The sequence below is a fragment of the Narcine bancroftii genome, chromosome 5, assembly GCF_036971445.1.
Source record: "Narcine bancroftii isolate sNarBan1 chromosome 5, sNarBan1.hap1, whole genome shotgun sequence".
In the NCBI taxonomy this organism is placed as follows: Eukaryota; Metazoa; Chordata; class Chondrichthyes; order Torpediniformes; family Narcinidae; genus Narcine; species Narcine bancroftii.
The window spans coordinates 18,432,637-18,576,815 of NC_091473.1; the positions used below are offsets into that span (position 1 = coordinate 18,432,637).

The 144,179-nt window shown below is 40.8% G+C and overlaps 2 protein-coding genes across 3 annotated transcripts in view; both read left to right on the forward strand.

The window, feature by feature from the left end:
* The first annotated feature begins 1,435 nt into the window (after positions 1–1,435).
* Positions 1,436–80,009, forward strand: LOC138763182 (ADP-ribosylation factor-like protein 8B-A). Its single transcript, XM_069936930.1, has 7 exons — positions 1,436–1,677; positions 45,953–46,033; positions 50,010–50,083; positions 62,007–62,100; positions 73,198–73,265; positions 74,729–74,799; positions 79,227–80,009. Exons 1-7 carry the CDS (start codon positions 1,555–1,557, stop codon positions 79,274–79,276), a joined length of 561 nt encoding a protein of 186 aa, XP_069793031.1. The 5' UTR covers positions 1,436–1,554; the 3' UTR covers positions 79,277–80,009.
* A 5,661-nt stretch (positions 80,010–85,670) lies between these two features.
* The window catches only part of edem1 (ER degradation enhancer, mannosidase alpha-like 1), a 58,547-nt gene continuing 38 nt past the window's right edge, over positions 85,671–144,179 (forward strand). The window contains exons 1-13 of one of the 2 annotated variants that reach the window (XR_011357366.1): positions 85,694–86,275; positions 105,119–105,191; positions 116,739–116,842; positions 117,293–117,464; positions 118,410–118,593; positions 122,505–122,679; positions 130,227–130,347; positions 130,436–130,606; positions 132,420–132,493; positions 134,674–134,770; positions 138,337–138,522; positions 138,815–142,235; positions 142,307–144,179. The exon at positions 142,307–144,179 is cut by the window's right edge and continues 38 nt beyond it. Coding sequence is in view for 1 of the 2 variants with exons in the window: in XM_069936931.1 (XP_069793032.1) it covers positions 85,782–86,275; positions 105,119–105,191; positions 116,739–116,842; positions 117,293–117,464; positions 118,410–118,593; positions 122,505–122,679; positions 130,227–130,347; positions 130,436–130,606; positions 132,420–132,493; positions 134,674–134,770; positions 138,337–138,522; positions 138,815–138,904 (1,941 nt within the window). In the remaining variant the exon portion in view is untranslated. Of the gene's footprint in view, positions 86,276–105,118; positions 105,192–116,738; positions 116,843–117,292; positions 117,465–118,409; positions 118,594–122,504; positions 122,680–130,226; positions 130,348–130,435; positions 130,607–132,419; positions 132,494–134,673; positions 134,771–138,336; positions 138,523–138,814 lie in introns of both variants that reach the window. The other variant, XM_069936931.1, reaches the window with a different exon arrangement.

The window sequence follows — 144,179 nt, forward strand, 5'->3', positions numbered from 1 at the left end:
GGTTGATGAGTGTAAATTCATTAGGTATTTGTGAAAAATGGGTGGTTGGTAGCATGGACTCCATGGGCCAAAGTGCTCATTCCCATACTGCATCTCTTTGTGCCTCGGGGCGAGGGGGTTCAAATTGGACAGCGACCCTCCTCGCACGTCTGCTCTTGGGCTTGGCAATGATGATAACGAGGGAACACTGCCGATTGGCAAACCCCAGGCGGCAGGAGGACGTGAGGAGGGACACACCAAAGCTCGGTGTAGCTTTGTGGGGGAAGGTACTTGCCACCACTGAACATTGAGGGGGCTGGAACCTGCGCAGCAATCACACCCCAACACTTGAAGTATGCAGCCGTCCAGTTGTAATGGTGCCTTGTCCATTAGTTCCTCTCTGAAAACTTCCAGTGCATAACGGGGCTACGCTACGATTACGATGCAAAGAACGCCCTGCCCCCCCCTCCCCCCTTTTTTTTGTATTTCTCGTAATAGATCGGGTGTGGAGAGGTTCGCCCAGCCAACTATCCGCCTCTCTTTCGAGGGGTCCCTGGAGAGAGAACCAAGTCTCCACTGCTGCAGTCCTTTTACTCCGACTGGTCACCACAGAATACACCACGGGCACGTTTAATTTGTCCTTGATGTCAGACAGAACGTTATTTTAACATCTCTTTCTTTTTCTTTGGCTTGGCTTCGCGGACGAAGATTTATGGAGGGGGTAAAAAGTCCACGTCAGCTGCAGGCTCGTTTGTGGCTGACCAGTCCGATGCGGGACAGGCAGACACGATTGCAGCGGCTGCAAGGGAAAATTGGTTGGTTGGGGTTGGGTGTTGGGTTTTTCCTCCTTTGCCTTTTGTCAGTGAGGTGGGCTCTGCGGTCTTCTTCAAAGGAGGCTGCTGCCCGCCAAACTGTGAGGCGCCAAGATGCACGGTTTGAGGCGTTATCAGCCCACTGGCGGTGGTCAATGTGGCAGGCACCAAGAGATTTCTTTAGGCAGTCCTTGTACCTTTTCTTTGGTGCACCTCTGTCACGGTGGCCAGTGGAGAGCTCGCCATATAACACGATCTTGGGAAGGCGATGGTCCTCCATTCTGGAGACGTGACCCATCCAGCGCAGCTGGATCTTCAGCAGCGTGGACTCGATGCTGTCGACCTCTGCCATCTCGAGTACCTCGACGTTAGGGATGAAAGCGCTCCAATGGATGTTGAGGATGGAGCGGAGACAACGCTGGTGGAAGCGTTCTAGGAGCCGTAGGTGGTCTAAAATAAGATTAAAAGCAATACCATGCGAGGCACATTCATCGGCCATTAAGCGACATCGCAGACGGTTCCCATCTATCACTACTATTGTGGGCGAGCTGGCGACTCCTCCAGTCGGTCCAGGTCCTCCAATATCCCAGAGGCCGTCGCGCACCCGTCACCTGACGCGCGAACGCTTCCGGTGTTGCAAGTGGCCGCTGCTTGGAGTTTCGGTGCTCGCTCGCTGGCTGACTCTCGGCTGCGGCCCTTTCTTTCCCCCGCACCCCCCCCCCCCCCCCCACATTTCTCGGATCCTTCCTGAGATTAGTGCAGGATGTTGGCGTTCTTCAACCGGTTGCTGGACTGGATCAAATCACTGTTCTGGAAGGAAGAGATGGAGCTGACGCTGGTGGGGTTGCAGTATTCGGGCAAGACCACCTTCGTCAACGTTATCGCGGTGAGTGCGGCCGGCCGGGCTGCTCGGGGCTCCAGTGCACCTCGTCTAGTCCAACTGTCTATTCTCAACCACCTTTTCCCTGTTCCGAATGCCTGCGTCACCGTTTTCCCCTACACCAAATCTCCTTTGCTTCCCGCCCCTACCTCAGAATCGACTTGGCTTTCCTCCCACCCCCACCCCAACGTGCCTCAGAAGCTACTTGGCTTTCCTCCCACCCCAACGTGCCTCAGCTTGACTGCCACCCCTTTCTGTGCCTAAGAATACAGTACACTCCATAATGTTTGTGTCAGACACTTTTTTCCCCCCTTTATTTGCCCCTGTGCTCCACAGCTTTACATTTCCAATTAAATAATTCACATGGGATTGAAGTGCACATTCCAGGTTATTTGTACACATTTTGGTTTGACCATGTAGAAATGACAGCACTTTTTATACATAGTCCCCTCATTTCAGGCACCATAATGTGTGGGACATTTGGCTTCTGAGGTGTTTGTGAATACTCTGGTAGGTTTAATTGCTTCATTGGTGCAGGTATAAGAGAGCTGGGCTTGCCTCAAAGTTTTGGTTCACTTTTGGAGTCAGTAGTTGCTATTTTTCAACATAAGTCCAGAGTTATGTCAATGAAAGCCAAAGAAGCCATTATGAGGCTGAAGAAACAGGAATGAAAATAAGAGACATCACCCAAAATTTAGGATTACCCAAATCAACAGTTTGGAACATGAAGAAAAAAGCGTATTGTTAAGCTCAGTAGTCGCAAAGGGTCTGGTATCCCAAGGAAGACCTCCACTACTGATGACACAAGAATTCTCATCATAATGAAAAAGATTCCCAAATGTATGTCTGACAGATTAGAAACACTTTTAAGGAAGCAGATGTGGTTCTATCAATGACCACTGTCAGCATAAGAATTCAGAAACAGAAATACAGAGGCTACACTGCAAGATGCAAACCACTAGTTAGCATCAGAAAGAAAGGCCAGATTACAGCTTGCCAAGAAATATTTAAAAAAGCCTGCTGAATTCTGGAAAAAGATCTTGTGGACAGATAAGACCAAGGTTAACCTGTTGAAGAGAGATTGCAAGACCATAGTGTGGAGATGTAAAGATCAAGATCTAAGCAAACCACCCTTGTCATGGTTTGCATCTTGCAGTGCAGCCTCTGTATTTCTGTTAACGGATCCTTCTGCAGACAGTAGTCATTGACATATCTACACCTGTGTACTGAAGAGTGTTTATGATCTGTTGGACGTACATTTGGGGATTTTTCTTCATTATGACAAGATTTCTTCTGTCATCAGAAGCATAGATATTCCTTGGAAATCAAGTCCCTTTGCAATTACTGAGCTCCCTGAGATACTCTTTCTTCTTAATGATGTTCCAAACTATTGTCCATTTTAATTGCATGTAAATTATTTGTTTACAAATTTAAAACTGTGGAAATAAAGGGAAAAAATAAGTAGAGGGCACTGTATGCTTGGCTTCTCTCCTCCCTTCCGTCTCTGAATCTGCACGCCTCCCACCGCCCTTTCCCGCCTTGAAATCTGCTGCTTGACACTGCCCCTACAGCCCCAGTCCCTTCCACATAATGTGTTGCTTGGCTTCCTTCACCCTCACCCCAGTCCTTGCCTCAGAATCTGCTTGACTCCTTTGAGGAGGTGTTTTTTTTTCAGAATCCACATCTGGGCTTCGAGAATATAGAAATTGAGCTGTCAGGAAAGACCCACTAAAGTTACAAACAACCTGCAAGTTATTAGAACTAATACTTTAGGTAGTAAGGTAGGAGAACATACTCTGAAGGATTAATGTCCATCACCAAGGTTTGCTTGGAAGCATCACTACTAGCTGCAAGGGTGGCTTTGTGGCATGTACGGATTAGAATGTATTGCAAGGAAGAAACCTGCATGATCTCAACCTCCCCAATTGGCTTCTGATTCACTATCTATGATATTTGGCAGCAATAATAATGATGTCATTGTGAGACTAAGTGCTGAGTTCACTTGTGAGGTGTGGTACTGTTGTGTTAATTGGGATAGATTCATAATAACTCTGCAGCTCAAAACTCTTCTCTAAATATCGTGTAAATCTTATATAATCCACCAGAATCTGCAACTTTATGGCCATATTTTGCATTCATTGTCAGCACATCCTGTAATATTGAGATGAATGTTAAGAGTAGAACCAAATGTACACAAAAATGAGTAACTAATCTGGTGAAAGTATTACACCTACTGTAAAACAGTGAAAACCACAACATTAATTCTGCTTACCACTTAAGACTTACCACTAACACTGATAGGAAGGATAAACTGTATTAAAATGAACATCTTTCCAAGGATACAATACCTATTTCAATCATTACCAATTCACCTAACAGAGAAATTCTTCAAGGAGCTAAAGAAAATAATAAGGAAATTTTTATGGAAAGGGGGGAAACCAAGGATAGCACTAGATAAATTAACAGAATGGTACAAACAAAGAGGTTTACAACTACCAAACTTTAAGAATTATTATAGAGCAGCACAATTAAGATACCTATCAGATTTTTATCAAACAAGGGAAAACCAGATTGGACCAGATTAGAACTAGATAAAATAGGGGACAAGATACCTGAACATACACTATACAAGTGGGATGATAAATTGGTGCAACGTAGGAATTCACCAGTATTGCACCATCTGCTCAACATTTGGAAGAAGATTCACGTAGAAAGGAATAAAATAAATTATCAACTACCAAAATTAATATTGACAAAATCAACTAATCTCTTTCACAATAAATAACCTTTCCTTCAGAGAATGGGAGAGCAAAGGAATCAAAAAAATAGAAAATTGTTTTTTGGGATATAAATTATTATCTTTTGAACAAATGAAGGACAAATATAATATAACTCACGATACAATGTTTGCATACCACCAACTGAAAACCTACTTGAAGGACAAATTGGGAAACAGTCTGAGGTTACCAGAAGGAAGCAATTTTGAATATGTGATTACAGACACAATGATAATTAAAAAATTTATAACAAACATGTACATCAAACTGCAAGAAAAGGAGAACGAGGAAACTAACTGTAAACCTAAACAAAAATGGTAACAAGATCTAAACATAAAGATAAAGAATGAAACATGGGAAAAGCTATGCTCCGGAACTATGAGAAATACAATAAACACGAGGTTACGCATGATACAATGTAATTGGTTACACAGGCTATACGCCACGCCCCAAAAGTTAAATAAATGGGACCCAACAGTATCAGACAGATGTTTTTGCTGTAAAAAGGAAACAGGAACAACAATACATGCAATTTGGACATGTGAGAAAGTGAAAAAATTTGGGAAGATCTAAACCAGATATTAAATAAAATCACAAAAAGCAATATACCAAAAACCCAGAGATCTTCCTTCTAAGTAAACATAGAAACATAGAAGATAGGAGCAGGAGTAGGTCATTCGACCCTTCGAGCCTGCTCCGCCATTCAACGAGATCATGGCTGATCTTAAAGTTCAGTACCCCGTCCCCACCTTCTCTCCGTAACCTTTAATACCCTTATACTGAAGAAATATATCTAATTCCCTCTTAAATCTATTTAATGAACCTGCCTCTACTGCCCTCTGTGGCAATAAATTTCACAGATTCACCACCCTCTGGGTAAAGAAATTCCTCCTCCTCTCGGTCCTAAATGGTTTGCCTATTATCCTCAAACCATGGCCCCGGGTTCGGGATTTTCCAATGATTGGAAACATCCCATCTGCATCCATTCTGTCCAGTCCTGCCAGAATTTTATATGTCTCTATGAGATCCCCTCTCAATCTTCTAAACTCCAGTGAGTACAATCCCAATTTGCGCAATCTTTCCTCGTAAGTCATTCCTGCCATTCCAGGTATCAGCCTGATGAATCGCCTCTGCACTCCCTCCATTGCAAGAACATCCTTCCTTAGATAAGGTGACCAAAACTGCACACAATACTCCAGGTGGGGTCTCACCAAGGCCCTGTACAGCTGCAGTAAGGTATCTTTGTTCCTATACTCAAACCCTCTTGATATGAAGGCCAACATACCATTTGCCTTTTTAACCGCCTGCTGTACCTGGATGCTCGCCTTCAGAGACTGGTGTACAAGTACCCCTAGGTCTCTCTGCACTTCTCCATCTCTTAATCTATTGCCATTCAAATAGTAATCTGCCCTCCGGTTTGTATTACCAAAGTGGATAACCTCACATTTATCCACATTGTAGTGCATTTGCCATGTATCTGCCCAGTCCCTCAATTTATCCAAATCACACTGGAGCTTCCTGGCCCCCTCTTCCGTGCACACAACCCCTCCTAGCTTAGTGCCATCTGCAAATTTGGAGATATTACATCCAATCCCCTCATCCAGATCATTAATGTAAATTGTGAACAGCTGGGGTCCCTGTACAGATCCCTGTGGCACCCCACTGGTCACCGCCTACCATTCAGAAAACGAGCCATTTATCCCAACTCTCTGTCTTCTACCTGCCAGCCAGTTCTCAATCCACATCAATACTTTGCCCCCAATCCCATGAGCCTTGATTTTGGAAGCCAGTCATTTATGCAGGACCTTATTGAAGGCCTTTTGGAAGTCCAGGTACACCACATCCCCTGGCTCTCCCCCATCTATTTTACTTGTCACCATCTCAAAGAATTCCAATAGATTTGTCAAGCACGATTTACCTTTTGTAAATCCATGTTGACTCCGTCTGATCCCTTCTCTGCTAGTCATATGCTCCGCTATTACATCCTTAATAATGGATTCCATCATTTTGCCCACTACTGATGTAAGGCTCACCGGCCTATAATTCCCCGCTTTTTCTCTACCCCCCTTTTTAAATAGTGGGGTAACATTAGCTACCCTCCAATCCATGGGTACTGATCCTGAGTCTATCGAGTTCTGGAAAATAATTCTTAAAGCATCTGCTATCTGAATGGCCACTTCCTTAAGTACCCTAGGATGTAGATTATCAGGCCCTTGAGATTTATCTGCCTTCAATCCCATCAATTTCCCCAAGACCATGTCCTTAGAGATACTGATTTCTTTCAGTTCCTCCCTTGCATTAGTCTCTATGTTTCCCAACATCCTTGGGAGGTTATTTGTATCCTCTCTTGTGAAAACAGAACTAAAGTAAGAATTTAATTGGTCTGCCATTTCCTTATTCCCCATTATATATTCCCCTGATTCCGACTGCAAGGGACCCACTCTGGATTTCACCAATCTTTTCCTCTTGACATATTTATAAAAGCTTTTGCAGTCGGTTTTTATATTTGCCGCAAGCTTACTTTCGTAATTTATTTTTGCTCTCTTGATTAATCCCTTTGTCCTCCTTTGGTGCATCTTGAACTGCTCCCAGTCATCGGTTGTGGTACTTTTTTTGGTCAAGTAATATAAGTAATAAAGAATTTGGACTTGATTTAGATGGAGCACAAAAAAGATTTATTATGATAGCCTTAGCTGTAGCAAAAAAATGTATAATGTCAACCTGGAAATTAGAAGAGAGCCTGAGAGTACAGCAATGGTACATAGAAATAAATAAATGTATTCCATTGGAAAAAATAACATATAATTTAAGAAATAATATCACAATATTCGAACAAATATGGGAACCATGCATGAAATACAATAGAGAAATCCTACCATGGACTTCCACCACCTAAAATGACAGAAGGAGAAGACAACGAAAAGAACTGACTCAATATGTAAAAGTAAAACACAAAAATTTCTATTTATTTTTATGAAGTGACGACATTGTTTAACGGGTTTAATGTAGCTTATAGATTGAATTTTAAATAAATGGGAAGGGGGTGTGAGGGAGGGAGGGAAGGGAGGGAGGCAAAAAGGGGAGAAAATGACACTATATTCAAGAAAAAAATATCTATGTATTTTGGTCAGTGTGGTTTATAGTGTGAAAAATAAAAAAAAATTTAATAAAAGTATATCATTAAGTATCTTTTAAGCATCTTTGAATTTTACCAAAGTTTATAAGTAATAGTTCATATAATAAACCTTGGAAAACTAAAAAAAAATTCTTGCTTCATCCTGGGATCCCCAGAATCACCAAAGCCAGTTGTCAGCCAGTTCATTTAATGAAAGCTGAGGGCACTGGTTGCAACTAAACATTGACAAAATCCTGACTGTGAACATGCTCTGGAATGACTAACTCCAGTCAAGCTGTCCAGGATAGCTGGAATTTCCTCACCCAATGATGTGTAAAAGCATCCAGTTATGTCCTATTGACAGAACTGTCTAACCTCTGCCACAAAACTTAATGGTGAATTATTGAGGGTATCACTGCTTTTAGGTGAAGTTAGGTTCTTGGTACCCTGTTATGGTTTTGTCAGGACCAAATGAGTGAAACATCATAACATCAGTCGAGCTGAATTTGAGAGGTGATTGTAATTTCCCTTGAGATCATAATAGCATTTGACCTTGTGTTGTATGAAGGAGCATGAGAAATATTACTGGAAATCTAGGGGAAAACTCTGCCCTGACTGGATGTATTTCTAGCACAAAAAATGATGTAAGTATCTGTTAACCTCAGTTTGCTCCCAGAATATGGGTGCAAGAATTACAAATGCCACTGTTCTCTCCCCACCCATCTTCACCTGCTCCATCACGTGCCAGTGAGGGTAGAAATAGGAAGTTGTGGCAATGAATGCAAGGCTGAAGAGTTGTTGCAGGGGCAGGGAAGGTCTGAACTGTACACAAAGGACAGACTGCATCTGAACTGGAGAGAGATCAAAATCCTGGCGAGCAGGTTTGCTAGAGCTGTTGAGATGGTTTAGTCAGGGATTGTAATGCAGCTGTAGAAAAGGAGGACACTGTAGAGGGAGTGTCTGCTGAGTCATAGTGGGAAGAAGTCAGAAATAGGATGCGAGCAATCACTGTACTGGGAATGATCTTTAGGCTCCCAAATAGCCCTCTGAACACTGAGGAATAGATAAGGCAATTTAGGAATGGTGCAGAAATTACAGTGTTATTGTTTTGGGAGACTTCAACTTCCCAAATATTGACTGGCACCTTCCCTCTGCAAGAGGGATAGATGGGGTAGAATTTGTCAGGTGCATCAAGAAAGATTCCTGACACAGTATATGGACCAGCTGATGAGAAGAGAGGCCATATTGGACCTAGTATTGGGTAATTAACCTGATCAGGTGACAGACCTCTTGGTGGGAGAGCATTATGGTGATAGTGACCACAACTCTTTGAGCTTTATGGTAGTGTTTTATTGGGGAAGAGGGGAATTACGATGGGATGAGGCAGGAACTAGTGAGAATAAATTGGGAACAGATGCTCATGGGAGAGAGCACAGAAGTAATGTGGCGGAGGTTTAGAGGCCATTTTTGCTGGGTTCAGAATAGGTTTGTCTCACTGAGACAGGGAAAGATGGTAGGAAAAGGGAACCGTGAGTGACAAAATAGATGAGGCAATGAGATGAGACATTAGATTTGGGAAGTAAAAAACAGGAAAGGCTCATGAAAATTATATAGTAGTCAGGAAGGGTAATAAGAAAGGACTTAAAGAGAGCTTAAAGGGGACATGAGAAGGGCTTGGCAAGTAGGATTAAGGAGAATGCCAATGCATTCTATGCGTATGTGAAGAACAGAAGGATAATGCACATGAAGGTGGGGCCGCTTAAGGATAAAGGAAGCAATATATTCCTGGAGGTGTAGGGGAGCTGGGAAAGTCCTAAATAAATACTTTCTTCAGTATTCACTAGAGACAAGGACCTTGTTCAAGGTGAGGTCAGTATAGAACAAGCTTATGTGATGGATGATGTAAGAGATTTGAAAAGAGGAAGTGCTAGATCTTCTTAAAAACATTAAGATTAATGTCCTTGGGGCCAGACGAGATGTACCCCAGGTTGCTGGGATATTGGCTATAATCTTTGGCACTTCCCATGTCGCCAAGGAGGATGTAGAGGATTAGAGAATGGCAGATGTGGTTCCCTTGTTTTAAAAAAAAAGTTATAGGAGAATTGTGGGAGTTGTATAGACCAGTAAGTCTTGCATCAGCAGTGTGCAAACTATTGGAGAGGATTCTTAAGGAAAAGATTTATGAGCATTTGGAGAAATGCAATCTCAGGAATAGTCAGCATGGCTTTGTGAGGGGAAAATCATGCCTCCCAAGCCTAACTGAGTTTTTTGAGGAGGTTACAAAGGAAATTGATGAAGGTAGGATGGTAGATGTGGTGTATATGGATTTAGTAATGTTTTTGACAAGGTCCCTCATGAGAGACTTATTCAGAAATTCATGAGAAGTGGGATCCATAGAACCTTGGCAGAGTGGAATAGTGGATAGCAAGTATTCAGTCTGGAGGTCAGTGATTAGTGTAGTTCTGCAGAGGTCTGTTCTGGGACCCCTGCTCTGTGATTTTTTATAAATGACCTAGATGAAGTGGAAAGATGGGTCAGTAACTTTGCAGCTGATACGAAGGTTAAAGAGTTGTGGATACTGCTGAAGCTTGTCATAGATTATGATAGGATAAAGACAGAATGCAGAGTTGGGTGGAAAAGTGGCAGGTGGAGTTCAATCTGAGTAACTGTGAGGTGATACATTTGAAAGGTCAAACCTGAAGGCTGAGTACAGGGTTAATGGTTGGATACTTAACAGTGTGGTAGAACAGGGGGCCTTGGGAACCAAATTGTATACCTCTGAAGGTTGCTGTGCAGGTTGATAGGATAGTTAAGAAGGCCTATGGGATGCTGAGCTTTGTAAGTCAGGGGATTGAGTTCAGGAGTCATGTTGCAACTCTACAAATCTCTGGTGAGACCCCACTTGAAGTATTGTTTTCAGTTCTTGTCATCTCATTATTGCAAAGATGTGGAAGCTATCGAGTGCAGAGGTGGTTTACCAGGATGTTGCCTGCATTGGAAAGTAAGACTTATGATGCAAGGTTTTGTAAGTTAGGACTTTTCTCTCTGGAACGAAGAAGGATGAAAGGAGATTTAATGGAAGTCTACAAGATGCTGAGAGGCATAGTTAAGGTAGACTGCCAGTGCCTTTTACCCAGGGTGGGAAAAGCAAACTCCTCCAAAGGGAGTAAAGTTTAGAAGACACAAGGATAAATTTTATTACATAGGGAGTTGTGAATGGCTGGAATGCCTTGCCAGGGATGGTGGTGGAGGCTGAAACGTTAGGTGCATTTAAGAGACTCTTAAACAGGCACATGGATGAAATAAAAATAGAGGGTTACGAGGTGGGAAGGGTTTCATTTCTTTTGGAAGGAATATATAGGTCGGCACAATATTGAGGGCCGAATGGCCTGTAATGTCCTATAATGCTCTATGTTCCATGTTTTCTCAGTTGTATTTTTAATTTTAGAATATTCACTTTGGTGATAGACTCCATTTGCAACACGTCATGACAAAATAAGTGTATTTTAATATGTGCTGCTAATCATGTTTGTGCCAAATAGTGTTTGTGCAATGCAAATGACTGTCTCCAATTATTCAATGGCTTTAGCATCTTTTCCTCTACCAACACTATTGAGATTGTTCTTGAAGCTGATTGGAGTCATGACATTTCTAAGAACAAGGGAGAGTCGAAATATCCTTACTTCTTAAGCCTGTTCATTGTTTTTAAGATAAAAGTTAGGAATGAATACTGTCCACTGCTGAAGTGCATCTCCAAGTAGTTCACACTAAGTAATCAGCTTGATTGATGCCCTATCCACTAAATATTAATTTCTCTATCACAAGTAAACAATTGCCACAGTGAAATCCATTCACAAGACCTCTTTGATAGCACATTTGAATCCCTCCCATGTTGTGCCACCTTGACATGGAAACATATGATCATATTCCATCTCTGGTATAAGTTCTGTACTCAACAATACTTTAAGGACTGTAACTGTTCAGACACTTGTGGGCAATAAATTCTTCCTTTCCCAGTCAAGCCCACATTCAGTAAATGATTTTAAGAAAAATTAGAACAGTCATAGCAAAATAATGGTTAATTCTCTTTACCATGCTAGCATATCATTAGGTACCCTAAACATCACAAAGCTGCCTCAAAATACTTCTTGATCATGTGTACGATAGAACAGCCAATTCAAGAAATTCCTCTGAATAAATTCTTTATTGCTTTGGTTTGTATTGGATGATCCATAATTCAGAAAGTTGGACTCTTTGTTCTGGAATTTTGAGTTGGCTTCAAGCTTCTCGGCATTAAAACTCATACTTGGTGTTTTCTAAGCAGTGCCTATATTTTATCTAATGACCAATTTAGGCAATTAATTTTTTGAAAGTTTGTTTACAGAGCGGTGTCCTTGTTGCAGTTTCAGCCACTTTGACAATGACAGTTAAGATTTGTGCTGGATTTTAAAGCATGGGAAATACTTAAGTTGTAGTATTAGTATCCTTTTAACTATCTCATGTATTGGCTATTTAAAAATTGCTTTGCATTGTTTAAAGGGCAGGATTTGAATGCTAAATAAAGTATAGATGCTTCTTTCCACTTCCCTTAGAACCTTTGCCTGAACTAGCACTTCCTAACATTTCTTCACATGCTTCCATTTAGCTGCTAAATTTGCATATGATGTGTGCGGGTAACATAAATGCACATGGCAATACGTGTCATGTAACTTTGCAATCTTGCTGAGATCTACAAAGCCCTCAGCCCAAAAGCATTACAGGTGTTCCAAGACATCCTGGAAGACATCTGGAACACAGAGGACATGCCTGACGACTTCCGTGATGCCGTCATCATGGCTTTCTAGAAAAATAAGGGAGGTGAATCAAACAGCAGAATCTACAGGGGTATCTCACTGCTGCCAATCGCAGGCAAGATTTTCGCCCGCATCCTCCTTAACAGATTTGTCGCTTTCTCGGAAAGGAATTTCCTGGAGGCGCAGTGTGGCTTTCAGCTAGAATGGAGAACGGTGGACATGTTGTCACATGCTGTCCAAGGTCTGGAGAAGGGCGTGTACATCAGGTACTGACTGGACAGCTCTCTCTTTGACCTTTGCCTCTTGAACACACAGACGAAGCCCAGTAATTCAAGAAACGCTTTTTGCTGATGACTGTGTGCTGTTGGCGCACAAAGATAGTGATCTCCAGTTAATGCTCAGACACTGCTAAGCTCTTTGGCCTAACCATCAACCTGAACAAGACTGAATTATCCCATAAATCTGTGCCAAATACCAACATCAGAGAACCAAAAATCACTGTTGACAGCACCCAGTTGACAAATGTAAACAGCTTCAAATACTTGGGGAGCATCGAGTGGTGCGTCTTTGGATAAAGAAATTGACTCCAGAATCAGCAAGGCCAGCCAGGCCTCTCCACAAAGCTGAAAGTCTACAGAGCTGTGGTCATCTCTTCTCTCCTATATGGGTGTGAGACCTGATCTCTGTACTGACGTCACATCAAACAACTGGAGAAATTCCACGTGCGTGCCATCTGTTCCATCCTTTGCATCCGTTGGCAAGGTGGTGTCTCCAACCTGGAGATCATAGATCGCGCAAAGTCCACCAGCATTGAGACCCTGATCATTGGAGCCCAGATGCAGTAGGTGGGGCACATCTTCAGAATGGATGACCGCTGTATGCCTCGCCAGCTGCTCTATAATGAACTGAAGACCAGAAGGAAGCCTCAAGGACGTCCACACAAGCACTATGATGATGCTGTGAAGGAAACCCTCCGCTACTGTGGCATCCAGCCAAGGGAACTAGAAGCTGCGGCTGCTGACAGATCCTGTTGGCGAGCCCTGTGCTACGAAGCCTACACCGGTTTTGAAGGCAGGCACTGCCAAAAACTGATGGAAAACATTGAACAGCGTCACAAAGCAGCAGCCACGGTTAGACTTTGCACTTCTAGACTGCGAGTGCAGAATCACTTTCATGTCCACAGATGAACTGCACAATAATGTCTTCTTTGAACTGAAGAACGGACAATGAAAACCTGATTGTATTGTAGTCTTAAGGTTAGAAATTGTTGGCCAACCCTCAGTTTGGATATGAAATGAAAATTTATTGTTTTGAAATACTTTTTGATCAGCAGTTTCTTTGTTTCTGCATGAAATCTTTCATCTGCTGAAAATGTCTGTGTTGAGGAAGGGAGAAAGAATGAGTTAACATTTCCATCTTTATCATGTTCTTTTATTGTTTTGGCTTCTGATTACCTCATGTTCCCTAAATAAATCAATAGACAGGTTTGGCTGAAGAAAACTACTTCAAATTTTTTAGATCAGTGCTGTAATTAAGGTGAAAATTGTATTAGAGTCTCGTTCTGTAAAATTGGACTAATTTTTAAAATTGCTTCTTTGCAGTAAACCTGTAGATGTATAAAAGTAACGAGACTGCACTAAAAACAATTTTATAATTCTGAAACACTACACAATAGTGGGTATTATGACAGACAAAGTTGAAGAAAATATATATTTTTTAATTCGTGCAATCGTAGGCAAACCAGTCTCTTTCATATTTAGGAGTCTTGAGCTGCAATAAATAAAATTTAAATTGTTTACATCACCATGTCCTACAAAAACTAAAGGCTCATGGAACATCTGCTCTTGTAATAGAATACTTAAGTAAAACCTCTTGCAATTGGAGTCTTTTTCCTATGATACTGCAGCCATGTTATGGATACAATCAGAATTAAATACTGAAGTATCCACAATAAACTTGTCTTACTGTCATTCATTGCCTGTAATAATTTCTTGTGCTTCAACAGTAAGGCTTCAAGTTGTAATTTTAATTTGTAAAGAGGGCAATTTCTGTTTGTGGTTCTTCAGGAGCCTACAAGATTGAAATTATTTTTCCACTGGAAAATATTGAGCGAGTTTGGAGATGTAGGTGAAATGTAATTGTGCCTTTGTACTTGGTAATTGGAAAGTGACCTTTAGAAGTTAATTTTCTTGGTAACTGATGGTTAGAGAACCCATGTTCTTCAAGATTTATTGCCACTGGAAGGTGCTGCATTTGAAATCGTGAGCTGAGAAATGGCTTGCTTGATGCAATTAACCACAATTGTAGTATGGTATTCATTAACAACCGTGACATTGAATTAAACAATCAAGTGACCTAAATAATGTCATTTAATTTTGAAATTGAGTCAGGCCAGAATCTTTCCTTTAATGACCATCTCCTTGTCCCTTGTGACCTTTGTATTTGACTAGTTAATTTTGTTTGTGGTCATCATAGGTTCAATCTGTTTGTGTTCTGGGATGCTGTCAGGTTAAATGGACATTCCATTGCTTAGAATGAAGATGTTATTCCTCTCAAACTAGTGATTGACCATCTTTTCTAATCACTCATGGGCAGCACAGTTAGAATAGCAGTTGGCATAACGCTGTTATGGCCTCAGGGATCAGGTCGTGGGGGTGGGGTGTTCAAATTCTGCGCTGTCTGTAAGGAGTTTGTGTCTGTGTGGGTTTTCCCTGGGGGCTCTGGTTTCCTCCCACCATTCAAAAACATATTGGGGGTTGTAGATCAATTGGGTGCCACAGGCTCATGGGCCCAAAGGGCCTGTTACCATGCTATATGTATGTGTAAAAAATGTAAACATTTGTATATAAATTTAAATAATGAGATTTTAAGGATGGTAGATTTGGCTCTGTTGATAATTGGATTTTACAGGGGAGTATCAGTTGTTAAGTCTATGCCTCATAACTGGCAGCAATTCTGCGGCATTGCAGAAGGCTTAATGTTGCAATGAGCTGTTTGCGGGATTTGCAAGTTTCCAGCAGAAAAGCATATTTGCACTGGGTAATTGTTTAAATAACCTGTTGATCTTACTGTCGATTAAGAAGAATCAGAACTTTAAATGGGCAAATGATTGGATGGGGAACCTGTTTTTCCATTTTGTGGGGATTAATATAGATGAAGAAATTCATAGGATTAAGGATCTTGGCTGCTTAAAGGCTTCTCCTGACTGATGAATCTGTTAATGTTTCAGGTCGAAGAGCCTTAATCTAGAGTCTATGTCACACGTCAAACTCTGGCCCGTGGGCCAAATTTGGCCAGCGATTATAATTATATTTGGCCCGCAAGATCATACTAAATATATATTAGAGTTGGCCCGCTGGCCGCCGCGCCAGTATAGCGCATGCACACTGAAGGTGAAAATGAAGACGCCGGAGGTGTGGAGGGATCTCAGAGTTCCGAATCCCGGGGATCGGAGCGCCGCACTCAGCCCGCCCGGCTCCCGGACACACAGACGCGGCTGGAGTTGGGGACCATCCTCGCTGGGTCTGCGCTTCAGCGGCGACGCCGGACCGAACGTCTCGTTGGCGATGCCTTGCTCCGTGCGCGGCGGACCCTGCCTTCTGCTCCTTCTGTTGGAGACGAGCCCGGCACCGTGAGATCGCAGTTTAATCCCTCTCCAACCATGGGAGGTGGGTGGGAGCAATGCGCTCTTCTCAGCCAATTCCTCCACCGCCCCGGACGCCGGCGTTTCAACGGGGGGTTCGGGTGCCTTCGTCAGGCAACCGACCTGTTGGTCCAAGACAAGGGGAGAGCGTACAAACTCCACACAGACAGCACCTGAACTCGGGTGAACGTGGAGCTGCGACCCCACATTCCACATCAGGACTTTGTGTAAGATTGGGAGCAGTGAGACGGAAGCTTATTTTGTTCCTGTGATTTAAGCCTTTCTTGGGGTGGGGGGGGGGTCCTTCTCTGACCACTTGCCTAACAATTAACCTAATCAGACGTGGAGTTACCACAATACAACAGTTCTCAACCTTTTTCTTTCCACTCGCGTCTCTGTGCCATTGGTGCTCTGTGATTAGTAAGGGATTGCTTAAGGTGGTCTGTGGGTGGAAAGAAAAAGTTTGAAGACCACTGCTTTAATCATCCCTCATTGACTCGTCATGTGCACGGTTTCAGACGCTAAAGGAAATGGGACAATGACAATGAAAGAGTTTATCCAAAACTATTATTAAACATTTATTTTAATAAGAAAAAGTTTAACATTACATATGTTGAAAGAAGAGAAAACATGCAGATGTTGTTGAAAATTTTCAATAAATATTTAGTTCGGCCCTCGACTTAGTCCAAGTTTTTAATTTTGGCCCTCCGTGAATTTGAGTTTGACACCCCTGGTCTATGTGATCCTAGTCATAGAGTCAATGGAATTTTTCTCTGTTATACTGTGCCCTGTGAGTAAGGAGACCCAAGTGTGTATGTTCAAGATTCAATTTATTATCATAGGAATAAAACAGAGTCATATAGGAAATTTCTTTTTGCCTGTTGCAAGGCAGAGAGATTCATGACCAGCAGGAGTTGTCTAAGCACCTCTTACCATCAAACTTACAGTCAGAGAGTACCTGAGCTCCAGATCCGAAACTCCAACATGGTCAGGAATCCTTCAGTGCCCACAGCACCACCTCGCATTCTAGTTCCAATACCTAGTACCCCTTTAACCAGTTTGAGCCAGTCTCCAGCAGCCCATGGCTTCCACAGGTTCCTTGCCTTGAATCTCCAGCAGCCTGCCACATGCACTGGTCGCTCAGTTGCAGAGCTCCCTCATTGGTCTGCTGCCATGTGCACTGTCCCCATGGGTCGTCATCTCCGCTTCTCCTTCTCAGGCAGTGCATGATCTTCCTGTCCTCTCGTGTCCTGCTCCAGTTGTTCACTTCCCCGGAGTCCGCACCACCTCGTGCATGCTGCTGGTTAATAGGCGCCACCATCTTGGGCGCAGACTCGCGATCGTGAGATTTCAACTAAAACCACCGTTGGCTCCCTCAACGGGTTGTTCAAAGCTTGCGTGGAGCTGACGGCAGTCGACCGGGCGGCTGGACCCCAAGGGAGCGCTGCCGCCTCAGTGGCTTTGGCAGCGCCACCACCTTTATGCTGTTTCAGTTGTCCTTCTGGGTCTTGTATGGTTGCATTAAAGGACTGTTATCCAGTCCTCTTGTAATAAAGGCTAACCTATCTGATGTAATATAGAATTACAATCAAACATTTTTATTTCACCTTCCAACTTGCTGCATTACCGGCAAAATGCCAGTCGTGCAACAGATTGGCTCTGCACAAGACTGACTAATGTAGTTGTTGAGAGCAAGATAGCCAATCACAAGGGTTGATCATTTCATTTTGTGGCATCTTGTGTAAAACTAGATTGAATGCAAAGTTTTGAAAGTTAATTGGGAGTGTGATCTGAGTTTACTACACAGTGAACTTGCTAACATTTTCATACTAACTAGTTCCTTGTCTGGACTCTTCTGACAGCTGCTCCAATATAGTCAATCTCTACCATTCAGGGCCAGGGCTTAAAACGTGGGCTCCTTTTCAACTTCCTCTGCATTTGTACTTGGGACTCTATTGCTGATCTTTCCTCTTCTGAGTCTTTTTTTTAGAGAATTCTACCCCAATATTGCTGTGAAAGCAAGTTCACCAGGGAGATTAGCAGTTCAAACCACAGCTACTGTCACAAAGTCAGTTGCCTTAATCAACAATGCCCAGATTCTTTTTAAAAAAAAGAGTGATGGCTTTCATGATATTGGTCAATCTTACTTCTCCATAACTGTGGACACTTTAACTTTCAAAAGTGGGATTGCATTTAAGATGCAATGTGTTTCCACTTTCCCTTGCCCCGTTGGGCTGTTTTATTTAAAAAAAAACATTTCAGGAAAAGCAGCTTCTGGTAGGCCTGGCAAGATGGTGTTCTATTTTTAGAGGGGTGAAATGCCATTGCTATCTATTACATAGTTCATTTCATCTTTTGGCATCTTGGGGATTAATATAGAACTGAATAATCAAAATCTACCAAGTGTAATTCAGCCTAAAAATAATGGATTAGTAGCTTTACACTAAAACAGCAATGATTCATCCCTTGCATTAAAGTGCGTGACCAGCCATTTCTACAGATAGCTGAACATTTGTTCAAGTGCATAGTTGCCTCTATGGTTCAGCCTTCCTAGGGGCATATTTTCTGCAGGCCAACGAACTGCTGGTGGATTTGACCAGGTGCCATCCAGTAAATGCAGCAACCTTCTAGGCTTTTCTCCTCACTGTATGCCAACGAAATTTCCAGTCGATGGGAATCCACACCTCCAACCAAATGAGTACACCTCCCTACTGACCGATTTCCCGTCACTGTTAGCCCCGAATTTCCACAACACAGTACCTGCACACGGTATGAGCACTTTTTTTTCCATTGAGGCCACCGGACCACCAGTTTACGCAAAGGCAAGACGACTTCGACTTCACCAGGACAAGCTCCCGCTGGCCAGAACGGAGTTTGCGACCATGGAGGAGTTGGGTATCATCCGCCGCTCGAACAGCCCTTGGGCCTCCCCCCAGATATGGTCCCAAGAACTCTGGAGGGTTGTGCCCTGTGTGGAGACTACCAGCAGATAAATGACACAACAGTGCCAGACAGGTATCCAGTGTACATGTGCAAGATTTCACTGCTAGACTCCGAGGAACTCAGATCTTCACTAAAGTGTATTTGGTTAAAGGAAATCACCAGATCCTAGTGCACCCCGATGACATCCCAAAGACTGCCATCATCAACCTGTTCGGACCTTTTGAATTCGTACATATGCCCTTTAACCTAAAAAATGTGGCTTAGACGTTCCTGTGCCTAATGGACTTGGTGACTCAGGACCTGGAGGGAATATTCACCTATCTTGACAATATCCTCATCACCAGCCCCAACGCAGGAACACACAGAGAACACCTTCGGCAGCTCATCGCCAAGCTTCATGCTCATGGGTTAACCATCAACCCAGCTAAATGCCATTTAGGCTTGAACACCATCAATTTCCTGGGACATTGTATTACCAGCACAGGAGCCACGCGACTGCCCGACAAGATAGAGACCATCTTTAATTTTCTCTCAAGGGACTTCATAGGGATGGTGAACCTTTCCTCCCAGGAGCAGCAGCCATCATGCAACCACTATTCGACCTCATCAAATGGGGTGAGAAGACTCTCACCTGATCCACTGAAGCACTCCAAGCTTTCGAGGCAACCAAAACAGCACTATCTGAAGCCACCTTCTTAGCCCACTCAGACCCAGAGTCCTCTTTGCCATTGACGACGGATGCCTCCAGTACTGCACCAGTAGGTTGATCATCAATGGAAGCCACTTGCTTTCTTCAGCAAACACCTGAGTCCACTCGAACTGAAGTACAGTGCTTTTGATCGGGAGCTGCTGGCTCTGTACTTGGCCAAATGCCATTTTAGGTACATTCTAGAAGGCTGGGTATTCACTGCAAACACAGACCACAAACCACTTGTGCAAGCGCTAGGGTAGATCTCGGACCCATGATTGGCTAGACAGCAACGCCACCTTTCCTGTAGTAAATACAGACATCCGACACGTCTCAGGGACGTCCAGTGTAGTAGCTGACGCACTCTCACGCCCAACATTTTCCGAGGTTACAGGTGGTATCAACAAGGCTCAACTCGCCAGGGACCAAGCCAAGGATGCAGACACGCAAGCTTACCGCATGGCCATCACAGGACTGCAAATGCAGATGTTCGCCCCAGAACCAGGAGGACCACTACTCCTTTGCGACATGTCCACTGACCGCCCGAGGCCCATCCTTCCCTCTGTTTGGAGACGCCAAGTTTTCAACCAAGTGTATGGACTTTTGCACCCCTCCATCAGATCAACAGTCTGCCTTGTCTTAAATTGCTTCGTATGCCACGGACTACGCTGTGAAGTCTCTCTGGACGAAGACCTGCATACAATGTCAACGTGCCAAAATCCAGTGACACACCAAGGCACCATTACAACCCGTTCCACCTAAGGAAAACAGACTCCATCATATCCACGTGGATATCATAGGACCATTGCCAATCAGCCAAGGGATGTGGTACCTGTTCACTGTGGTCGACCGTTTCACATGCTGGCCAGAGGCAGTTTCTATGCCAGCCTGTGACACAGAGACTTGCGTGCGAGTATTCATGTTACACTTGGTCGCTTGTTTCGCCGTCCCCTCACATATTACCTCTGACCGAGGAGCCCAGTTCACCGCCTCCCTGTGGTCAACACTATCAAGATTCTGTGGTAGCCATTTACACCACACAACTGCCTACCACCCCCAAGCGAATGGACTGGTGGAGCACTTTCACCGCCACTTGAAAGTCTCTGAAAGCTCGACTCCAGGGCCCTTAACTGGATGAATGAACTCCCATGGGTTCTGCTCGGCATCCGCACGGCACCCACAGAAGGCCTCTCCACTTCGTCGGCTCCACTGAACCTCAACCCAATGCCATGGACATCCTGCAGCATTTAAGGGACAGCACAGCCAACCCATGCCCACTTCCAACTACCACACACAGCCCACCACCCTGCCACGGCCCAGGAGATTTGAAAACTGCAGATTTCGTATTCGTCAGGAGGGGCCAGCCAGGAACCCCTTTACAATGCCTTTATGATGGACCTTTTAAAGTGCTTAAAAGGGATGGGGTGGTTTTTTTTACTCTGGACGTTGGGAATAGACAGGACATGTTCACTATGGACCATTTGAAATGGACCCACTTAGAGGGCATGGAACCTTTCCCTGCTCCTCGGTTGCGGCAACCTGGCTGCCCTCCTAAAGACTCTAAAACAGACTGTGAGAACTGTTTGCGATTCTTGGGGTGGGGGGGGGTGGTTAGTGTAGCGGTCTGGCCCCATACACAAGGGGCCGAATCGCCACAGCACGTACCCTATACACGATGGTGCAGGGACTGCCTCCTCACTGAGGAGAAGCACCAGGGTTAAAAGCTGGATTGCAGGGAGTGAATGCCCCTCCTGAGACTGTGTGCTGACGTAACTCCCATGAGCCAATGCGGCGGGTGGGGGTTCTGCAGTACAGGTTTTGTAGCACGGTCTGTTTGAATAAGCAGTTCACTCAGCTCGGTGTAGATGTGTTCCTTTTCTCTTCGCAGTACCATTGTACAGTGGGCACTACAAGTGTTTAATTGGATGTCTTGCATTTGGGATTAGTTCCAATCTTGAGGCATATGGGTGAAACTAATAGGCTTTTTCATGAAATAAAAGTTAAAGGGAGGCTTGGTTTGTTTGTATGTTGTGAAGGATTTTGCTGTAAATGGGGAAAATACTACCATTGGCTGTGAGGTTAGTACTGAGAGACCACAGGCTTAAATAATTCATAAAAGATCTTGGAGGATAAGTTGAGCCGTGAACTCTGATCTTGAATGCTTTGTCTGAAATGATGTATATTCTTTTTGGAAATAAAACTTCAGAAATTACCAAGGCTATGGAAAAAGAGCACGAGTCTATCAACATTGATTACTGTTCAGGCAAGAAATGGTCTGATTCTAACCAAAGATTAAACTAACTGTAAAAACTAGAAAACAACCAGATGAAACATTGGCCATTTAGATGAAGGCACTTCAGTTTCCCAAACTTTTTTGCTGCAAAGCAATGTAATCATATTTCAGTTTTGCAACTTCCCTTAAATATGTAACAAGTGTTGCAAGGAGGACTTCCCTAACTTATAATGCCCACTGATAATCCTTTTTCATCTTTGAGCATGGTCATCAGATAGTAAAATCATAATGGGTTTCAATTTCTCAGCAGAAGTAAAAAGGAAATATTTTGTCACTGATGAAGTCCCTGCCCAGATGTCTCTTCATGCTATTGTTTTAGCCCTGTGGTTTTCAACCTTTTTTGCCCCAGGTCCCACTTCAATTTTTCAAAAAAACATGTGCCCCACCATTAGTGGAAAAAAGTTATATATTCAAAAGAATTTTTAATTAAATCTTTACTGCAAGTGTATTTCAATGCAATTAAGGTCGGGAATACACTGGAACACATTTCATATTCAGCTACTACTTCAATATGTGAACCATCTCAAACAGATTCAACAATTGTCGTCACTTCAGTGGGAACCTTGTCCCTGACTCTGGCTGCAGATTTTTTTGATTCGAGGACTAATTAGTTTCAACCTTAAATCTCCACGTTTTATAATTTCCAATCGATTTCTCTTAGCTTGTAGCAAATCACTAACAGCATTGAAGCCACATTCTACTAAAAAAGACGATGGAAAGTGTATCAATAGTTCGCTTGCTAAAGTAGTTGAGTTTGGGTATTTCTTTTCTATCTCGTTAGACAGCCACATCATGGTTCCTTGTACTTTGAACAGAGTTGCCACAGGTCCATCATGTTGCAACTCAGATAACTCCTCTTGGTATTGCACTGGAACTTCAGAAAAATCCACCAGCAATGGCTGAATTAATCAAAAGGGAAAATCCATGGTCTTTAAATGACAAAATCTATAATTGAAGTCGATAACCAACATTTTCAAATGGTCAACAATGACATTTGTAGCACCATTAGTTACCTCACACTTATTCAACCAATAGAATTGACTGAAATTTCTTGCAAAATATTCCTTTGGCACAATTCCAGAGGTGTCTTTTATCCATATATCTTTGTTTTTGCATCATTGAGCATCATATTTGCTACTTGATGTTGCTTGTGCAATGTACTTAGTTTCTCAAAAATGTACATGAAGTAACTTTGCCATCTGTTGATAGCAAGAGCTTCATTTCAGGTTTGTCCTTCAGAAACTCAGAGGAGGTCAAACCGTTCTATTAACCTTTTGAAGCAGTTTCCCGATGACAACCACCTAAATTTAGTGTGAAGCAATAATCTCACATGTTCTGCATTTTTATCGACACAAAACTGCTTAAATAGACGTCCACATTTGCCATTAGCTTTGATGGCATTGATACACTTGATCACTGAATACAGTATCTCATGAAGAGCAGAAGTAACTTTCTCAGTCGATAACACAATGCACAACCAGCGTGTTTGGATTTTCATCATTAATTTTAAGCATCCTGGTTTTTTTTACCCATCATAGCAGGTGCACCATCTACAGCACAAGGTACAATGTTTCCTTTTGGTATTTCATTTTCATCCACATAAATTTTGAACTTGTTTATATCAACTGCAGTAGTGGTTGTTTCTAATGATTCACAAAACAACATCTTTTTAAAAATTTTTCACACTGTGAACCATATTAATCAAAATACATACAAGCATTTCCCTCTTAAATCCACACAGTGGCATTTTCTCCCCTCCCCCCCCCCACCTTCCCTCCCTCCTTCCCACCCCCCCCTCCAAACCCATTAAACGTTCAACATATACAATACAGTAAACCCATTAAACAATGTCATCACACAATGAAAATAAACAAGAAAATTGTGTCATCTAATGTTACAAACTGGGTCAGGTCATTTTGTCTTGTTCTCATTCTATCATTTTAGGGGGTGGAGGTCCACGGTAGGCCCTCTCTGTTGTGTTCCATGTATAGTTCCCAAATTTGTTCAAATAATGTGACCTTATTTTTTAAATTATATGTTATTTTTTCCAATAGAATACATTTATTCATTTCTATGAACCATTGCTGTACTCAGGCTCTCTTCTGACTTCCAGGTTGACATAATACATTTTGTTGCTACAGCTAAGGCTATCATAATAAATCTTTTTTGTGCTCCATCCAAATCAAGTCCAAGTTCTTTATTTCTCATATTACTTAGAAGAAAGATCTCTGGATTTTGTGGTATGTTGCTTTTTGTGATTTTATTTAATACCTGATTTAGATCTTCCCAAAACTTTTTCACTTTCTCACATGCCCAAATTGCATGTACTGTTGTTCCCGTTTCCTTTTTAGAGCGAAAACATCTATCTGATAATGTTGGATTCCATTTATTTAACTTTTGGGGGGGTGATATATAGCCTGTGTAACCAATTATATTGTATCATGCGTAACCTCGTGTTTATTATATTTTTCATAGTTCCAGAGCATAACTTTTCCTGTATTTCATTTATTATCTTTATGTTTGTAGAGCTCGTCAAAAGAACCAAAGACTTGTTGATCCAAACCAAGGCTTCTATTAGCAAAAGACAGGAGGTCTTCACAGGTGGCCGACCAGTCCGGAATGATCCGACCTGGCTAGGGACACAACCCTTTAAGGCCCAAACAATAGGTGTGGCTTAGCTCTCAGCCAATCGCTGTAAGCACAGTCTAGATACAGTAACTATATACACTATGTACATTGATGATAGATCTGTACTATCACATTCACCCCTTCTTGGAGAACTGACCCTGGGGAAAAAAAAACGAGGGAGAGAATGAAAGGAAGGGGTAGGTCAAGGACTGTAGCGGTCAGGGGGTCTGACCATCCGGCGTGGCCACCGTGGTGCCGGGATTGGGGTCGCTGGAATGGTGTCGCCAGCGGGCTTGTCGGGTGCGACTGCTCCGTCGCTCAATTCCCCAGTCGTGTTGTCGGCAGGGTGGCCCGGGTCATTGGGGTGCTGTTGGTCCTTCTGTTGCGGCACGGGGCCTGGGGAATAAAGAGTTGGGGAAGGTTGGGTTGGGGGGTTTGCTGGGTCTACCGCGTCCTGAGCTAGGTCCCGCACCGAAACAGTGTCCTCCCGCCCGTCTGGGAACTCAACGTAGGCTTAATGTGGGTTCGTGTGGAGTAGAGTCACTCGGTCGACCAAGGGGTTGTTCTTTGAGTGCCGGACGTGGCGTCGCAAAAGGACGGGGCCAGGGACGGTGAGCCATGCCGGTACAGTGGTTCCTGATTCTGATTTCCTCGGGAAAAGGAACATCCTTTCGTGGGGGGTGGCATTTGTTGCAGTACGTTGGAGGGAGTGGATGGAGTGTAAGGCACTAGTGAGAACCTCCTGCCAGTGAGAGGTGGGGAGACCTTTAGACCTTTAGCTCGTGGTCCTGCTTGAAGAAATACCACACTCCAGAAGGTACTGTCGCAGCTCTGCGCTCATGAATGAGGACCCCCTATCACTGGATGGAATTGGGGTACCCGAAGACGGTGAAAATACTGTGAAGGGCCTGTATCACTGAGGTGGCAGTGGTATCTGGGCAGGCCACAGCGAATGGGAAGCAGGAGTGGCTGTAAGGATGTAGGTATTATGGTTGGTCGACGGTAGGGGCCCCTTAAAGTCTATGCTAAGACGCTCGAAGGGGCGGGTGGCTTTGATAACGTGGGAGTTATCCAGACGGAAGAAGTGGGGCTTGCATTCAGCGCACACCGAACAGGCTCGGGTCATGGAGCGGATCTCCTCGACTGTAGGGTAGGTTACGCGCCTTGACAAAGTGAGCAAACCTAGTGACCCCTGGATGACAGAGCACCTCATGGAGTTTCCGTAGTCTGTCCCATCTGTATGCTGGCGCACGTCCCCCTGGAGAGCGCGTCAGGTGTGTCGTTGAGCTTACCAGGCTGGTACAGGATGTCATAGTTAAAAGTGGAGAGTTTGATTCTCCATCTGGCGATTTTGTAGTTTTTTTATCTTACCACGCTGGATGTTGCTGAACATGAAGGAGACCGCGCATTGATCAGTCAACGGTGTAAAGCGCCTCCCAGCGAGGTAATGTCTCCAACGACGCACCGCTTCAACTATGGCCTGGGCCTCCTTCTCGATCGAGGAGTGTCTACTCTCCGGACCCTGGAGGGTTCTGGAAAAGAAGGCTACAGGCCGACCGGCCTGGTTTAAGGTGGCTGCCAGGGCGAAGTCGGATGCATTGCTCTCGACTTGAAACGGGACAGACTCATCGATCGCGTGCAGCGTCGCAGCAGCGATGTCGGATTTGATTCGATCGAAAGCCGCTGTGGCTTCGGTCGAGAGGGGAAAGGAGATGGTCTTGATAAGAGGACGCGCCTTGTCGGCGTAGTGTGGAACCCATTGGGCGTAATACGAGAAAAGGCCCAGGCAACGTTTGAGAGCTTTATGGGTATGTGGGGGGGGGGTAAGTCCATTAGGGGACGCATGCGGTCAGGATCGGGCATGACTCTCCCGTTCTCCACCACACAACCTAGAATAGCGAGTCATGTGGTCTGGAAGACACACTTGTCCAAATTGTAAGTCAGATTCAGCCGACGGGCAGTTTGAAGAAATTTGTCTAGGTTGGCGTCGTGGTCCTGCATGTCGTGGCCGCAGATATTATCCAGATACGGGAAGGTAGCGGTTAGCCCGTTCTGGTCCACCATCCTGTCCATTTCCCGCTGGAAGACCGCGACACCATTCGTGACCCCGAATGGTACCCTGAGAAATTGATATAGCCGCCCATTTGCTTCAAAGGCCGTGAATGGTCGGTCCTCGCAGCGGATCAGGAGCTGGTGGTAGGCCGAACGTAAGTCAATAGTGGAGAAAATGCGGTATTGGGTGACCTGGTTCACCACATCCGTGATGCGTGGCAGGGGGTACGCATCCAGGAGCGTGAAGCGGTTAATGGTCTGGCTATAGTCGACCACCATCCGTAGTTTTTCCCCATTCTTGACAACCACCACCTGGGCTCTCCAGGGGCTTGAACTGGGTTCGATGATGCCCTCATCCAGCAATCTACGCACCTCACTCCTAATGAATTGCCTGTTTTCGTAACTATATTGCCGACTTTTGGTGGCCACAGGCTTCCAGCCAGGGGTGAGGTTTGCGAAGAGTGCTGGCGGGGCAATCCGGAGTGTGGAAAGGCCGCAGGATTGGCCCCGGGGCACGGGGGCAGGTTGCTCGGGTGCTTCGGGGGTGGGGCGATGGCAGACCGAGAGGGGGATGTGGGGTCCCCCAAAGTGTAGGGACACCGTTTGGAACTGACACTGGAAGTCTAATCCCAGCAACACTGGGGTGCACAATTGGGGAAGGACGAATAATTTGAAGTGGGTGACCATTACGCCCTGTACTTCCAGCGTGGCGATGCAATACCCCTTTATCCCAGTCGAGTGCGACCTCGTCGCTAATGAGATCCTCTGGGTAGTGGGGATAATGTCAAATCCCCAACGGAGAGCCAGATCTGGCTGGATAAAACTGTCAGTTGACCCAGAGTCAAATAAGCAATTGGTGTTGTGTCCATGCACTTTAATCAGTTCCATTGCTCTGGTGAGGGGATGAGAGCATCGCTGGTTTAGTGTTATTGAAGCAGTTGACGGGAGTTTTGCGCGATGATGTCACGCAACAGGATGACGTCACGCAACGGGATGATGTAGTCAACGCTCGAGGAGCAGGTTGGAGGACCTCCCGGAAGTGCTGTTGTGGCGGCGTTGGCGGGTGAATGGTAAGTAGTGGGGTTTGTAGTTGCTCGCGATTGGCGGTGGGTAGGTCGTTGGTCACGGCGGTTGGGCCTTGGCGGTCGTCGGTGATGGACGCTAGGGTGAGTACCTGGTTGGCCGCGGGGGTGGCTGTGGCGGCAGCAGCAGCGGCGGTAGCGTCGGCCCCGGGGGTGTCTGTGGCGGCGGCAGCAGCGGCGGTAGCATAGGCCCCGGGGGTGTCTGTGGCGGCAACAGCAGCGGCGGTAGCGTCTGCCCCAGGGGTGTCTGTGGCGGCGGCAGCAGCGGCGGTAGCGTCGATGGTTCCACATGGGGGCGAGAGGCGGGCCAACACCATGGTTGCGAGGGTGGGCTGCCCCTTCCGGGTTCGGCGTCTCCGTGACGTCAGGCGTTGCCGTGCAGGGGAGCCCTCGCTCTCATTGGACGAGAGCTCTGGTGAAGAAGAGTTTGAATGGGATAGTGGCGATTGGGCTTCACACGAGGCACTGTGTTTGCTGGCGGCCATTTTAGACCTACAGACTGCAGCAAAATGGCCCTTTTTAAGGCACTTCTGGCACCTGGCTTTTCTTGCTGGGCACTGGGACCTGCTGTGCTTGTCCCTCCCGCAGAAATAACATTTTGGGTTCGCCCCGGGCAGGGTAGCAGCAGCCGACAGGCCGTCAGTATCTCGGGGGGTGGTCGGGTAGAAGGGCACTCTACTCACATCAGAACGAGGGGTCCAGTCCCTAGAGAGCTCAGTGGATTTTAATGCTGCATCCTCCATTGTGATTGCAATCCGGGCCACATCCTCTAGTTTTTCTACCCCTTGTTCGAGTAAGCGCAGCCTCACTTCAATCGATCGGAGCCCGGCCACATAGGGATCCCGGACGAGATCATTTGTGATCTCGGCAGCAGTTTTGTCAATACAGTTACAGTCCTTGCCCAACGCCTTTAATACTTGTAAATATGCCCTGCTGGACTCGCTGAGCTGTTGCTTCCTCGAAGCAAGCACGAGCCGGGCATGAACTCTGTTCACCGGTTGATTATACAGTTCTTTCAGTACCTTTATGGCTGCGGTGTAAGTGGTCTCATCCTGGATGTTCTCGTAGACTCTCAAGGACACCATAGACAGCAATGCTGTTAGACGCTGGTTAACCTCCTCCACCTCAATGAATCTCAGGAAGTTTTCAAAGTTCAGCAGCCAGAAGTTAAAGGCTTTGAAGGCTGTAGCTGACTGTGGGTCGATATCAAGTTTTTCTGGCCGAGTTAAACGCTCCATCCCTTTAAAAAAAAATTATTTTTTGCTAATAAAATTGTAGAGCTCGTCGAAAGAACCAAAGACTTGTTGATCCAAACCAAGGCTTTTATTAGCAAAAGACGGGAGCTGTTCACAGGTGGCCGACCAGTCCGGAATGATCCGACCTGGCTAGGGACACAACCCTTTAAGGCCCAGGTGTGGCTTAGCTCTCAGCCAATCGCTGTAAGCACAGTCTAGATACAGTAACTATATACACTATGTACATTGGTGATAGATCTGTACTATCACAATGTTTAAATCTTTTTCCCACTTTTGTTTGGGTGTATAGCTTATTTCATCATTTTCCTTCTCTTTCAGCTTGATGCACATGTTTGCTATAAATCTTTTTATTATCGTTGTTTTTGTAATCACGAATTCAAACCTGCTTCCTTCTGGTAATCTCAGTCTGCTTCCCAATTTGTCCTTTAAGTAGGTTTTTAGTTGGTGGTATGCAAACATTGTACCATGAGTTATTCCATATTTGTACTTCATTTGTTCAAATGATAATAAATTATTTCCCAAAAAACATTTTTCTATTCTTTTAATCCCTTTTCTCTCCCATTCTCTAAAGGAAAGGTTATCTATTGTGAAAGGGATTAGTTGATTTTGCATGAATAATTTGTTAGTTGGTAATTTGTTTTTTTTCCTTTCTATGTGAATCTTATTCGATATATTGATGCAGTACTGATGAACTTTTATATTGCACCAGTTTTTTATCCCACTTATAAAGTATATGTTCTGGTACCTTCTTCCATATTTTATCTAGCTCTTTCTTGGTCCAATCTGTTTTTTCCCTTGTTTGATAAAAATCTGATAGATACCTTAATTGTGCTGCTCTATAATAATTTTTAAAGTTTGGTAGCTGCAAACCACCTTGTTTGTACCATTCTGTTAATTTATCTAGCGCTATCCTCGGTTCCCCCCTTTCCATAAAAAGTTCCTTATTATTCTCTTTAGTTTATTGAAGAATTTTTCTGTTAAGGGAATTGGTAACGATTGAAATAGGTATTGTATCCTTGGGAAGATATTAATTTTAATGCAATTTACCCTCCCTATCAATGTTAGTGGCAATTCTTTCCAATGTTCTGAGTCATCCTGTAATTTCTTCATTAATGGCTGATAATTTAATTTCTATAGGTGGCCTAAATGATTATCTAATCTAATACCTAGCTATCGGATTGCTTGTGTTTGCCATTTAAATGGTGATTTTTTAAAAACTCTGTGTAATCTGCATTATTCATTGGCATCGCTTCACTTTTATTTGCGTTGATCTTGTACCCCAATATTTCTCCATATTCCTTCAATTTCTTATGTAGTTCTTATTGATATTTCTGGTTCTGTTAAGTATTCTATGATGTCATCTGTAAATAAACTGATTTTATACTCCTTTATTTTTATCCTTTTTAATTTATTTTCTGTTCTTATCAGTTCTGCCAATGGTTCTATTGCTATAGCGAACAGTGAGGGAGATATTGGACATCCCTGCCTAGTTGACCTACTTAATTTAAATTGGTTCGATACATATCCATTTACTGTCACCTTCGCCAATGGTCCCTTATATAATGCTTTAATCCAATTAATATATTTTTCTGGTAGGTTGAACCTCTGTAGTACTTTGAATAAATAATTCCATTCTACCCTGTCAAAGGCTTTTTCTGCGTCTAAAGCAACAGCCACTATTGGTATCTGATTTCCTTGTACTGCATGGATTAAATTAATGAACTTACAGATATTGTCCGTTGTTCGTCTTTTCTTAATAAATCCAGTTTGATCTTGTTTTACTAGTTTTGGTACACAGTCGGCCAATCTGTTTGCTAATAGTTTTGCTATTATCTTATAATCTGAATTAAGTAGAGATATTGGTCTATATGATGCTGGTATTAGTGTATCTTTCCCCGTCTTTGGTATTACTGTAATTATTGCTGTTTTACATGAATCTGACAAGTTTTGTGTTTTTCTATCCGGTTCATTACTTCCAGGAGAGGAGGAATTAATAAGTATTTAAATGTTTTATAGAATTCTATTGGGAGTCTGTCCTCTCCAGACGTTTTATTGTTCGGCAGCTTTTTTTAATATATCCTGTATTTCCTCTATTTCAAATGGTTTTATCAATTTGTTTTGCACCTCTTCTTGCAATTTTGGTAGTTTAATTTTAGCTAAAAACTCATCTATTTTGTCTTCTTTCTCTTCATTCTCAATTCGGTATAATTGTTTGTAGAATTCCTTAAAGTTTTCATTAATCTCTTTTGGGCAATATGTAATTTGTTTGTCCTTTTTCCTTGATGCCAATACAGTTCTTTTAGCTTGTTCTGTTTTAAGTTCCCAGGCTAATATTTTTTTTCTCCTACTAATTCTCGTAATACTTCTGCTTTATTTTCATTATGTTCTTCTCCACCTTATACGTTTGTAATGTTTTGTATTTTATTTTTTTGTCCGCCAATTCTCTTCTTTTTGTTGTATCTTCCCTTGTTGCTAGTTCTTTTTCTGTACTTACTATTTCCCCTTCTGACTGTTCTATTTCCCGATTGTAGTCCTTTTTCATCTTAGTTGCATAACTTATTATCTGCCCTCTAATGAAGGCTTTCATTGCATCCCATAATATAAATTTGTCTTTCACTGATTCTGTATTTTTTTCAAGTACATTTTAATTTGGCGTTCAATAAATTCTCTAAAATCCTGTCTTTTAAGTAGCATGGAGTTTAATCTCCATCTATATGTTCTTGGTGGGATTTCCTCCAGTTCTATTGCGAATGACAGGGATGAATGATCAGATAGCAATCTAGCTTTATATTCCATTTTCCTAACTCTCTCTTGGATATGGGCTGACAATGGGAACAGGTCAATCCTTGAGTATGTTTTATATCTACTCGAAAATGAGTATTCCTTTTCCCATGGTTGCTTCCTCCTCCATATATCCAAAGGTTGCATTTCTTGCATTGATTTAACCATAATTTGACCACTTTATTCTTTTTGCTATTCTTTTGTTAAGTTTTATCCACCTTTGGGTCCAATTTAAGGTTAAAGTCCCCATCTATCAATATATTCCCCTGCGTATCTACAATCTTCAAAAAAATCTTGCATAAACTTTTGATCCTCTTCATTAGGTGCATATATATTGACCAAATTCCAAAATTCTGAATATATCTAATACTTTATCATTACATACCTCCCTGCTGGATCTATTATTTCCTCCTCTATTTTGATTGGTACATTTTTATTGATTAATATAGCAACACCTCTGGCTTTTGAAATATATGATGCTGCCGTTACGTGCCCTACCCAGTCTCTCCTTAATTTATTATGTTCCACTTCAGTTAGATGTGTTTCCTGCACGAATGCTATATCTATTTTTTTTTTCTTTTTTCAGTAAATTTACTATCCTGTTTCTTTTGATTTGGTTATGTATTCCATTAATATTTATAGTCATATAGTTCAGCATGGCCATCTCATACTCTGTTTACACCTCATTTCCTCTTCCTCACCACCACCTTTCCCCCTTTCCCCATTTTCATCTCTCAGTTTTCCCTCTTTGACAGCACTTTTAAAACATAAAATACTTCAACAACTCCCATATCTAAAATTCCCTTAACCCCAAGTGTTCCCCCCTGATCTCTGAGTTGCCTCTTGTCCCTTGCCAGGCAACCACAACTCCCTTCCCCATTCGGGTTGCGAACCCGCTCGCATGCGTCAACTGATTTCGCAGTGACCGTTGTTCTCTCCCACCCAACCCCCTCCAGAAAAGATTTTTATCTTCACATTTAAACAAAGCTCACCCTCTTTTCTCTCTTTTCCCCTCCTTTTTCCCCCCTTCTTCCTTACTTCCCTTTTCTTTCCCTTCTTTAGTTCTTATACATTATTTTTACATCTTTATATGTAGTTTGTCACCATTCTTCGTTCTTGTTCCATCTCTTCATCTCTCTTTCTGTCCTGCAGGCATTCTTCAAATTCTCGTGCTTTCTCCGGATCTGAGAACAGTCTGTTTTGCTTCCCCGGGATAACTATTTTAAGCACAGCTGGATATCTTAACATAAATTTATAGCCTTTTTTCCATAGGATCGATTTTGCTGTGTTAAACTCCTTCCTCTTTAGGAGTTCAAAACTTATGTCTGGGTAAAAAAATATTTTTTGACCCTTATGTTCCAATGGTTTTTTTGTCTTCTCTAATTTTATTCCTTGCTCTCTCCAATATATTTTCTCTTCTCCGTGTATCTCATAAATTCTACTAAAATGGATCTTGGTTTTTGTTGTGACTGTGGTTGAGGGGCTAATGTTCTGTGTGCCCTTTCTATTTCCATTCCTTCCTGCATTTCTGGCATTTGCAGGACCTTTGGAATCCATTCTTTTATAAATTCTTTCATATTTCTGCCTTCTTCATCTTCCTTTAGGCCCATTATCTTTATGTTGTTTCGCCTACTATAGTTTTCCATTATATCCATCTTCTGAGCTAACAACTCTTGTGACTCTAACTTTTTTGTCACTGTCTTCCAATTTTCTTCTTGGGTCATTCACTTCCATTTCTACAGCCATTTCTCATTTTTTCACATTTTCTAATCTTTTCCCTATTTCTGTCATGACCAGCTCTATTCTACTCACTTTTTCTTCTGTACTTTTCATTTTTCTTTTCATTTCACTAAATTCTAATGTATCTATATACTGTCCATCTATTTTACCTTCTATTCCTCTGTGCAGAGCTTGGTTGTCGTCTTCTTCTTCTGTGACTGCACCTGTATTTGTGTCTTCTACTTCTCTTCCTTGTGTCTGTGTCTCTTCTGACTTTCTTGTTGAGCTGCTTGTCTCGGTTTGTTGGGTGATTTTTTTGCATAGCTTCTTGTTGTTGGTCCTCTTCTTTTGGGCTAGTTATTTGTTGGGCTTCCTGTTGCTGTTTTTCTTTCTTATCACTCCCTTTCCTGTTGCTTTCCTCTTCTTCCAGCTGAGAGCCCTGCTGTCGGGCATCTCTCAGCTGGTCGCGCTGTGTTAATTCACTCCACAGCTGGGCCCCCCTCCCGTCAGTGTTTTCCTTTTCCTTGGTGTGTGCATTGCTCACGCGCGATTCCTTGCACGTGCGCACTTGCGCACTTCTGTTTGGTTCAGAGAGCCATTTTTGCAGTCCCGCGGTCAGGAGGTCGTGAATCTGCAGAGTCGCCACTAACCTCGGGGAGCGGTCTCCTCTCTCCACAGTGGGCCCCTGCCTCTTCATGCAGGTAAGGCCTTCTTCTTTCTCTTCCGGCGTCTTTCCTCCTTTTTTCCCCATTGTTTTTGCTCTTTCCTTCTTGGATGCCATTTTCTTTCTTTTCTCCACACCTTTATCTTTTATTTGTTGTATTTTGTGTTTCTTGAACTTTGCGTTTTCTTCACTTTAGTTCTTCTTTTCTTGAGAGGGCTGGTATTCTACTACCGGCCACTACTCCATCACGTGATTCCTCAAAACAACATCTCTTCTTGAAACTCTTCCTGATCAATATATCTTGCGTATGCCAATAACAGAGCCTCACTGTCCTGTAAGGTAAATTCATTTTGTTGTATTGAGAACTCTTGTGATTTCAACTTCTCCATAAGCTGCTTTTCAACATCTTGACCCATGTCATATATTCTATTGCAGGCAATACTATTACTCAATGGCATCGCTCAGACATCTTTGTCATCCATTTGCAGAACTGTTTTGAGAAGGAATGATATTGCGGGTTTACTCAGTTCCTCCAATTGTACGATTGTTTCCATGTTTTGCTATCAGCAGAGAAATTTCATGGCTAGCTTCAACGGTACGATTCAGGGCTGTAGTTTGCACAACCAATAATGAGGTGATTTTTGATCTATTTTCAAACTTCTCTCAGAGATTTTAAAATATTCCAATTTCGAATTGAAGTTTTACCCTCAAATGAGCTTCAAGACGGCCTGCTTTCATTGATTCATTTGTCAAAGTCTGTTGGCATAATAGGCAAAAAGGTGCACGTTCATCGTATACAGCAGGTATAAACCCAAACTTCAAGAACTCCATTGAATATTTACGAACCTTTTGTTTGCTTGGTCTGCTCATTTTGAATATACAACTGTGCAAGCTCCCTGAAACAGATCAATCAATACTTTATTATGTCTTAGAACTGTAATAAAAGTAATGATCGAATCAAAGAATATTGACCCTAAAACAAAATGAAAAAAACAGTAGCGTGTTTTCTGACTTTTTTTTGCAGGGAGTACATCAAAACTGCGCTAGCCTTGTGCTTTATTTTCTGGGGTCCCTATTTTTTCCTCCCTAATTTTGGCATTCCCCCTCAGGCAAGCACCTGGGGTGGAATCCCCTGCATGCCCCCTCCACATCAATATGTTAGTGCACAAAGATCCACATAGATGCAGGTCTCACTTACTACTGAACTAAATAAGTAAAGGGGTATGGACAGAGGCATGATTGTTGAAATAATTTGGAATGGATGATAATAAGACTGGTCAGAAAAAAATATAATTGTAGTGATAACCAAGAATAACAACTGTTAAAATAAGTGAAACAACAGAGAAACATCAGAAGGGCAAAAACATTTTATGAAAATAAAAAGAACAAAGTGATTTTTACTTGGAAGTTACCACAATTATGTTGTATTGACAGTGTTGCCAAGTCACATCTTTCACACCAACATGATGAGTTTATTTTTTCAAACCAGCTTTTTATTTATTTCCCAAAATATTCCTACGCCCCACCTTGAGAATCAATGTTCTAGCCTGTATCGCCTCCTCTGAAAGCTTATTCTAGATATCAACTGCTTTGTGTTTTAAAAAATATATTCTCCTCCTTCTCCCTTTAAATGTATGCCTTCTAGTTATAACATTCCCTTTTATGGGGAACAGATACCTGTACTGTATAATAAAGACTGTAGCCTCTTTTACACTTGTGTCCCAGTAAATCAGTTGTTCAATGTCCCAGTTAGGTTGTTCACACTTGGCCACTCTTATCTGGAGCACTGCATGCTTTCACACTTACAAGGAGTCATCCCCAGGGATAGGACTGTTCTACCTTCAATTGGAAGTGTCTGAATACAATTCTCAGCTTCATACTTGGCTGATTACCACACCAGTGTCTGCAGATGCCGAGGATTGCAGTAAGGGATCAAGGCAGTCTATCCCGGGCGTGAGATGACGTCAATCCATGCCAGTGTTCAGATGATTTTGCTTTCACACTTGACCCTTTTTCAGCTGATTGGCCATCAATTCCTTGGAACACGTGCAAATGTGAAAGGGGCTTCTGTCTGTCCATTCTTTGAAGGGTAAACAGTGTTATTTTTGACAACTTAAAATTCTACATTGTTACAGAATGCATTTCTCTTGGAAATGTCGATTAAATTTTGTCATGTACAGGCAAACAAATTTACTTTTTAAAAAAAAATGCATTTTTCGATGTGAATTTCATTTCTTTTCTCCAGCCAGATAAGATTTAAACATCGTATGCCATATTGGAAGGCATGACCATTTTTTGGGAGGATGTTTTAAAGAGCTTCCTCTTTAATGGATTATCAGAATTTTACTGCACAATCAGACTGGCTTTTGCCTTATCTGATCTGGTTTCCTGTGTGCCTAAAGCTCTCTAGATCTGCAAGAAAATTTATTATAATAATGTGCAAAATGTAATGCACAAAATTTAATAGTTTGGAAAATCCACCAATGTTTCATCTTTGGAGTTTTTCCTATTTTGAAAATTTCACCACTTTTTTGAGGAAGTGCTTTCCAGCTCACCAGAATTCATTGTGCCATTTTGTCACCTACATCAAACCTTTGCTAAACTGTGCTCCAAAGCTTACTTCTTCTTTTCTTCTTCTTCTTCTTTGGCTTGGCTTCGCTAACGAAGATTTATGGAGGGGGTAAATGTCCACGTCAGCTGCAGGCTCGTTGGTGGCGGACAAGTCCGATGCGGGACAGGCAGACACGGTTGCAGCGGTTGCAGGGGAAAATTGGTTGGTTGGGGTTGGGTGTTGGGTTTTTCCTCCTTTGCCTTTTGTCAGTGAGGTGGGCTTTGCGGTCTTCAAAGGAGGTTGCTGCCCGCCAAACTGTGAGGCGCCAAGATGCACGGTTTGAGGCGAGATCAGCCCACTGGCGGTGGTCAATGTGGCAGGCACCAAGAGATTTCTTTAGGCAGTCCTTGTACCTTTTCTTTGGTGCACCTCTGTCACGGTGGCCAGTGGAGAGCTCGCCATATAACACGATCTTGGGAAGGTGATGGTCCTCCATTCTGGAGACGTGACCCACCCAGCGCAGCTGGATCTTCAGCAGCGTGGACTCGATGCTGTCGACCTCTGCCATCTCGAGTACTTCGACGTTAGGGATGAAAGCGCTCCAATGAATGTTGAGGATGGAGCGGAGACAACGCTGGTGGAAGCGTTCTAGGAGCCGTAGGTGATGCCGGTAGAGGACCCATGATTCGGAGCCGAACAGGAGCGTGGGTATGACAACGGCTCTGTACACGCTGATTTTTGTGTGTTTCTTCAGGTGGTTGTTTTTCCAGACTCTTGTGTAGTCTTCCAAAGGTGCTATTTGCCTTGGCGAGTCTGTTGTCTATCTCTTTGTCGATCCTTGCATCAGATGAAATGGTGCAGCCGAGGTAGGTAAACTGGTTGACCGTTTTGAGTTCAGAGTGCCGGATGGAGATGTGAGGGAGCTGTTGGTCATGGTGGGGAGCTGGCTGATGGAGGACCTCAGTTTTCTTCAGGCTGACTTCCAGGCCAAACATTTTGGCAGTTTCCGCAAAACAGGACGTCATGCGCTGGAGAGCTGGCTCTGAATGGGCAACTAAAGCGGCATCGTCTGCAAAGAGTAGTTCACGGACAAGTTGCTCTTGTGTCTTGGTGTGAGCTTGCAGGTGCCTCAGATTGAAGAGACTGCCATCCGTGCGGTACCGGATGTAAACACCGTCTTCATTGTTGAGGTTTTTATTGGCTTGTTTCAGCATCATGGTGAAGAAGATAGTAAAGAGGGTCGGTGCGAGGACACAGCCTTGCTTCACGCTGTTGTCAATAGAGAAAGGTTCAGAGAGCTCATTGCTGTATCTGACCCGACCTTGTTGGTTTTCGTGCAGTTGGATAACCATGTTGAGGAACCTGGGGAGGCATCCGAGGCACTCTAGTATTTGCCAAAGCCCTTTCCTGCTCACGGTGTCAAAGGCTTTGGTGAGGTCAACAAAGGTGATGTAGAGTCTTTTGTTTTGTTCTCTGCACTTTTCTTGGAGCTGTCTTAGGGCAAAGACCATGTCGGTAGTTCCTCTGTTTGCGCGAAAGCCACACTGTGATTCTGGGAGGACATTTTCGGTGACACTAGGCATTAGTCTATTAAGGAGAATCCTAGCGAAGATTTTGCCTGCAATGGAGAGCAGCGTGATTCCCCTGTAGTTTGAGCAGTCTGATTTCTTGCCTTTGTTTTTGTACAGGGTGATAATGATGGCATCACGAAGGTCCTGAGGCAGCTTTCCTTGGTCCCAGTAGAGCATGAAAAACTCATGCAATTTGGTTTGCATGGCTTTGCCGCCAGCCTTCCAGACCTCTGGGGGGGGGGGGGGATTCCATCCATACCTGCTGCTTTGCTACTTTTCAATTGTTCAATTGCCTTATATGTCTCTTCCCAGGTAAGGACCTCATCCAGCTCGAGCCTCAAGGGTTGTTGAGGGAGCTGGAGCAGAGCGTATTCTTGGACTGAGCTGTTGGCACTGAAAAGGGATTGGAAGTGTTCTGACCATCGATTGAGGATGGAGATCTTGTTGCTGAGGGGGACTTTGCCATCTGAGCTGCGCAGAGGGCTTTGGACTTGGGGTGAGGGGCCGTTCACCGCCTTTAGTGTCTCATAAAAACCCCTGAAGTCGCCAATGTCGGCGCTAAGCTGGGTTCGTTTGGCGAGGCTAGTGCACCACTCATTTTGGATCTCCCGGAGTTGGCGCTGAAGGTGGTTGCATGCGAGATGGAAGGCTCGTTTTTTCACTGGCCAGGAAGGTTTTGCAAGGTGAGCCTGGTGGGCAGATCGCTTCTTTGCCAGCAGCTCCTGGATTTCCTGGTTGTTTTTGTCAAACCAGTCCTTGTTTTTCCTAGAAGAGAAGCCCAGTACCTCTTCAGTGGATTGCAGTATGGCCATTTTCAGCTGATCCCAGAGGGTTTCAGGAGACGTGTCCGTGAGGCAGTTTGCATCCTCGATCTTTGCTTGGAGGTTTGCCTGGAAGTTTCCTCTCACTATGTCTGACTGCAAGTTTCCAACATTGAACCTCTTTCTGGGGGCTCCACTGTTCTTGAACTTTGACTTGAAGTGAAGGTTGAGCTTGCAGCGAACAAGTCGGTGGTGAGTGTGGCATTCCGCGCTGGGCATGTGGAGCACATCTCGTTTATCTCTTCCTCGCACCAGAAAGTAGTCCAGGAGGTGCCAGTGTTTGGATCGGGGATGCATCCAGGTAATCTTCAGGCTGTCTCTCTGCTGGAAGAGGGTGTTAGTAATGACAAGCTGCTGTTCTGCGCAGAGTTCCAACAGGAGGCGCCCGCTGTCATTGTACTTGTCGACACCATGCTTGCCAAGGATTCCTGGCCAGGTTTCTGAGTCATTATTACAATAATGGGAAACACCCCTGGAAGTAATGATAATAATTAGAGATAAATAAAAGAATTTACATTGAACAAAGGTTGAAATGAGTGTGATTTAGGAATTAATCTTTTTACTGTTAAATTTAAATTCTTTTCTTTCTTTGGCTTGGCTTTGCGGACGAAGATTTATGGAGGGGTAATGTCCACGTCAGCTGCAGGCTCGTTTGTGGCTGACAAATCCGATGCAGGACAGGCAGACACGGTTGCAGCGGTTGCAAGGGAAAATTGGTTGGTTGGGGTTGGGTGTTGGGTTTTTCCTCCTTTGTCTTTTGTCAGTGAGGTGGGCTCTGCGGTCTTCTTCAAAGGAGGTTGCTGCCCGCCGAACTGTGAGGTGCCAAGATGCACAGTTGGAGGCGATATCAGCCCACTGGCGGTGGTCAATGTGGCAGGCACCAAGAGATTTCTTTAGGCAGTCCTTGTACCTCTTCTTTGGTGCACCTCTGTCTCGGTGGCCAGTGGAGATCTCGCCATATAACACGATCTTGGGAAGGCGATGGTCCTTCTTTCTGGAGACGTGACCTACCCAGCGCAGTTGGATCTTCAGCAGCGTAGATTCGATGCTGTCGGCCTCTGCCATCTCGAGTACTTCGATGTTAGGATGAAGTCCAAAAGATGCTCACAAACTCAAGGTAGCATGCTGGATCATCAGAACCATGCTAGACAAGACTGACAGCCACCGACCTGAACGTCGGTCTGCCCTCATCGCACATGAACTCCTCAGACTTGACATCGACATAGCCGCTCTCAGTGAAGTCCGCCTTGCAGATGTAGGCAGCCTCCAAGAACGCGGCGCAGGCTACACACTCCACTGGTCTGGCAAGCCTATGGATGGACGACGCCTATCTGGAGTAGGTTTCATGGTCAAGAACTCGAAAACCTCCCGACAGGCCACTCGGACCGGATCATGTCCATGCGACTCCCCCTTCAAAACAAGTGTCGCATCACCCTCATCAGTGTCGCATCACCCTCATCAGTGTCTCTGCTCCAACCCTCTAGGCGGAACAAGCAGAAAAGGACAAGTTCTGCACTGATAAATTGAAATAATACATGTATAAATATACAAAGTGATGTAAAAGTGGAATCCTTTTTATTCTCAAAGAAATTAAGTTTAGTTTAAATTTAACCCCTAATAATTCTGTATTACAGTACTAAGACATTGTATTATTCAATAATTATTTGATTATTCTTTCAGATTTTTTGAGGTAAGCACAATTTAAAAAGTGTGCCTCTTTTCCAATACCTGGTATATTTTAAAAAAAAGCATAGCAAAGAAGTAAATAAACTTACCATTGTCCAAGTTGAAATTATTTGTTTTCTTTAATTTACATTTAATGGGAGGAATGAAATTGTTTCTTGTCATTCACAGATCTTAATGTTGGACACAATTTTAGATAGTTGAATCCTTACACCAGGAGTGGCATCAAGTTGGTTTCTGTATTTTGTTTTCATTGCAACATAATACGAAAATCCGGTTTTGCACATGTCAGTTGTGGAAAATAGTAATCAGGAATGCACAGCAGATTTTGCCAATGGTGGATATTCTTCATTCAGGCTAATCCAAACTTGGGGGAAAATCATTAAATATTTGCCACAACTGAAAGTCGGATGTTGCATCATTAGGCTTTCATATTCTTGAGCTGATAAATCGGTGTGATGGGTCGTGACAAAAATGGATTTTGTATCCTTCTCTCGTTCTTACTAGAATCATTGGGAAAATACTTATCAAGTGTAAAGTAGTTAAGTGTTGTTCCATTTCATTACAAAATCTTCATCAACACTCACATCATGCTCCTTCACAAAGTCTTGCGGAAAACCAATCTAAGTTTTTTTTTCCTTTCACCATTGAAATCCAAAAGTCACATTTTCTAGAAAGTGATGAAATTTTGTCCAACATTAAAAAGGTTACATTTTTTCCTTGTAGGGTCATTATTAATTTCATTCTGTTTTGTGACTGTATCAGCAAGATACACATGACACATTAACCAACTGCAACTTAACAGGCACTCTGAGTATGGAAACCAAGTCATTAAAATACTTTTGAAGTTCTTTGTGAAGTTCAAATATCCTTACCAATACTTTTCCTTGTGATAACCATCTCACTTCTATATGCATTAGTAAGGCTGTGTGTTAACTTTCCATTTATTCACAGTGTTTTTAACAACCAGCACTGCAGGGGTTGACTTTTGATATAAATAACAATTTTGACTGCTTCATTGAGCACTTTTTTTCTCATGGGCATGGGGACTTTTTCAATATAAGTGTGTGTTTATGAAAGGCACAATGAGTACTGGCACTGCTGCAATTTTGTGCAATCCTTTTGAATTTGGTAGTGTTTCCCTCAATTTTCCCCGTGAGATCTTTGGCTCCATCTGTGCATACATGTAAACACTTTTTCTACGGAATGGGTTTCTTCATCTTGTAGTTATTGATGCAGTTAAACATTTCTTCCCTAATTGTGTCCCTATGCAAAGTTTAACAAAGAAGCACATCTTCCTCAATATCCTCGTGCACCTACCTAGCAGCACTGGAAGACCTTTGTCTTGTTCAGTTGTAATGAAAAAGCATCACATAACTTCAAATGACATATTAATTCCCTTCCTCAGCTGTACTGTTAATATGTCTCGATACAGTATTATTTGACACTTGCACTGCATCGATTTTTCCTGCTGAACTGCCCATTGAACATACAGTTCACTTTGCCCTTTGTACAAGAGTGTAGGCTTCTCCAGCAAGGGCAATTTGATAACTTACCCTGTAAGAAGCTTCAGTTGCATTCTCATTCTATCTTGTTCTCTTTGCAGTTTACATCGTAAAACCTTTACTGGATCCAAGTGAATCTCGTCTTTCAAAGAAGTTCACATCCTTATCTTTATGCTGGGAATTATTTATTTCCAGATGTCTTTTTAATTTTGTTGGGGCCAAAGAACTGTTATACTGCATTTTACCACAAAACACATTGTGCACCTGGTGCCTCTTTATTCCTAGCTGAAGTGAATCCAAGTGACACATAATTGTCATACTTTTTCTTTATGACACTTGATTTTTCAGATATAGGTTTATTCAAAGATTCTTATTGAAAAAGCGGTGACACTTCAGTACATTCTTCAGAGGAATTATCCTGTCTCTTAGCTTTTTTAATCCAGCGATCCATGGGTTAAAATGCATGGAAAAAAAAATAACACTATCAAGATATTGTTCATTATATTGTACATATAAACTAATTATAATAATTAGACAAAAAGAAACCAATACTATAAACTTATGTGGAATGTCAGTGTGGAATATCGGTAAAATATGGCCAGCTCCTTTGGTTAAAAATGATGTCTGCATTGCTGATGTTAGGCCCCGTGATGCCTTTTTTCCTTGGGAGTGTACAGTTTGCTGCCATCCCAAATAAGTTTGGATTCTTGAAGAAAAAAATTGAATTAAGACAGAAGAAATAATTAAGTTTTTTAAAAAAAAAAAGGCTATCATATTACTACAGGTACACAACCTTTTATCCGGAATTCCAAAAACCAGCAACCTCCAAAAACACGCATTTTTTTCGGTAGATGACATCTGCTCATCAAAGATGGAGTTTAGCACCAAACATAACCCGAAGCGACCCTTGCTCGACTCCCATGTATCCCAACACGCACCACTTTGTAAGTGACGCTTTCAGTTGGCCTGGCGGTGGCTCAATGGCTGTCATTGTTACCCAAAATTCCCCATGTAGATGAAATTGCTGTACCAGCGAAAGCTCCTGATACTGGTACAGCAGAGAGAGAGAGAGAGACAGCAGTGCGACTTGGGTGGACGGGGTGGGTGGGGGGGGGGGGGAGAGAGAGAGAGAGACGGCAGCGCGACTCGGGCGGGGGGGGAGAGAGATGGCAGTGTGACTGGGTGGGGGCGGATATGCCAGCACAATTCGGGTGGGCTTGAATCTGGAAAAATCTGAAATTCGGAACACACTGTCCCCCAAGGGTTCTGGATAAAGGATTATGTACCTGTACGAGCTTTTTATATTTTTGAGTTTTACTCCCTGACTCTTTTCCACTGAACCCTGGGTTCAGCAGAACCCAGTTTGGGAAACCCTGTTCTACCCCATCCTCGCTCAAAAGATGCATTAAAGCTAGTCTATCCATGACCACCAGGGAATGTAAAACAATGCATTTTAAATTGAAATCTTTGGTAATGCTTCTCAGTGAACTTGTTCCTTTCTCTGAAGGTAAGTGTTTGCAACATGAATGACTGAATTTCCTTATTATTATTCCTCATTGGATTGCAACATTATATTGGATTTCATTGTGAATCTCTGATTTTTGAAATTGCTTTTTGCTTGAAATGTATCTTGAGGCAAAAATTGCTCCTAATTTGCTACATAAGCCAATATACACATCTATTTCCCGTTAAATTGGTCAGATAGTCATGTGCTTGTTGTCATTCCATGACCAGCAGATTCTGCTGAAATCCACTTAATCGAGTATGATTGTATTTTTTGGCCAACGTATCTTTTGCAAATTTTAGTTCACTTCCAAAGCTGATGCTACCTTGGAGTCATTTCTTTTTATGAATTTGCCCTCATTAAATTCACCCCCTCCCCCCAAAAAAATACATGGTTTATTTTGGCTTATTCTTTTGTTTCAACTTGAAATTTTATTTTTTATTTCCCCAAATTTTAAGTTGCTGTCAAGCAAATTGTTAGCATAATTGACAGAACTTCCTCCTTTCAATGATGACTGTTAACTGAAAGTTGTCAGCATAACCATTTCCTCTTCGCAGCAACATTGTATAATGGCTGAAAATGTGAACTCCTGTATCTTGGGCATCTTGCAGATAGCAAGCTGAAATGAGAGAAATCTCAAGCCCACCAATTTGATTAACCTTTACAAGGTGAAGAGTCAGGTTGAGAGAACAATGGTATTGTGTGCTAACAAATTGTGAAAAACTGGAGGATCTTGATAAGAGGAATTGATATTTTTGCCTTGAATCTAATCTGGAATGAGATGAGAGGGAGCTGAAGGGAGATTTTTGCTTCTTCGTGTGTTGTCAATAGTCTGTTATAGAGGGATGCATAATATCACTTTTAATCCTGGAAACCTTGATACAAACTTGTGCTTCGATTTTTTTTTTTTTCCTCTCTCCCCCCCCCTTGAGTGTTGTTCATCTAGTTTTATACTGTGCTGTGTGCTTTCATAACTGGAGACTGCCTCAGTAACAGGAATTGATAAATGTATAGGGAGATCTGGAAATATTTTTGAAAATAGTGCTTCATGCTAAATTAATCCAAAATTTACATAAGGCTGTCAACAGTTAAAGGAGCTTGTTCCAAACCTTCATTTTATCTGCATTCAATGAATTTTCAAATGAAAAGTTTTGTACCTTCTATATATCCAAATAGTCAAAGTAATATTTTTGGAATATCAAGCTTGTTTAAGATTTGGAATGATTTGCTTTCTTATAGAATTGTGGGGTTACTGTTGCATGGTATGTATGTTTACCATTTTGAAAAAGCAAAATGGAAATTGCTATCTTTCATCAACGTTGATGTAAATAGTACAAATAATTTTAATGTAATTTTAAAAATTTGGACAAACAGCCCAGTAACAGGCTCTTCCGGCCCACAGAACCGTGCTGCTCAAATACCTCAATGAACCTATAACCTCTGCAAGTTTTGAAAGGTGAGACGAAACCTGAGCACCCAGAGGAAATCCACACAGACACTGAGAGATGTATAAACTCCTTGCATTCAGCACTGGATTCAAACCCAGGTTGCTGGTAATGCAGTAGTGTTGTGCTAACTGCTAGGCTGACTGTGCTGCCCCAAATTGAGCAAAAATATATGGTAGATAATATATGCAAATAATATATGCCTCCTTTTATGGCATCTTGGGTTATACAAGTTCACCCTTGAAGAATTCACCAATGACGACCAAAAATTTGAGAGACAGAATAAAGTTAACTCACAGAATTTGTGGAAAAAGTTTTTCAAACTCTTGTTTCTTGACACATCCTCAGATGTGGCCTCCCATCACAGAAACTCCTGATTCAGGTCTTTTTCTCAGAATGGTGCCTCACCTTCCTTCCAATAATGCAGACATATAACATGTCGTCTGCTTGCAATCCAGTGCTCTGTCCACTGTGGTCTTCTATCATGTCAGAGCCAGATATAATAATTGTCATTCCTGTTGAAAACTTATACTGGGCAACTTGTATTGCATTAAGTACTGTGTATGGTGTTGCCTGCAATATGATCAAAGTAGCATTTAACTTTGATGCTTCGAAATTTTCGTCCATGAAATTTTAATTTGTATATTAATCACATGGAAAAAAGGCTGTATTTAGTTGCATCAATTATTTACACTGTTCTGAAATTATTTGTTATGTTCAAAATAAAATAGATTTTAATTTTCATTTTATGCTATTTTCATTTCTAGTGTGGTCAATTCAGTGAAGATATGATTCCAACTGTTGGCTTCAATATGAGAAAGGTCACTAAAGGAAATGTAACAATAAAGGTATGTACTGAGAATGGTAATGCACCAATGTACAATCATTCTAAGTCTAATATTTTGTAGTTGAAGCAATCATTTCAGGGATATTCAATGCAGCAATTTGCTTCCTTAAATTTATTTTCAAACTTTGTGATTGTGACTCAGTGAGTCAATTTCATGCCTTTGTAAGCCTGTCTTTTGCAGGGTAATGAGGCTAAATCAATAAACTTTGGTGCCTTTTACACAGCCACTTGGTTCTGTGATATTTGTGGCTTTTTTTACACTATGCCTTCTATGTAAAAGGCACTGGCATGAATGGGGGGGGTGGTCATTCCAGTCCCAACCTTTTTCTGGCAGGAGAGGTAGTAACGATGTCAGAATGCCATCTGTGTAAAAGGGGTGATCCAGCATTCTGGCCTCATGATGGGAAAGGATGTGTTTGTGTACTGTATTTTTTTTTAGTGTATTTACCAGTAAGCATTTAAAACTTGGACAAAACGTACAAGTAGGACAATGGAAAAATCTTTTTGATAATACCGCTGTCCCACTCTCTCTGCTGCCTGCTCTCTGTTGCTGTGGGCCGCTCATGGAGAGAGGTGAGGGCAATCACAAAGTGTGCCTGGGCCCAGCACTAACCTGGCAAGGTATCATTCCTAGTACATCACTAATTTGATACAAGGTCTGCCAAATTGAGCTGCAATTATACAGTAAAGCTAAAAGACAGAGTCAATCTGGCTGACAGCGAATAGTTCACCTGACCGGGAACACCTGACTGGCAAGCACTTGGGATTTAGCTCATCTTAGAAGTCTAGGCATGCTCCCATAAATGCATGTCTGAAATGAGCCGTAGATGAAATGGCTGGAGCTGGAGGTGAAATAGTGATGGATCCTCTACTAGACTTGCCATTTCGTTAGGTGGGTGAGAAGAGAATGAGAGATGATTTAATTCATAGGTACATAATTCATGGTTTTGACAGGACAGAAGTGGGATGGCTGTTGGCCTTTCAAAATAGTACTTAATCATTCATGAATAAGATAAAAAGTATGTATCAATATATAGTCAAGATACCTTTATTTATTGTTCATACCATGCTTGCACAGTAAAGCGATAGCGTTTCTCGAGGACCATGGTGCATATTTACATAAATAGAAGTTAAATACATTGAAATATTAAGACGTATACAATAAAAGACCACGGTATATTTATTCACATGTTCTGGGAATTCAGGAGCCTGATGGCTTGGGACGCAAGGTCCCGAGTGCCATGATGCCTCCTACTAGATGGCAAAAGGGAGAACCATTTACATGAGGAGTGTGGGGACTCCTTCACAATGTTTATTGGCTTTCGCCTGCATCGATTGTTGTAGATGTCCTATATGGTAGGAAATGATCCCTCAATGATCTTTTCTGCTGACTTCACTATCCTCTGCAAGATCTTGTGGTCCAAGTTGGTATGGCTTCCAACTTGATGCAGTTCCACAGTTTGCTCTCAATACATCCTCTGGAATGTAGTGAGGATAGAAGGGCCAACTAGAGACAGTGCCATACTGGATCTCCTTTTAGGGAATGAAACAGGACAGATGACAGAAGTATGTGTAGGGGACATTATGGGTCCAGTGTTCATAATGCCATTAGTTCAAAGTTAATTATGGAGAAGGATACGTCTGGGCCATGGGGTGAGATTCTAAATTGGAGTAAGCCAGTTTTGAGGAAATGAGAAAGGATCTAGAATGCGTGGATTTGGATAAGCTGTTTTCGGTCAAGGATGTGTGAGATAGGTGGAAAACCTTCAAAAGTAAAATTTTGAGAGTACAGAGTTTGTATGTTTCAGGATTAAAGTTACAGGAAAAGGGAACCTTGGTTTTCGAGGATATTAAGGATCTAGTTCAGAAAAAGAGAGAGGTGTATAGCAAGTAACACAAGAGGAAGCTTCTTCACTCAGAGAATGGTGGCTGAGTGGAATGACCTTCCAGAAGGGCAGCAGGGCCAATGTTGTCATTTAAGAGAGGGTTGGATGAGTACATGGATGTGAGGGGACTAGTGGGTTATGGAGAGGGGGTAGGTAAGTCAGACTAGTGGAGTTCACTTAAATTGGTGCGGACTAGAGGGGGCGATAATGGCCTGTTTCCATACTGTAATTGTTATATGGTTATGTGTAGGCAACACAGAGCAAATTAAGTACTTGAGAAGTATAGAAAAACCTCAAAAATCCGGAAGTTTAGAACAAGACATGAGGTTGCTTTGGCAGATAATGTGAAGTAAAATCCTCAGGGTTTCTATACGTATATTAGGAACAGAAGGATAGTAAGGGATAAAATTAGTCATGGAAACTACACAGATTAAAAATGAAGTGCTTGCTGTCTTAAAGCAAATAAGGGTGGATAAATCCCCAGGGCCTGAAAGATATTCCCTTGGATCTTGAGGGAGGTTAGTGTAGAAATTATAAGGGCTTTGACAGAAATATTTAAATGTCTTAGCCACGGGTGTGATGCCAGAAGTTGGGAGGGTAGATAATGTTGTTCCGTTGTTTAAAAAAAAAAGGCTCCAAAAGTAATCCTGGAAAAATAAGCCAATGAGCCTGACGTCAGTCGTCGGTAAATTATTGGAAGGTGTTCGAAGAGATTGAATGTACAATTATTTGGTTAACTATGGACTGATTAGGGATAGTCAACATGTCTTTGAGCGTGATAGGTTGTGTTTAACCAATCTTAAAGTTTTTTGAGGTTACCAGGAAAATTGATGAAGGAAAGGTTGTGGATATCGTCGGCATGGACTTTAATAAGACATTTGACAAGGTCCCACGTGGAAGGTTTGTCAGGAAGGTTCAGACATTTCGTATTAATGGTAAAGTTGTAAACTGGATTCGACAATGACTGGACGGGAGAAGCCAGAGAGTAATGGTGGATGATTGCTTTTCCGATTGAAGGACTGTGATTAGAAGTATGCCTTAGGGATCATTGCTGGAATCATTGTTGTTTGTCATCTATATCAGTGATCTGGATGATAATGTGGTAAATTGGATCAGGAAGTTTGCAGATTGCACTGATTAGAGGTGTTGCAGACAGTGAAGAACGTTTCCAAAGCTTGCAGAGGAATCTGGACCAGCTGTAAAAATGGGCTGAAAAATGACAGATGGAATATAATGCAACAAGTATGATGTGTTGCATTTGGAAGGACAAACCAGCAAACATGATAAATGGTAGGGCATTGAGGAGTGCAGTGAACAGAGGGATCTGGGAATACAGATTGTAAAGAGAGCTTTTGGGATATTGGCCTTCATAAGTCAAAGTATTGGGTATAGGAGTTGGGATGTAATGGTGATGTTGTATCAGACATTGGTGAGGCCAAATTTGGAGTATCGTGTGTAGTTTTGGACACCTAACTACACGAAAGATATCAATAAGATAGATTGCAGAGATTTACAAGGATGTTTCCTCGATTTAAGGAACTGAGTTGCAGGAAAAGGTTAAACAGGCGAAGACTTTATTCCCTGGAGTGTAGAAGAATGAGGGGAGATTTGATAGAAGTATTTAAAATTAGGAGGGGAATAGACAGAATAAATATTGGTAGGCTTTTTCTGCTGAGGGTAGATGAGATGCAAACCAGAGGACGTGGGTTAAGAGTAAAAGGGAAAATGTTTAGGGGTAACATTAGGGGGAAGTTCTTCACACAGAGAGTGGTGGGAGTGTGGAATGAGCAAACTCAATATTAACATTTAAGAAGAATATGGACAGGTACATGGATGGGAGAGTTATGGGAGGGCTATATACTGGGTTCAGGTCAGTGAGACTAGGTAGAAAAATGGTTCAGCACAGACTAGTTGGCTGAAGGAGCCTGTTTCTGTTCTATGATTATTTCAACACTGAGTGAGAGCTGACAGGGTTTAGTGAACCCTACACAAGAGAGCCAGGCATTTTCATATGAGTGTGCTAATTTTCAAATGTTCATTACAATATTTGTTGTATTGCTGACTGCAATTCTTATGTTCTTATTTTGAAAGATTTGGGACATTGGTGGACAGCCAAGGTTTCGAAGTATGTGGGAACGTTATTGCAGAGGTGTCAATGCAGTTGTGTAAGTAAATTTTGCTTTTTTATTTATACCTTTTACCAATTGCATCATTCTTCCAGTTGTGATGGAACCATAACATCACAGAAACAAGCCACCCTGGTCTGTGCTGAACCATTTTTTTCCCCTAGTCCCTTGACTTGCATCTTACCTATAGCCCTACATACCTCTCCCATCCATGTACCCGTCCTCTTAATGTTAAAACTGAGCCCGCATTTACCACTTCATCTGGAAGCTAGTTCCATACTCACATCACTCTGTGTGAAGAAGTTCCCCCCTCATGATCCCCCTCAAAATTTTCCACTTTCACTGTCCTCTGGCTTGTATCTCACCTACCCTCAGTGGAAAAAGTTTATCTACATTTACTCCATCTATCCCTCTCATAATTTTAAATACTTCTATTAAATCTCTCCTCATTGTTCATGGAATAAAGTCCTAACCTGTTTAAACTTTCCCTGTAACTTAGTCCCTGAAGTCTGGGCAGCATCCTAGTAAATCTTCTCTGCTCTCTTTCCTGCAGTTGGGTGACCATATCTGCACACAATACTCCAAATTTGGCCTCACCAATGTCTTATACAACTTTTGCATAACATCCCAACTCCCGTACTCAATGCTTTGATTTATGAAGGCCAATATGCCAAAAGCTCTCTTTATAACCCTATGTGATGCCACTTTCAGGGAATTGTGTATCTATTCCCAGATCCCTTTGTTCTACTGCACCCCTCAGTGCCTTACTATTTACCGTGTATGTCTTTTCTTGGTTTGTCCTTGCAAAATGCTGCACCTCACACTCCAATCTTAGTGTCATCAGCAAACTTGCTGATCCAATTTACCATGTTATCATCCAGATCATTGATGTAGATGACAAACAACAATGGTCTTGGTTCTGATCCCTGAGGCACACCACTAGTCACAGGCTTCCAATATGAGATGCAATTTTCCACCACTACTCTCTGGCTTCCCATGTCTGGTCATCATAAATCCAGTTTACTATTTCACCATGTGTCTGAACCTTCCTGACTAACTTCCTATGCGGGACCTTGTCAAGGCCTTACTGAAATCCATGCAGACAACATCCACAGCCTTTCATTTGTCAATTTTCCTGGTAACCTCAAAAAATTCTATAAGATTAGTTAAAACACGACCTACCTAGCACAAAGCCATGTTGATTATCCCTAATCAATCCCTGGCTTTCCAAATAATTGTATATCTGATCTTTTGGAACACCTTCCAATAAATCACCTACCACAAACATCAGGCTCATCGGGTTATAATTTTCCAGGGTTACTTTTGGAGCTTTTTTAAACAATGGAACCATGTGAGTTACCCTCCAACCCTCTGGCACCACACCCGTGGATAAGGACATTTTAAATATTTCTATCAGAGTCTCTGCAATTTCTGCACTAGCTTCTCTCAGGATCTTGTCAGGCCCTGGGAATTGATCCACCTTTATTTGCTTCAAGACTGCAAGCACTTGTTTAAATGAGGTTCCATGAACTCACTGGTAGAATAGTTTAATTCCTGTCAAGAAAAAGGTACAAGGGATTGAACATATTGCTTGTTTCAGAAAAACTTTGACATGTTTTCCATACTTCAAGAAAATTAAATATCTGCACATTTCCCTGTTATCAGTGGTCTTTGAACTGCGACTATAGATAATTTCTTTAAACTTTTGTTTCTTGATCCATGTGCAGATGAGGCCTTGTGTTATGGAAAATTGCAGTACAAAATGTTTCCTAGGAATGCAACAATGCAACCATCCCTAGCCCTCTGCAACATGGGGTTGTCTGTAATTTTAAAATTTCAATAGTAGCAATCTATAATTGATAGCATAAATGCAAAACATGAACAAGGAGCTAATGTTATTTTTTGCTAGCTTATTTCCCTTTGTTAAAATAGCAGAATTCATCAGAAACCAGTACATTGAAAGTGAGATGACATTTGTACTTAGGAAAACATTACATAATATAAAACAACCAATCAAACTTCACTGAATAAAACTCCACATTTGAGCCATTTGCAACCACTTCTTTGAAAAGGATCCAGTAAATGGAAATTTGATATTTCATTGGGAGTTGTTCTGGTGTTAGAGGGCTTGTGTTAAAATCGATACTGAAAATGTCTATTTGAACATGTCAAAAACTTGCATCAACAAGCTTAAGTGTGATTGGATAGTTTAATAAAATTCTTTACAGAGATAAATGAGTAACATCTGGCAACACATTGTTCAAAAGTACAAAGGAAATGCTGGGTTGATTTACCCCTTCAAAGGATTCATGAGGTTACAGGGTAAACAGGAATCATACAATAAATGGAATGTATACATTTCTGATTGTCTTTCATGAATTGCAAAATTAATATGTCAGAGCTTGTGGAGATGTGAACAAATGGCAGAATGGAAAACTCACGCTTCGATCAATAGGGTGTCTCTTTGAAGTGGGAGCAGCTGAGAAGTGGGGTCACGCATTTCAACGCTGGGACAAATTCAAGAAATCTTATTTGTACTGAGGCCTAATTTATTAATATCCACGTAATTTAATGCTTCCATCTGTTGTTTTGCAGTGCTGTCTATATTTATCATCGCTAACTTTAGAAGTTTGCTTTTTATTCCGTCATTGAAGTAGTTGTAAATGTATGGATAGTGTTGTGACCCCAGGTTGGATTATGACAGGACACTGAGTCACTCTGCCATTTTGTGTAATCTGCCTGTTATAATTTTTAGTTTCCTTTACTCAGCTAATTTTCTAAGCACTATTAAATTCCATCAACTTCAACCTTGATTTTCTGGGAGCTAATAAAAAAAATAAATGATATTCTTGGAAATTACCATTGGAATCATCAAGCATGGCTCCCCCTTTACAAAACGTGGTGGCCGTCTGATCAGCAGACATTCTTGCTTTATTTTTAATTATAGATCTGTGATTTCCCAACATCAATTGAGCTTAATTTCTTTATAATTTCATGGTGCTCCTTCTAATCTTGTAACATGGCACAATGTACTTACCAGTACTATAATAAAGCAATTGCATTTCCCAAACTATTTTCAGGAATGTTTTTGTGTAATTTTATTTTTTAATTATTCAACTTTTTTGCATGTTGGAGACTTGTAGTCAACAAAAGCTCCCCAACAGCAGCACTGTTGAACAAAATATGTTATCAAATTATGGAGGGAGGAGGTGTCCTGCAAGAAAGATGCTACAGTAATCAAGGTACCTATAATCTACATCAAGCCGTCGTCTCAAGTATTATTGCTAACCTCATCATCTCTGGTCATCTCCCTCCCATGGCCTCCAACATCATTGTTTCCCACCTCTGCACTGCTTGGTTCTACCTCCTACTCAAAATGCACAATTATTTGGTCGACCCATTATTTCCACATGCTCCTGTCCCACTTAACTGGTGTTATCTTACCTCGACTCCATTTTTTTTCTCCCTGGTCCAGTCATTCCCAACCTACGTCGGTGATACCTCACATGCCTTCAGTCTCTTCAATGACTTCCAAATCTTTGAGCACGACTGCCATATTTTCACTGTGTATGTTCAATCCCTTTACACCTCCATCCCCCATGCAGAATGTCTCAAAGCCTTTGTTTCTTTCATGACACGGACCTAACCAGTCATCCTCCACCACCATCCTCCTCCTCCTCCTGCTGGCAGAACTTGTTCTTAGCCTTATTAACTTTTCCTTTGACTCATCCCATTTTCTTCAAATTAAAAGAGTACCCATGAGTACCTATTAGTGCCTGTGTGGGTCCCATCTCTGCCTGCCTTTTTGTTGGCTTTGTGAAGCAATCCATGCTGCAAGCCTACACAGGCAAGGCCCCTCAATTCTTCCTCCACATCGATGACTGCATTGGTGCTGCATCATGCACCTGTGATGAGCTCATCAACTTTATTTGCATTGCTGTTAACTTTCACCCCGACCTCATATTCACTTGGCCCATCTCTGGCGACACTCCCATTTCTTGATCTCACTGTCTCTATTTCTGGAGACTAGGTTTTTGCAGACATTTTTTCACAAACCTATTGTAATGCGTGTCGAAAGAACCAAAGACTTGTTGATCCAAACCAAGGCTTTTATTAACTAAAAGACTGGAGTATATCACAAGTAGGTCGACCAGTCCAGAATGACCTGGTCTGGCTGGGAGCAATCATATAACAATATAACCACTTACAGCACAGAACAGGCCAGTTCGGCCCTACTAGTCCATGCCTTAGCAAATCCCCACCCTCCTAGTCCCACTGACCAGCACCCGGTCCATACCCCTCTAGTCCCCTCCTCTCCATGTAACTATCCAGTCTATCCTTAAATGTTACCAATGATCCCGCCTCGACCACGTCTGCTGGAAGCTCATTCCACATCCCTACCACCCTTTGCGTAAAGAAAAGGGAAAAACCAGACTGGACGAGATTAGAATTAGATAAAATAGGGGAAAAGATACCTGAACACATTATATAAATGGGACGAAAAATTGGTACAACATAGAACTTCTCCAGTATTACATCATCTCCTCAATATTTGGAAGAAGATCCATGTAGAAAGAAATAAAACAAATTATCAATTACCAAAACTAATATTGACGCAAAATAAGCTACTCCCTTTTACAATAGACAACCTTTCCTTTAGAGAATGGGAAAAAAAAGGGATTAAAAGAATAGAAAATTGTTTTTCAGGAAGTAGATTCTTATCCTTTGAACAAATGAGAGATAAGTACAATATAACTGGAGATACAGCGCTGGCATATTACTAACTGAGATCCTACTTGAAGGATAAATTAGGAAGCAATCTGAGTTTACCAGAGGGAAGTAACCTTGAATATGTGATTACAGATACAATGTTAATCAAAAGATTTATAACAAATATGTATATTAAACTGCAAGAAAAGGAGAATGAGGAAACAAATGGTAAAACTAAACAAAAATGGGAACAAGATTTAAATATAAAGATAAAAAAGGAAACATGGGAGAAATTATGTTCTGGAACGATGAGAAATACAATAAATACGAGGCTACGTATGGTACAATATAATTGGTTACACAGACTATACATTACACCGCAAAAGTTAAATAAATGGGACCCAACAGTATCTGATAGATGTTTTCGATGTAAAAAAGAAATGGGAACAATAATTCATGCAATCTGGACATGTGAGAGAGTAGAAAAATTTTGGGATGATCTCAATCAGATATTAAATAAAATAACAGAAAACAATATACCAAAGAATCCAGAGATCTTTCTCTGGATTTGGAGGATGCACAAAAAAGATTTGTTAAGATAGCCCTAGCCGTAGCAAAAAAATGTATTATGTCAACCTGGAAATTGGAAGATAATTTGAAAATACAACAATGGTATATAGAAATGAATAAATGTATTCCATTAGAAAAAATAACATATAGTTTAAGAAATAATATTGAAATATTCGAACAAGTATGGGAGCCTTACATTAAATACAATAGCGAAAACCTACCGGGGACAAACATTACCTAAGTTGATGGAAGGAGAAGGAAAGAAAAGAATGGACTCTGTATAATTTCTGGTGTATTTTTGTTGAATGACCATTGTCTGACTGAATTAATGCAACCTAGATTGTATACCTAAAATGGATGAGGGGGGGGGTGGGGGGGTGGCTTGGGAGGAGGGAGGGGGAGGGGGAGAAAAAGTCACTGTAAATGTGTGAAAAAGAAAAAGTGTATATCATGGCTATTGTGATTTATGGTGTGAAAAATAAAAAATTTAAAAAAAAAAGAAATTTCCCCTCATGTTCCCCTTATAATTTTCCCCCTTCAATCTTAAACCATGCCCTCTAGTTTGAATCTCCCCCACTCTTAATTAAAAAAGCCTATCCACATTTACTCTGTCTGTCCCTTTTAAAATCTTAAACACCTCTATCAAGTCCCCCCTCAATCTTCTACGCTCTAGAGAAAAAAAGCCCTAGTCTGCACAACCTTTCCCTGTAACTCAAACCTTGAAATCCTGTCAACATTCTCGTGAACCTTCTCTGTACTCTCTCTATTTTGTTTATATCTTTCCTATAATTTGGTGACCAAAACTGTACACAGTACTCCAAATTTGGCCTCACCAATGCCTTGTACAATTTCATCATAACCTCCCTACTCTTGAATTCAATACTCCGATTTATGAAGGCCAACATTCCAAATGCCTTCTTCACCACACCATCTTCCTGAGCATCAGCCTTGAGGGTACTATTTACCATCACTCCTAAATCCCTTTGTTGCTCTGCACATCTCAGTAGCCTACCATTTAATGCATATGACCTGTTTAGATTTGCTTTTCCAAAATGTAGCACCTCACACTTATCTGTATTAAATTCCATCAGCCATTTCTCAGCCCACACTTCCAGCCTTCCTAAATCACCTTTTAATGTACGGTAATCTTCCTCACTGTCCACAACACCACCAATCTTTGTATCCTCAAACTTGCTTATCCAATTCTCCACCCCTACTTCCAGATCGTTAATATATATAACAAACAATAGTGGACCCAGGACCGATCCATGAGGAACTCCACTAGTCACCATCCTCCAAATGGACAAACAATTTTCTATCACTACTCTCTGACACCTCCCATCCAACCATTGCTGAATCCATTTCACTACCTCCTATTTATACCTAATGCCTCCATCTTTTTTCCTAACCTCCTGTGGGGAACTTTGTCAAAAGCTTTACTAAAGTCTAAATAGACAACATCCACAGCTTTCCCTTCATCAACCTTTTTTGTAACCCCCTCGAAAAACTCAATCAGGTTTGTCAAGCATGAGCAGAGTCACTCGGTCAACCAAGGGGTCGTTCTTAGAGTACCGGACGTGGCGTTGTTAAAGGTCTGGACTGGGAACTGTGAGCCATTACCTGACTCAGATTTCCTCTGGAAAGAGAACATCCTTTCATGGGGGGTGGCATTGGTCGCGATGCATAGGAGGGAGCAGATGGAGTGTAGGGCACTAGTGAGCACATCCTGCCAGCGAGAGATGGGGAGACCTTTGGACTGGAGGTCAAGCGTAACTGCTTTCCAGACGGTGGCATTCTCTCTTTCGACTTTCCCATTACTGTGTGGGTTATAGCTGGTGGTCCTGCTTGAAGCAATACCACGCTCCAGAAGGTACTGCAGCAGCTCTGCGCTCATAAACGAGGACCCCCTGTCACTGTGGATGTAACTGGGGTACCCGAAGATGGCGAAGATGCTGTGCAGGGCCTCTATAACTGAGGAGGCAGGGCACAGGACCCGGGAAGTGGGAGTACTCGTCGATGGCCGTAAGGATGTAGGTGTTACGGTTGGTCGATGGTAGGGGCTCCTTGAAGTCTACGCTGAGACGCTCAAAGGGCCGGGTGGCTTTGATGCTGTGGGTGTTCTCCAGACGGAAGAAGTGGGGTTTGCACTCAGCGCACACTGGACAGGCCCGGGTCATGGAGCAAATCTCCTCGACCATGTAGGGCAGGTTGCGAGATTTTACAAAGTGCGCGAACCTAGTGACCCCTGGATGAAAGAGCTTCGGTGTGGATCAACAAGTCTTTGGTTCTTTTGACGCGCATTACAATTTTATTAACTAAAAGACTGGAGCATATCACAAGTAGGTTGACCAGTCCAGAATGACCTGGTCTGGCTAGGAGCAATCCTTTAAGACCTGCCAGTAGGTGTGGCTACACTCTCAGCCAATCACAGTCATCCTACACTACCATCTGTACATATGTACATATTGGTGATGGAATCTGCACTATCACACCTACGAGCTCCCACAACTACTTCGACCACACTTCTTCATACCCAGACTTGTGCAAGGATTCTACTCCTTTCTCTCAATTCCTCCATCTCCACATCTGCTCCTAAGATGAAGTCTTCCAGTCCAGATCATCTGATCTCCTCCTTCCAAAAACATAGCCTACCCTCCACCGTCATCAACTCAACCCTTACCTGTATCTCCTCCATTTCCTGCCATCTGCCCTGGCTCTCTCTGCTCCCAGATGCAACAAAAGTGAGATTCCCCTTGTTCTCACGTACCACCCCACCAGCCTCCGTAATTTTTGTCACTTACAACATGATCCCACCACCAGACACGTCTTCCTTTCCATTCCTCTCTCCTCCTTCCGTAGAGACTGCTCCCTCTGTGACTTCCTCATCCACTCATCCCTTCCCATTAATCACCCCCTTGGCACCTTTCTCAGCAGCCGCATTTGCACTCACACCTTCTCCTTCACCATTTCGGGCCACAGACAGTTTTTCTAAGTTAAGCAATGTTTGTGAATCTGCAGGAGTCATCTACTGCATCTGGTGCTCCCATTGAGGACTTTTCTACATTGGGGAGACTGGACACAGACTAGGAGATTGCTTCACTGAGCACCTTAGCTCTGACCGGGATCTCCCAGTGGCCAACCATTTCAAAGTTGTGCTCCACTCCCGCGCTGATATGTCTATCCGTGGCCTCGTACTGTTAAACGAAGGCTACCTGTAAATTGGAGAATCAGCACCTAATATTATGTCTCTAACTGGATGACATTAACATTGACTTCTCTGGTTTCTGCTAACCCACTTCCCATTGTCCTTACCTTCCCCATCACTCTGTCTTTCCTTCAGTTCCCTACCCTCTTTTCTCTCTCTATTCACAGAGCCATGCCCACTCCCCTCCCCCTGTTTTCAGATGTGCTCTCCCTCCGTGATCCACCTATTACCTCCTGCCTGTGGGATTGTGTTCTTCCCCACCACCATTTTGTTCAGGCACCTGCCTACATTTTGATCATACCTCGATGAAGGGCTGGAGCCCAAAATGTTGGTTATGTACCTATCTTTTCTATATATGGGACGCTGTTTGACCTGCTCAGTTTCTCCAGCATTGTGTTTTTACTTCAATCATGGTGTCTGCAGACTTTAGCGTTTCACTGTCCATCAACCATCTGGATTGGATTAGTCAAATTGGTAAAGGTAGCCTTCAGTTCAAATTTATCCACTGCATTTAGGACATTTTTATAGATTGCTATATTGTATAATTATTTGAGGAACATGCTATTTTAGACCTATCATATGTAAATTAGATTACAGGTATTTTTATTATAAAATTAATATAGAGTATTTTTTATCTATGCTCCAGGGAATATCTATCTGAAGAAATAGAGGTTACTGACAAATTAAAACAAAAATACTCTGTTTAGTGGTTGGTGGTAAGCTTGAAGGTTGGGGATTGTTATTGAATGTCCTAAACAAAATTAATTAGGAATAAACTGTCAAGAAATATGAAGCTGTAAGTACACCTGAGATAATTGAATTGCTAAGGGAAATCTTGGTTCCTTTTAGGTTAAGACCAGAGAACCAATGTTAAGATATAGAAATGGGAGAGATTTGAACAATTTTTTTTTCTCATTAGTAGGAGGCATCAGACACATCCATTTTCAATAGAAACTATAGGTCAAAAGAGGGAGGAACTTAGAACAATCATAGTCAAAGAGCAAAGGTAATATGCAAACCTATACCACTGACAGCATGGATAGAGAAATGGTCATCCAAAACAATTGAGCTGAGTGGATTGGCACAAGCATCAGTGGTTGAGCATCAATTTGAGCAGAAGTGGATAAACAGACTGTTCGTTGTAACAGACAGGTCAGAAAGAAAGCTGAGAATGATTCCTAAAAAATGCTAAGCTGGTTAAGGTTGAAATTGTCGTGGCACCTTTTAAATACCCAAATTTAAAAGAAAGCTTTCATTTTTAAAGAGTATTGGATTGCATTTCATTTATGTTCTCTAAAAGTTTAATGGAAATCAGTTTCTTTCATTTGTCTTAACCTGAAGGGTAGGTGGGCTTTTTCAGGCCGGAAAAGTCAAATATGAGATGACCTGCTTTTGAGGTGAGAGGGGAAGAGTTTAAAGCAGATTTGCAAGGCATATTTTTTTCAGTGTTCAGTGCCTGGAGAAAGTGGTAGATTCAGATAGGAAGTAATGTTTCAATGAGATTTAGACAAGCATTAATGGGCAAATAGAGGGGTGTGAACCATGTGCAGGGAGATGGGATTAGTTTAGATTGGCTACATGGTTGTGCAGACATAGTCAAAGAATGTTTCTGTGCTGTACTACCAACATATCTGTGTATGCACAAGTGCCATCAAAGTATTGAGTTTATTTCCCAATTTACCATTATTCATTTAAATTTTAATGTAACATTTAAATTAGCTCCATCTGAATATTCAGTTCTCCAGAAGTTGCTAACTAATTTTAGATAAAAACCATTCTAAGCTACTATTGATCTTAGCTTTAAAACTGCCCAGCAATCCTGCAGTACTACATGCAATTTTGGTCTACTTAGTTGTGAAAGGATGCACTTCAAGTTGATTCTGGAAATGGTGTTTATCTTAGTTCAAAAGGATGAGGGGGATCTTGTAGTGGCATATAAAATTATGAAAGAGATGGATGAGATAAAAGTAGAAGCTTCCACTGGCAGGTGGGACTGGAGCTGGAGAACTTGAGTGTGGATGAACAGAGGGACCTTAGAGTCCAAATCCATACATCCCTCAAGGTCACCACACAGGTTGATGGGATAGTTACAAAGGCCAGTGGGCTTCATTAATAGGGGGATTGAGTTCAAGAGTAGAGAAGTAATGTTGCAACTCTACAAATCTCTGGTGAGACCACACTTGGGAGTATTGTGTTCAGTTCTGGTCGCTTCATTACAGGAAGGATGTGGAAACTATGGAGAGGGTGCAGAGGAGATTTACCAGGATGTTGGCTGGATTGGAAAGTAAGGCTTATGAGGCAAGGTTAGCAGAGCTGGGGCCTTTCTCTTTAGAGCATAGAAGGGTGAGAGGAGATTAATAGAGGTCCACAAGATTGAGAAGTATAGATAGGGTGGACAGTCAGTGCCTGTTTTCCAGGGCAGGAATAGCAAACACCAGAAAATGTCTGTACAAAATGAAGGGAGGGAAGTTTGGGGAAGACATCAAAGGCAGGTTTTTTTTATGCAAAGGGTTGTGGGTGCTTGGAATTCCTTGCCTGGGATGGTGGTGGAGGTTGAAACATTAATGGCATTTAAGAGTCTCTTAGGCACAAGGATGGAAGAAAAATAGAGGGTTACTGTATAGGGAGGGTTTAATACATTTTTTTAAGGAATATATAGGTCAGCACAACATTGAGGGCTGAATCTGAGAGGGGATTTGATAGAGGTGTTTAAGATAATGAGAGGGATAGATAGAGTTGATGTGGAAAGGCTTTTCCCATTGACAGTAGGAGAGATGGATACAAGAGGTCATGGTTGAGAGTTGATGGGCAAAGGTTTAGGAGTAACATGAGAGGGAACATCTTTACTCAGAGAGTGTTTACTGTGTGGAATGGGCTTCCGGGAAAGGTGGTGAAGGCAGGGTCAATTTATTCATTTAAGAAAGAGTTGGATAAGTATATGGATGGGAGGGGGATGGAGGGATATGGGCAGAGTGCTGGTAAGTGGGATTAGAGGAGGGTACTTGGATCAGTGCGGACTAGAAGGGCCAAATAGGCTTGTTTCCGTGCTGTAATTGTATGTTATATGTTAAGATTCAAGGGAAAAGATTTTAGACAGAGAGAGTCCTCTCAGAGAGTAGTAAGTCTGTGGAATTCTCTGCCTAGGGAAGCAGTAGAGACTTTCTCAATTTATTTCGGACATTGAAGAACAGGGGAATTGAGGGTTTTGGAAAGCAGGCAGAAAAATGGTGCAGAGTGCAGGGCCAGATCAACCATAATCTCATTGAATGGCAGAGCAGGTTTAACAGGCCAGATTCTCTACTCCTGTCTCTTCTGTTCAATCTATAGTTGTTTCCAAATTCGCCCCATATCTTGAATTATTGAGCCTATTGATCTGTGCAAGATTGAAAACTGCAAACAAGTAAATGAAGATATACCTTGCATAATGTATTATTTAATCAAAATATAGTTAATTATTGGATGTCTTTCCTTTTAAAGCTACATGGTGGATGCTGCAGATCGTGATAAAATAGAGGCTTCTAGAAACGAGCTTCACAACCTGTTAGACAAACCACAGTTGCAAGGAATCCCTGTGAGTACTTGAACATATATTAGTTTTGCAGATTTGCAGCCCATATTTTTTATTTATTAATATAAACATGCATGGTGGAAAGAGCATACATAATTTTAAATCTGTCAAATATGGTTGACATTTTGGGTCTCAGCCCTTCATCTGGAATTTGCCAAAATTCTTGTTGCAGTCAAGTAGGTACTTAGTTTAAAATAAAAATTTCATCATGAAATTACTGTCAGAAAGAGACAATAAGTGGATAATGATGATAATCCTTATGAAGGATTCTGACTTGCAACATTGACCAATCTTTTTCTCCCTACAGCTGCCTGACTGAGTTTTTACAGGAGATTGTGTTTAGCTGAATATAAAAGATAATAAATAAATCTTCAGTTAAATTAGTGCAAAAAAATGCTGTTTCAATAATATAGTCAGGACTTTGTTGTTCTGAAGGAATTTATGATTAGAATTGTAAGGGGAGGTTGAAGACGCTGATGACATTTTGGTGGGGGGGGTGTGCGGGGGGAGAGTCCTTGAACCCAGAGTCGCTGGACGTCAGGCTCTCATTCCTTTTTGTAGGGAAAAGTGAGAAGAGTTTAGCCCTGTGGTTCTCAACCTTTTTACACTCACATACCACTTTAAGTATTACTTATGCCATAGGTGCTCTGTGATTAGTAAGGGATTGCTTAAGGTGGGATATGGGTGGAAAGAAAAAGTTTGAAAATCATTCCTCATTGACTCGTTATGTGCATAGTTTCATCTTCTTTGGCTTGGCTTCGCGGACGAAGATTTATGGAGGGGGTAAAAAGTCCACGTCAGCTGCAGGCTCGTTTGTGGCTGACAAGTCCGATGCGGGACAGGCAGACACGATTGCAGCGGTTGCAGGGGAAAATTGGTTGGTTGGGGTTGGGTGTTGGGTTTTTCCTCCTTTGCCTTTTGTCAGTGAGGTGGGCTCTGCGGTCTTCTTCAAAGGAGGTTGCTGCCCGCCAAACTGCATAGTTTCATAATTCCAAAGGAAATGGGCCAATGACAATTTTTCTCAAACAAAATATTTCAGTAACAGTTGGGTCTCGAGCAGTGATTCTCAACCTCCCCTTCCCACACACATCCCACCTTAAGCAATCCCTTACTAATCACGGAGCACAGATGCCATAGTGGTATGCGAGTGGAAATTAACTGGGATAGGGACCAGTGGGGGAAAAACTAAAACTGTCAGTACGTTGGCGTCAAATGACACAATTTCATGCCGGAGATTAACCACCTTGACCCCTACCTGCTTTCCTGGCGTCCTCTGACAACAGTGTGCTGATAAAACCAGTGGAAAAGGGACAGCAGAAAGTCAAGCGTTTCCAGTTGAAGGTAGAAAACTCCAATTCCCGGGGATGAGTTGTGTCCCAGTTAAGGGTGGCCTGATGGAAATGGCGCAAAGGGCTTCCTATCCTCGGACATTGCACAGTCAATTAACTGGGTTGCCAATGGAAAAGAGGCTGTTGACTGGAGTACTTGGTATCTTTTATGATGTTGGCTGCCTTCTTGAGGCAGTGACTCACATAGACTTGGAATAAGAATCCTTCATTAAAATAGCAAAATATCCATGTGTTGAGATTTGATCATGGGAGGAAATGAGGTCCTTGTCAACTGTCAGGTGCTGACAATTTCACACACCTTTGTACAATTATTACACAATTGAAGTAGAAAATAAAGGGGATAAATAAGTATTAGTCCAGCTCAACAAAATGAAGATAATAGAAATGTATTTAACCATGGTCTGCACAATTGTTGTTTTATTGGAGGAAAATTAAAGAAATAGTAGAGAAATTGATTTTGGAAATAAGGTTTTGAGGTCCAGTACAATATGAGAACTTGGATTGCAGGGAGGACCTGAGACTGACTGAAGGGAAGCCTTAAGTTTGATCAAAGATGATTATCTTGAATCTTGAAGGTTTGTATTCTATGCAAGTTGTGAGTACTTTGTACCTTTGCAGTTAAAAATACAAATAAAACTTAGCTTGCAATAGTTGCCAGTAGTGTGATTCTAATATAACTGTGTACAGGCACAACATGGATAAGACTTCACTTCAAATGTATGTTTGATATTGCGTGGATGTTACTTCCAGTAGGATTGGTGCACAAGAGCAGTGAACTTTGAAATTGCAGGTTGTGGAGGAAGTTATTCAATTGAAATCTGTTTTGACCCATTTTAGCCATTGTAAGTTGTTAAGCTACGCATGCTTTATTAAACTTATTGTGTTATGGTTGGGCAGGACTTAAAGATCATCTGACTTCTCCATCTATCGTCCTCAGTTGTGCAAATCTCTGTGGGGAAGATTATGCAGCTCATTTTTGTGTGGGCTGGTGCCATAATTTTCTTTATTTCCACAGGATTGACAGGGAACGATCCTTTCTCTGCTACTCCATCTTTTGGGGTAGAATCTTGTTTCATCTGCTTTCCATTCCCTCTGAAATGACATGCCTGAGAAATGTTAAGGTGGTTCCATGTCAATTATTTGCCAGGAAACTAGAAATTTGAAAAACACCTGACTGACTTATTTTAATTTCCAATTGGAGATTGGCTGATCACTTATCCAGCCAGCTTAAGATCACTTGCCCACAAGCAAAACACCCCTCAATATCCATGACACCTGGGTCGAGATCCTCTTGAGAGTTTCATTGCTGGGGATGATCTCACTTTCTAAGCCCTACCATTGATACTAAAATTAAGGCCAACAAGATTTTTTCCCCCCAAAAAATGCATATGCATTTTATATGGGTGCAATACACAAATTGTATGGATGCAAAGTGCTTACAAAGTTCATTTCTTTTTCTACCAGCAGGCAGTGGCTTCCCACTATTCTTAGCTTGTGTTGAGTTTTAAATGATTGCAACATGCCTCGCAAAACAGCAGAGGGTGCCATGTTTACATTCTTTATGAAGTAAATACAGTAATTGCAGTTTCCAGTTTGAATATTTAGAACTTGGGCACTGCTGTGTCAGTGTTTTTTGTTCTGGGCACAACAAAATGACCCAACTGAATTCACGAATCTTATCATTTTTTTTGTGCTGTCAGGTTTATAGAAGACCTGACTTTTGCAAGTTCTTAAGAGCATTTTTTGAGACGGGAAAGTTAGCTACAGAAAGGAAACCTTCAGGAATTATGTAATAGGAATAGTAGCTAGTTAATTCAAAAGAGAACCAGATGAAAATAAACCCTGTTTACATGTTGTGTAATGACTCCTGGTCATTAAAGGCCCTTTCACAGTGTCCTGGGATAGGAATGGGGTTTTGGCCTTTCACATTTGACCACTCCTAACTGGGACACTGAACACGTTTACACTTGCAAGGAGCCATCCCCAGAGTTAGGACTCTTCTACCTTCTACCAGTGATGTCATGACTAATCGAGTGCTGGTGGACCTGGCCTAAATCCTGATCAATGTATTATGATTTTGTATTTGAACAAAATTAATCATGCCTAATTATAACGTAATTAAGCTTTATGTACAGCATAGTAAGAGCCCTTCAGCCCCTGTTGTTGTTGTGCCAACCTATATAAACCTTTATAAGGGACCGTGGGAAAGTCGAGCAATAAATAGCAATAGCGGACAATTTTTAAACAGCGTGGGAAAGTTGGTAGAGCTATCGCATTCTACAATTTATAACTATTATCGGGGGGGGGGGGAGTGATGGTAGACCTGCCCTCCCAGAATTCCATGGGGCAGGGAAAGGGCTGTATGTCTGGCTGCATACATGGAACATTCATAGAGGGGTTTCTCTGCTGCACAGCATTCTGGGAAGTCAGGTCCGCCATTGCTTTTTCCCCACTGTCTTTATAAATTGTGTGCTATAGCGCTACCAACTTTACAACAATGTTTCAAATTGTCCGCTATTACTATTTATTGTTTTTTATTACTATTCATTTCCTCTCTCTCTCTCTCTCTTCCCCCCCCACCCCCCACCCCCTGTGACTTTCCCATGGCAAAGTTTATACCTTTATTTTAATCTTTTCTTCCTGCACTCGTGCTAAAACTTGGGTCATTTCAATTCCACAATGCAATTACCAGTTTCATACTTGCCTGATTGCAACACTGGCGTCAACAGTCACCGGGAATTGTACTCGGGGTCAAGGCCGTCAATCCCTGTCGTGAGATGACGTCATATGATGCCGGCGTTTAGTGATTTTGCGTTCACGCTTGCCACTTTAAAGGCCGATTGGCCTTTGATTCCTGGGATCACCTGGGACTTCTGATTCTGTATCATTGTATCCTGCAAGTCACTAAAATAATCCTGATAATTTTGACCCTCGTTGAAAATTCTGTTCCCAGACATTGAAACTTTGTTTTATGGACAGTTCTCAGAAAAGGAAGGCTTGCATAAAGTCAGGGACTGCCTGTATAGACTTCTATTTCACATCATTGATCTTGTGTACAGTATTTGTGAAAATCTTCAGAGGTCACAACTTGGGCTCCAGACTTTGTATTTGATGGCAGTACAAAGCAAGTAATAAACCCCAGTGATCTTGTAAAACTAAAGAAATGCCTCTTAATTGCACATTTACCTGTATCGCCCAATGGCACATTACAGTGAAACAAAACCCAAAAAAGTTTATTGCATACTTTTTAAACTTTTATGGTATCCATAGCACCCTTTTAAATTTCTACTTCCCAAAGCATCTCTTAGACCGTGGCAAACTTCTTAAAACGTACTTGGCAAATGACTGGCTCAATTTGCGTGCCTTACTCATTTAAAATGACCAGTTATATTTTGTTATTCACATGATGCGCAATTAGAAAGGTACTGAAGCAATCTGTATAACAACAGTACTTGTGCCAGCAAATCTGTTTACTGAATGGTGCCACTATATTTCAGTGGAAGTTGATAATGGCACAATAATTGCAACTTACAAAAGAATCCCTGTTTCAACAGTCTTTGTGAATCAGCACCTCTATATGTGCATTTGAAGATGTCACTAAACTGCATTGGCTGGGCTGAGATTACTGGTCAAGTTATTCTTTGCAAATTTTTGTCATTTTTTTTATCTTAAAAAAAAAATTCCTCCATATATAACTTGAAATAGTATTGCATGGCTATGTAGACCTTGTCACCAAGATATCCTGCACTCTTCATTGTTATTCCCATGATGATCAATGGCAATGACTATCTTGCTTTGGTCAAATTTTCCAACATTAAATCCTCTAATACCTTCAGGTCTTTGTGAAGATATTTGCAACCATGTCCTTTGCTCTGTAAGATTTGTCTCTATCCTCTGCAAACTTGTGTTGATTTTGATTTGAACCACACAACTAAATTCCTTATTTGCACAGCCAGGGATATGTCCTTCAGTAATGGGTGAATTGAGGGTAAATTGAAAACTTTGCTTGTGAGGAATAGCAATAGCCACTTTCAGACGGCCACAATGGCCGACTGTAAAGCCGCACATTCTACTCCTGCGTGGCTGTCGAGTGGCCATCTATAGCTGGCCAGGAGGTCTACTTACTTAACCCTCCACCAGGAGGTATAATATCCACTTTGAGTCTCAGTCGGTGGCAGCTGAAAGTGGCCCGGGCTGGACTGATGACGTGGCAATGACGTCGTCAGCCGTCGACTCCTGAGGCCGGCAGCGGGAGTTAAAGCCGTTAAAGTTATGTTTGTAGCCCAAATGTATTTAAAATATCATTGTCATTAAGCAGCAGAGACACTCTCTTGTCAGTAGGTCTAGTTGCAGGCAATTTCTGTGCTTGGCTGTCTCGGGCAGCCTGGCCGCACGCTGCCTCGCACCCTGTCCCTTATATCCGCCCGTTCTGAGCTGGGGAGCGCGTGCCGGCTGCGGGTGTCGGCAGCTCACAGCTGCAGGATGCGCTGATGAACCAGCTCTCGGCAGCCCGACGTAGGCTCTCTGCTTTTCTGCTCCTTCCCCATTCTGTACCGACATGAAGAGGAACATAAGAAACTTTTGAGCCAAAAAAATCTTTAATTGGATTGGGAATGGATAATTGAAGGGAGGGATGAGTGAAAGTCCCCTATTACCGCAGATCTTTGCCGGTTATCTATTTGGTGAGTGTATATGACTATTAAAGAATGTGCTTAAAGGGTGGATCTGACCTTTACAAACTGGAGTTCGGGCATTTAATAATTTTAAATAATTTGATAAACATTTTTTTGTGAGTTTTGATACAATTGATACAATTGTCCATTTTGATACAATTGTAGAATAATCAGACTAAAGCACTTTTTTTTCTCTCTCCATTAGAACCAAGCATTTTGCTGTTTTGTTGCAGCACATTCCCCGGGTTGGTTTTACAGTCCACTGCAGCAGGAATTTAATGTCAATCTGGGTTTCTCTCCAGTCTGTTGCGGTACAGATTTTAATCAAAACACGGTCAATGATGCAATGTTAGTGGTGAATGCGCCTAGGCCAACTCTGTATGTACACAGTACTACATAAGGAAGCCAGAGCTTGGGGAGCGCCTGCTGGTTGCAGGAGTCGGGCGGGTGAGGGGGGGAGAGCGCGGCAGCGGGAGTCAGGCGGGCAAGGGGGGAGAGCGGCAGTGGGAGTCAGGCGGGTGAGGGGGGGAGATCGCGGCAGCAGAAGTCGGGCGGGCGAGAGGGAGAGCGGCTGCGGGAGTCGGGCGGGGGGGCGAGTGGCAGCGGGAGTTGGGCGGGGGTCAAGTGGCAGCGGGAGTCGGGTGGGCGTCAAGTGGCAGCGGGAGTCGGGTGGGCGGGGGGGAGGGAGACCAGCGGCGGAAGATTGGGGGGGAGGACCGGCAGCGGGAGTCGGGTGGGCGAGGGGGGGAGAGCGGCAGTGGGAGTTAGCCGGGCGAGGGGAGAGATTGCGGCAGCTGAAGTCGGGCGGGCGAGGGGGAGAGCGGCTGTGGGAGTCGTGCTGGGGGGTGAGTGGCAGCGGGAGTTGGGCGGGCGAGGGGAGGAGGGAGACCGGCAGCGGAAGTCGGGCGGGCGAGGGGGGGGTAAAATGGCAGTGGGAGTCAGGCGGGGGGGTGGGAGAGTGGCAGCGGGAGTCGGGCGGTCGCGGGGCGGGAGGGAGAATGGCAGCAGGAGTTGGGTGAGCGGGGGGAGAGCGGCAGCAGGAGTCAGACGGGTGAGCATGGCAGCAGGAATTTTTTTTTAACTTTATTTATTCGTTCAAAATACAGATAATAAGTAAACAAAGCATGAACGTTATATTTTATATACATAAAAAAAAGAAAAAAAAGGGAAATAACCCCCCCCCCCTTTCAGCCAACTCTCCTAAGGAGAGCCATAAAGAAAAGAGGAAAAAAAAATAAAGAAAAGTAAAGCATACATATTAAAATCTAGTCAATACAAATCAAAATGTAAATATTCTGAATATAACAAGCACCTATTAATAAAAAAAAGCTATAGTTATCCGTGAAACATATGTAATTTTTTCCATTATTAAGCAATATTTCATCTCATTATGCCATCTATTAATATTAATCATATTCGTATCTTTCCACGTACTAGCAATACATTTTTTCGCAACAGATAGCGCTAAATACACAAAAGCAAATTGAAATTTATCTAGTACCAAACTGCATGAAAAAAAATTCCAACAGCGTTACCACATCTAAAACACAAATCTGATTCTTAAAGACCATATTTTTTCAATTTTTCAGGTGTTAAATATAATTGATGTAAAAAATTATAATTAATCATTGCATAATGTGCATTTATCAGTCGAGTTACACTATCATAACAAATATCTGACCAATCATCCTTGGAAAAAATAAAACCAATATCGACTTCCCATTTACCTTTAGATTTATCCCAACCCTTTTTATCCATACCATCCTGTAATATTTGATACATAACTAAAATATAACCCTTCTCTGGTACCCACATAAGAAAAGTCTCAAATTTAATCATTTCAGGTAAAATCATATCTCTACCGAACACATGTTTTACCAAAGATCGAACTTGATAAAAATACGCTTACGCTTAATCGGACTGTTTAAACCCCGAACATTAAAAGTAGCAAACTTCAACTTTGAAATATCCACTAATATTACTAAAAACTAATAATATCAATATATAAAGACTCAGATCAATGTAAATAAGCCCTTGAATAGGAGAAAAAGAAACCACAAATTAAAGTTTAAATAAAATGAAAATTAAAAAAAAGATAAAAGGGAAAAGAAACCCCCCCCTCAAAAAAAACTACCAAAAGGTAGTAATCCCTAAACCAAACTTGGGTGTGGATCACCCACCAGTGGCTGATGACTAGTAGAACATCGAGCAAATTTCTCCCTCCCCAGCCGAACAAAGAATAACAACAAGATATCATAATGACATAAGAAGAAAGTAAAAATAAAAAAATTCTTCTATTCATCCAAGAGATTCCAGACTCGGTGACCCCATTTCAAAGAAATGGACTCTTTCCATTCCCATTTCTCCCATTTCTGCCGTTTCTTCCATTTCCAGAACAACCAGATTTTTCTTTAGGAGACAATGGTGGGCTACGTTTTTGTCCTCTTACATCTGGCAACGAATCAGCAAAACTCATTACTTCACGCTCATTCTCAAAAAACCGAGATTGAAAGTCTCCACAAAACACCTTCAACACTGCTGGATACCAAAAAGTAGACTTGTAACCTTTACGCCACAAAACTTCTTTAACTGGATTAAATCGACGCCGACGCTGAATAACCTCTTGACTCAAATCAGGATAGAAAAAAACTCTACTATTCTGAATCATTAACGGGGCTTGTCGTTGTCTCGCATCTTGCACTGCTAGACGAAGTATCGTTTCTCTGTCCAAATAATTCAAACATCGAATTATCACGGGTCTCGGTGGTTGACCAGACAAAGGTCTTCTTCTTAAGGCTCTATGAGCTCTTTCCAATACTAGACCTCCAGAGAAAAATTCTTGCCCCAATATTTGTGGGATCCATTCTGTAAAAAAACAAAAACGATCTTGTTCTTCCATACCTTCTGGCAAACCAACAATCTTCACATTATTCCTTCTACTTTGATTCTCCAAATAATCTACTTTCCTCTCTAACTCCCTCTCACATTCTCGCAATTCTTTAATGGATTTTTCCACCTCCAACACTTTTTCTGTATTAGAAGCCACTTGTTGTTGACATTTCAAAAAAGCAGCCTGAAATTTTTTAAAATCTTCAAGATGCTTCCACACGTATTTTAATTGTATCCAGTTCCAAACTGAGCCTCTGAGACATTTCATTCAGCATAGGCTGAATGATGAGGCTTAGCTGTTCACATTGTAATTCAGAAAAGCTCAGCCCTGCTTTTTCTTGCGTAGTGGCAGAACCAGGTAACTGTTGCTCCTGCTGCATCTCGACAACAGGCAGTTTAACAGTTTTACTGCGGGTCTGGACTCCCAGCGACGGCACCCCGACTTCCTCAGAGGGCCGACGCTGTTCTCCCCCTGCAACCCATTGTTGCTTCAAAAACTCACAAAGAAGATCAAAATACTCAGATTGGAATATTTCCTGGGGTTCAAGCAATGGAGTCGTCTTCTTGCGTGCCCCCTCCGTTAAAGTCGGCAGACTGCCAGGATTGGGATCCACTTCGGGGGCACATGCACCTTCCTCCTGAGAACGGGTCATTCCAGCGATGTCCTTCTGGTGAGTAGTAGTCATTTTTTCAGCTCCCACAGGCAATCTCTGTGGTTTAGGCTTGAAAGAAAGTAAACCTGAAGTTGTAGCAGGCTGTTTAGGCCCTAAATCTTCAACACTCCGAAAATGTAGTTTCTTCTGCACTTGAGGTTTAATCTTTTTACCATTAATAGCCATAACAGTTCCTTGATACTTTAAACTAAGTTTTAAAAAAATTTAAACCTGAAAACAAAGAGTTAAAAACGGGTTCTTAAAAGTCTGGCCAGAGAGGTCGAGATTACACGTCTAGACTCTACGCCATCTTGCCACACCCCCTGGCAGCAGGAGTTAAGTCATGCCTGAGTTGTTTGTCAGGCATGCCTTGACGCGCTGCTATGACGTGAGGTCCGCGTGGGTGGGACTTGCCACTGTCCGGAGTAGCCGGCTTCAGCTGCTAGATGGTGAGCAGTCAGCTGGCACGTTTAGGTGCCAGAAAGCCACCCATTCATTCTGTGGCCACCTAAACGTGCCAGCTGAACTCTGCTAGCCGCGCCTGCAGTTGGGTAATCTTCATCGGAACATCTGAAAGCGGCCAATGTTAATCTTTTGTTCTTATATTCAGTGAGGAATGGAAGGTTTTTGCTGGAATGGCAACTTTTGTATTTAACTTTTGTAACTTGTGTAACTCTTGTCAAACAAAGGGGTTCTGAGGTTAAAATATTTGAGACTTGGGATTTGAGCAATTCCCTCGTTCTATTGATTTAGGCGGTGTGTTATTCCAGGAATATCAGATGGAATCTTCTGAAATGGAGAGTGGATGCTCATCTGGTACTGCTCCACCTGTGCAATGATTTGTACGGGTGCCGTTACAATTTCTAACATGTAGTTAAACTGTTTCACTGCAGGCACCTACACTTAAATCTGAACCCACAAACACAAGTTGGTGTGGGAAATGCTTTGGTTGATCTGACAGTATTTTGTGGTACAGGTGGTGCTGATCTGATTTCTGGATTTAGACAAAGTGCACCATTTTCCAAGGTAAAGCTGCCAAAGTAACAAAATAACATTTTCAGAGTTGATAGTCTACATCTTTTGTTTCTAAATCATGTGATATCTTGTTTAAAAACAAAATACTGAAACCAGATCTTACAGTGGTAACCAATGTTAGTGGTTGAAGGTCTACTTGCAGTTAGCTGGGGAAAACCCTCAGTACAGGTGGTGTTTACACTTGTGCATGAGTTTGAATTTCTATGCAGCATTTGGACTTTTAAATTGTCCTTGTGGACCATTGGAGTAATTTTCTTCTTGTATATGGGGGGGAATCCATTAATTTGTTCAGTTCTGGTGCCAGATCAGCTTCAGAGGTGAAAACAATCTCATGTTTAATACAGTATCAGTATGAAAGTTGCCAATGTAATTAGTACATTGCAATAACTATAGAAGTAAGAAATTCAATTCCCCCTAATTAAAGGCACTCATTTCATAAACAACAGATGAGCATGTCTTTTAGCCATAATAGTTTACTAGCTGTTAATTTTATATTTGCAGGTCCTAGTTCTCGGAAATAAGAGAGATCTAGAAAATGCTTTGGATGAAAAACAGCTCATTGAAAAAATGTAAGTCACTGTTCTGTGTAACAGCACTCCTAATTTTTTCCAGAATTTTAAAGTTGTGGTTGAATTGAATATGCCATTTATATAGCACATTTTAAACAGAATAGAATGTTGTTCCAAAATGCTGTACATCAATTAAAATCAAAAAATACACAAAATCAATAAACATGAAAGACTAGACACTGGACAAGAGAGTCATCTCACAGAATAGTAATGGGTTGAATTATGGTGCTGGGGAATGAAACCTGAATATAATTTTTTTTAGATCTCATTAAAAATGCCTCCAAGGATATCGAAACCAAATATTGTTGTTAAGCCACTTTCATTAAGATCATTAATAAATGACAGAAGCCTTTAAAGAATAGGGTAGAAGGACACATTTTAAACTGTAGCTGATCACTTCTCGAGAAGCTTCCAAATATTTTTCATTTTATTTCTCCCCCCCCCCCCCCCCCCAACCACCACGTGAATGTTGTTGTATGGCCAATTTCAATCATGAGGGTTCAGGAAAAAAAAACCAGAAGGGTTTGAAATATGTTGTTACCTTGTGTCCAGTTAATTTTGAGCAAATCTGAGAACTAGAACTCTTAGTTTTAGCATTTTGAAATTTTCTTTACATCTAGTAGAACAGTATTTGATTTGAAATTATTTCCTGCTTCATGGCTGGAGGATTTCATTTGTTGTGCTTCACTTGAACTCCAAATGCATCTTTTATGAAGCGATGTTTTGTTGTTGCAAATACTAATTTTGACCTTTTAAACTGAGCATGGCATCCTTGACCCATGTCTTGAAATAATGTTGGTGTAAGTGTCCTTCAAACAAAATGATCACTTTTAATAGTCTAACCAAATTATCCTGAAGTGTAGGATTGGCCAATTTATTTTCTTCCCCTGTTGAGCCAGCAACATTTTGGTTAAACTTGTAGAAAACTGAAAGGTTTAGCATCAGGCTATGTTGCTAAAATAGTTGATTGATATTAATTTAAAAAAAGCTGGACATGTAGTTCACCAGAGCCGTGTCTGCTGGCACCGTGATCAATATTTTCTCCTTTTACTTCAAACTTGTGATAATTTTATCATAACACAAAAGCCATTCTGATGCTGTTCTGAATAATTAAATCGAATCAACAAGCTATGTTTTAATTTCCTTGAAAAAGAAGGCATTTGATGATGAACTAGTGGAAGATTATTTAATCAATGTTATTGAATACTAATCATGTTAATGTTTGGCATTGTAATAATATTTGCCGTTTCTGATCTGTTGTAAATGACTTTAACTGCCTGATTATTCATTACTAAGATGACTCATCCATGTTAATTTTTTTAAACATTTTTCTTGGGAAGCAATGGTAATGTGAATCTTTGGCAGCACACAACTAAAATATATTGAGGGTGAATTCTAAAAAAATTTGCAAATTGTTTCACTCATTCCAATGTTTTTTGAGAAAAATTATTTCACAATTACAGGAATCTGGCTGCTATTCAAGACCGAGAAATCTGCTGCTATTCAATTTCATGCAAAGAGAAGGATAACATAGGTAAGAAAGTTTCCCTTGTTATAATTGCATTTAAGAAAGTTATTAAATAGGAGCCTAAGTTTTTTTTAAAAATTGAAATAAACACTAATGTATGGTGCCAATTGGAGCTTGAGGGCTTAATCACTCACTACTTGAACCAGGGAATCTATGATGTTGCATTCAAATTTGCGGGATTTTATTTAACAATGTGAGATGGGGAAGAGATCCTACTGAAATAGCAAATTAAAGACTGGCTTTCTAAGGAATTGTGTGGGAACCAAGGAATCTCAAGCAAGGGGGTTTATAAATTTAATAATTTGGACAATTCTGTATCTCTGGAACACTGCTCAGGGCATTGTGGGATAGTTAACTCTGGAAGTTACAAGAGTATGGATAGTTTTTGGCAGATTGGAATGATTTTTCTGTGATTATTTACATTTTGTTAAAAAAGGCATGCAATTATATGAAAAGTATTGATAATTTTGATGCCGATAAGTATTTCCACAGGATAAGCTTTTTCTTTGTGAAAACTGCTGTGTAATGGAAATGGAATATATAATTTAAGATAAAAGTATGTCAGCTGTTTGGTAGTTTAGTTACGTACTTGATTATTTTTAAAGAGGAAATTAGAATATTTTTAAAGTATGGAAGAATGTGCAACATATTAAAAGCATGTGAGCATGTTTGCAGTGGTGCTTTTCCTTGTTGTGCAGAGATGTTTTGTACTTTTAGAAGCCCAAAATCCAGTGTGAAAGTATAGCTTCAGAGACACCTTGACTGAAATTGTAGGGCATACAGAATGTGGCAAGGTTATGGTGTGTCAAGCTTTTGAATGGAGTGTTATCCAGTTATACTTTCTTTTTGAACAACTTTTGCTAGCACTTATTTGAAGTTACATTTGTAAATATTTAATTTTAAACTGAATAAACCAGCTTTATGACAACAAATCCTCTTTAACGTTTTTTTAATTTTAAAATTTCCAGCTAAAAATTTAATTTGACAAATACACATTGAACAGTACTTATACTTTAATCTCTGCAATGAAAGATAGTTCTGTTTATTTTTTTAAAAAATGAAGACTACTGGTCCCTGAAAATATGTTATCAGAATCAGAATTTATTGTCGTGAACATTTCATAAAATTAATTGTTTTGTGGTAGCGTCACAGTGCAGACATTTATATAAACCAACAAAAAAAACAATAAAAATAGTGCAAAAAAAAAAGTAAGGCAGTGTCTGTGGTTCATTGCTCATTCAGGAATCTGATGGCAGAAGGGAAGAGGTGCTGCTGAATGCTTGTCTTCAGCTCCTGTACCCTGCTCTTGATGGTAGAGGGAAGAGGGCATGGCCTGGGTGGTGGGGGTCCTTGAGGATATAGGCTGCTTTCTGAAGACACTGCCACTTGTAGATGTCCTCGATTCAGTGAAGTCTGATGTCACAGGCAGAGTTAACAACCCTCTGGAGTTTTTTCTTGTCCTGAGCATTGGCACTTCTTTACCAGAAAGTGATGCAACCAACCAGAATGCTCTCTACTATATACATGTAGAAGTTTCTGAGAGACTTCGGAGACATACCGAATCTCCTCAAACACTTTACAAAGTACAGCTGGTGGTAAGCTGCCTTCTTGGGTTGCATCAACCTGGAAGCTCCAGGACAGATCCTCAGATATTGACACTCATGAATTTGAAGATGTTGACTCTCTCCACTGCTGATCCCTCGATGAAGACTGATTCATGTTCTCCTGATTTCCCAACTTCAATGAATGGAATAAATTGTTGGGCAAGCAGGTCAGGTATTGATTTATGCTAGCTTGAAAAAACAGTTGAAGTCAATTTTATTGGCTCAGTGATGCAATTGATTGGAAAGTGTTATATTGAATATGTATACACATTGTGAGGTGTGCAATACAAAAAAGTCCTGGAGAAAGTCAGCAGGTCACACAACATCTGTAGGAAGTAAAGGGTAACCAACATTTTGGGCCTGATCCCTTCATCAAGGTATGAGTAAAAAGTAAGCAGGTGTCTGAATAAAAAGGTGGGGGAGGACAGGATGGAGGAAGGGGCAGGGGGAGGAGTACAGGCTAATGGGCAAGAGGTCATAGCTGGTTATGAATGTGAGGGTAGAAGAGAAAAAATACCTTGACATGTATGGGAGAGGCGGTAGCTCTGAATGGCAGAGGGGAAGTTTGGGGAGCTGGAGGAAAGGAGATGGGTGATCGCAAAAGAAACTTGGGGGGAGGGGTTTAAATGGAAACTGGAGAATTTGATGTTAATGCCATCTGAATGGAATGTGCCCAGGCAGAATATAAGGTGTTGTTCCTCCAAATTGTGGGTAGCCTCAGTTTGGCAGCACATGAGGCCATGGATAGACTTGTCCTTGTTGGAATAGTGTGTAGAATTAAACTGGTTGACCACTGGGAGGTTCCTGTTATTGCAGCAGACAGCGTAGATGCTCAACGAAACAATATCTCAGTTTGCGTCCAGTCTCTGATTTAGAGGAGGCCATTACAGCAACACTGGATACAGTAGATGACCCCTGCAGATTCACAAATGTTGCTTCACTTGGAAGGACTGTTTGGCTCCTTGAATGGTGGTGAGGAAGGTGGGTGCAAATGTAACATTTCTTGCAGTGACAGGTGTAGGTGCTGAGGGGGAGATTAGTGGGAAGGGATAAGTGGATGGGAGATTCCTGGTGGGAGTGGTCTCTGTGGAAAGCAGAGGGAGAGGGGAAGATCTGTCTGGCGGTGGCAGAATTTGTGAAGGATAATGTTGGATGCAAATAAGGGCTGAGTTAATGGCAGTAGAGATTGGCATGTAGTGGAGAAAGTTGGTCCATCTGTGGCAAAAAAGCAAGGCTCACAGCTCTTCCTCTGCTACATTGACAACTAAATTGGTGCTGCCTCCTGCACCGATGATGAGCTTGTCAACTTTTTGCACTTTGTTGGTAGCTTTCAGAAATTCACTTGGTCCATCTCTGTCTCTCTGTCTTTCATTTCTTCTCCTCCCCCGCCCCCCCCCCCCCACCTCGCAGAAAAACTGGAAATATTTTCTACAAAGCAAAAAAAAAATCCCACAGTTGCCTTGACTACACCTCTTCACACCTTGTCCCTTATAGGGATTCTATTCATTTTTCTCAACCACTCTGCCTCCATTGCCTGTGGTTCCAGGACGAGGTCTTTCTTCCATTCCAGGACATTTCTTCAAATAAATGTGGCTTCCACTCTACTGCCATTAACTCATTACCAGACACATTTCTCTCCCCCCCCCCCCACCCTTGTAGGGACCACTCCCTCATCCACTCATCCCTTCCTACTAATTGCCTCCTTGGTACCTACCCCTGTGACAAGAAATGCTATACATGCCCACAGTTTGTTCCTCACCATCATTTGAGTCCCCAGATGGTCCTTCCTAGCAACACTTGTGAATCTGCAGGGGTTATCAACTTCATCTAGTGATCCCGTTATGACCTCCTCTACAGTGGAGAGACTGGATGCATTTTGTGAGCACCTTCGGTCTGTCTCTTTCAATAACAGATCTCCTAATGGCCAACGATTTTAATTTCACATACCAGTTTAACATTCTTATCATGGCCTCATGCACAGCCAAACTGAAGCTACTTCAGAATTGGAGGAACAATCCCTAATATTCTGTGTGGGCACTCTCCAACATGACAGCATTAACATTGACCTCCAGTTTCTGTTAAACTCCTCCCCCGTCTTTCTCTCTCTCTCTCTCTTTCCCTATTCCTCTGTCTCCTTTCTGCCAGCTCCCCACCCCTTTCTTTCTTCCCTCCCCCCACTCTTCCCATTCAGAAAACTACCTCTTCCCCATCACATCTCACTTTTTTCCTCCTCCCTTCCCATCCATATCCAGATATGACCTCTTGCCTGTTTGTCTGTCCTTCACCCACTGACCCTTCCTCTTCCTTTTTATTCAGGCACACGCTTACATTTTGCTCATGTCTTTACAAAGCACTCGGGCCTAAAACGTTAGTTACCCATTGCTTCCTATAGATGCTGTGTGAAATCCTGAGTTTCTCGAGTAATTTGTGCATTGAACTACCATCATAGCATTTGCGGACTTTCGAGTTTAACTCCATTGTGACATCCTGTTCTATCCTGGCAAGGCCATTTTGGATTTGGAGCTCTTCACTCTTGCAAGTGGTTTAAAATAGGAACAAATCATGGCATCTTCTAAGTCTATCCGGCTATTGAAATAAACGTGTTTTTTGTAAGTTGTTATCATCATAAATGGAAGTGTCAACTCAAGGTTGTAACAATTATTGTTTACTTGAAACCTGAAACTTTTTCTTGTGCATTTCTTTTTTGATGACTGAATGAAAATTTAGACTGTTCACAATAGTTGCAGTCTTTGCGCTCAAAATACTCCATGATCTTTTTTGCTAATTTTTACCAAAAAATTAATAAGTGGAATTTTTCTATCTTTTTAGATATCACTCTGCAATGGCTAATTCAGCATTCAAAATCTAGAAGAAGCTGAAATTTTACGGTGAAAACCCATGTGCTGACAGCACTGTCCTTCCTTCACTCACTATTCATGATGGGATAACGAGCAGAAATACACTATTCTGAATATATTGAAATACTTCAAGTCCCTCATGATGCATACTGCTGAAAAGATGTTCTCGTTGTGAGACAAACTTGCTTTATAAATGCTGTTATATAAAAATCATGATTGACAAATGTTGAAGTCAGTGACATATAAGCACAAGGAAGAGCCAATGAAAATCATGCTTATTTCTCAGCCTCGTGTTTGGGGTCAACAGTATCACAAGTAAAATTTTTTATCGCTTTTATTGATCTCACATTAATATTCTTGCAAATGGTGTGTAGCATGTCACATTGCATCCCCTTGTGTTGGTGCTGTAGATATTTCAATGTCACGGATTTTTTAAATGTTTCCTCTCTCTGTATTAAAGACATGAACTTTTGCATACAAGTAGCATATGTATGTGGTAGTTTGGGGCATTCACTTAAGTTTATTTGGGCTTTAACTGAAATTTAAACATTGGGTGTGCTGATTGAATGCACTGCTTCAACATTAAGAGCCTTGGTACTATTGGGCAACATGAACTTACTGCAAATATGCATGCAAAACTTCCAACTGTAAGATTGTAAATATTATGTGCAATTAGTTTACTTTTCTATTTAGTTGACTTGTGAATAATTGTGCTCTCCTCTCACTTCTGTTGAAATAAATGGAGTTAACGAGGGCATATTGTCATGTTATATTTGTTGTGCAGATGTTTCAGCGACATGCAAAAAAAATCTGTTTGAGAGGAAATTTTAAAACATGGACATGTGTTTCAAAGGTGCCTGCTACATAACACTTCTCTAATTTGAGTTTGGCAATATTATTTTATTTCTTTCAGTCTTGAATTTGCTTTCCTCTTCCCTTGAAAAATAATTTTGTATATTCTGGATTAAAATATCTAGTAATGATCAGTGTAGCTTTCACTATGTGACAGCAATAGATGAAAGGTTTAGTTATCTTATGGGCCACTCCAGTTGATGATTAATGATGGATTTACATGATCGCATGCCTGTTCAAAAAATTCTTGGCATAATTAGAACTCCTTGGACTTTTGATGGAAGATTAGAGCCACTGTAAATTGTGACCGTAAGTCTACATGGTTTTAAATTCTGAAAAGAATTCTGCCTGGATGGAAAATCCATGCATAATTCCTGCAGTTTTTGATATTTTAATGCTTCTGCCACTAAAATTGTTTAAAGTTTACTGTGTAGCATTCGCACTATGGAGCAAATAACAAGAGCGGCAGTCGATGGGTTCCTTCCACAGCTCGCTGCTTTATTGTTTGCTCACTGAGCGTTTTAAAGATGCTCCCTGTTTCCACCCTGGGAACCGGAAGTTGTGTTGATGACTGGCAGCAATTCATACTTTGCACGCGTGGGCCCTTTCCTTGAGGGGAAGGGGAAGATGCCCTATGCCATCTTGGTGTAGGCTACTCTGACCGCACATGCATTACAATCGGAGCCAGTTTGTCACACAACCCCCCATCCAGAAAAGGCGATTTAGCTCTCAACAACCCTAAGTCTGCATTTTCTTCTGTTTGGACAGCCTGCCTGTATGCTTTGGTGTTTACACTTAGGCTTTTCCAAGTCTACATGTGTCAGCTTCAATTGGTCAAGCATGAACATTCCTCTTTGCCCCACACGTCCAACACAAATGTAGATCCATTGTTTTTTACTATAAATGGCCCTTCATATGATCGTTGCCAGTGTGCGCCCTTTCTAACAGACCTACTTACAGTCCTTTCATTGTCTGGGAACGGAGGTCGGTGTTCGTCTGTGTCGGGAGATTGGGATGGGTGCCAGGTTACCCAACCTTTCATGGAGCTTGCTCAGGGCTGCTATGGTGTCTGCTTCTTGCTCCCTTGGGGCAGATAGGAACTCATTGGGGACTCCCAGGGGGTTTCTGTCGACCAGTTCAGCTGAAGAAGCTTTGGGCACTGTGTGGATCCTGAGTAGGACCCAGGGAAGCTCACCCACCCAATCTGGGCCTTTCAGCCTGGCCATAAGTGCTGATTTCAAGTGTCTATGGAAGCGCTCTACCAGGCTGCTTGATTGTGGGTGATGGGCTGTGGTGTGGTGTAGCTGGGTCCCCAACAAGCTGGCTACAGCAGGCCTCAGGTTTGATGTGAACTGGGCCCCTCTGTCCAATGTGAAGTGGGCTGGGATGCTAAAATGTGCCCTGGCGCGGAATTCGGTGGTAGTGTCTGTGAGGGGAACTGTCTCTGGCCATCTCATGAAACGGTCCACCATGGTGAGGAGGTACCACACTCTCCGTAATACTGGCAGTGGCCCTACAATGTCAACGTGGATGTAGTCGAATCTGCGGGTTGTGGGTTCGAAATGCTGTGGGGGCTTTAGTATGCCTCTGGACTTTGGCTGTCTGATACTGAGTGAATGTCCTTGCCCAGTCACTGACTTGTTTTTTGAGGCCGTGCCACACAAACTGACTGGATATCATACGGCCTATGGTTCGGATAGAGGGGTATGCTAGTCCTGCACGGAGTTGAATACACACCATCTCCAGGCTGCTGGGACGATGGGGCAGGGATGGCCCTTGGCTGTATTGCAAAGGAGTGTCTGCTCACCTGGACCTAAGGGTACGTCCTGCAGCTGCAGGCCTGAGACTGCAGTCCTGTAGCTGTGTTTTTCCTTGTCTCCTCGTTGCGCCTTTGCTAGCTCCGAGTAGTTGATTCCCCTGTGCTGATGTCTGGATGATGGTCCTGGATAGAGTGTCTACCACGACGTTTTCTTTACCAGAGACTTGCTGGATTGCTGTCGTGAACTCTGATATATATGAAAGGTGCTGCTGCTGGGCTGACCAGGAATCTGTACCCTATCTCTGGTAGAAGCACATGGGTCCTCGGTGACTTCCGTTGGGTTTGCCAGTGAATGCAAAGGTTAGGGGTTTGTGGTCAGTGAAAGCTGTAAATGGTCTGCCTTCCAGAAAGTATCTGAAATGCCAGATCGCCAGGTAGAGTGCTAACAGCTCTCTGTCGTAAGCACTGTATTTCCATTTGGTTGGTCTTAAATATCTACAAAAGAAGGCCAAGGGCTTCCAGTGTCCATCCAAGAGTTGTTCTAGTACTTTGCTGATTGCTGTGTTTGATGCATCCACTGTGAGGGCTGTTGGAACACCAGTCCTGGGGTGTACTAGCATGGCAGCGTTTGCCAGGGCCTCCTTCATTTGGACAAAAGCTGCTTTGGTCTCTGGGTTCCAAGTGATGTCTTTCCTTTAACCTGACATCAGGTGAACAGTGGTCGTATGATGCTTGCTGCTGATGGGAGGAAGTGGTGGTAGAAGTTTAGCATGCCCACAAATTTCTGCAGCCCTTTGAAATTGGTAGGCATATTGTACTGTCGGATGGCTTCTACCTTGTTTGGCAAAAGAGTCACGCCATCCTTTAAGATCCTGTGGCTTAGGAAATCCATGGTCTCCCACCTGAACTGGCATTTGGCTGGGTTATAGGTGAGACCAAACTTGCTCAGTAAGGTATACAGCTGGTGGAGCTGTATACATATGGTTCCTGCTGGCAATCAAGATGTCGTCCAGGTATATGAATAGGAAATCCAAATCCAAGCCCACTGCATCCATTAGGCGCTAAAAAGTCTGTTGTGTTTTTTTTTGCCTGAAAAGCATCTGCAGAAACTTTATAACAGGCCAAAGGGGGTGTCCTTTGGCTGCACTAGGATTTGATGGTAGCCAAGTAACAGGTGGACTTTTGACAAGATGCAGGCTCCATGTAGGTTGGCTGAAAAGTCTTGGATGTGTTGTAGCAGGTAGTGGTCCGGTGTGGCTTCATTCAGCCATCTCTCGACCCTACACAGCTGCCAACCCCCGGCTGCCTTCGGCACTATGTGTACCAGTGAGGCCTAGGGGCCGTCAGACCTGAGGACGATCCCAAGCTCTTCTATGTGCCTCTTTGGCCAGGTGGACCTTGTCCGGGGGTAGTCTTCTAGCCTTTGCGTGTAGGGGTGGTTCTTGAGTGATGATATGGTGCCACACTCTGTGCTTCAGCATGGTCAAAGTGAACTGGGGTTTGAGTACTGATGGGAATTTGGAAAGGAGGCTGCTGTACTCATCACACGTGTATGTAATGTGTGTGTAAGTTCAGAAAAGTTTTTTGATTCACAGTCCAATCTCACTTCTCATTCCTTCAAGTTCACTGGTTGCAGGCAATTCTTATACTGTGCATAGAATTTAACATTTATAGGTTCACCAGACTTTGGTGCTTGAAAAGTAAACGGTTACCACTCAGGAAGGTTTTTGTCGGTTTTCAGAGAGAGATTTGTTGTACGCTGGACACCTACAACTGATTCCTTTTTAATCAGCCACTTCAGTATCTTGCCGATGAAACTTGCCCCCTCAGAGTTCTCCGGATGATAACCTTTCTTTCAGGTTACCAAAGAGTTCTTTTTTGTTTCACTTATTCCAAGTAAAACATTAGACATCTAGTCCTCTCCTCTTGCATGTTCCACAAGGGCTTTGACCAGGCTGAACTTAGTACTCACAACCTGTCTTCCAAATGGGGTTTTCCATAAGTTTGCCAGCTTGTCCTGTTCCAATCCTAGCTCTGACTGTAAAACTGATCTCTGTCTCTTTCTCAGAGAGAAAATCTGTTTTATTCTCTCTGCTTGCAAAACCACATGACTCTCCTAGAACAGCAAGTTCCACTCCAGACAGTCTGCGGCTCCGATAAGTTCTTTCATCTGTTGCCTTTTTGGAAACAACAATCCATTAGTGAAGTCTTTTGGGCACTCTCCAAAGCTTTTGCAAAGGCTCTCGGCTGACATGCAGAGTTCTGGTATTTTAAATAAGATCTGTTTTAAAGTGTTTGTATGTGACGTACACTTAAAAAAAAACTGCCCCAATTTATCTCCAAAGAACAATCCAAACACAGCATAATCTGTCACACATGAGACAAGGGCATATGTCCCTCTGCCATTTCTAGCATTTCATCCATTAAAACTGACGGAGTCCTGAAGCCCAGACCATCTTGGTGCATCAGCCTGACTCCTCTTTCGCATCTGGAGAGTCCGAAGGTGCTAAACAGCAGCACTTTCAGCGCTGCATATTTGCCTTCCTCTGGAGGGGCATGGATGAAGTCATCTACCCGGGCAGCGATTTCTTGGTCCAAGAAGTTGCTCCGTGGAAGTTCTTCATGGAGTCCGTCCGATGTTATTTGTCTGATTTGGAACTGTGCCTCTGCTTGACTGAACCAAGTGTAGGGTTGCAGTGTCCAGAAGGTAGGAAGTTTTAATGCAACAGTTTTCACTGCTGCTGTACCCATGATGTTGGGTTCAAAATACCTTTTGGACCGTCGGGGTCACCAATGCAGTATTCGCGCGACGGAGTGAATAACAAGACCAGCAGTTGACAGGTTCGTTCTGCAACTCACTGCTTTATTGTTTGCTCACTGAGCATTTTAAAGGCACCCACTCCCTGTGCGTCGTTCATTCTTCGCACCATTCCTTGAGGGGAAGGGGTTAGATGCCCGGCGCGATCTTGATGCAGGCTGCTCTGACCACGCATGTGTTTCAATCTGAACCGGTTCGTCTGAACACCAAACGTGTGGGTCGTTTAATTTGCCCTTGTGTTGACAGTAATGTGCAATGTATTTTGAGAGCATGACTGATTCAGGTCAATCAGAAAGGAAGGTATCATCAGGATTTGGGCCAAGTGAGTGTGAAATTCACTTTACAAAGTTTTTTCCCCAAAAAACAAAAAATTCTCTTCTGATTTCACATAACGGTGTCTGAACAAAGCATTTTGATTTTAGTAGTTGAAGTGATCATTATCAGTTCTGATGTAACATTTTTTTAAGGGTTTCATTAAGATTTGAGAAGTATTGAGCTTGGTTGTATTACCTAAAAAGTATCTTGAACATCTTGTAGTATACCTGGTTACTGGACACGTTTGAAATCATTCTTGATTATTGAATCCCAGGAACCGCTTATCGATTAACAATGTGGATAAAAATGACGAGATGAAGTGCGAGCCTTGAAACCTAGATTATTTTTTTTAAAAAGTGCTATTTTAAGCACTGGCTAAAATTTTCGCAAAGTGAGTTGGAAACGAGCAATAGCAAAGAAGAATCGAACGAAGGAACATTGGTTGACGTGCTTGCTGTCGGATTTTTTGACTTCAACCACTTGGGGAAGAATTCGGACGTGTGATGTGCTGAGTGGACAGTGTCAACGAATAGTGCGATGGGCCGAAAAGCGAACGACAACTTGAGTTCGACGTCACCTGATTCCTATTGGTCAGAAGTTGCTCCTCGGGGCGTGGCGAACCGACCAAAGGTGAGATCGACGGGAGAACGGACCAACCACCGGTTAGCACGTACCCACTCTGTCCAATCAGCAAGGAGTGGGTGGGGCGTGTGGCCGAAGGGCTGGTGCTGAGCCTGCTCCGGGTCGGGTGTCCTGAGCGATGCCGTTGTGGTGATCCGAGAATGCAATGGCGCTCGATAGTGCTGGGCCTCCTGCTGTTGAGGCTGGGCCTCCACCTCACCCTCTGGCTCCTCTTTGGATTTGGGCCCAGCCTGGGATTCTACCAGAGCTTCGTGCCCTTTCGCTTCAGCCTCAGTGTGCTGCTGCAGGCTGGGGCCGAGGCTCAGGCCGCCAAGAAGCCGTCGTGGTTCGATCAGACCTGGGGACGGGGTCAGGCCGCGGTGAGTCACCCCCTGGCGAGAGGCGACCCGATGGTGTGCAAGAGGCGCCCGCCTTCTGAGCCCAGGCCCGCCGGGCCTGGCTACAATTTCCTGGACAGCTTCGGAGAGTACAGCCGCAAGTACAGCGCCTTCCCCGAGCCGCAACGCCGCCGGATGAAGGAGGCCGCGCTGCGAATGTTCTACTTCGGCTACGAGAACTACATGGAACACGCTTTCCCGCAGGACGAACTCAATCCCATCGACTGCCAGGGCCGGGGCCCCGACCGGGATGACCCGTGAGTGGAGAGTGGCTGGGCTGTTGTTTCGGGGGGCACCTCTGAGGAGGAGAGGACACGAATGTCTGGCGAGGACGGGGAAGGGACTGGATAATGGGAAGGGAGTTGGATGATTGGGGACGGTGAAGATTCTGGCCGGGAGAGTAGTGGGGTGAGTCGGTCGGTTCTCGGGGGGGGGGGGGGGGGGGGGGTCAATGACAGGAAATGGAAAGGGTGACTGCCTCAAAAGGTTGAGGAGGGAAGTCACGGTGATGAGGCAGTGAGGAGGAGCAGGCTTGAAATATGAGGTTGGGAGTGGGTTAAGGTGGCAGAGATGTCAGGAAAAAGGTGTATGCTGGTCCTGATCAGCTGGGGTTTCTTTTGCGGAATTTGGATTAATGTTCCTGAACAGGAAATAATTGTATTATTTATTGTCATCTTCTCTAATATACAATGTGCACTCTCCAGGCAAGTCATCTCAGAGAGTAGGTAGTTCAACAATAATAAATGAGGTAATGTCAAGTCAATTTTATTGTCATTGCACTTCACAACCTGACGAAAGTTTTTTTCTGGTTCTCACAGGCACACCACCAGATATAATACACGTACAAAGACAATACAAATGCACAGCAAGCATTCATATATACAAATAAATAAGTATTGTGTCATGATGGAGAATCTCGGATGGTTCGTGTGAGCAGTTCCTTTGGTCGTTCAGCCTGTGGGAAGAAGCTGTTCCTCAGCCAGGTGGTGCTGGCTGTGATACTCCAGTATATCTTTCCTCATGGGAGCAGCTGAAAGATGCTGTGTACAGGATGGAAGGGGACCTCGATGATTTTGCATGCCCTCTTCTGACAACGATCATGTCGAGGGGAGGGAGACTTCATCTCTGCAGATCCTCTCTGCCACTTTTCCACTTTTTTGGTCCTGTGAATTGACTTGCGATTCATTTTTCTGCAGAACCCATACCACACTGTGGATGCTCTTGATAGAGTTCCTGCAGAAGTTTGATATAATGGTGGCAAGTAGCCTTGCCCGCTTTAGTCTTCTCAGGAAGTGCAGTCACTATTGCTCCTTCCTAACAAATGAGGAGACGTGTGTCCATGATAGGTCACTAGTTAAATTAACTCCAAGGAACTTAGTGATCTCCATTCTCTCCACTACGAAGTTGTTGATCTCCAGTGGAGTGTGGTCATTCTTGGTCCTCCTGAAGTCCGCAATCATCTCTTTTCGACTTGTCCTTGTTGAGACTCAGGTTGTTATTCTCGCACCATATCATGAAATTTTCCACCTCTTCTCTGAGTGTTGCTGATGAGTCCAACTATTGTTGTGTCATCTGCAAACTTGATGACACTGTGGTGCTGGATCTGGCGATGCAGTCATAGTCAGTAGCGTGTACAGGATTGGGCTGAGCACACAGCCCTGAGATGCACCAATGACATTCTGCTACTGCTATTGTTTTTCCTATAGGAAGTCCAGAATCCATTTACAAATAGGGTTGTTGAGTCCCAGTTGATCCAGTAGGTAATAATATTACAATTAGTCTAGCAACTCAGTATACTGAAAAATTCGAAAACAGCATGGTGTGGAGAAAAGAGTCGGCAGATGTAGCGATTCAATAAAAACATAATTCTGGACAAACTCGGTTGTCAAACAGCATACTTTGTATTGCAAACCAATGTTTTGGGTTTGAGCCTTTCATCAAGGCATGAACAAAATGTAGTCAGGCTCATGAATAAAATAGGGGGGAGGGGTACAAGCAAGAGGTGCTCTGTGAATGGAGAAGGAAGGAGATGGAGGAAAGGAGCCAGAGGGACAGGGAAGAGGAAAATTGGGAATGATCCTGCAGAAACTGGAGAAGTTGATGTGAATGCCATTGGTTGGAGAGTGCCAAGATGGAATATTAGATGTTGCTCTTCCAATTTAAGGGTGGCCTTGGATTGGCAGTGTATGAAGCCACGGACAGACATGTTGGCACAGGATAGGGGCGCAGAATTGAAATGGACACTGGTGATGTGGAGAAAAATAGAGTTAAAATACAGTGCCACCATGAGATCCATTGAGTCTGAAAGCAACATGAAAGAAAAAGGAAGGTTGTTCAGTATGCCTACTATTTAGTCTTTTTGTAACTACAATTCACTTTCCAGAAAGAAAGTTCAGTTATAGATGTGGATTTAATACATAGTTCATATTCAAAAGCTGTCATTCAATATTTCATAAAGAGGAAGTATATTATCACATTCCCAATGTTAACCAATGTTTCCTTTTTAAAAAAATTTTCACACTATGAACCATATCAGTCAAAATACACACAAACATTTCCCTCTTGAATATACACAGTGTCATTTTCTCCCCTTTTTTCCCCACTCCCTTCCCTCCCTCCTTCCCACCCCCTCCAAATCCATTAAACTTTCAAATGTACAATACAATAAACCCATTAAACAATGTCATCACACAATGAGAATAAACAAGAAAATTGTGTCATTTACTTTTACACACAGGGTCAGTTCATTTCGTCTTCTCATTCTATCATTTTAGGGGGTGGAGGTCCGCGGTAGATCCTCTCTGTTGTGTTCCATGTACAGTTTCCAAATTTGTTCAAATAATGTGACTTTATTTTTTAAATTGTTATTTTTTCCAATGGAATACATTTATTCATTTCTATGTACCATTGCTGTACTCTCAGGCTCTCTTCTGATTTCCAAGTTGACATTATACATTTTTTTTGCTACAGCTAAGTCTATCATAATAAATCTTTTTTTGCCCTTCATCCAGTTTGAGGCCTAATTCTTCTTATATTACTTAGAAGAAAGATCTCTGGATTTTTTGGGTATGTTACTTTTTGTGATTTTATTTAATATCTGATTTAGATCTTCCCAAAACTTCTTCACTTTCTCACATGCCCAAATTGCATGTACTGTTGTTCCTGTTTCTTTCTTACAGCGAAAACATCTATCTGATGTTGGATCCCATTTATTTAACTTTTGGGGCGTGATGTAACCAATTATATTGTATCATGCGTAAGCTCGTATTTATTATATTTTTCATAGTTCCAGAGCATAACTTTTCCCATACTTCATTTTTTATCTTTATGTTTAAATCTTTTTTCCACTTTTGTTTGGGTTTATAGCTTATTTCATCATTTTCCTTCTCTTGCAGCTTGATGTACATGTTTGTTATAAATCTTTTTATTATCGTTGTTTCTGTAATCACATATTCAAAGCTGCTTCCTTCTGGTAATCTTAGAATCTACGTGAATCTTTTTCAATATGTTGAGTAAATGGTGCAGTACTAGTGAACTTCTATATTGCACCAGTTTTTCATCCCACTTATAAAGTATATGTTCTGGTACCTTCTCTCCTGTTTTATCTACTATCTTGGTCCAATCTGGTTTTCTCCTTGTTTGAAAAAAATCTGATAGATACCTTAATTGCTGCTCTATAATAATTTTTAAAGTTTGGTAGCTGCAAACCACGTTGTTTGTACCATTCTGTTAATTTATGTAGCGCTATCCTCGGTTTCCCCCCCTTTCCATAAGAATTTCCTTATTATTCTCTAGTTCATTAAAGAATTTCTCTGTTAGGGGAATTGGTAGTGATTGAAATAAGTATTGTATCCTTGGGAAGAAGTTCATTTCAATGCAATTTACCCTCCCTATCAGGGTTAGTGGCAATTCTTTCCAATGTTCTAAGTCATCCTGTAATTTCTTCATTAATGGCTGATAATTTAATTTGTATAGGTGGCCTAAATTAATATCTAATCAAATGCCGAGGTATCGGATTGCTTGTGTTTGTCATTTAAATGGTGATTCTTTTTTAAACTCTGTGTAATCCGCATTATTCATTGGCATCGCTTCACTTTTATTTGCGTTGATCTTGTACACCGATACTTCTCCATATTCCTTCAATTTCTTAAGTAGTTTTTTTAAATATTTCTGGTTCTGTTAAGTATACTATGATATCATCTGCAAATAAACTGATTTTATACTCCTTCTACTTTATTTTTATCCCTTTTATTTTATTTTCTGTTCTTATCAGTTCTGCCAATGGTTCTATTGCTAAAGCAAAGGAGATGGTGGACATCGCTGCCTAGTTGTCCTACTTAATTTAAATTGGTTCGATACATATCCATTTACTGTCACCTTTGCCATTGGACCCTTATATAATGCTTTAATCCAATTAATATATTTTTCTGGTAGGTTGAACCTCTGTAATATTTTGAATAAATAATTCCATTCTACCCTCTCAAAGGGTTTCGCTATGTCTAAAGCAATGTTATTTCCTTGTACTGCATGGATTAAATTAATGAACTTACAGACATTGTCCGTTCGTCTTTTCTTAATAAATCCAGTTTGATCTTGTTTTACTAGTTTTGGTACACAGTTGGCCAATCTGTTTGCCAATATTTTTGATATTATCTTATAATCTGAGTTAAGTAGAGATATTGATCTATATGATGCTGGTGTTAGTGGATCCTTCCCCGTCTTTGGTATTACTGTAATTGCTGTTTTGCATGAATCTGGCAGGTTTTGTGTTTCTTCTATCTGGTTCATTACTTCCAGGAGAGGAGGAATTAACAACTCTTTAAATGTTTTATGGAATTCTATTGGGAGTCCATCCTCTCCAGGTGTTTTATTGTTCGGTAGCTTTTTTATTATATCCTGTATTTCCTCTATATTTCAAATGGTTTTATCAATTTGTTTTGCTCCTCTTCTTGCAATTTCAGTAGTTCAATTTTAGCTAGAAACTCATCTATTTTGTCTTCTTTCCCTTCGTTCTCAGTTCGGTATAATTGTTCATGGAATTCCTTAAAGTTTTCATTGATCTCTGTTGGGTTTTATGTAATTTGTTTGTCCTTTTTCCTTGATGCCAATACAGTTCTTTTTGCTTGCTCTGTTTTAAGTTGCCAGGCTAGTATTTTGTGCGTTTTTTCTCCTAGCTCATAATACTTCTGCTTTATTTTCATTATGTTCTTCTCCACCTTATACGTTTGTAATGTTTTGTATTTTATTTTTTTTGTCTGCCAATTCTCTTTTTGTTGTATCTTCCCTTGTTGCTAGTTCTTTTTCTGTACTTACTATTTCCCTTTCTGACTGTTCTATTTCCCGACTGTAGTCCTTTTTCATCTTAGTTGCATAACTTATTATCTGCCCTCTAATGAAAGGTTTCGTTGCATCCCATAATATAAATTTGTCTTTCACTGATTCTGTATTTATTTCAAAGTACATTTTAATTTGGCATTCAATAAATTCTCTAAAATCCTGTCTTTTAAGTAGCATGGAGTTTAATCTCCATCTATATGTTCTTGGTGGGATGTCCTCCAGTTCTATTGCTAATAACAGGGGTGAATGGTCAGATAACAATCTCGCTTTATATTCCGTTTTCCTAACTCTCCCTTGGATATGGGCTGGCAACAGGAACAGGTCAATTCTTGAGTATATTTTATGTCTACTCGAATAATATGACTATTCCTTCTCCTTTGGGTGCTGTCTCCTCCATATATCTAAAATTGCATTTCCTGCATTGATTTAACCATAAATTTGGCTACTTTGTTCTTTTTGCTAGTCTTTTGTCCAGTTTTATCCACCTTTGGGTCCAAATTAAGGTTAAAGTCCCCTCCTGTCAATATATTCCCCTGTGTATCTACAATCTTCAAAAAAATCTTGCATAAACTTTTGATCGTCTTCATTAGGTGCATATATATTGACCAAATTCCAAATTCTGAATATATCTGACACTTTATCATTCCATACCTCTCTGCTGGATCTATTATTTCCTCCTCTATTTTGATTGGTACATTTTTATTGATTAATATAGCTACTCCTCTGGCTTTTGAATTATATGATGCTGCCATTACGTGCTCTACCCAGTCTCTCCTTAATTTATTATATTCCACTTCAGTTAGATGTGTTTCCTGCACGAATGCTATATCTATTTTTTCTTTTTTCAGTAAATTTGTTAGCCTGTTTCTTTTGATTTGGTTTTGTATTCCATTAATATTTATAGTCATATAGTTCAGCATGGCCATCTCATACTCTGTTTACACCTCATTTCCGCTTCCTCACCACCAACTTTCCCCCTTTCCCCATTTTCATCTCTCAGTTTTCCCTTTTTGAACTCAACGTATGACAGCACTTCTAAAATATAAAATACTTCAACAACTCCCACATCTAAAATTCCCTTAACCCCAAGTGTTTCTCCCCCCACCTCTCTGAGGTGCCCCTTGTCCCTTGTCGGGCAACCACAACTCCCCTCTCCGTTCAGATTGCGAACCCGCTCACAAGCATCAACTGATTTCGCAGTTACTATTATTCTCTCTCACCCAACCGCCTCCAGAAAAGATTTTTATCTTCACATTTAAACAAAGCTTTACCTCTTCTCTTTTTGTTCCCCTCCTTTCCCCCCCCTCTCCCTTACTTCCCTTTTCTTTCCCTTCTTTAGTTCTTACTTGTACATTATTTTTTACATCTTTATATGTAATTTGTCGTCATTCTTCGTTCTTGTTGCATCTCTTCATCTCTCTTTCTGCCCTGCAGTTTTCGTGCTTACTCCGGATCTGAGAACAGATAGCTTGATATCTTAACATAAATTTATAGCTTTTTTTTTTCCATAGGATCGATTTTGCTGTGTTAAACTCCTTCCTCTTTAGGAGTTCAAAACTTTTGTCTGGGTAAAAAAATATTTTTTGACCCTTATATTCCAATGGTTTTTTGTCTTCTCTAATTTTATTCCTTGCCCTCTCCAATATATTTTCTCTTGTCATGTATCTCATAAATTCTACTAAAACGGATCTTGGTTTTTGTTGTGACTGTGGTTTCGGGGCTAATGTTCTGTGTGCCCTTTCTATTTCCATTCCTTCCTGTATTTTTGGCATTCCCAGGACTTTTGGGATCCATTCTTTTATAAATTCTTTCATATTTTTGCCTTCTTCATCTTCCTTTAGGCCCACTATCTTTATGTTGTTTCGCCTACTATAGTTTTCCATTATATCCATCTTCTGAGCTAACAACTCTTGTGGCTCTTTAACTTTTTTGTCACTGTCTTCCAATCTTCTTCTTAGGTATTCACTTCCATTTCTACAGCCATTTCTTGTTCTTCCACATTTTCTAATCTTTTCCCTATTTCTGTCATGACCAGCTCTATTCTACTCACTTTTTCTTCTGTACTTTTCATTTCACTAAATTCTAGTGTCAGCCATTCTTTTAATGCTCTCATTTGTTCTTTTTTAAACTTTATTTATTTGTTCAAAAAACATAGTATATGACATCTACAACAATTAACCATAAACATGAACGTTATTTTTTATATTAACAAAAGAACCCCCCCCCCTTCAGCCAACTCTCCTAAGGAGAGCCATAAAGAAAGAAAAAATATTAAAGAAAAATTAAATATACATATTAAGATCTAATCAATGTAAATTGAAATATAAATATTCTGAATATAACAATCACTTATTAATAAAAAATTATAATTATCACGCAAAACATACGTAATTTTTTCCATTATTAAACAATATTTCATCTCATTATGCCATCTATTAATATCAATCATATTTGTATCTTTCCATGTACTAGCAATACATTTTTTCACTACAGATGAAGCTAAATATACCAAAGCAAGCTGAAACTTATCTAATCTGAAGCCTTTCAGAGGTTACAAACTATCCAATAAAAATACTGTTGGACCTAAAAGTATTTTAATCTTATACAGGTATTCTAAAAACAATTGAATTTTCTTCCAAAAAGATTGTATATGTATACATGACCAAACAGCATGAAAAAAAGTTCCAACTGTATTACCACATCTAAAACACAAATCTGATTCATGAAAACTATACTTTTTAAATTTTTCAGGTGTCTTTCATTTGTTCTTGAAATTTTTTAAAATCTATGTACTATCCATTCATTTTATCTCCTATTCCTCTGTGCAGAGCTTGGTCTTCTTCTGAGTCTGCTCTTGGGTTTGTGTCTTCTCCTTCTCTTCCTTGTATCTGTGTCTCTTCTGACTTTCTTGTTGAGCTGCTTGCCTCGGTTTGTTGGGTGTTTTTTTGCATAGCTTCTTGTTGTTGGCCCTCTTCTTCTGGGCTAGTTATCTGTTGGGCCCCCTGTTGCTGTTTTTCTTTCTTATCACTCCCTTTCCTGTTGCTTTCCTCTTCTTCCAGCTGAGAACCCTGCTGTTGGGCATCTCTCAGCTGGTCAGTTTTTTCTTTTTGATGTTGATGTTTCTGCAGCTTATTTTCAGCATTTCATGTTTATTTGACTTTAAAGGTGCAGTTGTCTACATTTGTTAGTTTACACGTTGGAATGTTGTAGTTTTGAATCATTTATTTCAGGCTAGTAGAATATAGCCAAGAAAATGCTTGCTTAAAAAAGGGAACAACAAAACAGCACAAAATCCAAAGGCATGTTGGAAATCAGTAATAAATGAAAATGTATTGAAGACCTCATGAAGATGGTGAGCAGACATTGAAATGCTGGAGGAACTCAGTCGACAGCACATATGGGTAGAAATGGTCAGTCAACATTTTGGGTTTGAACACTTTATGAAGAATAAGATAAAACAGTGAAATTACACATAAATGGGGAAAGAAGCTGGGGGATGCCCCCAGTGGTGATGGGGTTCAGTACAGAAGGTGAAGTCGGGGAAGAAGGAAAAAACAATAGGAAGGAAAAAAAGAGTTAGAGAAAAACACAAGAGATTGTAAAGAGATGGAATCAGTGCAATCAGATGGGGATGGGGTTACCTATCACCTCTTCTCCCACCCCCAAAACTCCAGGTTCTTTCCCTTTTACTATATGTAGTTTCACCTCATCTTGATAAAGGGTTCAAATCTGAAACATTGATGCTGACTGACCTGTTGAGTTCCTATTGGCAACTCTGAAGGTGTTGTGGTGAGATGTTGGTGTATTGGTTCATGAATTGCAAAGAGTAAATTTTCAGTGCAGGTTGCAATTGAAGGGCTTTGACTGTTCAGTGATTTGAGTGTGCCAGGGTTTGATTCTCAATTCCTTGGCACTAAGTGAATTGGGTCAGAAACTGGACAATATGTAACAAGCTGTGGGGCGTATGGTCTATTCCCAACACTTGCTACTTATTTTTTTCTGAAATCCTAAGCAGGTGAACCCGTGGAGAGGGAAACCTGAGTTTATTTTTGAAGTCAATGATTTCTTATTCGAATTTAAAGAAGTTAGTTTTACTAGAAGTTGATAATAATATTGGTCTATTTTGTGGTTACTAAACCCAATTTAGAAGGCCACGTTTCTTGAAGGGATGATTGAAGGATGGTGAATGTATTTCCCTTGTTAAAAAGGTAATAGGGAGAATCCTGGGAATTGTAGAGCAATGAGTCTTAAATCAGTGGTGGGCATACTATTGAAGAGAATTCATGATTTATAAGCATTTGAGAAACATTGTTTTTTAAGGGACAGTCAGCATGACCTTGGGGTGTAAGTGATACCTCATGAGCCTACTTGAGTTTGTTGAGGTGACAAAAAAAATTGATGAGTGTATGCGGTGTACTGTGGAGTAAAATCCGTAGTATCTACTACCTAGTGGATTGCGGTGATGAATATGCAAAATTTCTGGTTGTTTGAGACACAAGCCTAACTAATATACCTGCGATAAGAATAAACCGATTACAAGATAAAAGACAATGCAAATTTAAAGTAACTTGAAAAAAAAAATCAGGATTGCAGTCCTTAATTATGTAAAGTTCAGTACTGACTCTTGACTAGGAAGAGATAAGGAGACATTTTGGGAGAGTCAAGTCACCCCGGCAGTGAGTGGCATTGGCTGACTCTTCATCCTGAGTGCCGCCATATTATTCAACTTTATCGAAACCATTCAAACAGCTGCTGCGGGCAGGGCATGACCAGGGTGCTCCTTTGCCTGAATGTTTATGCCCATCTTCACCAAGGGATTCGGTGTTGCTTTGGAGAACATTTACTTTAAACTGTTATTTAAATTTTTATTTGTTCTTATTTATTTTAACTTGTTATCTATCTATTTATTTATTTATATATGTTGCCAGATGCTTGGGTTGCCAGTTGCTTGAAATCTGAGTACGGGGGATTTACTCTATTTGAATTTTAGTAAGGCAGTTGAAAAAGTTCCTCACGGTAGATTTATCCAAAAAATCACGAGGCATGGGAGCCATGGAAGCTTGGCCAAATGGATTTAGAATTAGTTTGCCCACAAAAGGCAGAGGGTGATAGTAAAAGGAGTGTCTTCTATCTGGAAGTCAGTGTTTAGTTCTTTTGTGTGACTCCTGCTCTTTGAGACTCCCCCACCCCCCACAGTTTTAATGAACTGTCAATGTGAACAATTCCTTTGGTCGTTCAACATTCTATTCTCACTTCCCATGGGAAGAAGGTGTTCCTCAGACTGGTGATACTCCTGTATTTCTTTCCTGACTGGAGCAGGTGAAAGGTGTTTGATGCAAGGTGGAAGGAGTCATCAGATCTTTGTGCATCCTCTTCAGACAACAATTCTGGTAGATTTTGCCGATTTGGGGGGGGGGGGGGGGCGGGGTGCAGGTGGCGAGATTTTGCCGATTTGGGGGGGGGGGGGGGGCGGGGTGCAGGTGGCGAGACTCCAGTGAACCACTTTGGAAGATCTAACTTACAAGACTTAGAACGTGGTTAATAGCAGGATTGTTAGAAGTGTAAAAGAACAGAGGGATCTTGGGGGCGGGGGGGGGGGTTCAAAGTCCATAAACCCTCAAGTTGCCTTGAAAGTTGTAAAGTGGTTAAGAAGGCAAAGGCTTTTCTTTTTGGAGTGATGAAGGATGCGAGGTGACCTAATGAAGGTGTATAAAATTATGAGAGGAAAAGAAAGGGCGGAGAGCCAACACCATACCAGAGGTAAGGTTAAGGTTAGAGGAGGACCATTTAGGGGGGAAGATGGTTTATTTTTACATAGTGTTGGGTGCCTGGAATGCACTGCTGGGGGTGGTGTTAAAGGCACATTTAAAAGATTCTTAGCTTGGCACATGGATGTAATTAAAATGGCATGTTCTTGGTTGTGAGGGAGGGAAGAATAAGATTGATGCAGAGTAAATTAACATAGATCCACACAATATTGTGGGCTGAAGGACCTGTACAATGCTGCACCAAGTTCCATGAAAAAGGAAAATGCAAATTTTACTCACATAGTCAAATTAAAGGTCAAAACTGTAAATTGTGCATTATGATATTGGAACAAATGTACTGTGCAAAACCTCTGCTTTAAACATACACCCAAGTTTTTGAAAATGCAGAAGAATTCTTAGAAAATATTTAACTGTCAATTTAATTCATTAACCTCTTAATTTTATTCAGCATTCTGAATATAATTACTTTTAGGACAGCAAAAAAAAACTGCACTGATTTATGTTAAAGTTGAGGAAGTGGGAAATGTAAATCATCAAATTTGTAAAATTAGGTTTAATTTGGGTAGATTATGCTAAATAATCTATAATATTGTGAGAGAAATGTCATTTTGTGGACTGCATTATAAATTTAAATTGCTTGACGGAACTTGACAGAGATGTTGAATATAAAATGAAATTATCTTAAATGTTTAACTTTTTCCTCTTTCTTACATTGGGAAAAGTTCTAAATCATTACTTAGATAACCTCAGTGTTTCATGGACAATAAAATAATGAGAATTATTTACAAATGCAGCCAGTACGTACTGTATACAGTAAGTATGAAGTTAACAGCAACAGAAAGTGCAGGAGACATTCAGTAAAGTCAGCATCTATGGAGTGAAGAAAATGAGTTAACTTCCCATTTGAAGGATGAGCCACTCCTGAATTGCAAATGCGTTTGATTTCTGGCTTGACTTGTGCTTTCCAGAATATTCATATATTATTAATATGATTCTTTACAAGCTTTCAACTGGAAATTTACCACAGAGCAAAAGTAATTATTATGGACTGTGTACCATGTTTTGAAAACCTTATTTTATGCTTCCATATATTTCTGTAAAGCAATTGTATCAGGCAGCTATGGTGAAAAGCCCAGCCAGTTTGTTTGCAGTTGCAATACAGAAGACACGAGCAATTTTTTTTTTGTTTTATTTTATTAGCACATGTAACAAAATTGCATACAGAACTAAAAAATTCTATATATCAAAATCAATACATGCTTTTTTTAATCATTTTCTCCCCCCCCCCCCCCCACCCACTCCCTCCCACACGGAAAACCCCCAAGAAGAAAGCAAAGAAAAAGGAGAAAGAAAGAGAAAGAATAGACTGGATATTACCTTATGAATAAATTGTGATCTAATTATTCTAACACTGAAAACTACCATAATATCTTTTAAATATATGGTAAAATAAATCTAATATATATATATTTAAAAAAACCACAGAAACATCTAATAAAGTAAAATAAAATGAGGCCTGGGAATGACAAAGTTTGCACCAATTTACAATGTAATTACTTATAAAGTTATAACAACAATCTTTTGCATATATGGAAACTAAATTTTCCAAAAAAATATCATATTTATTCTTTAAATTATATGTGATCTTTTTTAAAGGTATACAACTTTGTATTTCACCATGCCATCTATCTAATACCAAATCTATATCCAATTTCCATGAAATGACTATATAGTCCCTGGCAACTGCCAGTGCAATCTTTAAAAAAAAATTTTTTGAAACCAATTTAATTTTAAATCAGGATTAATCTTGATATATCACCCAAAGTAAACAACATACGGATTCTCAGGAGTTTAACATCTATTACCTGTTGAAGAAAATCTATTAAATTAGTTCAAAAAATATCAATTTGGGGCATGTCCATGAAGAGAGGTGCCTATGTCCTGTTCACATCGAAAATACTTATCCAAAAATCTAACTTCAATCTATTAAGCTTTTGTGGAGTAATATATAACTGATGTATGAAATTGTATTGTACCATTCTATATCTAACATTTATTGTATTTTTCATACTATCATAACATATTTTGTCCAGTTGCTATCTTATATCCAAGTCGATTTCTCACCTTTGTTTAGATTTATAAAAATCTTTCTTCTTTATCCCCATAAAAGTAATAAATGCATAACTGAAAAAAAAAATTATATTTGGATTTGATATTGCTTCTATTTCATTGTCTTCTAATAGTAAAAAATATGTAGTTAATCTTTCTCATAAATAAGCCTTTAATTGATAATATCTGAATATTGTATTCTTTTGTACTCCATATTTAGCTTTCAATTGTCAAATGTCATTAAATATCTGTCTTGTTAACAGTCTTTAATAAATTTTATGACCAGTTAATAAAATTTATATTATTCAACATAAAACAGGATCAATTTATTTTGCACCAGTGGTATTCTAACTAATCCATATTCCTAAACTCCCATCAACATATGTACCTTATGCCACATTCAGACCAAATGTTTTAATATTGGTGTGCCTGTTTCTCCACTTAATAATACTTCATTCCATTTATTTTGCAATTCTTCAAATTCTTTTTCATCTATTTTATTCATTTCAATATTAACCCAAGCCCCTTTTTCTCCTTCCTCAAGAAAAGAAGAAAGAATTCGTTGTTGGGCTACTTTATAATAATACTCAATAGTGAAGGTGCAGACCTCCTGATTCAAATCTCCAAGTTAATTTTTCCATAGAAATCCTTGACATCTTGCCTTTCCTAAAGAATTTCCTTATAATTTTATTTAGATCCTTAAGAAAACATTTTAGGAATATCAATGGATAAAGATGAAATAAATATTGCACCCGTGGAAAAATATTCATTTTGATACAATTTGCTCGGCCAATTAATGTAATTGGTAATCAACACGTTTAAAAAAAATCTTCTTAATAGTCCATAATTAATTTTAAAAAGATTCTTTAACTGATTATGAATTCTAATTCCCAAATATTTTATCCCACATTCAGGCTATTTAAATTTTGTATTTTGTCTATGTTGTCCACCAAAAGTCAATGGCATAATTTCACTTTTATCTCAATTAACTGTATATCCTGAGACTGCTCTGTATTGTTCTAATTGCATACGTAAATTATCCTATACATTTTCTGGATCTGTCAAATAAATAATTATATAATCTGCAATAAACTAATTCTATGTTCATTAGCCCCTATTTTAATACCCTTAATATCTAAGTCTGTTCTAATTAATTCAGCTAACAGTTCAATTACTAATATAAAAAAGAGCAGGCAACAATGGACAACCTTATCTTGTTAATTTAATATAATAAGACATGAGACCATTTGTCACTACTCTTGCTCTTGGTTCAATATATAATGCTTTAATCCAATTTATAAATGTTTGTCCTAAACCAAATTTTGCAAGTATCTTAAAAAGAAAGTCCCATTCTACTCTATCAAATGCCTTTTCTGCATCTAAAGCCACTGCTACACTTAAATTTTCTTTCTTTTGAGCTAGCTGAATTAAACTATCAACCTAGTTGCATTGTGTGCTGATTTTCTTTTTTTAATAAATCCTGTTTGGTCCTCATTAATTAATTTCATTTTTTTATCCATGTCAAAACTCTTTCTCTTTATAGGGTTTTGAAGCCTATTTCCATTAAAACTCTTGAATTTTAATCCTATAATCATTGTAAAAATTTAAAAATTCTTGCACTTTCTCCCCTTTTTATGATTCTCCTTCATCAGTCCCTGGCTATTTACCAATCTCTTAAATACAAAAGAAAATTCAATAAAAAAGGTAGTACTTGATTGAATACTAAAAAGAAAGAAAAAAATAGAAAAGAGAACCCCCCCCCCCCTCAAGTATTGTCATCAATCCCCCTGACAATGCTACCACCCTCCATTTTTTGGGTTGTCACCAAAATCGCAAAGTAACGCCCATGGTTTGGCAGGTACTAGTCAGCATCACTGCAATATTTCAAGCTGCCCTCCACATTTCTTTCACCACAATAATATAACTTTCCACCTTCAAGTGTCCACTCTTTGGATCAATTCTTGACACATGTCTGGCAAACTTTCTGCATATTCTTGAGCATGTTCTGGATTCTTAAAAATCTACTTGGACCTCCTTGAACAAATACTTTAAAAGGTTGCAGTATAACGCAGAATAAAAGTATATCCCTCTTCCGACAGGATATTTTTAGACTGCATTAAAACTTTTCCTTTTCTTCAGTAATTCAAAGCTTCTATCATGCTAAAAGAAAATTTATTCCCTCCAAATTCCAATGGTACTCTTCCATCTCTTCTTCTCTACTCTCTCCTCCTCTTCTTCTTCCTCCTTCTCCTCTCTTCCTTCTCTCTACTTCTTCCTTCTACTCTACTTCTTCCTTCTCCTCTACTTCTTCCTTCTCCTCTACTTCTTCCTCCTCCTCCTCTACTTCTTCCTCCTCCTCCTCTACTTCTTCCTCCTCCTCCTCTACTTCTTCCTCCTCCTCCCTACTTCTTCCTCCTCCTCCTCTACTTCTTCCTCCTCCTCCTCTACTTCTTCTCCTCCTCCTCTACTTCTTCCTCCTCCTCCTCTACTTCTTCTCCTCCTCCTCTACTTCTTCCTCCTCCTCCTCTACTTCTTCCTCCTCCTCCTCTACTTCTTCCTCCTCCTCCTCTACTTCCTCCTCCTCCTCTACTTCTTCCTCCTCCTCCTCTACTTCTTCCTCCTCCTCCTCTACTTCTTCCTCCTCCTCCTCTACTTCTTCCTCCTCCTCCTCTACTTCTTCCTCCTCCTCCTCTACTTCTTCCTCCTCCTCCTCTACTTCTTCCTCCTCCTCCTCTACTTCTTCCTCCTCCTCCTCTACTTCTTCCTCCTCCTCCTCTACTTCTTCCTCCTCCTCCTCTACTTCTTCCTCCTCCTCCTCTACTTCTTCCTCCTCCTCCCTTCTCCTCCTCTACTTCTTCCTCTTCCTCCTCCTCTCCTTCTCCTCCTCTACTTCTTCCTCCTCCTCTCTACTTCTTCCTCCTCCTCCTCTACTTCTTCCTCCTCCTCCTCTACTTCTTCCTCCTCCTCCTCTACTTCTTCCTCCTCCTCCTCTACTTCTTCCTCCTCCTCCTCTACTTCTTCCTCCTCCTCCTCTACTTCTTCCTCCTCCTCCTCTACTTCTTCCTCCTCCTCCTCTACTTCTTCCTCCTCCTCCTCTACTTCTTCCTCCTCCTCTACTTCTTCCTCCTCCTCCTCTACTTCTTCCTCCTCCTCTACTTCTTCCTCCTCCTCCTCTACTTCTTCTCCTCCTCTACTTCTTCCTCCTCCTTCCTTCTCCTCCTCTACTTCTTCCTCCTCCTCCTCTACTTCTTCCTCCTCCTCCTCTACTTCTTCCTCCTCCTCCTCTACTTCTTCCTCCTCCTCCTCTACTTCTTCCTCCTCCTCCTCTACTTCTTCCTCCTCCTCCTCTACTTCTTCCTCCTCCTCCTCTACTTCGTCCTCCTCCTCCTCTACTTCTTCCTCCTCCTCCTCTACTTCGTCCTCCTCCTTCCTCCTCCTCCTCTACTTCTTCCTCCTCCTCCTCTACTTCCTCCTCCTCCTCTACTTCTTCCTCCTCCTCCTCTACTTCTTCCTCCTCCTCCTCTACTTCTTCCTCCTCCTTCCTTCTCCTCCTCTACTTCTTCCTCCTCCTCCTCTACTTCTTCCTCCTCCTCCTCTACTTCTTCCTCCTCCTCCTCTACTTCTTCCTCCTCCTCCTCTACTTCTTCCTCCTCCTCCTCTACTTCTTCCTCCTCCTCCTCTACTTCTTCCTCCTCCTCCTCTACTTCTTCCTCCTCCTCCTCTACTTCTTCCTCCTCCTCCTCTACTTCTTCCTCCTCCTCCTCTACTTCTTCCTCCTCCTCCTCTACTTCTTCCTCCTCCTCCTCTACTTCTTCCTCCTCCTCCTCTACTTCTTCCTCCTCCTCCTCTACTTCTTCCTCCTCCTCCTCTACTTCTTCCTCCTCCTCCTCTACTTCTTCCTCCTCCTCCTCTACTTCTTCCTCCTCCTCCTCTACTTCTTCCTCCTCCTCCTCTACTTCTTCCTCCTCCTCCTCTACTTCTTCCTCCTCCTCCTCTACTTCTTCCTCCTCCTCCTCTACTTCTTCCTCCTCCTCCTACTTCTTCCTCCTCCTCCTCTACTTCTTCCTCCTCCTCCTTCCTCTCCTCCTCTACTTCTTCTTCCTCCTCTTCTACTTCTTCTTCCTCCTCCTCTACTTCTTCTTCCTCCTCCTCCTCTACTTCTTCCTCCTCCTCCTCTACTTCTTCCTCCTCCTTCCTCCTCCTCCTCTACTTCTTCCTCCTCCTCCTCTACTTCTTCTTCCTCCTCCTCTACTTCTTCTTCCTCCTCCTCTACTTCTTCTTCCTCCTCCTCTACTTCTTCCTCCTCCTCCTCTACTTCTTCCTCCTCCTCCTCTACTTCTTCCTCCTCCTCCTCAACTTCTTCCTCCTCCTCCTCAACTTCTTCCTCCTCCTCCTCAACTTCTTCCTCCTCCTCCTCTACTTCTTCCTCCTCCTCCTCTACTTCTTCCTCCTCCTCCTCTACTTCTTCCTCCTCCTCCTCTACTTCTTCCTCCTCCTCCTCTACTTCTTCCTCCTCCTCCTCTACTTCTTCCTCCTCCTCCTCTACTTCTTCCTCCTCCTCCTCTACTTCTTCCTCCTCCTCCTCTACTTCTTCCTCCTCCTCCTCTACTTCTTCCTCCTCCTCCTCTACTTCTTCCTCCTCCTCCTCTACTTCTTCCTCCTCCTCCTCTACTTCTTCCTCCTCCTCCTCTACTTCCTCCTCCTCCTCCTCTACTTCCTCCTCCTCCTCCTCTACTTCTTCCTCCTCCTCCTCTACTTCTTCCTTCACCTCCTCTACTTCTTCCTCCCCCTCGCCCCCGCCCCCCTCCCCCTCTTCTTCCTTGTCATTGGTTTGAGAGGATACATTTTACAAATGTTCTTAAATTCATGTCACCTTTCATCATTGCTAACCTACTGAACATCTGCACGCCTTCAAGAACAATTTGGTCAATTTGCAGTATACATCCTTCTGTAAAACTTCAAAGAGACTTGCTCGATACAATTTCTTGCAGTCATTTTGATGGTTTGCAGGCAAGTCGCACTTGACGTAATCCCACTCAACATGATTTTACTAGCCTTCTCTAAAACCATGTTAAAGAAAGTAGGGTCTTTTGTTCATTTGTCTCACCTGTACTGCACTCTCCTTCCTAAATCTGAAGCATCTGCTATGGCATTGGTTAGTTTATGGAAATAGAACTCAATACTATTTAGTAGATGACTTTCAAATTTCTCAGTGGTTCTGTAAACTTTCTAAAAAGTGGACACAGCATGATGTTTGTCTCACTTTTACCAGGGAGATTTGAGTATTGTTTGAGTATTGTTTGAGTATTGTTTGAGTATTGTTTGAGTATTGTTTGAGTATTGTTTGAGTATTGTTTGAGTATTGTTTGAGTATTGTTTGAGTATTGTTTGAGTATTGTTTGAGTATTGTTTGAGTATTGTTTGAGTAGAGGAGGAGGAGGAAGAAGTAGAGGAGGAGGAGAAGGAAGAAGTAGAGGAGGAGGAGAAGGAAGAAGTAGAGGAGGAGGAGAAGGAAGAAGTAGAGGAGGAGGAGAAGGAAGAAGTAGAGGAGGAGGAGAAGGAAGAAGTAGAGGAGGAGGAGAAGGAGGAAGTAGAGGAGGAGGAGAAGGAGGAAGTAGAGGAGGAGGAGAAGGAGGAAGTAGAGGAGGAGGAGAAGGAGGAAGTAGAGGAGGAGAAGGAGGAAGTAGAGGAGGAAAAGGAAGAAGTAGAGGAGTAAAAGGAAGAAGTAGAGGAAGAAGAAGAGGTGGAAGAAGAAGGAGGAAGGGCACCATTGGAATTTGGAGGGAATAAAATGTCCCGAAACATTTGATAATATGACAACATTCTGATCCCAGATTGAGTTAATTTTGCTGTTGGAACTTGTAATTGATTTTGTTTTCCTTCTAGTTCAAACATAAACATTAATGATGTCCTTGGAAACTATTCTTTAACACTGATCGATGCACTTGATACACTGGCGGTGAGTGACAGATGTTTGAATTAATGATTACTTTGCTCTGTGGAACTTTTCAGTTTTATTGTGCAGACACCTCATAGTTGTGCAGATCTTACTGTTTCTCCAAACTGTATTCTAATTTTGAAAATGTCTTTGGGAAAATCATTTTCAGTTTATTATCATGAGTGAAAGTGGAACTCTGAGGGACAAAAAACATTTGCAGGAAATTTACATTAAAAAGGTAGAAATGGTGAACAGGTTAGGCAACAACTATAGAGAGAGTAAAACAAAGTTAATGTTTCATCAGGTAAAGAGTTATCAACATGAAATATTAGTTTCTCTTTTTACCCATGCTGTCTGACCTGCAATGAAGCATTTTGTGTGTTTGTCTTTTCTTAGAAAGTTGTATGTCAGATACAAACCTAAATGAATTACTAGTTTTTTTTTGATGAAATTTCTCATTGTGCATTCTGTGAAGATTTTGTCTTTTTTTTGGTTGAATTAAATTATCAAAATAGCAGAATCTCGTTCAGTTTATCTGTGATAAAGTTTTAAATAAAGATATCAATGGTTTGAAATGTTCGTAAACTAATGGTGTTTTTAATTGGAATTGGTGATGAGCAAAAAAAAAAAATTCTGGAAACATAATGTGAGTGCACAGTGCTAGCTTTAACTGGTGGATGGGCATAAACATCACTAGTTTATTGTAGTGGAGAGCTGGATTTCTTATACTCTTTATAATCCTTACAAAAATGGAAGTCTGACTGTTGTTCATTGATATTAATTACATTTCATAATTTTGTAGGCTTGCATCAAAATGTGAGTTATTCTCACCACAGCCTACTGCTGGCAATTTGTGTTGTAAATAAATTATCTTTGTATTTTTATTCTACCAAGACATTCAAATTTGATGCCCAGAAAGAGAATTATTGAAACTGGTGAATTATTTAAGAGCTCTGGAAATGTTCTGAGAGGTTCTAAATATTTTTAGTTATCATGGCAGTATTTTGTACTAATCTTGTTATCCAAATACTTGTTCATCCAGATGTTACAGAATTGAGATGGATTTCTTTTGAAAATATCACTCAAATGTTCCATCATTTTTCATGCACCTACACAAGAGCTTTCAGATGTAGCTGTTGTCAGTTTTTGTTCATTGAGTATTTTTTTGTCTCTGCCTTTTTAGAATCTCTTTTTATTCTAATATTTACTTCTATTTTGCCATTAAAATTCATTGGGTTCGCTAGAGGATGGGCAGTTTGGGTGTTGACAGGATTCTGGATGCACTGAGGCAGCATAACAATTAGTATTTTATCTGAAAGATGAGGGAAAATGATTAAATTTTGATCTTTGTTATAAATGTATTGATCCAGTCATTTCTGGGTTAGTAAGTGCATTTGCAAAGTAGATCTAAATTAACATTTTTTAATGTATGAAATTTGTTTCAAGTTTGCATGAGTAACTTTAATACATACCATATCATTTCTACGGAATCACAAATGTATGTTGTAAACTGTATGGTTTAAAGCTTAATCAAGTACAGTAAAATCCCCATTATCCAGCACCTGTGGGGATCGTGGGTTCTGGAAATGCAAATCTTCTGGTTGACTGGGGCTCATTCATACAACGCCTAACTGATACACCTGCATTTGGAATATACTGTTTAAAAGACAAAAGACGGTGCAAAATGTAAAGTAATTTGGGGAAAAAAAAAATCAGTTTTGTAGTCCTTACTTATGTAAAGTTCACTTTAATCTGCTAATTCCCGTAAATTACAAAATTTAAATTTGAGCCCTGGTCACTGGCGCTGTAACAGTATTGCGCTAACTGCTGCACTAACCACACTGCCCCCATAATTAAACCCCCTCCCCCAAGTTTACATATAAAGCCTTACTAATATACTTAATACAAATAAAGATATAGACTCTTTATGAATTAGAGATAGGGAGACACTTTTGGGAGAGTCGCAAAAGAGCGAATGGCATCGACTGGCTTTTAATCCTGTTGTCTTTGTCATACCCTCGGCGTAACCCGACCAATTTCCTTGCAAGTGATCTGGACAAGCCCTTGATGCACCTTCCTTTAAATTCAAACCTCATTTGCGAGCGATGTAAAAGTGTTGCACCAGCTGCTATGCGAGGAGTCTCCAAAGTGGTCGATGGAAAATGCCAAGGGTTCGATAAATGTTGGGGGGGGGGGTGGGTTTGATTGAACTTTTGGGGTCGAAAGAATTGTAGAGCCTGAAGGCCCTGCTCTTTCCCGGGAGCCCGAGGCGACTTTTTCAATGTGGACAGCACCGCACCCAATGTTGAGAATGGAGTTGCCGTCACCGCTATTAAAGACTTTGACCCAGCTTCGTTTGGCATCTTCAAGGCCAGAAACAAGGTTTTTTTTTCAAATCACTGTTATTGTAATCACTTGCTTGCTTAATTTACAAATTTGTTTCTTGGCCTGGATACCTGTCTCTGGCACGTTCCTTGCAGCCACTCTGGGGCATGGAGCAGAAAATTAATTTGAAGTCTTGCTGAAACACATTTCTGATTTATATATAATAGTCCATTTCTGAAACATAACAATAATAATATAGTTACATTATTATTAATTGGAATCACAAGACAATGGGACCGTTGTAATTGTTTCCATGTGGATGAATTGACTTGGATTTTCTTTACTCATGTGCTCTTTTTAAAAAAAATACTCAATAAACGTACTAACTATATTACTCGTCATTAGCATTGAAGTCTTGTAACATTTTTAGCTTAGCCATAGGTTTATTTTCAAGTATGTAATGAAAATCTGGGTTGCGGAATGCGAGGCTGAGAATCCCGTCCACGTCATTTCCAGTCCAATGGTGTCAGTCCAGAGACAGCCAATGCATACTCAACACCTGTAGCTATTGAAGTGGTGTCAGTGAACCGATAGCTATGCATTTATTGTGTAAATTTGCCACATTTTTACTAAGCACAATGGCGGCTGCTAAGATTAAGTGCAGACAATATTCGCCAGAGTATTTGAAATTTGGATACGTACCTTCGTTTACTAATGAAACAATTTCAATGTGCCTGTTACGTGAAAAGGCTTTCAGCAATGATGCCACGAAGCCTGTGAAATGAAAGACCACCTCGATAAGAAAAACAAGGACCTTAATTTCTTTTTAAGACGCTGAAAAAAATCAGAAATTGACCAAATGTAAAGAAATTTTTTACAGCACCTGCCAATGTTGATAATGATGGAGGCATCTCCCTTAAAATAGCAAAAAAGAGAAAATTGTAGTCCATTGAAGGTGAGATCATAATACCAGCAATTAAAGATATGATTTAAAATGTTATGAAGAAAACTCTCAACTGGTTCTAAAATGCTTGCCATTAAATGCAAATATAGTGCGAAGACACATTGATGTGGAGGAAACCTTGGCATCTGAACTTCAACATTGTGAGTTTTCCATCCAACTCGAAGAATCAACTCTTGGCAGTTCAGATATTTTCATGACCTTTGTGAATTATGATTGCATTCTTGGGGATATCCTAGGGGTGAACTGAGATTTGGTGGTACCCCCGGATGAGGTCCACCTTGGAGAAGACCTGTGCAGGTTTGTGACAAAGTCCTGGATGTGTGGCATGGGATATTTGTCGGGCATGGTGGCCTCGTTGAGGAGGCAGTAGCCACCACATGGTCTCCAAACCCCTGCTGATATAACAAGGAGGGGGGTGGTCCAGGGACGATTGGAGTGCCACACAATCCCCAGGTCCTCCATTTTCTTAAACACCTCCTTTGCCAGGCTGAGGTTTTCGGGAGGGAGTAGGTGCACCCTGGTGTGGAGCAAGGGGCCCTTGGTGAAAATGTGGTGTTCCTTACCCCACGTTTTGGTCGCAGAGAACTGTGGCACCACAATCGAGGGGAACTCCGCCAGGATGCTAGTTAATTCATTGTCTAAGAGAGCTAGAGAGTCCAGGTGGGTGGGGGGCGGGGGCGGGGGGTGGGGGAGGTGTGGGGGTGGGGTGGCCTGTCTTCCCCTTGAAGCAGAGTCTGAAAAATTCTGGTGTGCACTAAGCGCTAACCTTTTGAGGTGGACAAGCAAGCAGAGGGCCCGAAGGAAGTCGGCCCCTGCACTCTATCGGAGATGAAAAGAAACATAGCTATCTCAGGGCATTAACGCCTCTCCACTGGCCTTGATCTCACTAGGGGCTGTTCATGGGGCTTGCTGATGTGGTCTACCATGGTGCTGGTGTCCTTCTTCGCTCTTTCAGGGCATGTCTGCCCAGGCTGCGACACTCCAAGGGTTGCTGAAGTCCTCATCCTTGTCTCTGCACGCAGGCTGCTCTGTGTGGAGATTTACTGGCTGGAAATTAACTATGAAACTGATTTTATCTTGCTGTTGTAGTTAATTTTTTTACATTGTTCAATGCATGCAAACATGCAAGTCCCACTAATAGTTAACAGTATGTACTCGCGAATACATTAGTTTAGCTCTGGTTTTCTTTTCTGTCCTCCCACACTCGGATAGAGGTGCTGAAGTTTACCTCTTTTTGAGAAGTATTTTGCTTCTTAAACCTTTCTAATCTTTGTGTGTTTTTAGACTGAGTATTCGTTCAAAAAATAGGTAGTGTCCACATTTATTGTACTTCTGAATAAGAAGTAGTTAATGGCAAAGTTAATTTGCATTCATCATGTCGGTATCCTGTTTATTATTAATTGGCTAGCTTTGATTAATGTGTGCCTTCCATTGCATTTGGTGTGAAGTGAAAAATTAATGTGGTTACCTTGTTTATTGCTGTTCTACTTGGCATTAACTGCAGTTATTTCTGATAGCTGAGAATGATTTGAAGTATTGCACAGTTTTTAGCAGTAAAGTTGTATAAAATGAAGTGGTTAGGTTAAATTTCTTGATAGAATGATATTCTTGGGGGTTGAAAAGTGATATGTCTGTGGGTTTCTGCTGCAAGGCAAGTGGCTTGTATACCTGACTGTAGGTGTTTTACAGTGTGCATCTAATAATTGACATCATAGTTTTGAATCGGTGAGGTGATTGGTGCTTGTGAAAAACTGAGTAAATTTGATCTTTGTGTTTTATCTCCTCCATCCAAGAGTTGTGTTCTCAAATCTTGCACAGAGAAATCCTTAAAAATAAAAATATTGAAGGAATTAATTGCAGGTCAATAACCTGGCAATCCTGTGAATGTTTTTTTTACATACTGTATTAGACCTCTATGCATTCAGTGATTTAATAATGTTCCTGAGAGGAGGAAGGATTCCAATGTTGCTTGAATTCAATTCTTGATGATCTGGTAATTTGTACTCATCAAAAATCCAAATTCATTTTGAATTACAGAATATGCCAGAAACATGAGGGTCTTTTTGGAGAGAGAAGCAGAGGTAATGTTTTGAGTCGATGACATTTCATCATGACCAATGCTTTCATTTCAATTGCTTAATTGGGTAAACCTGAATATAAGAGGACTATTATCAGTGATTAATTCAAAATTTGTGACCATGTAAGAAAAAGAAATGGGATTAGGCGACTTGTTCCCTTGTGTTTTCCCCTGATAATTCAATAAAATCATGGCTGATGTTTTATGTCAGAATCATTTTCCAAAACTAGTAACTCTGTAAATTGATTTCCTCTGTTTCTGAAACCTTATTGGTCACAGCCTTGAATACAACAAGGTGAAGTACAAGCAAGGTAGTGTCGCATTTCCATTCATGATAGAGAAAGCAGCTACATGGTGCTGTATCAGGGAAAGAGCATCTTCCAGGTTTTAGTCACGTTATGATGCGGAGCTCCTTTTTCGGTTCAGACCGAGGGAATAACTTCAGACAACATTAAACCACACAACTCTGCTTGTGTGTCTAGAGTCTCGCTCGTAAAGCTTGGTTATCTATATTGGTGAGCCCCAAACAAGGTCCAAGACTGCTTCTTACACATTTGTTATCATGCACTCTGGTGTATCTTTGCCACACAGTGTTCCCTCTAAGCTGGGTGCGCCTATGCGTGCCCCGAGGGTCCGTGGGTGTGCACCCCAAGGAAATCCATGTGAGTCCATTTGCATGTGCGCGCACTGACCATTTTGTGCAAGTGTGTGTGCACACAGACACCCAGCAAGTGGTAACCAACACTGTGTTCTTGCAACCATTGAATACACAATGAGTTTAGTTAAGCTATCAACAGGTAGTTAAGTTTGTGAGTATGTTTAGGCATGTCCATTCCTCCTTTGCACAGTTCCTCAATGAAGCTCAGATTATCACAGTGATTTTAACTAGTATCTTGAGAATCCATTGGAATAGTTACAATATTTAAATTTACTATCCCAAAGAGATACTGTGTTTATTTGTGTAAAATCCCCATCCAGTTTGTCTTGTATATGATTCAGAAGTAGAAAGTACAGTTTATAGGGTCATGTTAGATTAGGTTCTGTACATCTACATCTTCGCTGGAGTTTTAATGCTCTGTGGAGATGTTACGATCATTGATAAATGCATAAGGTGGCTACAAAAATTAACATTTTGTATCAATGTCACCAGATTTAGTTCGTGGCATGATCAAAGATAGAGAAGTTGGTCCATGATGTCTGTCACATTGACTATTGGAAGCTGCCTTTTTGAAGCAACAGTAGATGAATGATTTGAAACTACTTTGGAATCTGACCCAAAAAAAACTGTGACCTATTCTTAAAAGTTGTAACAAAGAGCAGGGGTGGCCAACCTTTTAATTTTTAATTTAGATCTACAGCATGTTAACAGGCCATTCTGGCCCACGAGCCCGTGCCACCCAATTAACCTACACCCCCAGTACGGACTCATGGACTGAAATGGCCTGTTAACGTGCTGTAGATCTAAATTAAAAAATAAAAGGTTGGCCACCGCTGCTATGGAGTATGTCTAAGCATAGTCAGACTTTTCTGTAACCATGAATTCTTTTTTATGTTTCTCTGTTGGTTGAAACTGCACTGAGCTTAGTTAATACCCTGACTTTAAATACTTAAAAGAAGCTTGTGACTTTTTCAGCAGGCTGACAACTTGGGGTGTACTTACTGAATATGTGGTCAGTGCCACCATCTGTGGTGATATGATTGGTCACCAGCAGGCTTTTGGGATGAACAATTTTCTTTGACTACAGTAAACGTGAATTAATCACTAATTCTTTTTAAAAAAAAGCATGTATTTTGTCATTTTATTATTTTCAGGGTGTAAGATTAAAGAAGGCTTTTTAGTTTTGTGTCAGGATTTAAAAAAAAACCCATTTTGTTGGTAATGGTTGTTTTCTACCTCAATGAAACCAATATGTAAATTATCATGGAACTGTGTAGAATTTTTCAATAGTAACAGCAGAGAATAAATCATTCATTACATTTGTATGCGAAGAGTAAGCATGGCAGGACAAACTATACCTACCATGCTTCAATAATGTGACATCAATGGTATTGGATTCTTGTTTTTTCCTTTTTGTGTTTTTTGTTGGATTGTAGGATTGCTTTCTAATTGGTGCAGTGACCATCAGATTGGAGAACCCAAGGGGGGAAATACTGACCATGATAGTTATTTTGTGATGCAGGGCCCCAACCTGAGCATTAGCAGTAGCCGGTTAGTGAGCAGTCGGTGTCCACCTGAGACTTCAGCAACTATGGGTGACTAGTGTCAAGGAAGCTTTACTAGGATGAAGTTTTGTTGAGAAACCTAATCTATAATATAAATTGAATGCATGATTATTTATTGAGTGTAGTTTTGCTTTGTGGTGAATTTATCCAAAATCAAATCTTATCAGGAACCAAGTAAAATATTGTATTTATCCAGTTCAGCCGCTTTAGGATAAATCATGCACATGGAGAAATTGGAATAGGCCTAAGTTTCAGCAGAAGGTTTGAGCTGCAGCAGGGAACAAGCTTGGAATGTGCAAGTAGGTGTTGCTGTAGCTTAAAAACTTCGCTGGGAGTGCAAATGGCAAATGAAACTGGCTTGTATTTAGCCAGTGCTTTCCACAATCTTAAGTAAATATTGTAAGATTATAAATGTAACACAGGAACTATAGTTTCTGCAAAGCAAATTACTGAAAACACAATGAGAAGATTATTTGTTTGTTAATAAATAATGTTAATTCTTGGGTAACGTTGATTTGAGTCTTAGGGACATGGATAACTCACTTTTTCTAAATAGTGCCGTGTGAAGGAGTTCTTTGAGTGACCTCATCCAATGTTGATGCACATCAGTGTGACCTGAAATTAATTGATGAAACATTGACATAGCTTTGAAATAACAGTCTGCTGATTTAGGAGCTTGTATCATCAATGGGTTCATGACATACAGTTCCCTTAGAGAAGAATTGATTGGCATTGAATCATCTCTGGGATGATTTCTATTTATTATTGCCTTGTTCCTTTCCCAAAATAAGTCAGTCACCTGTGCCATAAGGACGATTTCAGGAAATAGCAAGAAACTGCAATGGAATTGAGATGAGAAATTGCATGTTTCTTAAATCATTTAATTTGAAAGAGAAAACTGCTCAACATTAACAATGGACCAGAAATTCGCCTTCACTGGTAAGGTGGTTCATATATAACTGTCAAAAGATGTCTCAACTTTTAAAGGATTATACTTAGATGTTTATCAATCATTTGAGTTTCACTTTTATGTTCATAAAATCTGTCTTTATTAATGTCATCATTTTCCCCAACTGTGGCAGGTTATCATTAACGTCGCTTTTCATATCACAGCTGAACATGCAAAGTTTGTGGCAATGGTGGTTCTGACTGATTGAAAAGGTTAATCCTTTGTTGAGACTTCCCCCCCCCCTCCCCCCCCACAGTATTTTAACTCTTAAATTGTTCTTCTGCCGTGGTCAAATTTCCCTAGAGAGAAATTGCAGGATATTAAAAATGTTTTCATATTAGGGTATTTTGCAGCATCTATGGTAATAATTCAAAATGAATTTAACATCTATTTCTGAGCTGAGAAATCCATGAGAGTTAGCAAGATAAGCATGCAGGTTAATTTGAAGTGCCGGTATGTTTACACCAGTGGCTCAAATTGCAGAAGTGATCTGATCGTGTGCTGATTTCCAAGGACTTCTTATGACTTGAAGTATTTTTTTATTCCTTGGGATTGAGAAATTGATAGAGAAAAATCTTATTCTATGCACAGACTCTCACTTTTTAAGAGATCACTACAGCACAGTATAGGCCCTTCATCCCATGATATTGTGCTGACTTGTATATGCAGTACCTATAAAAAAAAACCACACACACTCTACCTCATAACCCTCTATTTTCCTTTCATCTGTGCACCTCAGAGTTTCTTAAATGCCCCACCAGCTTCCACCACCTCCCCTGGCAATGCATTCCAGGCACCCACAATTCTCCCTGATATCTCCCCCAAACCTACCTTTCTTCACCATGAACAAATGACCTCTGGTATCTGCCACACCCACCCTGAGAAAAAGGTGTTGGCTGTCTACCATATCTAAGCCTTCTCATAATATTGAAGAAATCTGTTAAGTCACCTCTCATCCTTCTTTGCTCCAAAGAGAAAAGTCTTTGTTCTGCTAACCTTGCCTCATAAGACACATTTTCCGATCCAGGGAACATCCTGATAAATCTCTGCACTCTCTCCATAGCTTCACTTCCTTCATGTAATGAGGTGATCAGAGCTGAACACAATATTCTAAGTGTGGTCTCACAAGAGATTTATAGAGCTACATCATCTTCTTGCAACTTTTGAACTCAATCCCCCAAACTAATGAAGCCCAGCATATAATAGGCCTTCTTAACTATCCTGCGCAGCAACTTTGCAAGATTTATGTATTTGGACCCAAGGTCTCTCTGTTCTTCCATACTGTTCAGTATCCTACCAATGATCCTTATTCTGTATTCATGTTTGATCTTCCAAAATGCATCACTCACACTTATCTGGATTGAACTCCCATCTGCCAGTTTTTCGCCCAACTCTGCATTCTGTATATATTTTGTTGTAACCTACCAAACTTCATATCACCTGAAAACTTACTGATCCATCCCTCTACATCTTCAACAATTAATTAAAATTAAAAAAATTATTAAAAAATTACAAAGTACAAAGAGTCCCAGAACAGATCCCAACAGAACTACACAAAAGTATTCCGACCTTCAGGCAGAATGCTTTCTGTCCACTACTACTCTCTGCTTTCTACAGGCACCAATTCTGCATTCACATAGTCAAAGTTCCATGGATCCCATGCCACATGATTTTATAAATGAATCTCTCAGGGGTACCTTGTCAAATGCTTTACTAAATTCCTAACTTCATCACTTTATTTTGTTACCTCCTCAATAAACTCAATTAGGTCATGAGGCAGGACCTTCCCTTCACAAAACCAAGCTGACTGTCCTTGATACAACTTTACTTCTCTAAATGCTCAAAAATCCTGTCCTTAAGAATCCTCTCCAAATATTCACACACTGCTAACATAAAACTCACTGGTCTATAATTCCCAGGATTCTCCCCATTATCTTTTTTGAAACAAGGGGACCACATTTGCCATTCTCCAATCCTCCGGCATATCCCATGCGGCCAAGGAGGATGCAAAGTTCATTGCTCATGCCCTGGCAATCTCTATTCTCCCTTCCCATAACAACCTGGGGTATATTTTTTCTGGTCCTGGGGACATCAATCCTAATGGTTTTACTCATCCTTAATCTCATCATGGTCCAACACAAAAACCTTAATATTCTGAACTCATCTTGACCCTAGGTCCATTTGCCTGAAAAATACCGAAGCAAAGTATTAATTTAGGACCTCCCTAACCTTCTCTGCCTCCAGGCACATGATGCTTCCTTTGTCCTTAAGCAGCCTCTCCTCTAATCATCTGGTCCACTTACTATGTCAGGAATCCTTGGACACACCTGACAAATTCTGCTCCATCTATTCCTCTTGCAGTCAGGAGGTGCCAATATTTGGGAAGTTGCAGTCTTCCACAACAACAACCCTTTAATTCTGGACCATTCCAAAATCTAATAAGTTTTATTATAAAGAAAAATACTGTAACTTTAAGTGGAATTCTACTTATTCGTGTACATCTTTAGCATGTGAAATCTCTCAAAGATGTAATGTGGAAATCTATAACTGGCTGTCTGCAGTGTGGAAGATGTTTGAGTGACTTTCACATTATTTAGCTTTTCTCTGACAATATTCTAAAGCTGTGGCGATTGGAAGCAAACTTTCATCTTTCTATACCAGATGGTTGACACTTTTAATGTCCTCTGACAAGCATTTGTATATTCTTTACTTATTTTCTTTTATCTCCCCACCTGCAGCCTTAGAGGTTAAGGTTGTATTTATTATTGTTCGTGTCCTCTGAATTTGTGATCAGTTTTGTTTTATCCTGGAAATTCCAAATGCAATGCAAAGTTAGATAAAAGAAACAAGATGTCCAATGGAATTTTAAATTATAATGATAGTCCTTGGCTATGGAAAGATTGTTTTAGAGCACATTTCTAATGGTTTTGAAGGCCAATTCTCATGATACAGCATTTGTATTTAAGACTTCATCAGTTAAGGATGCATTTTTTTTGAACAAGAGGCAATATTTTCCTTTTTACTCTGCAGGTTTTGGGCAATGCTTCTGAGTTCAAAAGAGCAGTGAAGCTTGTGATTACCACGGTCTCTTTTAATAAAGATTCAACTGTGCAAGTCTTCGAAGCGACGATCAGGTGAACCACAGACCACCTCATTCTTATTTTTTAATTATAAAAATTAATCTGACCCAACATCCATTCTGAGAGCAAGTTCCAGTTTAATGTAAATTTAACAGCCCGTTTTATGATTTCATTCTAAATTTTAAACCTTTCCCCAACCAAAGGAGGAGATTTATTTTAACCAATGCAATTCAACTACTGTATATAGTTGTGTAATCCTTGAATTTTTCGTCATCTTTGGTAGCAAGTAGTCCATGCTAAGAGGTTAAGAGGTTAAAAGAATTGATCAGAATGTTGGAAGGAAATTTTCCTCAACACACATTATTCCTGTTAAAGATGCATGTTCACAGTTTTTTGTTTAAATTGTAATCTTGACCATTAAGCAAAAGGGTAGGTATATATCTGCCTCCCCTTTTCTTCATAACAATTCTAGTTGTGGCTCAACAGCATGTTTGTAACTTACAGGATTTTAGGAAGCCTACTTTCTGCTCATATGATTATAATGGATCCTGCTCAGCCATTTGGAAACATGGCTCCAGAGGATTATGATGATGAATTGCTTCACTTAGCTCATGATTTGGCTGTGAGATTGTTGCCAGCTTTTGAAAACACTAAAACAGGCATTCCTCATCCAAGGGTATGTGACATGTAGTTTCATTTTTTGAGTATGACAACAATGATAAAAAAAATCCTGTCTTGTATATTAGGTTAATAGATTTCTTTGAACTTGGTGTATTTAGTAACTTGTTTGGTGATGATATAAGGATGTTTTTTTAGCTACTAACTATTGTATTTTTATGCTATATTGAGTGCAAAATATGTTGAACCTCAGAATTGGTTGCTCATTTTCCATTGCTCTGTGGCTGTGAAAAAGTCAGATGGAAAATGTTATTTTATCAAGCAATGTTGATAAAAGCTTAAGGGTGAGGGAAAATAAATTAAGACAAACTTTATGCAGAGAGCTTAAAACATACTAGAACAATCCTTGAAGGAACTACTGTGTGGCTTCCAGACAGCACAATTTCTGCTTTTAAATTTGACTTCAGAAGTCACTCAATGCAAGTTTCACAAAACATGGGAATCCTATATTTAAGGCAACTATAAAACCAAGGTGAATTGAACAAAAGTATCCAATTTAATGCAGAGCAAACAGCACTGAGTGATGTAAGTGTTGGTGGTAACGGCTGAAAGTTTCATAATTGCAGGTGCTATGAGTGCAAGAGATGTAAAAGAAAGTGCTTATCAAAGGTATGGGAGAGAGAGGGGAAAAAAAAACTTCCAGAAAAGAAAGCAAAGCCTAAACTCGCATCTCTGCTTCTGATACCACCATGCAATCTTCAGTTTTGGATAATCAATCTTTGCGTTGAAATTGGCTTGCTCAGGTGAAATCTGAACTGGAACTCCAAAATTCCCACTGCTAATGCAGGCTGACTGGTATTTTCCAATGTTTTGGTTTTATTTCATATTTCTATCATGTGCAGATTTGTGTAGTTTTTACTTGCTTTTGCTGATTTGATTTCCATTTCAGTTGGGTGAGGAGTCATTTGGAAAATGTTTTCCTTTTCTAAAATTTGATATTCAGGTGAATCTAAAGAAGGGGGTGCCTTCTTCTTGTCTTAATGAAACCTGCACCGCTGGAGCTGGTTCTTTGCTCGTAGAATTTGGAATTCTGAGCCGCCTCATTGGAGATTCGACTTTTGAGTGGGTAGCACGCCATGCGGTGAGAGCTCTTTGGAAATTGAGAAGTGATGAGACGGGACTCCTAGGTACTCCACGCATTTCTTGCAAAACTACAAAAGCTGCATTTTACTGTAAAACAAGTTTAAGTTATAGTCTACTGCAACGTTTTTGTCACTATTTTACAACAGAAACTTAAATCAATTGCGGTTTGAGGAGGGTGCAAATACACAAAGTTAGCTTGCATTTGGTTGCCTTATAAAGGCACACAAAGAGGTGCCACTTGTCCTCCTGGCCTATCAAGAAGAGAAATGGAAGCAAAGGTAGTCCCTTCAGAATTTTATATATGCATTAAAAATTATGCATAGTCTTGTTCAAAATAATAAAGATTAATACATAATGATTTAAATCCCCCCCCCCCCACCCTAAATAAAAATCAGCCCCAAGAAAAAGAAAGAAAGAAGAGAACATCTGGATATGATTTAAGTAAAATCAAGATTATTAAAACTATCAACTAAAATCAAACGTAGCTTAATTTTATGAGTTGGAAGATTCAGGTTAGGTGATAACAACCTAATTCCTGCAGTGTGAATATATGGTTCCCAAATCTTTTGAAAAATTTCAAACTTACTGCGTAAATTATATGTAATCTTTTCAAATGGTATACAACTACCTATTTCAGTATGGCATCTACTCATTCCCAAATATGCATCTGACTTCCAAGTTAGTGCCACACATTTTCTAGCTACCTCTAGGGCTATTTTAATAAATTCTTTGTGATATTTGTTTAATTTCAATTTCAATTCTGTGACAAATATATCTCCAAGTAAAAAAAATTTGGATATGAGGAAACTTAACTTTTGTAACTCTTTCCAAAGAGAAACCAAATTCTATCCAAAAGGGTCTTAGTTTTGGACATTTTAGAATGTAAAAAAAAGTACCTATTTCTTTATTACATCTAAATCATTTATCTGAAAAATTAGAAATTAATCCATTTAATTTTTGTGGAGTATAAACATTTTTTTCAGCTCTGAACCCCTTAGGACTGCTCAAAGTTTATGCGGCCCCTAACTACGAAGCAGTCAGGTTTTGGTTTTCTTCTGTACTTCTATGGACTACATTAAAAAACATTAATAATATTTATGTTACTTAAAATGAAAAGAAAACAAGGCTTTTACTTAAATGTGCCGTGGCTCCCAGGAAGGCCGTAATACCCCAGTTGAAAATAGAAATGGCTGGAACACTTTTTAAGGAATTCATGTTTACTGAGTCATCACCACCTTACCATTTACATTGTTGACTTCAGCAGGAAATTAAGGCTGGGTACTTTAATAGACATGCTAAGAATGAACTGTAATAGAACATAGAATACTATAGCACAGTACAGGCCCACTCTGTGACCCTTGATGTTATGCCAACAAACAATGCCTTCCATAATGTTTGTGACAAAGATACCTTTTTCCTTTATTTGCACCTGTTCTCCACAGTTTTAAAATTTTAATTCACATGTAATTAAAGTGTACATTCCAGATTTTATTCAAGGTTATTTGCACACATTTTGGTTTGACCATGTGGAAATTACAGTACTTTTTATACATAGTCCCCTCATTTCATGGAACCATAATATTTGGGATATTTGGCTTCACAGGTGTTTGTGAGTGCTTGGATATGTTTAATTGCTTCGTTGGTGCAGGTATAAGAGAGCTAGACTTGCTTCTAAGCTTTTGATCACCTTTGGTGTCTATAGTTGCCATTTTTAAACATAAGGACCAAAGTTGTGCCAATGAAAGTCAAAGAAGCCATTATGAAGCTGAAAAACTGGTATAAAACAGTAAGAGACATCGCCCAAACCTTAGGATTACCAAAATCAACAGTTTGGAACATCATTAAGAAGAAATCGTACTGGTGACCTCAGTAATTGCTAAGGGACTGATGACAGATGAATTCTCATCATAAAGAAGAAAAATCCCCAAAGACAATCTTCAGAAGACAGGTATGGATCTGTCCGCAGAAGACTTCATGAACAGAAATACAGAGGCTACGCTGCAACATGCAAACCACTAGTTAGCCACAGAAAGAATGTCCAGATTACAGTTTGTCAAGAAGTATTTAAAAGAGCATGCAGAATTCTAGAAAAAAAAAAGTTGTGGACAGATGAGACCAAGATTAACTTGAGTGATTGCAAGAGCAAAGTGTGGAGGTGCAAATGAACTGCCCAAGATCCAAAGCATACCACCTTTGCCATGGTTTGCATCATGCAGTGCAGCCTCTGTATTTCTGATCATAAAGTCTTCTGCAGACAGTAGTCATGGACAGATCCATACCTTCCTCCTGAAGATTGTTTCTGATCTGTTGGACATTCGTTTGGGAAGTTTTCTTTATTATGATGAGAATTCTTCCGTCATCAGCAGTGGAGTCTTCCTTGGAAAACCAGCCCCTTTGTGATTACTGAGCTCACCAGGACACTCTTTCTTCTTAATTATGTTCCAAACAGTTGATTTCGATCATTCTAAGGCTTGGGTGATGTCTAACTGTTTTATTCTTGTTTTTCAGCCTCGTAATGGCTTCTTTGACTTTAATTGACACAACTCTGGTTCTCATGTTGAAAAATGGCAACTACAGATTCCAAAGATTATCAAAAACTTAGAAGCAAGCCTAGCTCTTTTATACCTGCACCTGTCTACTCACAAACACCCATGAAGCCAAATGTCCCAAACATTATGGTGTCCTGTGCAGTGAACTGGGATTCACTGGTAATGTGTTGTGCTGATGGCTGGCTCAGCCTCCCAACTCCGTCCCCATCTGCTCACATATAACCCTGGTTTCCCACCTAAATCCAGAATCCTTCCAAAGACTACTGGGAAACCCTACCCATAGGTATAAGCTAATAAAGGCGTTTGTTCTCCCTCCAGTTGTGAGAGCTTTTATTTGTGCTACACCCTAAAATGAGAGGACTTTGTATAAAAAGTGCTATAATTTCTACATGGTCAAACCAAAATGTATACAAATAACCTTGAATAAGATCTGGAATCACATGTGAATTGTTTGATTACAAATTTAAGACTGTGGGGCGCAGGGGCAAATAAAGGAAAAAAAGTCTTTGTCCCAAACAATATGAGGCACTGTATATTCCTACCAAAAAAACTAAACCTTTCCTACCTCGTGACCCTCTATTTTTCTTTCAATCATGTGCCTAAGAGTCTTTTAAATGCCCCCAATGTTTCAGCCTCCACCACCACCCCTGGCAAGGCAACTATGTATATATATCTATCTATCTATATCATATATATATAAACTTACTCCTGATATCTCCCCTTAACTTTCCTCCTTTCAATTTATACATTTGTCCTCTGGTGTTTGCTGTTCCCACCCTCGGAAATCGGTGCTTATATATGCCTGTCAGCATCTTATAGTCGTCTATTAAGACACCTCTCATCCTTCTTTGCTCCAGAGAGAAAAGTCCTAGCTCTGCCAACCTTGCCTCATGTTGATCTCACCCATCCAAATGAAATAGCTTGATTGAAATATTCTGTGTCTCCTTTAGATTTCACTGCTTGTTAGAACTCATTGTGAAAATCTGCACAACCTAAGAGAGAGGCAGAGAATTAAAATAGAATGAGGATAGTTGGCTAAACAATAAAATGAAAATTGGATAATGAATAGCAAATTAACATACGATAGGAAGGATAAAATGGCATTCTATGAGGATAAATGTACTTAGCTCTTAGAGACCTTGAAACAGTGACTATATAAAGCAGAAAATATGTTAATTAATTCATATCCTTGGGATATTCATTCACAGTGCTGTAGTGCTCGTCCAAGCTGGTATTTGCTGTAATACAGATGATAAGCAATGTAACATACTATGCATAACATGGGCAGTGATCTTGTTAAACCTTGAGTAGATCATGTTATATAGTTGTAATATTTTTGTAGCTGTTTAGATATGTCTCCTTGAACACCTGGACATTTAGCTTGCTATCATTTTTTTTTTTTACAGGCAATGTGGTAAATATTCAGACTGGACAATGGGTTGGGAAACAGAGTGGATTGGGAGCAGGTTTGGACTCTTTCTATGAATATCTTCTGAAATCCTATATATTGTTTGGAGAAAGCGAAGACCTGGAGATGTTTAATGCTGCATATGAAAGCATTCAAAATCATCTGAGAAGAGGGTACGATATTCCTTATATACTGAGGGTATGGGGAATAATTATCATGTGGCTACAGCTTTGATTTGAATTTTAAAATGTTATGCTTTCTACCTTGTTCATAACAGATTTCACTGCAGTGGAGAATGTACTGATAATTTAATAATATCTGTAATTTTTCATGGGTTTTATTGATCCTACTGAGAAAAGGAAGAACAATGATGGAAGAAGGATTAGTTTAAAAAAAATTGCCATCAACAATTATATAAAACAACTATAAATTTATAAAATTTTAAAAGCACTGCACCTTTAAATATCACTTTTAAGCACTGGGTTTTCTTGTTAACCTCTACTTAAAAGCAATGAGTAATTTAAAGAGTGGCACAGTAATGTGATTATTAGCATTGCAGTCTTGCAGCTGTAAAGACTCCAGTTCTAATTTAAGTGTGCTGTCAACATGGAGTTGGTATGCTCTCCATGTAGATTTCTTTTTGGTGCTCTAATATTCTTCCATATGGCAAATGTATTGGTTAATTGCTCACTGTAAATTGTCCCAGGTCAATCAGTGATGAGAGAATCGTGTTGGGAAGGGGAAGTTAATGGGAGAGCAAGAGGAAAATTTGAATTAGTTTAATAGATGCTTGATGGTCACCGTGGATGTGGTGAGACAAAGGGACAGTTTTCTAGTTATATTATTAGTTTTAGACATAAAGCACGGTAACAGGCCCTTTCTGCCCACAATCCTATGCCACCCAATTGACCTACAACCCCCAGTACATTTTTAATGGTGGTGGAAACCCATGCATACATGGAGAGAATGTACAAACTCTTTACAGACAGTATAGGATTCGAACCCAAGTCCTGGTTGCTGGTGTTGTAATACTACCCAATATGCTAACTGTGCCGCCCAAATTAAGAATCTAACAGAAATGCATGTAGGCCATAAGGCCCCTTGAACTAATAGAAAGTGGTGAACTAATTTGGACTGTCAGCTGCTTTATAATTTTGGGTTTCTGGAAGATGGCTTTTAATGTGAACAGTTTTTAAAATTGAATGATGCAATTTAGTGATATGAGATGTATGTTGCTAAAATTTGCTGCTTTCTTGCAAGATTGAATTTTCTTTTCAACTTCTTTTGTATGATTTTATTATTTAGCTGTTTGATGTATACAATGTCTACAAATTTAACTTTGGTCTGCAGATCAGATTGCCCCATGTTTGGAAATGAGTCTTATAATCATATTTGCCAGAAATGACTGCTTGATGTAAAGTGATGGTGATTAAACCATCTTGTTAGGAATTAAAGTACCTTTAAAGAAATTGCTCGAGACAAAAATTGAGAACAAAGAACATTTATTACTACAACAATGCAAAGTTGGGTGCTTCCCCTTACCCTGGGAATACACACACATACTGGGGCTCACCCAACTTTTATACAGTCAATTTCAGTATCAGAATGCCCTCCCCCTTACATTCTTCTGCCCCCCTGGATGGGTTTGGCATAGGTAATCCTTCCTGCCTACGTGCAGTTTCAGTACACTTGGAGGACCAGGGGGTATCTTGTGGGTGCCCCATCATGTCATTGTCTTTATTCACACCTTCCTGATTCTCTGGGCTACAGTCTCTTGATATGCAAAGTTGACTCATCCTGTCTAGGGTTGGCTAATTTCATATGTATAAATCTGTGTATGGTTAGCTAATTAGAAATGTATGACTTGGTACTTCTGTCCAGGGCTAGGAGACCCTTATCTGATCCAGACTACCTCACTTCCTACATTCTATTGTACCTTACCATTCCTTATCTTAGTCCTATGGTCTTGTCACAAAGACTAGAAGATTCTTATGTTAATCGTGCTGACTCTGCTTTCCTGCATCCTAAGCCCCAAGCTTATCCTGTTTGAACTGGTTACAGCCATTTTACTGATGAACTTTATTTTCTTCCATGTTCATAATTTTAGATCAATTTTCCCATCTCTCACAATCCTCACTTTTCTTTTAGATCAGTAATACTGATCTTTCACCATGATCAGTGTTACTGATCTTTGGTTACTAGTGTCAGTGTGACTGATTTCCCCCCCCCCTCTTTCCTCACTTTTCTTTTAGATCAGTAACACTGATCTTTCAAGTGTAAGGTGTAGCTTTACCCAGCTGGTCAATAACCGAATTGTAATGTCTGTGTAAAGTCTTTAGGTAGGGGAGCACCATGAAGGTCAGAGTAGCGAGTCCAGCTGCTTATTAGGGTTTCGAGTATCAGGCTCCAGTTCTCAGTAAAGAGTCTAGTCCATCCCATACGTTGAAATATTGAAGCAGTGTCTTTGAAGCACACGACTTTTGTAAGCGTTGTCCCGACGAAGTCTGTGAGAGACGCTGCCTTCAGCAGCGAACGAGTAGCAGTCTGTGAGAAGCGCTGCCTTCAGCAGCGAACGAGTAGCAGTGTGTGAGAAGCGCTGCCTTCAGCAGCGAACGAGTAGCAGTCTGTGAGAAGCGCTGCCTTCAGCAGCGAACGAGTAGCAGTCTGTGAGAAGCGCTGCCTTCAGCAGCGAACGAGTAGCAGTCTGTGAGAAGCGCTGCCTTCAGCAGCGAACGAGTAGCAGTGTGTGAGAAGCGCTGCCTTCAGCAGCGAACGAGTAGCAGTGTGTGAGAAGCGCTGCCTTCAGCAGCGAACGAGTAGCAGTAGTCAGGCGGTTCCGTTGAATTGTGGCTAGTATCTGATGTCCTCTTCAGCCCCGAACCCTAGGGCCACCGATCTCCGAAGGCTATCTGGAGCCTGATATTAAAGTGTCAAGCAGCTCACGTTGTTGGTAACTGGTGCTCCCTTTCATGGGGTGATGAAAAGTGACCAAGCTGGGGGGGGGATTGTTTCTTGTGATTTAACTGTGTGTTGCAGCTTGTCTGCTAACATTAGCATATGTATCATTGAACTTGGGAGTTGCAGCCTGTCTGTGTACATTAGCATATGTATTAACTCTCTCTCTCTCTCTGTTACATGTACAATCCTGACTACCATTCTGTCTGTCTTTGTCCCACCATGCCCTTTGTGCTATCGCCTCAAAACTCTTGACTTTAATACCTGTGTAGGCTAAGATACAAATTAAATGTACTCCACTAAAGCTGTTCAGTTCCCCTGGTCCGTATTGGAATCCCTTGTTAACCCATATTCCACTATGACTATACATTAAATCTATGCCCTGTCTACATTCTAAAGGAGCACAATTGTAACCTCTGCTGCCCCTATTCCAGGGGGACTTAAAACATTAACGAACAATATTCCAAAAAATGAGTAAAACAACAATGAAAGTAAAACCCATTGAAAGCAGCAATAAAATATAACAATAACTGAATAAACCACAATAAATGTAAAGCTCATTGAAAACAGCAATAAAATACAACAATAACTGAATAAACCACAATAAATGTAAAGCTCATTGAAAACAGCAATAAAATACAACAATAACTGAATAAACCACAAAAAATGTAAAGCTCATTGAAAACAGCAATAAAATACAACAATAACTGAATAAACCATTAAAGAAACGAAAAAAATGTAACATTACGGCACTTTGTCACGGCGCAGTGTAAGTTTCAGGTCTGATGGATGAGGAACTGCACGCCAGGTTGGGGTTTGAATCTGTGTGTCGTGATGTTGTGGTTCAGAAGCTGGTTTAATTCTTTGAATGTGGGTCCAGCCTTTCTCTCTTGTTCTTACTGCGGTGTCTGTAATTAAAAGTACACAGAAGGGACCATCCCAGGCAGGTTTTAGTTGATCCTCTTGCCATGCTTTTACATATAACCAATCACTAGATTTTAATAAAATGAATAACAATCTGACTTTCCTTTGTGTTAGTGTAAAAATTGTAAAATGAAACACAAACCATATTTGCATGGGTTTTTGAATATGTTAGACCTTATTAAAATGCAGTTGGAGCTGCTTGTCTGTATGGGGCACAACCCTCCAATTTGTTAGAGTGAGTACATAACAGACATTGTAGCACAAGAGCCTCTGCAAGAGAACTTGAAACATATTCAACCTTTAGTTCTGCCTTAAGTAAAATGCCTTGTGCCACAGCTCACAGGAGCTGGCCTTATTTAAAACAGTCTGTAAAACAGGCACCAAAAAAAGTTAAAAGATGTTCTTATGAAGATTGCACACACAATCATTTAAGTACAGGCTAGTTTCTATTATATTCCACTTAAAAGTTCTGCTGCATGAATCCTGGAGCTTGTGGAGTCATTAGTGAATCAAGAAATATTGGTGCCATGCCAATTTCATTCTAACATGCCAATTTCTCCAGTCCTTAAGTCAAGATGTACTGAATAGCATCTGGTACAAGATCTGTGAGTTCTTAATGATATTATTATTCTTATGCGCCCAATTGTTCTGAACGATGCCACCAATTTAAATCATATTCCACCTATTGCAGTACTCACACACCACCATAGACCAGTTCGCAGGTTTATTTCTCCATTAAGCTGAATCCACTCGCGCAGGGTTTACCTCCGTGATCATTTACAATGTAACTTCCGCACTACCGGATTTAAATATAAACCTGATGAATGGGGGAAAGTTATCATGAATTAAATAACAGCGGCAATACAGAGAAATTGTGCTGAGGCATTAATTTCACTCCGGAGGAAAATGTACCAGAGAAATGAATGATTAAACTTATAGGAATCCCCAGAGGTATCTTTATTCTCCAGAGGTGGGTGATCTTTAAACTCACGGACCTTGACTGCTGAATGTGTAGAAGAAATACCTCTAACTGCAAGACAAGAGCCCGAAGCCTCAACTTCAAGTGCCACAGTGAACTTAAAGGGACATGCACACTCCCCCTTCAACTGGCTGATCCAGCCACTTTACACATCAGATCCTTTCTTTATCTCACATACACTTAAAGTTAAGATGTATAGAACTCACCCTATTTGCGCAAACATTTCTCCCTGCAAATGTTATAACATCACTCAACTCTCAGGCACTCCCTGTGCAAAATCACATTTAAATACAATTTATTTCATAAATTGGAATTAACTGGTAGTTAAATTCGCTAATTCTACAGTATTGAAAAACGATCATTTATGACATTTAATTTTTAGCATGAATTTTAATCAATATTGGTCAGTGACTGAAGTGGGAAGTCATGATTTATGAAATTATCTCTGGTCTCTACTCTCCCACTCCCTGCACTTCTCCCAACATTCAGGAGCTGGCACACAGTCCCTGCCTTTTCCATGTTACTCATCTACTATTCCTTTAACTGCTTGCATCAAAATGTTAGCCTTTGCTTTCTGCTTATCCTCAGATGTCTGGACAAATGCTTTTTGTGTGATCTGTAGAAGCTGGGTTATTCCCTGCTCATGCCAATTTTCTGTCTTTTGTAATTTTCTCCTAATGTCTGGGGCTGAGTTGGTAACAAAACCTGTTAGTATCAATTGTTCCCCTGCTGGGGATTCTATGTCGAGACCCCCATATTGTATATATATTTGGTCCCAAAAATTGGTCCAACTGTTCGGCACATCCCTGGGGATCTTCTATCAGGGAGGTCAGTTCTTTCTTAAAGTTACGCACTTCAGTACTGGTCAGGGGCACATTTACGAAACCGAGACCCTCTCCCATGGGAACTTCCCGCAGTGGTCTCATCCAATTGGTTTCTGGCTTATTAGGTCTGGGTTCCTGCTCCCTGGGAAATGAATCAAAGGGTTCTGCCCTTTCTTCCTGAAGAGTCTCACGCTGTTCTGAATTAAAGTTACCTCTCTCTCCTGCCAACAGAGGTGGTAATCGAGTGCTTTGTGAGCAAGTTATCATACCACTCCTGCTCTCTTCTCTCTTCTCTAGTGGTGGGGGAGGTGGGGAAGGTGCAGAAGGGTAGGTCATAGGAGGGGAAGGAAAGATAGGAGCTGGCATAGGAGGAACATAAGGTGGAGGGAGGGAATGTAACACATCCCAACCCTGTGATTCAGGGACAAGAGGTTCCTCCTCTCTCTTATCCCTGAATTCTTTCTCATTCAAAACCAGCTGTTCAATGGATCCCTTGAGCCAGCAGGCTGCATATTCCCTGCTCTCAACATTGTCTTTCTGGTTTTGATAGAGCCATAGGTTCAAAGCTTTACACATCCATTCATCCTCGGATCCGAATTTTGGCCAGTACACGGAGCTCCCTTTAACCGGGTATTTAACCCATTCATTACAACAATACCTGACCATCGTCAGTTTGTCTTTACCACGGGTCTTTCCTGTGCCCCACTCAGATAACATCAACCCAAGCGGGCTGTACGTAGCTATCTGGTGGTCACGTCCTGTGTCAGGACTCTCATCTTTACTGCCCGCTATTCCCATGCTTAGAAACAAGTAAAATACCTGACCGTCGTCAGTTTCTCTTTACCACGGGTCTTTCCTGTGCCCCACTCAGATAACATCAACCCAAGCGGGCTGTACGTAGCTATCTGGTGGTCACGTCCTGTGTCAGGACTCTCATCTCTACTGCCCGCTATTCCCATGCTTAGGAACAAGTAAAATACTCTTACCGAGTTCTGGCAGTACTGCTCTAGCGCGCGTCCTTCCGCCGTTTGTTCTCAATGCCTCTTCTCGGATATCACTCGCTTCTTCCACTGACCAGCCACCCGTCGCCCGTGAGTCCAGCTGAATCAGCCGGGGTGCACCTACTCTCGTCGTCGGGGTACTCTGTCAGTGGAGGGAGTGTGATCCCGGACGAACCCCCATTTGTTAGGAATTAAAGTACCTTTAAAGAAATTGCTCGAGACAAAAATTGAGAACAAAGAACATTTATTACTACAACAATGCAAAGTTGGGTGCTTCCCCTTACCCTGGGAATACACACACATACTGGGGCTCACCCAACTTTTATACAGTCAATTTCAGTATCAGAATGCCCTCCCCCTTACATTCTTCTGCCCCCCTGGATGGGTTTGGCATAGGTAATCCTTCCTGCCTACGTGCAGTTTCAGTACACTTGGAGGACCAGGGGGTATCCTGTGGGTGCCCCATCATGTCATTGTCTTTATTCACACCTTCCTGATTCTCTGGGCTACAGTCTCTTGATATGCAAAGTTGACTCATCCTGTCTAGGGTTGGCTAATTTCATATGTATAAATCTGTGTATGGTTAGCTAATTAGAAATGTATGACTTGGTACTTCTGTCCAGGGCTAGGAGACCCTTATCTGATCCAGACTACCTCACTTCCTACATTCTATTGTACCTTACCATTCCTTATCTTAGTCCTATGGTCTTGTCACAAAGACTAGAAGATTCTTATGTTAATCGTGCTGACTCTGCTTTCCTGCATCCTAAGCCCCAAGCTTATCCTGTTTGAACTGGTTACAGCCATTTTACTGATGAACTTTATTTTCTTCCATGTTCATAATTTTAGATCAATTTTCCCATCTCTCACAATCTGATGAGCTTGTGTCATTTTGTGTGCTAATATCTTGATTATATTGTCATTCTTCTTTGTACAATGATACAAATATGAATTAATACTGGAGCCTTTTCCATTTTGAGTTTGTCAACTGATAAATTGTAGTTTTTAAATTTGGACTGATTCTTTGTTATCTGTAGGCGAGAAGCTTGTAATGAAGGAGAAGGAGACCCTCCACTTTATGTTAATGTGAATATGTTGAATGGCCAACTAATGAATACCTGGATTGATTCACTACAGGCATTTTTCCCTGGTCTTCAGGTATGTACATGGATGTTAAAATGGTCACTTTGTAAACCTTTTGTAATCTTTCCAAATATGTTATTTTAAAGCATAAAAATATATTTAGGTTTTAACAGGTGATGTAGAAGATGCAATTTGCCTTCATGCCTTCTATTATGCTATATGGAAACGATATGGGGCTCTTCCAGAACGCTATAACTGGCAGCTTCAAGCACCTGATGTGATGTTTTACCCATTAAGACCTGAATTAGTTGAATCTACTTACCTACTGTATCAGGTATGATAACAGTAATATATTTTGTACTGATCAACCAGATTTCTGTTGATCCTATCTATTCAAATGCCCTTTAATCCCTAGGATAATGATAAATTGTGCATGTAAAATATTGCTTCATAGAGTATAATACAGAGAAGCATTTGGATTTCATTTTAAATTTAGAACAATATGTGAAATATGCATATAGCACAACATTTCTTTAAAGGCAAGTGGAACTGTGGGCAATCATATTGTAGAATAATAGTTATACAGGTCAAGTACCCCTTACCCAAAGAACAATTTTTTTTTTAAGCACCAATATGATGTCACAAAAGGAAAAATTTCAGCACCTGACTTTCCCATGTGTGGCTTTGTTGCTCTGTTGGTGCCTGTTTGATTACAGTAACAGTTAAAAAAAGGAAATCTTTGCTTCTGGCGGGGAAGGTGCCAAATGGAGCTGGGTCCAAGTCTTCAGCATCGGCTGCAGGGTTGGGGACAGGCAGCGGTGGTGGGGAGGTGTTAGGGACCAGTGGCAGTGGTGGTCTTCTTTTGTAAGCAGAGATCAAGTTTTTTTTTGCTAAGTGCAGTAGTACTAAACATTACTTCTTGTGAATTTTTTACTTGTGGCGTCCTGTCGACACTCAAAAAGCCTGCAGTTGTTTATTGTTGCTGTTTAACCACTGATACAGGTTTTCTGCTGATGCTACTGAGCTGCTTAGTTCCATTGTTCCAAAATCCACAAAAACCCCAAATCAGCAAAACTTATGGTCCCAAGCATTTCAGGGTACTCGACCTGTTGGACACTGGAAATGGGTCCTGTGGCCAAACTGGTCCACGTATGGATCCATTGACCTGCAATAGGCCCATTTTTAGATTTTCTTGTCTTAATGTAGTTTCTAATGAAACTTAAGCTTCTGCCAGCTTCAGAAGAGGTGAATAATAATAACAGCTTGGACGTGAAAAACTGTTGTTACAATCTCTTAATAAGCTATACCAACAAAATTATATTTGATATCAAGCTATAATCAGGACAAGAAGTCGGATCAGTGTTAAGTTGTAAAGTGTATATTCAAGAAGTTCCCAAGTGGATTCCATAAATTGAACTTTTGGTAAGTCAGGCAAAGTCATAGCCCAATCCTTTGCAGGAAGCGCTTACCAATGATCTGTGTTGTCAGACGTAGAATATTCTGCATGGCATGGATTGGTATCCTTTGGAGGATGGTGCTCTCTCTCAGTCCAAAATTCACTGTATTAATCTTTGTAATTTCTAATCCATGTTGTAATTTGCTTCAACTGATCCCATGTTACTGTAGATTTGAAATATGGCGACTTTTAGGTTCTAAAATTAGGAAACAAATGTTAACAACTTCCATTTTTTTCGTGTGCTTCACAAAACTTGGATTCATGATGCAGAACCATTCCAGGTGCTTTCCTTGACCCCAAAACATGGAATTAACTCGATTGCAGTATAATTGTTTTAGATACGTGATTTCACCTTTGTCTTAGCCTTGATAAAGGGTCCAGACCCAAAATGTTGATTGACCATTTCTATCCATGGACGCTGTCTGACCTCCTGAGTTTTTCCAGCAATTCTTGTGTGCAGTCCCCATTGATTTGATTGAGATCATTCAGCTTGGTGTAGCCTGGTAACAGTTATTGGTTGTCTCCGTGGAACTTTGAAGTGTTTCTGTCTGGCAACGAACCATTTATTTTCCAGGAAACAGATTATAACCATTTTTAAAAAAAAATACTGCAGTTGAATTTGCACTTTGAAGAAACAGCATTAATTGATTTGATCTCTTTGATTGTTCTATTGTTTTTGTTTTGATTCCAGGCAACAAAAAACCCTTTTTACTTGCATGTAGGAATGGATATCCTTCAAAGTCTGGAGAAGTATACTAAAGTCAGGTCAGTGTTGGAATATAATTCATAGTGTATCTAGGTAATTGTTCATTTATGGATTTTTTTTGGTAAAATGTTAAAAATCAAGTATTGAAGATGATTGCTTTTAAAAGATGCATGAGAGTAAGATTGCTGCATTAGTATTATTAGCTTTTGAATGACTGCACAGAACAGTGGCAAATGTAAATGTTTTGATTTGTTGAATTGCATTTGATAGAAAATAAACTCCTGTGGTACTTTCTGCATTAGCTTAATGAGCCTGAGAAATTTAGATGTATAGGGTTGAGTGAAGTGGGGAGTAAATGGGAATGATTAGAAAATAGGAAAGGAAAAAGTAGAACAGAGTTGCACAGTCCTTTTTGTTAGGTTAAAAACTCAAAAATGCTGGAGGAACCCAGCATGTCATGTAATGTCCATTGGAGGTTAAAATACATAACCAACATTTCAGGTCTGAGCACTCCTTCAAGGTTCTCTTCGTACCTCCAGCATTTTTATGTTTTCACTACAATCACAGAGTCTGCAGACTTTCATGTTTCACTCCCTCATGTTAGGTGCTTGCTTTTCAAGTAATGAAGACTTTGGAATGTCAGCACATACATTTATTTTCACCAACAGCATTATCACTTATGACCCTGGGTGGGGGGGGGGGGGGGGGAGTTGGGAGGGTGCAGGTGGAGAGGGGTGCTGGTGGGGTCTTATTGGCTGTCAATTAGCTTTTCTGTGTGCAGCCAACATAAACAGTGCTTGGGACCAATCTGGAAGAAGTGGTATGGTTCAGAATGAAGCACCAGTGATCATTTCATCTTCTGCCTTTTCCCTATTTTTAATAGTTTCATTGTTGCACAAATTCTACTGCATCTCCAACTATTTCAGGCTCTGTTAAAAGATTATTGACTTCCATTGCTGCATTGTTCCCTCTCCAATGATGTCGCATCTTCTGAATATTTCCAACATTTTTCTCTTTTTCTGATTTCTCATGTGTATTAGTTAAACAAATTAACAGTTAACGTGGTTAGTATCAACCACTTGCAATTAAAATTAATGTCTCGTGCCTCTTGACTGCAAAATCAAGTTACAAATCGTCATTTTCTTTTGCCTTGTCTGAAGCATGTCCTCTCTCCAAACACCTGTCAAACTATGCAACTAATAAATTGTTAGTGTAATGAGATTAAGACCATCCACGGAGGTTCAGAATTATATTTTGGTGGTATAAGATTGGTTATTTGTTATAATCTCACATCACTGCTGGTTTCAGATTTAGCATCAATATTATTCAGAGGTTTAATTTTTACTCAGATATTTAATTTGGAACTTTGAATGCATTAATGAGTGAGAGAAACTGCATTAATTTAGAGGAGCGATTTTCTTTTCAGAATAATTGAAATTTCATCATGAATCTTTTGTATTTTATCCATGTGCATTGCATATTCCATCTCTACCCCCCTTCACTATTAAATCACCCATATTTAGTTCCTTGCAATATATTGTAACCTTAAAGCTTCTTGTGTATGAAAACTTTGTGCACTGCTGTACAGGAGGCTTAATTCATTTTTGACATTTGTTTAAACTTGTTGGAACATATTTACTTTCTGCAATTCCTTGGTAACTATTATTTAATCTTCTATTCTTCAGGATTTTTTTGTTATTCCTATACACCCAGTTCTCGTTTCTCAATCAGTATTGATCATTTGCCAGTTTTTTTTGGGGTTACTCTTCTAAGGAGCTTAATCTCAATCCAGTTCAGGGTTTGTATCATTGGGGATTCTTTTTTAATGGATTTCCTTTCATCAGAAGGACTTCCTGATTCCTCCTGCACCTGGTGATTTTCCTGGCATCAATTATATATCATTTAGTTTTTACATTGCTTTATAAAAATCTACTCAAGCTGCCACAACATGTCCAAGTTTGTGGCAATGAATAATTTTGACTAAGCTGCCTTCACCAGTAACTTGGGCTATTTTTCCCTATGGGTGCTGCCTGGTGTGTTTTTTTTCTTCCCTGGCAATTTCTTTTTATTTTAGTTTGAAATCAAACCTGCAGTTTGATTTCCATTCTTTTGATTGTTATGCTTGCAGAGGATTAAAAAATATACCAAGAAGCAGTAATTCTGATTCACTGCAATTCGAACCTATTCTATGACATTTTGTGGCACTTAAGTTATTGTTGGCTGTTCTATTTGGAAACAGATGTGGTTATGCTACACTTCATCATGTGATAGACAAGTCGAAGGAAGACCGAATGGAGAGCTTCTTTCTCAGTGAGACATGTAAATATTTATATTTGGTATGTCACTTCTGTAAACATTTTTTAATACTTTTTTAAAAAAGCTTGTTTCATGGAGCAAGTTATTATCTGGATGAGGCTGGTGAAAACAAATTCAAAGATAATTTTTTAAGGTAGTGGATAAGTAATAGAATTAAAAATAAATTCTGGGACCATGGAAAAAGGGTAGAGTAGAACTGATTATAATTTTAAACAGTCAGCCTCAGGTATAATGGACATATTGTAGTGTTGGGTCATTCAACAATGTTATTGTTTGCACAACTGTCAAGGGCAATTGAAGCATGGTATGTAACCCAGAAATAACTACTCTGTGAATGACGCTGTTAATTGTAATTGCAATGTGATAAGTTTTCTTTCAAAATCTGAACTGTTAAAGAGGTCATTGTAATTTCTTATAGAAAATATTGGCTCAAGCATATCGAAGGCATGATGTGTTCAGGTGAAATAGAAATGGAATCTTGAGTTTGTGGAATGTAATTCATGTGTGTGATTAACAGGACTCTAGTTTGGATGCATAACTATAAGCAAAATCACCAAAGCTATGTGTGGATTTTAAAAAATGAGACTGTTCTTGTGAAGGAGTCCTATCTCTATCCTTTGTGTGAAGTAGCTCTCTGACCAACTACAAGTGTACGCCCTATTGAGAACCGTCTGATCTCAGATACATCCAAGGTCACTGCAAGGGCTTAATAAAAATTTTAAAGTTTACTCCGAGACCCACTTTGGCAGGTGTTAGTGGAAGCATCACGCATCATGCATTCGACACAATGGCTCAAAAGCCAAAACAAAGTGATTGCGCTGCCAGCTGTATGATGGTACACAGTATACATCAAACTTATATACAGTACACATATGTAATAGAAGTCTATAATATGTATGTGCGTGTGTTTTTATATATATATATATATGTGTGTGTATGTGTGTGTATGTGTGTGTATGTGTGTGTATGTGTGTGTGTGTGTGTGTGTGTGTGTGTGTGTGTGTGTGTGTGTGTGTGTGTGTGTGTGTGTGTGTGCGCGCGCGTCTGCCTGTCCTGCATCGGACTTGTCAGCCACAAACGAGCCTGCAGCTGACGTGGACTTTTTACCTCCTCCATAAATCTTCGTCCGCGAAGCCAAGCCAAAGAAGATATATGTGTGTGTGTGTATATGTGTGTTTGTGTATATATGTGTGTGTTGGTATATTGTAGTAGGTAAATTATTGGAAGGTGTTCTAAGAGATTAGACATACAAGCATTTTGATAGCCAAGGAGTGATTAGGGATAGTCAACATGGCTTTATATGTGGTAGGTCATGTTTAACCCATCTTGAAGAGTTTTTCCAAAGAGGTTATCAGGAAAGGCTAGACATTGTCTACATGGACAATAGCAAGGCCTTTGACAAGGTCCAACTTGGAGATTAGTCAAGAAGGTTCAGACGATCGGTATTCATGGTGAAGTAATAAACTGAAGTAACAAAATGGCTGGATGGGAGAAACCAGTGAGTAGTGGTGGATGATTGCTTCTCAGACTGGACACTTGTGACTAGTTGTATGCCTCAGGAATTGGTACGGGGACCATTGTTGTTCGTTATCTAGGTCAATGATCTGGATGATAATGTGGTAAATTAGATCAGCAAGTTTGTAGATGACACCAAGAATCGAGGTGTGGACAGCAAAGTAGGTTTTCAAAGCTTGTAGAGGGATCTGGACCAGCTGAAAAAATGGGATGAAAAGTGGCAGATGGAATTTAATTCATAGAAGTGTAAGGTGTTGCATTTTGGAAGAACAAATCAAGAAACGGCATACATGGTAAATGGGAGGGCACTGAAGGGTGCAGTAGAACAGAGGAGTCTGGGAATACAGATACATAATTCCCTGTGGCATCACAGGTTGATAGGGTTGTAAAGATATTTTTGGAATATTGGCCTTCATAAATCAAAGTATTGAGTATAGGAGTTGGAATGTTAAGGTAAGGTTAATGAGACATTGGTGAGGCCACATTTGGAATACTGTATGCAGTTTTGGTCACCTAGCTATAAGAAAGATATCAATAAGATAGAGTGCAGAGAAGATTTAGTAGGATGTTGCCCAGACTTCAGGAACTGAGTTACAGGGAAAGGTGAAACAGGTTAGACTTTATTCTCTGGAGCATAGAAGAATGAGGGGAGATTTGAAATTATGAGGGGAATAGAGTAAATGTAGATAGGCTTTTTCCACTGAGGGTAGGTGAGATACAAACCTGAGGACATGGGTTCAGGGTGAAAGGGGAAAAGTTTAGGGGAAACACTAGGGGAAAACATCTTCACACAGAGAGTGGTGGGGGTTTGGAATGAGCTGCCAGCTGAAGTGAAGAGTAAAGGCTCAATTTTAACATTTGAGAAAAATTTGAACAGGTACATGGATGGGAGAGGTATGGAGGGTATGGTCTGGGTGCAGGTCAGTGGGACTAGGCAAAAGAAAAATGGTTTGGCACAAACTGGAAGGGCGGAAGGGGCCTGTTTCTGTGTTGTAGTGTTCTATGGTTCTAAGTTGTATGTCATGCAACATTGGATCCTTTTAAAAAAGGAACAAAATAGTCCATTTTCCCCTTTGTATTTTGCTATTCTGCCATTCAGTTTGATAATGGATGATCTTTTACCTCGATGACCTTTTCTTGCTCTTAATCCCATATTTCTTGACTCCCTTAAGATTTAAAATATTGATTGTGTTGATATCAATGCATGCCTCTATTTCAAAATAACTAACTCCTTATATAAAATAACAGGTTGTTTCCAATTCAATCTTCATGAACAATTTATTGTGTGAAATATTGTTGAATGTCTACTGGAAATTTCTTCCATTGTTGCTATTTACAGCATTATTTGTTGACCTTCGAAACAAATGTGTCAGTACATTATAACAAATATTATAATTTCTTACCATATGAAAATCGATTATGGTTCATTGTCATCAAGTCATGCATGTCTAAATAAATTATCACTCTGTAGCATACAAAAGGTAAAAATAAGTTTTGCACAGCCAGCACTGGACTAAATCTGGGTTCACAATCCCTTTATTCAGGATGCCATTTCCACTTGATCATTAACATTTGTGACCTCTTGATAAGGGTTTTATAAAGACACAAACGAAGTTTCCATTTTTCATGAAGTATAGGTTGTGAAGCTTTAAATGTTATCTGTCATTTTAAATATTAGAAAAATAAAATTCATCAAACTAATTTATTTGGCTTTCATTACCCAACAACTCCTTTCCATAGCTGGATCTATGTTCGTGTTCGGAAGCTCAATCTGAAAGTTCTTCCTTGAATTGAGAAGCTTAATTAAATCATTTTACTTTTGATGCCTTGTATATTAATGATGCACGGTATATATTTGAAGCTGTTACTTGAGTTGTTTCTAAATATATCTGTTTAAAGGAGACTGCTTTGCTGCAGTGATGCCAATTGGTCAGATGAAAGGTTATAGAGAGAAGGCTGGGCAGTGGGGCCGATTTGGGGGAAAATGGATCAGCTCATAATTAAACAGTGGGGGAGGCTCATTGGGCTGGTCTAACTTTTCATCTTGTCTTTGTTTTGAATGAATGATCAGCTATTTGATGAAGACAACCCACTCCACAGATCAGGGAGCAAATACCTTTTTACAACAGAAGGCCATATTTTGCCAATAGATAAACTTTTCAGAGAAAAACCTTGGGAAGATATCCTCTCAAAAGAAGAGGGCCCTATAGATTACTCTTCTGTGCTGGACCACAGACCTGCGAATTCCAGCATCAATGTAAGTAATTTGTGATTTAAAATATTTTTTCTATGTACTGAACAATATTGAAATTGGAATGTGTTGTAATTTATCACTCACTCCTCTCCCACCTTGCACCTAATTGTCCATCATTTGATGTGTCCATTTGAATTGGAGAATAATTATCTTCTTGCAATTTCAACAAAAATGCAGCTGTTTCATCTGAGTCTCTTGTTACTGTGGTTGAGGTCAATGACCCTCTTCCAAAATATTTTTTCCCCTTTGTATTTTGCTATAGTAAAAACTGCTTGCTTTGAAAATGCTTCCACAGTGCAGCAGAGTTCCCAGTGAGCGGAGATATGCGCTGCCCTTGAAAGGAGTTTACATGCAACAGATTGACCAGATGGTGGGACTTCTTTGAACAGACTTCATCTCGAATGCAGGGACTTAACCTTCATCTATGCAACTTTTAACTATGTGTACAAAGGTTTAGCATTTATTTATTAAGATTTTTACAACTTATCTGAAAACATTTCTAGGACATGTAATTTCATCTCCACAATAATGATATTACGTCTGCACCTTGTTTCAATCAAGGAATAAAATATTTTTGTTAAAATAGGTGGGTTTTTGACACACAATGTCTTCTATGAAGGCAGAGGATTAATCATTTGCAATGCTCATCTAGAAAAAATAAAATGTCAGAATTGTGCCAGATATTTGCTTAAATCCACTTTTGTAATTGCCCAGTTTTAAATGTGCAACTATGTGAAAGAAGAAAGTTTGAGAACATCGTGATAACTAAATTAATACTGATATGTATGCTTCACTTTAGTGTAAGGATCAAGCAATGCTATGAAGGATTATGAAAGAGCATTAATACATTCTTGAGTTGGTGAGTCAAAGTGTTGGGAGTGTCTGTAGCAAAAAGGTACAACTTTGGATTTGGCTTGTGTGCCTTCAAACTATCATTGCATTTAACGAACATATCTAGTGCGATATCTGTCTGGTCATCAGACTACGTTGATGTTCGTGAGCTCTCTAATGTGTGTTCACAGTGCTTGATATGGTTGGATTCCTGACTCTGTTTATACCAAAGTGTGCCATATTCACATTTGTTAACCACATCATGGTTTATTTTTGTGGATGATCTGCATCTTGTTTGTACATGTAAAAGCAGCTGAGACATTACTGCTTGTCACAACTTGACACAAAGCATGTCAATCAGTTTAAGAACTCTGAAATTTGATTAAACCAGCATTCTAACAATTCCTCCTCTCATGTTTCAGAGTGATTCCCTCAGAAGGCCAATTTAAAATAGTCGGGTTTTATTTTGATAACATTTGCTATTTGAAACTTACTCAAACTTTTGGCAAATGATAAGTGATGGGATTCAATAAAGAAACAAAAGACTAAAAGCAAGTGAAGAATCAGTCCTTAGTTTAACTAGAGAGTCTGAAAATGATTCAGGAAAGGAGATGCAAACTGAGTAACAGATCTTTTCAAGATTTAGACAGGATATAATGCCTTTCCGCCACCGAGTGTTTGCGGGCATGCCAGCATCCTTCATCTTAATAATGCGGCACATCTGGCCAAAAGAGAGGTGAAGGATAGAGTGGGACATTTGATTGGAGTTAAACGAATGTCGTCTTCTCCAGTGGTACCGCAAAGGTTTAGTTCTAGATTGAAATTGAGGATTAGGGATAAGGTTTGAAAAATGGCCCTCTAGTCTATTTCGAGGCTAGGACACATCTAAAGCATGTGAATAAGGGAAGCCTCACCTCTCCTATATTTGTCACAGCAGGGATTCAGAAATAGACACATTTCAACCCCTCTAACTGGCTACCTTTACGTCTTGTCCCCTGCCTGTCCTTCCTCACCAACTCAGGGCACATAGCATCATGCTTTTATCCTTCTACCCTAATCTTTGCCCTCACATTCTGATTTCCACCCTCCTACCAAACTAGTTTAAACTCTCCCCAACAGCTCTAGTAAACCTACCCACCAGGATATTGGTCCCCTTCCAGTTCAGGTGTAGCCTTGCCTTTTTCTACAGGTCAAACATTCCCCAGAAGAGATCCCAGTGATCTAGAAATCTGAACCCCTGCCCCTTGCATTAACTCTTTAGCTATGTAATCATCTGCCACAACTTCCTGTTCCTACCCTCTCTGGTCCATGGCACAGACAGTAATCCAGAGATTACCACCCTTGAGGTCCTGCTTTTTAACTTCTTTCCTAACTCCCTATATTCCCTCTTCAGGACCTCATCCCTACTCCTATCAATGTCATTGGTCCACATGTGGTCCACGACATCTGGCTGCTCACTCATCCCCTCCAGAATGCTATGAACTTGATCAGAGGCATCCCTGAGCCTGGCACCTGGAGGCAACATTCCATCTGAGAGTCTCTATCTCATTCACATAACCTATATAATCTCCTTATCAATGTCCCCAATTACCATTGTTCTCCTCCCCCTTCCCTTCTGAGCCAAGGGGGCCAGCCTTTGTGCCAGAGATGTGACCACCTTGTCCCTGGAAGATTGTTCCTCCCGACAGTATCTAACAGTATACTTGTTGAGGGGAATGGCCACAGGTGTGCTCTGCACTGTCTGCCTCTCCTTACAGTCATCCAGTTCCTCTTCTGCCTTTTAGGGGTGACTGTCTCCCTGAAGCCTCCCCTCTATCACTGCCTCCCAAATGATCCAGAGTTCATCCAGCTCCAGCTTCCTAACACAGTCTCCCAGGAGCTGCAGCTGGATACACCCCATGCAGGTGTAGTTACCAGGGACAATAATGCTGCCCCAGATTTTCCACATGCTGCACTCAGCATTCCACTGCCATAAATCTCTCCATTAACCCTTCCTACCTTAAAATCAAATACCTTCTTGGAAGCAAGTTCTTCCTCAGCCTCTGTTGTCAAAGCCTCTTAGTCCCACTCCTACCCTGAGACATTTTTGGCGGCTCTCCACTGGCCACTCTTTATCTACCCCACCTTTTATTTGTCCCTGGTAATTATCTCAAGAACACACTCTCACAAATTACACTCCTTTTAACCCTTCAGTTGCCCTCCATGTTCTTTCAAAAAAAAACACTCACCACAGATGGTTCCCTGCAAACGCCATGCTCCTAAGCTTTTCACTCCTCCTCTTGCCATGACGATCCTGAGGTTACAAATGTCCTGAGTCCCGACCACAGCACTCTTTTTAAAGGACACCTCAGCTGATTCCCCACACACACCCCGCGCTCCCAAGCCCTTCACTCCTCTTGCCATGTTGGTCCCGCGGTCGCAATGTCCTGAGTCCTGACCAGTGCTCTTTTTTTAAGATATTATACATTTCCCAAGTTCCCTCTCTTCAAGCTATTTTCTGATTTTCATTGTCTTTGAATTATGTTTAAATTACACATGCAGCCTATTTCTTGTTGAGCATATGTGCACATGCATATTCTCTCTTCTGTCATTGGAAAATTCATGTGTGAAATTGTGAATACTTGAGATCAGACCTGTTGAGTGTGCTCAACCACACCTCTACTGAGTTTTCCAAGCAGGTGGGAAAAGAGAGTGGAGAAAGGTAACAAAGTCTGATGAAAGCTAAAGATTAATATTTTGAGAACAAGCATTGGTGCAGTTCATAACAGTGTGCCTGAGCATGGAAGTTAACTCGAGTGAATGAAACGAGTAAGGTTCAACAGTGGTGCAGTTCATAACAGTGTGCCTGAGCATGGAAGTTAACTCGAGTGAATGAAACGAGTAAGGTTCAACATTGGTGCAGTTCATAAACAGTGCCTGAGCATGGAAGTTAACTCGAGTGAATGAAACGAGTAAGGTTCAACAGTGGTGCAGTTCATAACAGTGTGCCTGAGCATGGAAGTTAACTCGAGTGAATGAAACGAGTAAGGTTCAACATTGGTGCAGTTCATAACAGTGTGCCTGAGCATGGAAGTTAACTCGAGTGAATGAAACGAGTAAGGTTCAACATTGGTGCAGTTCATAACGGTGTGCCTGAGCATGGAAGTTAACTCGAGTGAATGAAACGAGTAAGGTTCAACATTGGTGCAGTTCATAACAGTGTGCCTGAGCATTGAAGTTAACTCGAGTGAATGAAACGAGTAAGGTTCAACAGTGGTGCAGTTCATAACAGTGTGCCTGAGCATGGAAGTTAACTCGAGTGAATGAAACGAGTAAGGTTCAACATTCGTGCAGTTCATAACAGTGCCTGAGCATGGAAGTTAACTCGAGTGAATGAAACGAGTAAGGTTCAACAGTGGTGCAGTTCATAACAGTGTGCCTGAGCATGGAAGTTAACTCGAGTGAATGAAACGAGGAAGGTTCAACATTGGTGCAGTTCATAACAGTGCCTGAGCATGGAAGTTAACTCGAGTGAATGAAACGAGTAAGGTTCAACATTGGTGCAGTTCATAACAGTGTGCCTGAGCATGGAAGTTAACTCGAGTGAATGAAACGAGTAAGGTTCAACATTGGTGCAGTTCATAACAGTGTGCCTGAGCATGGAAGTTAACTCGAGTGAATGAAACGAGTAAGGTTCAACATTGGTGCAGTTCATAACAGTGTGCCTGAGCATGGAAGTTAACTCGAGTGAATGAAACGAGTAAGGTTCAACATTCGTGCAGTTCATAACAGTGCCTGAGCATGGAAGTTAACTCGAGTGAATGAAACGAGTAAGGTTCAACATTGGTGATGCCACAAAACTGCTGATTGCAACCACAGACGGGAAATAACAGTTTCTAACTGAGCCCCAGCAGCTGTGTCTTGCCAACATGGTTTACATACATAAATCTTCGTTAGCTTATTTGTGGCATTTCCAGATGTGCAAGTGACAGCTTTAAGCAACACACTTGATTTGCTCCTCTTGCTCTCCTGCTTTGACCTCCCCCCATCTGCTTGCCCCACTCCCTCTTTTACTGAGCACCCCTCTCATTATCCCATCATCTTGTCTGCCATGCCTTCTCTCTTGCCCTGTGCTTCCTCCATCCCTTCCTTGTACTCTGCTTCCATCTCCTACTTTTTCCTTGTGCGTTGACAGATTTCCTCCTCCTCACCTCCAACTCCAAGATGATGAATCTTATTTCAGTTTGAGTCTTTCTTAGACAAGTGAAATGAGACTGGAAAATCATGGCCGTAATTACAGTGTAATTTATCCTTTTAATATTACTGGAATAAGTTTAGCTGTTTCCTTCCCAGTGCATATCTTGGCATAATTGGATAATCCTGTAGTTTGCCTGCTGTTTTAATGTAATCAATTCATTTTCATTAACCACTGCAATTATCAGGAAACTTCTGTATTGCTCTATGTGGAAGAAGTCTGATTTGGACACAATTATAGAAGAATCTCCCTTCAGCTACTTGTGCAATAATGATGCCAAATATTGTTGCTTAATGTTCTAACATTTTAGCCAATTTCCATTTCTGTTGTACCTTTAGCATAGCCCACCAAGCTGAGTGTTGTTGTAGAGAATGATAAAGCACAGAAGATCTGCCTCATTTTTAACATGTTTGTTGAACATTGTTTTCTTCCAGATAATAGTATTTACTCAAAAGCAAGATGTTTAATATAAAGGAGATGCAGAATTATCAATGTTTACCAAAATCAATGTGCAATACTCTACACTGTTGTATAGAAGAAAAATTGTATAAATTTTATTTTCCCAGAAATAAGCGATGGTATTAAAATTGTCCAA

Bases quoted from the DNA above. Each gene is read 5' to 3' on its own strand.
- LOC138763182 (XM_069936930.1), top strand. From the start codon at position 1,555: ATGTTGGCGTTCTTCAACCGGTTGCTGGACTGGATCAAATCACTGTTC. The intron at 46,034-50,009 runs GTATGTACTGAG...TTATTTTGAAAG, and splicing joins AAGGAAATGTAACAATAAAG to ATTTGGGACATTGGTGGACA. The intron at 50,084-62,006 runs GTAAGTAAATTT...TTCCTTTTAAAG, and splicing joins AGAGGTGTCAATGCAGTTGT to CTACATGGTGGATGCTGCAG.